The sequence below is a fragment of the Tyto alba genome, unplaced genomic scaffold (assembly GCF_018691265.1).
Source record: "Tyto alba isolate M040663 unplaced genomic scaffold, T.alba_DEE_v4.0 Super-Scaffold_4, whole genome shotgun sequence".
NCBI classification, from domain to species: Eukaryota; Metazoa; Chordata; class Aves; order Strigiformes; family Tytonidae; genus Tyto; species Tyto alba.
Genome location: NW_024881315.1, coordinates 594,976 through 729,895, shown reverse-complemented (window position 1 = coordinate 729,895; position 134,920 = coordinate 594,976). Strand labels below are relative to the sequence as shown.

The window sequence follows — 134,920 nt, the reverse complement described above, 5'->3', positions numbered from 1 at the left end:
CTTGCAGACGGAACAGGCGAACTGGATTCTAAACAGAGCAATCGGACCGCAAGTGAGGATCGAGCTCAACGAGGACATCAAGAGGGCGAGACCGTTACCGCCCCCGTTGTAGTTTTCCACCTCTTCGTTTTCTCCAAGCGCCACCCCACACCATTTTACTTTGCCTTGGACCTTTAGAGTCGTTGTGGAACCTGCACGGATTAAACAGCATCTACTTCTCTATAAAACTTTATGCTCTGGGATTGGACGCTAAAATCCTGCATGAGTTTAAAAGCAACTGGGGAAATTCATTGGGCAGGAGGTGAATCGGCACTTTTTGATACGAAGATCCTCTCCCTGCTGTGGGAAAACCCCAAAATACAGAAACACTGGTGCCACCTTTGCTCGTTAGTCCATCTTTAGATCACTACTTTTATTATTTTAATATCCGGGCTGCATATACAGCCCCTTAAAAACCCATTCTGAATTTATAACTCTACACACTGACATGTGTCTTAATCACCACAGTAGTCTCCTTATCTTAAAACAGGCATAAAACACACAAAAAGGGAAAAAAAAACCATGCTGAAATCAGCATGCGGAGCTCCCGGCAGACTTCTCCCACACTGGTGCAGAGGAAGAGCCTTGGTAAGAATTATGCCCCGGAGTGTTGGGTCCGGACGGGTTCATCGCTCCTCTTACCTGTCCATAGCACGATCACGCATCCGATCTCTTCTCCGCTGCTTCTCCCTCTTCTTCTTCACCTCCTCGTCGTCATCTTCACAGCCATCTCCAGACGCTAAGGGTGGGGGGAAGATAAATCAGAATTACCGTGCTCGCAATCACCCGCTTTGCCGGCTGAGGTATTTGGGACCCGAGTCCCTTGGTCTCCTCTTCCCTCGCAGCTTTGCAAGTCACAACTCCTTTCGGTCTCTGGAAGCTTTCCCTCTCCCGTGGCAGCTTCCCACCGCAGGGAAGCAGCAGCCTCTTTCCACGGTCTCCAGCAGTTACTGTAAAACCCAAACCCTCCTCTCCTCCAGCTCCCTGAACCTCCCGCAGCAACTCAAATTCTTCGTATGCAGCGACAGGACACACCGTTAGCTGCAAGAGGGGAGTCCTGACTTTTCCCATGCTGCTAAGACACCTCTCCATCTCCTTTCCTTGGGAGGAGCTGCCATTTTCTCCCTGAATTCTCATTTCTTCCCCATTCACCTATTTTTCACAAGGCTGAAAACGCTACTCAAGAAAGTCAAGCAACATAAAACAGCAGAGATCCTAGCTGAGCTCCAGTAGTTCTGCTTCCTTGGGATGGTTTGGGATATATTCCTCTTGTCACCTTCCCAATAATTCCTTGGTAATTATTGCAAAGGCAAAGAACAAACCAAAGGTTCAGCTGACCTAATCTCTGCAGTCTTTTGGGGTAGAAAGCTCTGAGTCAGAGGTTCACCAGCCTCATGGGACTCAGGTAATAATTCACCTGCAGCATCTTCAGGTAAAGAAGCCCAGGTACCAGACGTGGGCATCAGATGGAAGCTTACATGAGAATTTTAATATCCAGCTACACCTGTTCCAATCCTGAAAACGACATAAGAGGCAACAGAAATCCTCCATGTGATTTTCCCCCAGTCACTCTAACGCAGAAGGCACTACATGCTGGGGGTCGATGTGTCTTTATCAAAAAATTATAATCCCAAACCAGCTGAAGTGGTTTCAGCTACTTTAGACCGTGTGTTTTTCAGTTAGTGTTCTAATAGACCTTGATATGTTCCCATTTATTTGAAAAAAAAAAAAAAAAATCAAAACAAAACTGAGTTTAGCTCAGTGGCTGAAGCCTCCACTGAAAATTCTTTAGTTTCTGATATTTGTGTTCTGCCCTGCTGCGAGAAACGCGCGGCCTCACCGCTATCCTCCAAGCATGGCAGGAAAATGAACCAACGCCGCGGCCGACAGCCATTCGGACGGACGGCAACCGTCCGGGCCACGCAGCTCAAGAGGAACTAAACCATTCTGGCACTCCCCTGCTAACCAACGCGGCACTTCCGTGCCACGACAGGCAGCGCCGGGGCCCGGGACTCCTTAACAGGTCGCAGCAGGAGCTGCATCAGCTTTTGACCAAAAAAAACCCACATAATCAAGGTCTTGGTAACGCCCTGAGGCGAAGCAGATGGATTCGCAGTAGGGTTAGTCCAGGAGGACTGCGTGAGGGGGGGTTACACCCTACCTTCCTCCGCCAAATCGCCCCAATTCCCATTCTCCTGGAAAAGAGAAACACAAAAAGACGCTGCTGTTATTTACTGCGGTTTGGAGGTTTCACAGTCCACCCAGCCAGACCGCAGAGCGGGGATTAAACAGCCTTTTTCAGAAATATTTACAAAACGGTTGGGTTTTGTCTATCAGGTTGTATGTCACCGTTAAATCTCGCTCCTCACTACCAATTTAAATCCTTGGCAGCCACGTCGCCGCTCAGGGACACCGTTCAGGAGGTTACACGCAATCACGATTAAGGGGGCAATGAACCCCATCCAACCCAGCAAACGAACTGATGAGGCAAGAAACCAGCTACTAATTGGAATTGAGCCCTAACGAGCCTCGCCAGAAGCAGAAGGACAGGCGCAGGATCCTAACCTTTCCCCTGCAAGTGCTTTTCAGACACCTCAGTGCAAGCAAATCTGCCAGTAATCCCCCCCTGAAGGGCACAGGCAAATTGAGGAGCAAGTACTTGCATAACATAAGGGCTCAAAATGCTGTTTCTGGGTGATTTTAAATATTCTGAGCCCCAGAGTGGTCAAAAGAACAGAGGAAACTGCTCAAGTGTTTAAATATTCCCACATTCGCCACAAAGATTGGTTAAAAAAAAGAAGTTACTTACACCTTTGTCAGCTTCATCTCCTGATTTTTCCTCTCCTTCACCCTCATCTGCTGCACAAAAGAAAAAAATGGGTTAGCTGGCGCTGGGGGGTCTTTTCTCCCACTTAACACTCCAAGGGGCCCCTAGCAAATCACCAAATACTGAGATTATGGCTCAAAACTCCAGTGAAGATGGCAAAGAGCTCACTGGTTTCTCCTTGCCCATAAGTCTCTGCTACAAACCCATTCTTACTTTCACAATGCTCACCTCGAGCACTAAATCTTGTCCCAGGCCACAAAATACACAGTTCATAAAGCCTGTGCACTTGCAGGAGTGTTGTAACAAAACAACTAAGGAAAAAAAATAACAGCTTTGCACCGTAACAACTGAAAGATAAAACCCTTAAAAACGGGGGGGACCAGCCGATACCGGTGGGTGAAGAGGGCTCGTACCGTTCTCGGTGTCATCTCCCTCGCTGTCGGTCTTTGCCTGCTTGCTGTCCGGCTCATCGCCGCTTTGCGACTGTTTTCGCTTGCGTCCTCCTCCCTCGCCATCCAGTCGCCCTCCCGAACGGTTTCGGAATCCTCTTCTCTTGGGCTGAAGTGGGAAGAAATCAGTTGTTATTGATCCGCTCAAGGCACCAGAAAAAAAAAAAAAAAAAAAAAAAAAAGCTTAAAAATCAAAGTATTCCCCGTCTTCTAAAAAAGTTTAAATTCTTGTGACCCTTCAAGACTTATTTTTGGCTATAAAAGGATTTTATAGCTGGGCTCGTGGCCCTACAGAGCAGATTTGGGATGGGGGAAGCATTCAGAGGCTCAGTTTGAGGTGCAAATGGGTATCTGTGAGCTCGGTGATGTTCTGCTCTACCCAGGAAGATTTACTCTGCGCTGGAAGCGACGTGAGTTAAGACACGCGCTCCTCCAAAAAGCCCTACCAAGCCTACCCGCCGAGGCGAGCAGAAGAGCAACCCTGCCCAGCAAACACCCGAGCCCGCTGACGACGACTTACCATGAGCGCGTTCATGTGCCAGGGCACCGTACCCATCCTGTCTCTGTTTCGTTGCCTCCCCATTCCATACGGCACATTCCCATACCGTCCCATTCCCATGCCCGACATCCCCATCATGCCATAGTCATAGTCGCCGTAGTCACCATAATCGCCGTAGTCGCCGTAGTCGCCGTAATCCCCGTAATCGCCGTAGTCGCCGTAATCGCCGTAGTCGCCGTAGTCGGGAACGAGGGCTTGGGAAAAGAGGGAAGGGAGCCTGTTGGATCCGGCACCCCCCATCCCACGCCCACCCATGTAGTTCAGCTCATTCCAGCGAGCCGAGAGGCGCTCGGAGCTGGAGGAAGGCATGAAGTGGTCGGTGCGGTTGAAAGCGTTTAGACGGCCGCGGTTCTGAACGCGGTTTTGGCCCCGTCCCCGGATGAGGCCGTAGTTGTTTCCCCGGTTACGGGACTGATCCCGGCGGTTGTCGAACTGGCTCCCGAAGGAATCGCTGCGATCGCTGCCGACCTCCCCGTAATCGTAGCCCGATCGGTACATGTCGCGGTCGCTCATCGAGGACCTCGAGTCGTACGATTCGAAAGACTCGAATCTGAAAGAGCTGAGCAAGAGGAGGCGGCAGTCAGCAGCCGGAAGAACGTTCCTACACATCGCACAGGCATTTGCATCCACTGTTATTACAGTCCAAGTGGTTTTGGCCAGAAAAACAGAATAAAAATATTTTTAAACCCTCTGTACTCGTCACTTTCTGTACCGCACATCCCCTTTTCCTTATTCTCAGGGAAAACAATCAAAACCTGTGGCTTTCTGCAACAGCTCTGTGAACAGAAATCCTTCAGAGGTGTCATAAGCTTACTAACTTTCTAGCACTAAACCACTCGGAATTACGTTTTGCCAGCGGAAAAGCAGATCCCAAAAGCTTCCCCAGGTAAAAGCTGTTCCTCCTCGTCTCTGAGCTGTGCCTCCGGGTGTGAACTGATCCAGAGACACCCCTCAGCATCTTGGCTGACCACACCAGTGAGCAGCCAATCGCAAAAAAAAAAAGGTAAAACTTCATTTATTCAGTAACTCTCCCCAAGATCTGTATTACTATTTCATCAGCAACACGCACTGATAAGAAAGAACTCTGCAGACTGGTGTAACTTAACCCGGCAGGAGAAAAAAACCAAACACTGGGCAGGCGTGAGGAAAAGTGACACGGAGAAAAAAATTGCTTTAAGAAACCTAAAATCTATAAATAAAAAACCTTCTGCAAAGTCTAGGAATTGAATCAGCAATGGAAGTCACATTTAATGGTTGCTGTGTACCTCGAGTTTGGTGTGTTTGAGACATGTATTAAAGAAATAAGGACGCGTATGCACGCACGCACGCACGGATCGGGGCAGGTGAAAGCATCAGCAGTTGAGCTCGTTTTCCTGGGAACAGGAAACTTAATCTGAAATTATGGGGATGAAAAGCCATTCTTTTCGCACTATCAAAAACAAGTAAGTGGAACAGTCACCTCTCCTGGTCGTCCATCCCCTCCCCTGTCCCGCCGCTGCCCTCCTTCGACAGCATATCCAAACGCTGGTTGATTTTGGCGATGATGGAATCGGAGTTTTCGTTCGCCGAGGCCTCGGTGCCGTACGAGGCGACGGGCATGGCGGCGCCCACCTCGGCGTTCATGCTCATCTCCGAAGTTTTGGGGGTTTCCCAGCTGCTGGAGGTGGCGGCGGCTGCGGCGTAGTTGTACGTGGCCGCTGTGTTAGCGGCGGTGGTCTGGGTGTTGTAATAGTCGTAGCCTTCATAGCCTGGCAGGACGGGAAGACAAAAATCTCTATTAATACCATGTTATAAAGACACAGGTACCCGGAGAAAAGAGTTTAGATGCGAACGGGTCCTACCAGGCAAGACTGCAGCTGGATTTTACCGCCTTCAAAAGAAATCTCATTTCTTAAAGGGAGAAATATTAAAGATTCTCGTTGCTAACCCCAAAAGCCTAAGGGCCCTCCTCCTTTGGGTGATTTTAACTGCAAAACCAGAGCGCTGCTGGCTGTATTTGCAATTTCTGAACTCGACCCTGAGCCACCTACGTTGCACAGTCCTGCAAAACGACACGGGAAAACCCAAAGCGCACGCGCTGCCGGGCACGTTGCCATATATCCATCAAAAAAAAAAGACCATGACTAAATAAATTAATTGGAAAAATCAAAGCAGCGAGCTGTACTCGAAGAGCACCTCGTGAGGAGGTGCCACGGGGCGGTGGCGAGACCCACGCGCTCGCGAAGCGGCCGGATGCGTCGTGCGATCCCGCGATCGGGGCTGAGGGCAGCGCACGCGCTCGAGTCCAGCGTCGCTCCGGCAGAGACACGCGCCACGAGCTGCTTCCCACTACCTCTGACCCGCTAAACCCTTCGCTGCAGCAGTCTGAGGGCTCCTAAAGCGACCACCACAACAATCCCTCCTAATTCTCCTTTTCTGCGATCAAACCGACATCGCTCAGGCCGCCGGTGTGACAACGCCGCTGCCGGTTCTGCTGGTCGGCACGGCCTCGGCGTGTCTGCCCGAGACTTGTGCTTTTATTTAAAGCTTCCCCAGCAGGAACGGCCTTTTTGCTCTGCATCGGCACAATACGCAGCAAAACGGGGTGCGAGACCCTGACAGGGACGCCCAGGCTTTGCAAAAAAAGAGGAATAACAGAAGTTAAAAAACCCCCTAATTTCCACCAGTGGCTTGTGCTGGGAGGTTTGAATCCACAGCCTGACATGCAGCATTCAATTTTGTATTGTGAGGACCAAAGAAATATTCTTTTCTAAAAGAATTTACTCAAGAATGTGTTAAGATCAGCTTAAAACAGCCACAGAATCCAAACCAAATCCAATTAACTAATTTCTCTGAGAGAAAAAGTTTATTATTTATTGAGGAAGCTTGCACAGAGAACTGCATTTGTGTACCATCACGATGCCAGAATTACAAGAGCAAACCTCAGGGTTTTGAGCAGAAAACAATATAATCCCAGTAAAATCAATTTATTGATGCACACAACTGGCTGCCCCAGATCAAATGAGAAACGGAGATGTAAGAGAAATGAGCTCTTCTCATCCACGAGGTAATTTTTCTGCTTTAAGAACAGATGGTGCCAGTCATGAGGACAGAGCTGCTCCCTTGGCAAGAGAAAAAGGCACCATCATGGGGCAAGGGAAAAATAAATAAATGAACTAGCGGTTTAAAAGCACGGCGTTGCGTCCCTCACACCAGCTGGCAAGCAGAGAGGGGGTACGAGCAGGGAAACGGCTCCGCTCACAGGGCACCCCAACACCTGGAGACAAACCGGGCGGGTTTAGCACATACCTTGCCAACTTGTCGCATTCGTCGCGTATGTACCTGAACGGGACAAAAAGAGAAGAGTTTCAGCTCTAAAAGCAGCAAAGTTAAAAGTTCAGAGACTAAATACATCTAATTCAGTTTAACTGCTGGCGAAGATGATGGATCCTTTTGCACAGAACGGGAAAGACGCTGGGACTTCCAAGAGCTAATTATGAAAACGAAATAGGTAATATATACTTTTTTAATATGTTTTTGGAAAAACTCACAAATATTTACACCTGAAAACAACTCAAATGATTCAATAAAACCCCGCAAGGCAAAAGCAAATACATTTATTATAACAATCACTTTTAGGAGCATCTTGCTAATCTTTAAGCTGGAAAAGAGTTCAAGGGAGGGCACCCAATCTCCCAAACATTTCAGAACACGCCTCGTTTTGCAGCGCTAATAAACCCCAGGTGATAAAGCAAAGCACGCTATTAAACACATACAAGGCTGTGACCAGCTCCTCCAGTACATGGCACTGGGAATCGGCGCGTATCACGGTACTACAGAGGAAGCTTTTACAGAAAAACAAGTGGAAAGTCACTAAAGGAGGCAGAGGAGGAGAAAGGCTGCAAAAATCCGTTTCTGTATTACACTACTCTGGCTAGAAAGAAGAAAAAATAAGTTATATTCTAAAACTGCAATTCCCCCGATCTATTTTTACGGACACAAAACTGACCTTGAGTGTTGGTGGCCCCAGTGTTCCAGGTGCCATAACCTGCAGGAAAAAGAACAGAGCTATTAGAAGGATCACCTCTGCTGTGATCACTGGGTTTGTTTCTTCCCTTAATTGACCCTAAAAACAATGAAGTCTTTAATTACAGCTGCACTTCTGCTTTTTATTGTTTGGGAAATGTGCCTGAAGCTTGCCTGATGCTTTATTTGAGATTGTTTCAGCAATCTAAAGGTCAATGAGATGCTTTGAAACGCCCGAGAATTTAAAAATAAGGTGTGTTTTGAAAGAGCAATCGATTTTAAAAGGTGCTTGAAGTACTAATGGTGTGAAGCCACATCTATCCAGGAGACAATCTGCAGGATAAACCAACCGAAGAACCACACTGGCATCGAGAATGGACGCTCCGACTGCGTTACGCCAGCAGAAGTGGCCTTTTTCCGAGGGAGTATCGGATATCCTCGTGCGTGAGCCAAGGCGCGCACTGCTACCGCACGAGCCCACCAAATACATTGCGCTCCTGCCACTTTTCAGCACTAATTGCAAGCTTTGCGCTAACGAGAGGCGGCGTCCGCCGGGCCCCTCCCCAGACAGCAGCGAGGGGAAGCACCTGTCCGGGGGACGGAGCAGCAACGCGCCGGGACACGGAGGAGCTCCCGCCGCGGCTTCACCCGCTCTTTTATTACCCAGCCGCAATTTGTTTTCCCTGACCAAAATAAATCATCTCTCCGTTTTAAATGCTTTCCCGAAGTTCCCAGGATGGAATCAGCACCCCCGGCACTGCAGCAATCCCTGCAAGACCCACCGCAAGCTCGGCAAACACCTTCATCTCCTCAAAGGGCACCGGAGAAATAAGCTCCGTGCTGCAATGAAACCTGGAGATCATCTCAACTAAATCTTGAAATCGAAAGCGATGCGCCGCGTGTTTTGCTGAAAGCATTTTCCAGAGTCTTGGCTGCCGCTTCTTGTGGGAAAACAGATTTTTTTAATCTGTATTTATTATTCTGATCAGAAAAATACGGTGGTCCACAAGCAGAACTACCGACGCCTGGCTTCGTACGGATCCAAATGACTTTGACACTCCCTGTGTTACACCAAACTCCTCCCCGTTTCCGTTCTGGCCTCACCTTTCCCCCCTGGATCTGCAGTTTCTCTTCCCTTCAGCAAACTCACCTCCCTCCAAACGCTCCCTGGCTGAGGGACACCCTGCACAAGCCAAAAGAAATTACACAGACACGCTTCCTTCCTTCCTTCTTTGAAGGTTTAGGTCACTTTTCTGCACTGTAAGACACCAATTTCACAAAACTTTTATACTTTTGGAGGCAGCTACTTATTTTGCAAAGCTTTTGTATTTTAGGAATTGGCCCCCAATTTTGCAAAACCTTTATAGTTTTAGAGACAGTCCCCAATTCTGCAAAAACTTTTATTTTTTGGAGGTGGCTCCTGACTTTGCCAAACTTTTCCATTTTTTCAGCCTCAATTTTGCTAAGCTTTTGTTTTTTTAGCAGCAGCCCCTGATTTTGCAAAGCCTTTATATTTTGAGAGGAGGTCCCTGATTTTGCAAAACTTCTGTATTTTTTCGAGGTGGCTCACGATTTTGCCAAACTTTTCTATTTTTGGAGGCAACCCTCAATTTTGCAAAACTTTTATATTTTCTTGAGATAGCCTCCAATTTTGCAAACCTTTTCTATTTTTGGAGGTGGCTTTTAATTTTGCCAATCTTTTCTACTATTGGCAGTGGCCCCCGAATTTGCAAAGCTTTTCTACTTCTAGTGGCAGCCCTTGATTTTGCAAAAACTTCTACATTTTTTGGAGGTGGCTCCCAATTTAACAAAGCTTTTGCCTTTTTGGCAGCAGTGCCCCTTTTTGCCAAGCTTTTCTAGCTTTGTCAGCTGCCCTCAATTCTGAAAGACTTTGATATTTTCTGGAGGTAGCCCCCAGTTTTGCAAAGCTTTTATTTTTTGGAGGCAGCCCGCGATTTTCCAAAACCTTTTGTCTTTTGGCAACAACCCCCCAAATTTGCAAAACATTTACTTTTGGAGACAGCCCCCCGCCCCGATTTTACAGAGTTTTTCCCTTGCAGCTCCTAGCTCCCTGCACAAGCCTGCCCAACACCCACCAAGGACCTACAGGACACCTCTCCCTCTCAACAACTTTATTTTTTTTTGTGGGCAATCACTTTAAGCACACAGAACCTAAAGAAATCGCGGGCGAAACTGTTACCGTTGTATTTTTGAACTCCTCTAGAAACCGCAGCCCCAGCAAAACAGGAACTGCAACACGTAAATGCCTTTTCAAATCGGAGCCTTACTACCAAACAATTTCTTTTCCCACCGTTGGTGTTTTTCAGGTCGAGTCATTCACCGTTCAGCTTTGTTTTCCAGCGGGAGCAGGATGGCACCGGGATGTGGTTTTCCGGTGAGGCTCAGTGGGACGATCAAGTCGAGACAGAGCCCAGAAATTAAGGACAAACCTCCAATCCATCGCCTACAGCCACCCCAAGGCCTGACTTTAAATCCACAGCTGAATTTTAACGCTCCCTCCACGTTAACCCACCCCTTGCAAACCAACTGCCGAGCGCACGCGATCGTTCGCAGTGACACCGAGTGACACCGAGCTCCGGGCTGTCACCAGCATCACCCCAGCGCGACGCCCGTCTCCGGGTACGCTCGTCGCTGCAGAAAAGCAGGAAGAGATAGCAAAGGCCGCGCAGGGATGCTTTTCTCCGGGCAGGTTGCTCCGTTTCTCACCCAGTGACGCCAAAAATAGCAGCAGCCCTCGCGCTTTCGACCGCACGCAGACGTCGCATCAAAAGCGAGCTCCTCTCTCCTTCCATTTTTTAAGCTGTGTTTGGTAAAACCTTGGGCGCGTTAATTCAGGAGGTAAAAGCAGCCTGGCCCAAGCAAAAAAACCTGGAGGAAAACGGAGTCTGCTCGGCACAGAACGCAGCGTTTTTCATCCGGAGTCCCACCCCTTTGTACCTCCAGGTTCTACAGGACAAAGCTCCCCGCTTTTCTATTAAGTGCGTCTATGTTGGCGCCTTGGCTTGCTGAGACGTAGGGCACGTTACGTTCATACAGGTATTGCCACAATGATCATATTCTTTCAAGGAATGAAGAAACTGGGGTTAAGCACAGACCTCAAGCTTTCAGTATCACTTAAGAACATGGTAATTAAAAGCCCAACATCTAATTTTGAAACTAAATATTATGTAAAAAACCCACTAGATGAGACACTTGGGTATTGACAACTTGGTACCAGTGAGCAGAGGTTCTAGCTGTCAGTTTTGCAGCAGCACAGCACATCCGCAGACATTTTCCCCAGGAAGGAAAAATCTCAGCAAAATAAATCAACATCACTTTCTCTTGGGAAGATAGACACAAAGTAAGTGCAGATCGGAAAAGAAAAAAACAAAAAAACAACTCGGAAGGGACCAAGCTGTGAATTTTACTGAGTTGACTGTGTCCTGCTTCACAGCTGATTCCCAAAACAGTGTTCCCTGAGCTGGGGGAAAAGCTTGGGAATAATTTTTCACCACACACATGTATAAGCAGAGCACAAATCCAGAGATGTCGGAGCAACGTCAAGAGATTTATGTAATTCAGTCTACACAAAGCGCTGAGAAATTCAGTTTAACACCCACAGAAAAAAAAAAGCTGGGACCCAGAAGGCAACTCTTTCCAAAAGCTGAGGCTGAGGTTCTCCTGCCGATTTCAACAAAGGACTTTATCCTGGGAGAATAATGTTTGTCTTCTGCTGGAATCACTAAGTATTTAAATTAAACCTATGTATCACAGGCTCCTTCACAAGGCTCGACTGTAAAGGGTGCTCGCCTCAAAAACCTGCTAGTGTGGAACCACACGGTTCTCAACACGCAGAGAATTTAAAAATAAAGGGGCTGCCTACAAGCTGAGCTGACTACACCCGAGGTTTACTTATAAAACCCCAAATACACAAGAACTGTAAGAACTCCCTCATTTTCATACCATCTAACGGTAAAAATCCACAGCAAAACTCCTCTAAAGCTGCACCGTGCTTGGGGGTTTTAATTTATGACTAGTTCTCATGGCAAAGGGAAGATCCCGGCTTTAAGTAGCTCATTAACTTCACGAAGCCAAAGAATTCTTTCTCAGGAATAACTTTTAGCTGCCTAAACTCTTCCGAGTTGTTTATCCAGACTCACTCAGCTGTCAGTGGAGAAACCAGCACTCGCAGAGCATGACTCGACACACATTCAAGGTGTTTTTAATGCTGTTGCAGTTTCTCACTTCATTTGTATGCCCAAAGAACAGGTAAAACCCTTAAAAAGCATTTAAAAGTATGATGAATGAGATGCGGGGCATCAGATCTCCACCAGGCTGAAAGCGGAGACCGAGGGAACCTGGCAAGAGCAACTTGTCAACAGGTCTGTACCAACACAATGTCTGGATGAATTATGAATGATCCCTGCAGAAAAAGCGATGCACGGGGAATTAGGAACTTGATAAAACACACACAGAAACAGCGTCGCTGCTGTATTATTTATAAAATCCTGCCACAGTCATAACTATGTTATAAAAACCAAGGAAGTGTTTTCAACAGTGAGGTAAAAATCGCCCTCATGGAACCTTCACGTGTCTGAACGCGAACATAAGGGAAGCGAAGTGTGAATCCAAGGTGAGAAGAGGACAGGGGGCTCCAAACGGCGCAGGGGGCGAGGATCCAGACCTCGGGTTCACATCTGCGAGCGCTTACCCACGCGCCACCATCTCACGTCCAAATAAACTTCATCGAGGGGCTTTAAACAACGGATATTTGAAGTTTAACAGATGATTCGGCTGACTTACTTTCAACTTCCTCTTCTGCCTCCTTTCACGGCTTAAAGGAATGTTAAAAACCAGCGGCAGCTGGGCGAGCGCGCCAACACTACGAACGCGACGCCGCTCAGCCCTCGGATGAAGGCGACGGGATTTTCCCCCTCACAAATCGCTTCCCCGCAGCGGCAAACAAAGCCCAACGCCGTTCCCAGCCTCCCCCCGCCCTTCTGACGCCCGCCGGCCGGCTCCCACCCGCCTCCCGGCGCTTCGTCTGACGCGGCCTGGCCGGCTGCCGTTACACCGGGGAGGAGGGAGACGCTTCCAGGGGGCAAAGACGCGCCTGGACGGCTCGAGGCGGGGACCCGGGGGGGACCTGAGGTGGGGGCGACCTGTCGCGGCTCGTTACGGCGGGGTTTATGGTCGTGACAGGCTCACGCTGCTGCTTCACTCGGGGGTAAAAGCGGGGGGGGGGGGGCGATTTTCAGCCCCGCCCAGGGTGAATCCGGTACCCGGGCTGTGTGTGTGTGTGGGGGGGGGGGGGGGGGGGGTGCCGATGCGTGGGCATGAGATGCGTTGGCTAAACCCACCGCCCCCCCCCAAGCCCTGAGGGGGGGGGGGGGAGGGAATGGGGGGACCCCGGGAAAGGGGGGGGGGGGGGGGGGGGGGAAGAACCGGCGCGCACGCGGCGGGGGCGTGGCCGCGCGGCCGCCATTTTGTGTCGTCTTCAGAAATGGGACCGGCTCCATTTCCGCCCCCCCCCCAACACCCAGGAGGGCGAATGTTCCACACACACACACCCCCCCCCCCCCTTGAAGAGCATCTACCCACCAATCGGCGGCGCCCTAGCGCGGAGCGACGCGGCGCTCAGCCAATCAGCAGCAGCATCCCCCCCCACACACACAGAGAGGAGGCGGGCACAATGCCTCCCCACAGGGGCTGACACCCCCCCCCCACTCCCCCCCAGCGCTGTCGCCGCCGTTACGGGGAAGCGCCGCCGCGGCGGCGGGAGGCCCGAGCCTCGCCCCCCCCCCGGAGGAAAGGAGCCGCCGCGGCGCCCCGGGGCCGCCCCGCACCTACCGCCGTATCCCTGCTCCATCGCTCCCCTCCGCCTCCGGCCAGCGGCGCCGCACTGCCCTCCCGAGCGCCCACTGCGCAGGCGCACCGCGCCCGCCGCCCATTGGGCCCCGGCGCCGCTTTAGCCCGCCCACGAAGCTCAACCATTGGCCGCGCTCCAGGAGCCCGCCTCCGCGCCCGCCATTGGCCGAGAGGCGCGACCCACTTCGCCCCTCCCATTGGCCAGCGCTTCCCTGCCGGCATCCACCCCCCCGGTTCTATTGGCCGGCGCGAGGGCGCCTTCCTATCAATCAGAGATAGTCCCTCTCCCGATTGGGTCGCTCGTTCACGGGGGTCGCCATGGAGCCCGCGGGCCCGGTGCCACCGGGCGGGCCCTCACTCGCCCCTTGACCCCTCACCTTTGCCCCTCGGCTCCCAAAATAACCCTTGACCTCCCCCCGCCCCCCCGCGCGCTGCCCCAAGGGGGGATCAAACCCCCCAAACCCCCATCACCTCACCCAGCTGCCGCATCTACCCTGCTGAGGCCCTGCCTGAGGAAGAGCAGCGACAAAAGCTTCCGGACAGTGGATTTTTCCCTCACATTTTGCCCCCAAACCAGTTTAAAGCAGCTTAAAATCAACCAGCAGTAGTCGGAAAGGGGTAATGAGAGGCAGGCTGTACCCCAAAAGCAGCCATGGTCCTCCTCAAGCCCTGCGGTTCACAAGCCCTGTCCTTTCCCAGATCCGTTTCTTTAGTATCCGAACCAAAGCACAAACATCCAAAGGACACGCTTTTATTTCAAATGATGAAAGAAAGCGCTGTAAATTACATAAAGATGAAGGATTGTGGCAACTTGGCTCTGCTGGGTGTAAATGGAACCTACTTCTGGTGAGGAAGAGAACGATTCTTTAGCAAGGTTCAGTCAATGAAGTTTTAAAGAAAAAAAGATGTGGAACAATGAGAAAAATCTTCTATTCCAGTGGGAAACTGGAACAGCAACAGATCGTGGTGAAAGAAGGGAGCAGCGGTAGAGTAAGACCATCACATCAACATCCCTCCTTCAGAAGGTAAAAACAGGGAGGACATAATACTGCTCCCCTCAAAGATCCCCAATTTCTGGCTCAGCCATACATGTTGCTCCTTGAGGTATTTTTTTTTCCTGCCTTTTTTTTTTTTTTAATTTTAACCCACTTAAACCCAAGAAATCCCACAGTTTTGAGTTGTGCGAGGAACAACCTCCTTCTGTTTGCGCTGCTGCCGCTGCGTGACTTCATTTGACATTCCCAGTTTGCAGCTGCAACTCCTAGAAAACGTGATGGAAGAGACAGAGCAGGAGTGGAAACGCCACAAGATAGTTTAGGGGGGAAGTAAACGCTCCAAGGGCGGAAAGGGGTTTATTCCAGAATGGCACAAGCACAGGCTGATAAGGTTGTTTTAATAGAATTAAGAATAATCTCAGGGAATAGAGAGCCTGACAAAGAGAACCCCAAATATTTCAGATAGAAGGAGTCAACAAACGCCCAAGCTGTTTCTCTAGGATCATCTATGCGACACGGAAGATGGATTGGTGGCACCTAAAGGAAATCTTTACCCACTAAATCTGGAAATTATTACAGCAGCCATGTATTAGAGCTGAGATAGATTGATTTTCTGATTAGAGGAGGAGAGCAGGAGGATGTAAGATCTGTGTTAATAACGAGTGGCTATTTCAGCACCTTGATTGGAGACTCACAGAATCCTACTGCAATTATTTCCATACCTTTGGGAAATACTTATAGATTACACATGGATTATCCAGCCTGGAAACATTCAGACTATGAAACGATGCTCTGGGTGATATATTCTTGAAAGAAGTCCTCAATTTAATACTGCTTAAAGTCTTGTTCATGTGTTTCTCATCTAAAACAATTAAATGAACATGAAGCTGTTGGCAACTTCACAATCAGAGTAAGGAGTTAAATCAGTGCCACGGTGGTGACTTATCAGTAGTTTCTATATGTAGCACCACACAAACAAGTTCTACCAGCCGTCACTAATTGCTGATGACTGATAAGTAAGCTCAAGCACCTCAAAACTCCTTGCTGCAAGATGCTCCCCACAGCCTCGGAGGTTTCATAAGGAAGCAGAGCTATGAGGCTGGACATATCCACAGGAAATCCTGCCAGGGGACGGGGCCGTCTGCTCCGAAACACCCCAACACTCGCCACAAAACCTCCCTGCAGTTTCTTTCCAGAGATTCTTCCTGCAAACTCCTCCCCAGATCCTTCTTGTTTAGGTGCTACAAAAAAATACTTCTTTACAGGATTTACAGCAGGGTTTAGGGAATGGTGCATGTGATTATCGTAATTATTAACTAACACGATAAAATACCCAAAAGCATTAGCAGAAACTGAGCTCTGAGCTGAACAATCAGAAAATACAAGATAAATCTGCTACCACCCTCGAGCCAGGGCCACTGCTGAGGTTATCGCAGTAGCCGTAGTGGTCAAAAGGGTACTCTGGGAAAAATAAAACACCCTTATTTATGCCGAGCCACATAAATTTGAATTTCAGCACTGAACTGTGTGTTCTCCAACAGATCGACGCACGATAGGGCTAGAAGATGTTTGGAGCATGGAGGGAAGGAAGCCGAAGGAATAATTCAGCTTGCCTTTCCTGAGGGAAAAGCAGCAGCAGCCAAAAACTATCGTGACAGGCGTAAATCGAACAGTGGCCAGACGTATAGCACCTATATCCTAAATCTTGTCCCTCACAGCAGCCAGCACGCAGGAGCGGCTGCGGTGAACTCTACGCGATCGCTTACTCATCAGCAGTTTTCTTAAGATAGCTTGTTCAGGGAACGCATTTACAGGGAAGTTGGCGCAGGATTTCAGCACCCACTGACTTCTCCGAGCTCTTCCTGCCTGGTTTCCGCTTCCTCTTCTCTCCTCTCCTCTGGGGACGAGGTGCTGGGATGTTCCTGCAAGTCACGGGCAGCCCGAGGTCCATCCTGCTCAGCTTCAAGCGGTCTGAGGGCGTTTTAGTTAGTTGAATTGCTGTCAGATGTTTGGAGCTTACTGCCTGCATCCTAGAGAAGCACAGAGCCTTGAAAACCTTGACGCTACATATACAAGCACTCAGCATTTCCTACACAGCGTATCTATAGCTGCACTTAATTCAAAGGTTTTTTGACACCGAACACAAACCCACAGCAATATTTAGTGTCCAAGGACCCAGTTACATGGTGGCATCAAGCACCAAACGCTCCCGAGAAGCTGGATGAGACCCGAGCTCATCGATGTGGCAGCACGGATGGCAGCCTGGGCTCAGCACCAGCTGCCCCTTGAGGACTCGCACCTTGGCCAGACCTTTGTTTAAAAGGGAACACAAAGCTCAGAGTCCAAGGAAAGGGCTGTTGTACAATTAATCCCTCACCAAAATGTGGAAAGCTTGGCAGAACGGCATGGGGGAGCGTCCAAAATGCACAATTTGCCCCTTAACCTGAAAAGGGGGTTGTTGAAGGGATAAACTTCACCTCTGCAAGGGGACACTGGATTCTGCTATGAGGAAGCAAGATTGTCCTTCCACCCTGAACTTCAGGAACACTGAGGTAACTTCACTCAGGCTGTGCCCTAATTACACAAGAAGGAAATTAATTACAAATTGTTCTTTCATGCTGACAGCTGATTTTCCCCTCCCCGTGTCAATAAACGGGTAGAAGATAACCAGTGAAGGAAGCAGCTCAAACTCCACTGTTACCTGCTGGAAGTTCTGCAGACGTTTTGATTGATGCCGACGCTTCCCGAGTGAGCGACATGGGACGGGAGGAGCTGCCGACCCTGATGACCAGGAGGTGAAGAGCCTTCTCCCGAAAAACCAGCTGGGAAGCAGCATAAACACACAACCTGCACCCCTTGACAGTCCCTCTTCTCCAAAGTCACTTCTCAAGCCAGTATAATGGCATGTTAGAAAAATACTGACAGCAGAAAGGAGAAAGTAAGGAAATAAAGCGTAAAGGGTGAGGCAGAACGAAGGTGTAACTCACTATATTACAACAACAACAGGAAAAAAAAAAAAAAGGTGAGTTTTGTCTGTTTCTAAAAAGAATGGCTGGCTCATGGAGATCTCACCACTTTCAGGACCCCCATATTTAAGGTTACAGGCTGCCAACCCCAATTAAAGAATCTGAATTTTCTTAAGTAAACCGTAAATCAAAGTTATTTTCCTTTAACACTTTCTGAAAATCCACCCCAATTAAAATATCCCTCCTCAAACGCAGTAAAACTGAAGCAGAGCACAGGTCTTAACGCTTCAACAAAGCCAAACCTGGTTGTTTTCATCAGGATGGGATCAGCTAATTAAATCTAGATCAGAGGGTTTCTACAGAGAGGAACAACAGGAGGAAACTTGGAAATCACCACAAAGCTCTGCTGAGCAAGGAGGAAAACCCAGCAGCTGTAAAAGGAGGCGACAGAATTAAGACTCTACTCTTGGCACAGGCCAAACTTGAACAGATGATGGTGGCTAGCTGAATGCCCGTCTGCCTTCAAAGCAAAAATGTGTGAAGATTACACTTCCGAGGCAGCTTTCTAACCCTGCAGCCCCTCCTTGTCTTTTACAGCCTTCAAAATCAGCCCCCAAACCCTCAAGTGCCACACCAGCATCCTCCAAGGCCCCCCCAATTAATTCCTGCAGCACGCTAACGATGCTTAGCGGTAATTACGAGCTCAAACATGCATCGAAGCGAGATCAGGCTTAATATGCTAAAACAACCCAAAATCTGGTAGATGCCCGAATAAACCCATGCAAGAGGTGCCAACTCCCTGGACACCCAACAGCTCGCAGGGTCAGCCTCGGGATCAAGCCGTACCACCCACGCAAGAGGGAACGAGCCAAATTCCTTACAGCCCTGGTGAGGTATTCAGTGACTCAGGCTATTAATTACATCGGGAAAAGAATCTTGCTGGACTAGTTTGAGATGTCCCTCTGCAGGAGAAAGGTTCACCGCTTGGGATAAACAGCTCAGGACTTGAATTCGGTGTTTTTACGGGCAGTAAGTCTCCCTGGCATGGAGCAGGTGAAACGTTCTGTCTCATGGGGCTCATCTCCTCCATCTGGATCCCGTTAACTCGCAGAGGACTTCACTGGAGCACCCGGCGGTCGCTGCCACCAGGGACCAGCGCTGGAGGACAGGCTCTGAGGTCACGAGTGGTCTCAGCCTTGTCTTCACGTTAATGCTCGAGTCTCCCTTCTGGCGCATCGCTGGGGGAAACTTCTCTCTTCGAAACAATTTACACCGAGCTGGAGGTGTGCAAGACCGGGTTTGGTGTCGCGCCGGCGCTTCAAGGCCAAGCGCGTCCTTATCCGCCACCCACGCCACCTCTCTCCGTAGCGGGAATAACCTCTGCAGTGTCATGGAAACTAATTTCCTTCTTTCTCCCTCATTTCAGGAAGGAAAATCCGTACTCCAGGTGATGATTAACCGATGACAGCTTCAGCCCAGTGCCAGTCGGTTCCATCTGCAGCGTTGAATGCAGAGAGGGAAGCGGAGCCGAACCCAAATAACGAACCAGAACACGGAGACACGGGGGTTGTAGACCGGTTCGAAGCTTCCAGCCTCTCACAAGCTTTACCAGGGCACCAGAAATTAAGGCAGAGTCACAGGTAAACTCAGGATAGTCCTTTTATCTCAACCCACCAAAACATTCACCTTGAAAATGAAAGCATTTTACAAACAATACAATGTTGACACCACTTAAGTTTCGCTCCGCGTTAAAAGGAAGAATAAAACATCAGGGGGAATATTACAGTCACATGGAAGTTATGGTGAACCTTAATGGTGTACGCTGCAAAATTAAAACCCTGGAACCGATTTTCTGATGTTTCCAGGCAGACAGGCTAAGGGGACAAACCACATCTTTGTTAAATATAGAAAAGTTTCAATTCAGGGGGAAGAGGTTTCATTTGCCAGATCGTGAAGTAGCACTGGTTTGCACACATGCTCAAAAGGAAATTCTCCTAGTACAAAGCCACCTAAAAAACAGAGACCGCACAAAACCTAGCTACTAAAATGAAGATTTGGTAAAAAAAAAAAGTTTCCTCTATTTTCCAGAAAAAAACACTTTACAGGTAAAGTCTCCCACTGCCTAAGTGAGTTTAGTAGAATGAGAACTCAAAACATGTCCTATGAAATTCACAGATACAGTTATGGGTTTTTTTTAAAAAAAACAAAAACAAACAAAAAACAACCAAACAACAAAATACGTCAGGTCTTTTACACATCAGCTTCCCCATCCAGAGTTTACTCCGCATCCTCATCCTCTTGTGCTGCAGCAGCTTCCTCACTTTCTTCCTCCTCATCTTCTACTTCCACACCTTCTACTGGCTGTTGCTGCTCTTCTTCAGGTGGGGAAGTCGGTTCCTCCGCCTTTTCCACATCTGGTTCCACCTCTGTTTGTGCTTGTGCCTTGATTTCTGCCTCTGTCCCTGTTTCTTCTCGTTCCCCCTCATTTTCAGCTCCTCCTGCTTCTGGGTTCTCTTCGGTATCCTTATTTTCTTCATCTAGATTTTCCTCCTCTGGGTTTTCTTCCTCTGGATTTTCCTCTTCCGGATTTTCCTCTTCTGGATTTTCTTCTTCCGGGTTTTCCTCCTCTGGGTTTTCTTCTTCCGGGTTTTCATCCTCATCTTTGTTTTCATCTGCTCCTTCTGCTGTCCCTTCCTCTACATTTCCACTGGCTCCCCCTTCTCCTTCCTCATGCTCCTCTTTTTCTTCTGGGTCATCCGTGAAAGGATTCTCACCCTGAAAAGAGAAGACAAGCATTCGTCTGCTGTGAGTTTCTCTCGAGCTGCTTCGAGGAATTCACACCAGCCACACGCCAGCAAACCCTCCTAAGTTTAGAGTAATGGCTGCACCGAAAGTAGCAAGTGAGCAGCTCCTGAAAACAGATGCCGCCTCAAGAATTCCAATCAAAGCTAATATTAGCAGCGACAGCGCAACGGTCAGGTCTCCAGCCAAAATTTAAGCTGGAGACCTCGCTCATGGCTCAGCATAACGTGAGGCAGGAGAGGACAGATGAAGTCATCTGTGCTGTAGAGATTCGCTAACCAGCAACCAGGAGTCCAATATATCATCAAAAAACTCCCCAAATCACACCCATGTGGAGCTAATAAGCACCCTGGGCAGCTACTGGGAAATCCCTGCAGCGTGGAAGTGTTGCTACCAGCCTGACCCCACACCAAGCCGCTGGGCAAATGCCTACCTTCAGGTACCGCTCCAGTTTCTTACTGATTAGTTTGTTGTTGAGAATACTCCTCGCAACTACTAGCGACGATTTCTTGGACTGCTCCATCATAGCCTGTACAGGAGGACAAAAAAAAAATGCACTTAAATTTTGTCCTGAATTAACTTACAAGGCCAGTAATTAGTCACAGCTCAGCCGTGGACAGGCTATACAGCACACTTCGGTATTGGAGTAGGTGACAACACAGCAGTACTTAAGAAATCTGCTATTTTCTGCACATTCCCCAGATTCCGTGCTCGGGAAAGGTGAGTGTCAGGCAGCCAAGGAAAAGCCGCGAGGGCTGTTTCACCCACTTCCACCAGCGGGATCGTTTGATCTTTCAGCCTCTGGGGCCCGAAGTGGAAAGCGGGCGCGTTCCCGTTCTGCCGAGGCGTGGGGAGCGACGGACGGCTGAAGAGCCGAGCGCTGCGGCTGGGGGCGCGTCAAGATCCACAGTCGTGGGTCGACAGATGTCTTTTACACCGTGGCAGAGCTGTCGTCTGACAGCCGTCGCCTCGGCTCGCTGCTCGTGGGTAAAGCTTCCAACAACACCATCCTACACGTACGTGGAAGCGGGGAACTCAGAAAGCTGTTTATTTTGCAAGAAATGGGGCAAGAGACACGAGATCTCATTTTCAGATTGGCATGGGGCTTTGCTGATGGCGCTTTAATCCCACTGACACCTCGCTTGCCAGTTTTTGCAAAGGGAAGGTTTCTGGGGACACAAAAGCCGTTAAAATTAAGCGCAGACTCTTGGGACACAAGAACATCAAAATCGGCTGCTGACTGTGGACAGAAGCACTGAAGAGGATGAAGAAGAGCTCCCCCCCGTCTCAGGAACCATCCGGATTCGTGCTCCTGCTCTTGCAGCTGAAGCCCACAGAACCCGCCGGGGCGCCCGGCCGCCACTCACCCTGCGGTTGTGGTTGTGGTCCAGCGACTTCAGGTGTTTCTGGATGATGCCGTACTGCATCGGGATGAAGAGGTCACAGGCAGCACAGTGAGCTGCCTCCACCTTCTTAATGAAATGCTCCATGCCAACATCTGAAAGGCAGAACAGCATTAACCAGAAAATAATCCAGGGATTTGTGCTGCGTTCTAGATTTTACTACAGCCTGCGTTATAAACTCATTTTTAACCACCGAAAACTCAATTTTTAACCACCAAACCCTCATTTTTAACCCTTCCACCAGCCTCAGACCAGCCTTCCCAGGAGGCAGGAGAGGAGCCAAGCGGAGCGTGCGTTAGATACCGCCAGGTTAACAGAACACCAGTGGCCCACACACAAGCCTGGCCGCACACCGCAACGCTGAGCGACACGAGCTGCAGCTGCATCAGCACTGCGGGTTTACGAAAAAAAAAAATAAAAAAGTGAAAATAAAAAAATCTCTTCAGCCAGCTAATCATTCAGCTAGCGTCCACAAAGCCGGGTAACAACCTCAAGTGGCTGACGGGGCACTCGAGCAGACAGGAGGTTTTACTCTTCAGCAACACCAGCAGTTTCGCCTCCTCCCCTTTTTTACTATTTTATTATTTATAGAGTTGACAAGGCAGCAGATACACACGACAAAGGAACTCTTGCACGCACACAGGGAGTAAATCTTACCTTGCGTAAGATCTTGGTCCCTATAAATCTGCTGAATAACCGCGTTAATGTCTTCAATTGCTTTACGGCGCTCTTCAGTTTTCCTAGTTTTATTAGCAACATATTCCTGTACGGCAGAGTATTTCACGTTAATCTCTTTTTTTTTCACCCCCTACTTTCAGGTGCATCTCCAGTCACTCATCCTAAAGTCCTACAAATCCCCGCACCCCTCGTCCTGTGGGTAGCACTGCCTTTCAGCACCTAAGTCACCCACTCCGGCCACCAAGCTCTGTGGTGGGCAAGTATCTTATTTCCTACCAGTGCAACCAGTAAGACCAGAGACTAAGCAACCCATTCAAAAGGCAGCAACAGTCAAGGCAGAGCTGTGGTGCTTTAGTCCACCTTGTCTAGCAGTTTCCAAGACAGTTATTTAATAGAAGTAGTTCAGGTGCTTTAGAGCATCTCCAAAATTATTATAATAATAATAATACAGCAAACTCAAACCCGGGAGACAGAAACATAACCAGAGGCTCACCTGGAGAAAATCAGCTGTTTGTTGAGGCAACTTGGTTCCCACAAACTTGAAGTGCTCCTTGTGGAATTTACTCTCGAGGTGACTGTTCATCTCGTCATCGTAGAAGGTCCGATATTTGCATAACGAGCAAACAAACTGGATCCTGTTGAGAGATTGGGAGGTGAGGGAAGCGACACTCAAACCAATCCATTCCAGCTCTACATGGCACCACTTTACAACTCGATCCGCTCCCTCGCTCTGTTTAAGGGTGGCAGATAAACTTCTGGAAGTCTCCAACCCTTTAAGCATTTACGGGATGTTTCCCAGAGTTTTTCCCATTTCTATTGATCTTTTAATTATGGACAGCATGGCGGGCAGGAGAGCAAAGCAGCTTCTACAAGGAACAGACAAAACACTGGGACAACTGGGAACAGAAGGACAGACCCTGGCAGCAAGTACTACAGCCCCAGAGAAGGAAGCAACACTACTAGAAAAAAAAAGTAAAATAAAATAGGAGATGTTACCTTTCCACCATGCGATCCCGATGCCTCTTCTTCTGCCTCTCTTGAGTTTTCTTGCCAGCCTGCAATTTGCGTTTGATTTGACTGATCTCTTCTTGAATTGTTAAAGCACCTAAGTGTTTAAAGCAGGTTGTATTTCAGGGCACTACTTGAGGACACCACCTGATTAAAGAGAATTTCCCTAGACAAGTTTAGTCGTCAGCCCGACCAACCCGCACAACCTAAAGACACTGTAGAGTCGAGAAGCTGCTCCCGCCGGCCAACTACAGATCAACCACTGGTGCACACAACGGTGCTGTCCCCCCCCCGTCTGCTTTTTCCAAAAAAAAAGCTGCACTGGGACTGGCTTGGTGTGTGGCGGGCAGAGGGGAGAACCACGGCAGAAAGACTCTACTGTGGTTTCCCAGCTCTTTATTTTGCTACTGGGTTTTACGAGGTTTTAAGTATTAATTAGTTACAGGTTTGATTTTTTTTTTTAAAGTACCACCCGCTCCAGTTTGTTCAGCCTCAAAGCGAACACTAGCAATGCAATAAGACTTGGGTAAGGGGGATGAATTTACACCACTTATTTTGGGGACAGAAAAGCTGCTTTTGTGTCCGCTCGGACGTGTGGGCACGTCCCAGGATGAAGTTTACGCTGCCCACCAGTGGGACGAGCAGCCAGGACCCCCCCAAGTGTCTTGCCAGCCCTCCTGCTTCTCTAGGCTCCCCTTGGGTACCACGGCGCTTCTCCAACCGCTCCCACCTCTCCAAGGCGGGAAGCTCCATCCAAACCTGGTTCCCTAAGCCCCAGGCTGGCAGCTTCACCAACCTACCCTGACCAAGGGATCCAGCTCCTCCCTAGCAGGGTTTTTACAGCATTTCCTTATCCCTGAGCAGACACAAAGGATGGGATTCACCTGACTAAGTGCAGACATCACAGCTGAGCTAGTCCCCTGTCCCCCCGTCAGCAGAGATCTGACAGGTCTCATCCTGACGAACAAGCCAGTCGGTGCCCTGGCAAGGGCCCCCGTATTTCTCTCCGCCGGCCATGGCGATGCAATCCCACCGGAGCCTGGACTGCTCTCACTCGTAGGACCCCTCCTCTGAGATCTATCACAGCACCAGACTGGCATCCCCGGGGGGCCCTTCGTCGAGAAGGTGCAGAGGTTTAGCTCAGGTCACCAAGACACAACGAACCAGAAGGGACAGCGAAGCCACAAGGCAAACGGACTCCAAGAACCAAAGGAGCCCGGATAAGCTCATCAGATTTAATTGGGAATATCTCCTGGCTACGTCCGAGCCCTCCACTGGAGGGGGGTTACGAGCCGTGCTGAGCTTGGGAGCACAAACAAGCTGCTGGCGCACACACCAACTCACCTTTCTCTGAATCTTTTCCTTCTTCATCTTCCCCTTCCTAACAAAAAAAAAAAAAAAAAAGCAACGTCAGGAAGTTAAAATCATCTAAAGAAGGTGAATGTCCGGAAGCTGGTCTGCCACCTTCGCCAGCCTGCAGCCTCTCAAACCCTCCCCGGGCACTCGAAGCTCTGCGCGGAGGAGCGACCCGAAGGTCTTGTATCGGAGAGCCCTCCATCCAAGCCGGCACGGGAGCGGCGCCTGCGGTCCCCTGTCTGGAGCGAGGCAACATAATCCCACTCTTCGGGATTCTCTAGGTCACAAGGAATTCATTTTGAGGTTTTCCTGACTTAAAAGCTCTTTGCTCACGGGTGTTTTGCTGCGCTTTGACACTGTGAAGTGTCTTGCAGCGACGCCGCAGCCGGTGGGTGGAGCTGGGAAGCCCCCGTACCATCCACACGCCCCTCGATGGAGCATCCTGCTTCCATCCACTTCCCCCCAACTCGTCCGAGCTCCTGCCACCCAACTCCCGTGGGGAATAACACAGGAGTCCAGGGCTCTGCCCTCACCAGCTCCAGCACCTCCAACCAGAATTACAAGTTTTAAACCACGATAAAGTAGTTTTCAAGATTTACTTACGCCTCTAGAGCCCTCTTTCTCCTCTTTTTCTCCCGATTCTCCTTCCGTTCCCTCCTCTGAAAGAAACACCACCGTCAGCATACAGAGAAGTAACCCAGATGGACACCGACAGCTTTGCCACCCCGTTAAACGCGCGCCAGAGCACAACGGCTCTGCCGAAAACAAGGACACCGGCGGTTTGTGTCGCTCCCCGGCGCCACGAAGCCGCTGCGCTCCTACCGTTCTCGGAGTCGGAGTTATCGGAGCCGTCTGTCTTGGCCGCCTTGCTGTCGGGCTCATCGGAGCTGTTTGTTTGCTTCCGTTTCTTCGCAGTGGGATCTTTTTTGATTTTCTTTTTTTGGGGCTGCGAGAGAGGAGGAAGGTTAATCCCTGCAATATAAGCAGCTGCCCTCTGCAAACAGCAACGTCTTATTTTACTCATTTTTAGCAAGTTAAGCTTCTTGCACTAAGTTTCTGCCAGGCAGAATTGATCAGGAAGGACATAATCCGCCACACCTCTATCCCATAATACAGGGGATTAAGTCGTGAAGGGCCGCAATATCCTCATATCTTCAGAAAATAAAGTTTTTAGGATTAAACCATCCCATGTATCAATACTGTTCTGCAACTGAGTGCAGCCTCCTTGGTCTGCTTAGTAAAAAAACCATGCTACAAAGGCAGCAACACGCAGGATTAAATATTATCGCTTCCCAGAGCGTATTTTGGAGCCCTTTGCTGCAGGACACATGGGTCTGCTGGGAAGGAAGCCTCTGTTTGAGCCGAGCAGGTGGGAAAATATCGCCCAAGTACTTACTTTAAAATCCGAGTCCCACGTTTTCCAGTTTCGCCTCATTCGTTGTTTCATCATCCCTCCTCCGTAACGCATATTTCCCGAGAAACCTCGCATTCCCTGGAACATGCTGAGTTCGGGGATGATGTTGTGGGAGAAGAGGGAGGGAAGCCTGGAGGAGCCGTGGGGACCGAGACCTCGCGATCCCATCGACTGCGGAGGCTCGTTCCACTGTCCGCCCATGCGCCCGGGGTAGGAAGACCCCATGGGTCTGTTATTGCGCCCGTCTCGACCCCAGTTCTGACCCCGCTGGCCGAAGTTCTCCCGCGCTCTGTTCTGGTACTGATCCCGGCGATTCCCGTAGAAATTGTCGTAGTGACCTTCGTAGGCGTTATCGTTGTCGTGTTCGGACTCGCTGTAATCGTAGCCCGATCGGTACATGTCGCGGTCGTTCATCGAAGGCCTCGAGTCGTAGGATTCGTACGAGTCATACCTGCAAGAGACACGTCAGGGGGTCGCCACTGAGAAACGGCGGCAGGGGTTAAGGGAATAAATCCCAGCCAGCCAGACTTTTTCAGGTTTATTTTTCAATCGGCAGATGTGTCGCTCAACACGGGACATATTTCACTGCGTGGGGCGACAGGACATGGAGCAGCAGGAGCTGGTGACAGAACTTCAAGGTTTCAGTTCCAGCGGTGGAGGAACCAGAGACCTTTAGGCACAGGAAAACCCAGGTTGCGCCTCAAACCATCCATTTCTTCCAGAATTACCAAAATATTTTTTAAAAAATGAAAATAATAACTACATTGAGCAAAAGTTCCTTCACCAGCTGTGGCTGGGGGTTACCAGTTTGTCCTCACTCGCAAACATCTGCTTCAAAATGAGCTTTGGGAGCAGCTGAAGCGAACCAAGAGCTGCACATCCCCACAGCAAGTTCCACCTTATCCAAAAATACTTCCAGGAACAGCGAGATTTACTCCTCAGATACTCAAGGGACACTTTGGCACAACCAAAGACCTATTCCAGACCCATCCTTCCTCACTCCCCATCCGTTAACAAACTGTTTTCCCCAACTGGAAAGCCAACGTATGCCCCACCTGGTTTTAAATCCATTTTTTCCTCCTGGAAATGAGGCAGTGGAAGACTTTGAACTTTATATTCTGCAATACTAAAACGCTTCACACTGCAATTTAACGCTTCGCATGCTTGCCAGCAGTGCTTTGACTGGCAAGGCAGGAGAGAAGAAAACGTGGAGCTCAAGAAAAGATCACGACGCCGAACTAACGAGCTTTGTCAGAGCACAGCCCCCTCGCCGCTGAGCTTTACAGCGAGGCCTCGAGAGCACGGAGACAGGAACCAGCAGGGGGGAAAAGATGTTATTGTGGCTCCAAGGTCAGAAGAAAGTCAACCCGCTGATATAAGGAGAGACGTTGGGGCTACAACGTTGGGTCGGGCACCGATGGAGGAGCTGCCAGTGTCTGGTTACGCTAAACCAGGGCAGCTGGAGGGTGAACAGCCCCCTTACAGCCCGGAGCCGACGTTCTCCGAGTGACTTATCTTCCTCTTACCATGGTTCTCATTATTTCTTGCACAGAGCGGGAAATTTTTAGCTTTTTAGTAAAGCTTGTCCCGTTCCCAAGTGGTGCGGTGCCGCAGGCAGGAGCGTGTCTGCGAGATCAAAGCGGAGAAGCCCGAAACGATCTTTGAAGGGACAAGAATCCTGGAAAGGATTCTGCAAACCCTTTCCAGCGCGGTTAAACCCAGCAAGCAACCGAAACAAATCGATTTGCTCTAGTAGTACGGACACATTTCCTAGGAGAGTTACTGTTTTGGAAGTGTAGGAGCGGAGTAGAAAACAGTCACATCACAGTTATTAATATTTACTCCTGAATTTTACTCAGTCCCATGTACTTTTACTTCTTTAAGGCATTAAAAACTCAAAGTAGTCACCCTGCAAAAATACAAAGTCCTGGCTCAAAATTCAGTGCCCATTAATAAATAATAAAGATTAAGGGAAATAATACTGTTCATTAGCACTTAAACATTAATAAAAATCATCAAGGAGTTGACTGCGTCGTAGAGCTGAGCATCTACCACAACACTGGCTCCAAAATCCTCACTGCAGCAGCAAAAGTCAATCTATTAATCAAAATCAGTAATTTAACCTCAGATTAAGTATGAAACAGCACCCTGTTTTCCTTAACGCTGCTCCACAAGTACATAAGCTCGTGAGAATGAGCAATAAAAGGGATTCTTTCTAATGATTATTTTACTGAAGAGCACTAAATTTTAGCCGTTGTTGGAAGCGCTGCACTTCAAGTCCCAAATTTGGGGTTTCTTTGCGAGCCATTGACGAAAACTTGGTGTAAACCCCTACTTTATGGTTACAGCAGGTGAGAGGAGGATGGCCGAGCCAGCTCTGGACACCTGCTTGAGTCAGGACGTTGGAAAAGGCAAGGAGGAGACCCGCGAGGACCAAGGGAGCGGCACCGGCCCTTCCCGAGCGGCGGGCCGTGCCCGCGGGCCCTCGCCCGGCGCCCTGCGCTCACCTGTCTCCGCCAGAGCCGTAGTGGCCGCCCTGCATCGTGTCCGTATCCATGTGCGACACCATGTCCAAGCGCTGGTTCATTTTCGCGATGACGGCGTCGGCGCTGCCGCCGCCCGAACCGTCGGGGTTCATGTCAACGTCCGAATTGGCCATTTCCCAGGAATTCGAAGTGGCCATCCCGTAGCCGTAATTGCCCGAGTTATCCTGGCCGTATCCATAGCCATAACTGTATCCCTCGTAACCTGGAAGAACAAAAGAAGAGCTGGGTTTATTTCCAGTTATCCAGCTTCAGCTACGATTTTAATTTGAATTAAGACGCCCCAGGCAATCACCACGGGCAGTTAAAATAACAAAGCCCTCAGGCTTCTGTTTAAGTCACCTATAAACTTGGAACGGTTGAGCTCACAAAGGTTTAAGGGAACAACTGGTCTTTTAAGTCCCACAAAACCAAGCCGCAGCCTACAGCTTCCTCCACCTAACCTGCTCAGGAGAGGAATAAACACGGCCAAGGCAGAGCCTCCACAAAAACCCATTTTGGGGTTAACACAGAGATACCAAAGAACCATTTTAAGCTGTTTTTTCGTTGGATACGAAGCTGTTGGTAGCCAGACAAACACGGCTAGGCCATACCTTCACCAAGAGCTGCATGAGCTGCTTTAGAACCCCTTAAATCCAAAGGGATGACACCATAGCCCGTACCTGTCCTCCTCAAAGGCAGCAGAACCAGGCACAGGAAGCAAAACCACTTTCAGCCTAGTGTTTCCCGCACATTTTATATCAGAAAGCAACAGAGAGGCTCCTCCTCTTGCTCTAAAGAAGCCAAAACTGTCATAAAGAGGAAAAAACCCACCATAGGAAAAACACACAAAACCAATTAAAAGCCTGCTGAGGGTTAAAATGTTGGTTTTTCTTTCCCCAGCCCTTTTATTTGGTTGCTGGCACACGCAGAGAGGGAGTTTGTATTTCTGCTGCCTCCCTGAGCCTCAATTTACATCATCACCTGCACCAGCTTCATGTGAGTTTTCTGAGCCACAGAAAGGGGGTTATTTGGGGGGGGGGGGGGGGGGTGGGAATAAGCCAAAAACCCAGATATTCTGCCTAGAACAGCTTTCCCGTGAAACTAGTTTCAGCAACAAAATTTTCTGTTGGCTGCAATGTGAGTTTTTAAAAGAAAAGGGAGGGGGGCGGTTGTTCGTCACCGACCTCAGCCTGTCTCCCTCAGGCTCAGGAAACAGATCTGAAGTGGAAGTTAATAAACCAATCTGCCAGAAAATTACTCTAGTTTTTACTGTACTTGCCTCTGTTTGTCCCAGAGTTCCAGTCTCCATAACCTAGAAAAGCACAAAAAGCAATTAGAGACGATTTTATCGTAAGCGTAGTGTTCACGGTCAGAGAGATTCTCGTTACCCAGCGTCGAAACGGAGTGACGCCCCCGATAATCCACAAGTTTTGCACCAAATATTGAAGAAATCAGAACTGAATGTTGCCCCAGCAATGAGATGGCCCTGCAAGAGCAACAGCCTGTGCTTGCCATATGCAAAAAAAAAAAAAAAAAAAAAAAAGGTGTTTTAATTTTGAGCTGAGCTCCCTGTAACAATTTCTGTGACTACTTTGGGAGTAGAGGCGAAGCGCTCGGGGAAGCGAGAGGAGTCTCACACGGAATAAACCCCGCTCCGATTAACACCTACAAAGAAAGGACTGGGACACGACGGGGGGAAGTTTTAATCCCATCGTCCACCAACCTGCACCCTCCCAGGACTGACATTCAGACGCCCTTTGAGGCAAAACGTATCTCGACGGCATCGCTGCACTTTGCCCTTGGGGGAAACCAGCCGGAAGATGGAGATACCGGGGTGGAAAGACGCCGTCCGGAGGAGCCCCGGCCGGGACGTCCACATCCCGTCGAGAAATCGTTACCCCAGCTTTAATTATCAAACCAGTTACAGCCTCGTTAACCAGCGTACGTATGCACACGGCTTCCCTTCATATCGATCTCCACGCACGCCATGGGAAAGCAATGTTACCTTGCAGGTCCTTGCTGTGATTTCCCCCTTAATTAAAAATTCCTCTTACACAGGAGAAAGCCAGTTTATTAATTTTCTTTTTCTTTCCCACCTCAGTGTCACCATTACAGCCCGAGCCACTTCCAGCCAAAACAGTGGACACTGAATATAGTGGCAAATCGCTTCCTCCACCCACCGTACTCCACAGGTGAGCCGAGATGCCGCTCCAGGAGCCAGCAAAGGAATAAAAACGTTAAGATTAAAGGGGAAAAAGGCAAAATTGCCACTGAATTGGGCGAGGAGGCGAGTTACAGCCGCAACCTAAGCGAGGATGAGGAATTCCTCTTTATCTGCCACCGCCGGGCAGAAAGCACAGGGAACCTAACGAAGCTTGATTAAAAAAATAAATCAATTCTCTGGCAGAAAGAGCTTGTGGCTCGCTCCCTCCACCCCCGCCAGCAGGGCTGCAGGCTCCCGCCCGCGGCCTGAGGGTCCCCGGGGCAACACCGGGCCGGGCTCCCGGGGGTGGGAACGGGCGAGGCCGCGGCCCCGAGGCAGAACCAGCGCTCGGCCCGGAGGCTCGGCGGGGACGGGACGGGGCGAGGCCAGGCGGCGCCCGTCACCCCTCAGGGGCCGGCGCGGGCGCAGCACCGCCGGGCTCGGGGCTCCGGGGTCCGTCGCCCGCCGCCTCACGACAACCCCCCGAGGGCCGGCGGCGGGCGGCTGAACACCCCCCCCCCCCCCCCCCCCCCCCGGCGCCGCGTCCCGGCTCCCCCGCGGGGCCGCCCCCGCCGCCATCTTGCGCCGCCCGCCCCTCACCTGAGTAGCTCATGATGGCGGCGCCGCCGCCCGCTCGCCGCCTCCTCCTGCGCGAGACGGTAACGGCGGCGCGCCGGCCCCGCCCCCCCGCCCCATTGGCCGCGCCGCTCCGCCTCCCCCGCTCTCATTGGCCAGCGGCCCCCGCCTCCCCCGCCCCGCCGGCGTCGGTCCAACCTCCCCGCGTGATCCACGGCTCCCATTGGCGGCCGGCGGGTGTCGCTCACCGCCCGCCCTCCCTTCCCATTGGGCGGCCCCAGGCGGCGGTTGGAGGGCGCGGGCGTCAATCACGGTGCGGCGGGCGCCTCGCTCAATGGAACCCGCGGAGCAGGGCGCTGATTGGGCGGCGCGGCTGTCACCTCTCCAGGAGGCGTCAACCGCTCCCGCTCTGCCCCCTCATTGGTGAGGGGATGGGCGGGGCTGACCCTGTTTGCGCCAATAGCGCTGCAGCACCGCCTCGGGTCGCTGGCCCCGCCCCTCCCCGCCGCAGCGCCCGCTTCTTATTGGCTGCCGCGCGACCATCCCGCGTGGAGGCCGCGTGCTGGCAGCGCGCGAAGGGGCACGAGTGATCGTGTGCGCGCGGGCGGGGGGGGGGCGGGACGCCCACACCCTCCACCCCCGACTCGTGTCCCGCGTGGGCGGGGCCTCAGCCGCACCCGGGCGGCACCTGATCCCTGGGGGGTCACCTGATCCCGGGGGGTCACCTGATCCCGGGGGGTCACGGCCGTGTCATAGCCCTGACGTACCTGATCCCAGGGTCAAGGTCAGATCCCGACCCTGGGGTCACCTGACCCCCCAGTCAAGGCCAAATCCTGACCCCCAGTGTCACCTGATCCCCCCATGTCATCTGATCACCAAGGTCAAGGCCACACCCTGACCCCCAGATCCTGACCCTGGTGTCCCCTTTTCCCTGGGGAGCCCTAAAACCACCCCAATTCCCCCCAAAACCAACCCCCGCCCATCCCAGCATTCCGGGTCAGCCAGAGACTCCGCTCTCCCCCCGGCTTCATTTCCAGAAGAATTTAATCCATCGTCCCATATTCCCGGGTACAAGAATCACCAGAATATGCCCCAAAAAAGTGGAAATAAAAAAAAAAAAAAATTCCAAAAAAAAAAAAATTTATCCATTAAAATTCCTTCCGAAAGTCGGAAGTTTTGGGATTTCCAAATAAAAATGAATATTCCTTATTTCTACACAAATCTAGGAGTTTAAAAAAGGTCTATGGAGCTAGACGAGGAAAAAACAGGGAAAAAAATAACAAAATAATAAAGGAACAGTGAAAGTGGGGCGGGGGGGGGGCTGAGCCGAATCCTCCCAGCGCCGCCGCGGCCGATTCCCGACGGGAACGCCGGGATCTCCCTGCGGAATTTCCAGCTCCCACTGGAGTTTATTTTCTCCGGTGGGTCTCACCCGCTGCTCCTCTCTGGTGATGGGATGCGGCGGCGGGGGGAGGGAAGCGGAGTGAATCTGGGGGGATTTTTGTGGTTTTTTGGGGATTTTTTCTTTTTTGGAAAAAGCAGGAGGGAAGCGGCGGCGGTTTTTGTTGGTGGTTTGTTTTTTTTTTTTGGTGTGGGAAAAGGGGATTTTGGGCAACATGCAACCCCGGAACCGAGGGATTCCGACATCTACGCAAGACTAAATTTTATCGTTGCCTATAGAAGGAGGGGAAAAAAAAAAAAAATTAAAAAAAAAAAAAAATCGAATATACATTAACTCTAAGGGTCATATACAAAATCCACAGCGTTTTCCAGGAAGGCGGCTGCTCCCCGAAATTCCCCTCCGGCCCGGCTCTGCCCCGAATCGCCGCCGGCAAAGGCGACACCGTTTGTTCTTTGGGTTAAAAACAAAACGAAACAAAAAATCAAAAAAAAAAAAAAAAAAAGTGGGATTTTTGGGAAGCGAGGAGGAGGGAAAAATTCTGCCCCCTCCCCGTCCCGATCCGGTGCCGGACCCCAGCTGCCGCGTGTCTCCCGTGGGATCGCCGAGGGCTGTCTTGATCCATGTAGTGCTTGACTGGGGTTGTCCCCCCCCCTCGGTTTGTCCCCTGGAAGTTGGGGGGAAGCTCCAGAGGCAGCGATTGACCCCCCCCCCTCCTCTTTTCCCCCCTCCAAAAAATTAAGGAATTGTGGACAGGGGAAGGGGGGGGTGAGGATATTCCGGCGCCATCCGCGGTCGCTTCCCTGTGCCGGCTGCGTCACGGTGAGCCGGGATTTTGGGCGCCCGTTACTGAGCCTCAGCGAGGGTGGGAGGTTCGGGGGGGGGGGGAGGAGCTTCGCCCCGTAAAGGATCCGCTTTGGAGAAATTCATTTCCAGGATGTGTCGTTGGAGGTGCCGTACCCATTCCTCCTGGATGGAGAGGGGACCTTGGAATTCCACCTCGCAGAACCTACGGACACGGCAGCAGGTCGGGAATTTTAAGGGCGGGATGACGATAACCCCCCTAAAACGGAGCCACACCCCAAAAGGAGGGAAAGGGGATCCCACCCGGCCCTTTTCCCGCGGGCCCCACCTGCATTTGAGGGTGTAGATGTTCCCCACGAACTTCACCAAGGAAGTCTGCGGCGGGCGAGGGACCAGGGAAGGCACCGGCCTCATCCGCGGCGGCGGCTGCCGCGTCTCCTCCATTTTCTGCTGGAATTCGGCCCCTTCCTCTTCCCGGTGGAGGGGGGCGTCCAGGGGCCTCGCTTGCCTCCGCTCAAACTCTGGGGTAAGAGAAAATTTAGGTGGGGAGGGGGGGTGGGGGGGTTAGACTGGGGTAAGGGGCACCCGAGGTGGCACGGCACCGGGGCACGGCGCGGCCTCTCCGCTTCCAGCTCCCTGACGCCGGGAGCAGCCCCCGCTCATCGCGGGGAATTGGGTCTGTGGGGGGAAGAGGAGGAAAGGTGGGGGGGGGTCTCAGGTGAAAAAAACGCCCCGGTGGTGCCGGGAACGGGCAGAGGGGACAGGGAGGGGATTTTTGCCGGTGTTGGAGACCCCGTCTGGCTTCTCCCCCACTCACTGTTGATGTTCGAGCGTTGATGTTCCTCCACCTTCACCAGGGAGAGGGGGGATGTGATCATGGGCCGCTCGCCGCCGCTTCCCCCGTCGAGGATTTTCCCGGCGTCGCCGTGAGCCAGATCCCCTGCCAAGCCTTTGCTGAGAAAGGTCACGCCGCCGGCCTGAAGGCTGAGCGGCATCCGGCGAGCGCCGCCGCCCTCGTGATCCCGGGCGTGGGACGAGTTGCGGAATTTCTTCGTGAAGGGTCGCCCGCCTTGGATGTAGCTGCGGTACGCGCCGGCTTTCTGGGGTCGGTGTCGGATCCATTCGCTGAGCGTCTCGATCGGCGAACCGTTCACGCACCACTCGGTGACGCCGAACTGCCGGAGGTGCGCCCGCGCGTGGCTGGCCAAGGCTTTGCGGTTCTCGAAGTAGAGGCCGCACAGCTCGCAGCAGGCTTCGCTGGCTGGGGACGGGGGGTGGTGGGAGGCAGGGAAAATAAAAAAACAACAACAAAAAAAAAACAAACCAAACCAACAACCAAATAGAAAACAAAAGAAAAAAAAATTAAGAAAAAAAAAGAAAAAAGAAAAAAAGAAAGAAAAAGGGAAAAAAGGAAAAAAAGAAATAAAGAAAAAAGAAACAACAAAAAAAAAGAAAAAAACCAAACCAAACCAAACAAACAAAAAGAAAACAAAAGAAAAAAAAATTAAGAAAAAAAAGAAAAAAGAAAAAAAGAAAGAAAAAGGGAAAAAAGGAAAAAAGGAAAAAAAGAAAAAAGAAACAACAAAAAAAAAGAAAAAAACCAAACCAAACCAAACAAAAAGAAAACAAAAGAAAAAAAAATTAAGAAAAAAAAGAAAAAAGAAAAAAAGAAAGAAAAAGGGAAAAAAGGAAAAAAGGAAAAAAAGAAAAAAAGAAAAAAGAAAAAAGAAACAACAAAAAAAAAGAAAAAAACAAACCAAACCAACCAACCAAACAAAAAGAAAACAAAAGAAAAAAAAATTAAGAAAAAAAAGAAACAACAAAAAAAAACAAAGAAAAAAACCAAACCAAACCAACCAAACAAAAAAATAATAATAACAAAACCAAACCAAACAAAAAATAAAAACAAAGAAACAAACCGAAGAATAAAAAACCAACGCACAGGTGGGGCGTGAGCAGGCGACGGCACAGCGCCGATCCCGCCGCCGGCGGAGGCAGCTCCTCCGTGGGACGGGCAATTCCTCGTGTTTTCCAGCCCCGCCGGGGTCTGGCGGCCAGGCGTGGGGGGGGGTTGGCTGCCTTTTGGAGCAGGGGCAACGACGACAACCCCACATCTCCGCTCTGCGCCCCCCAGAAGCCCGAATCCCTTCCCGGCACAAAGCGGGGGGGGCTGCGTGGCCACCCCACGGCGCGACAAATCCCCGGGGTGCTCCCCCTCCCGCCTCCCCGCCTCCCCCCACTTACAGGTGTGCGCGGGTTTCTCGTGCACGGACTTGGCTTTGAAGGGCAGCTCGGTCTGGATGTAAGCCTTGTGCTTGACCTCGGCGTGAGGACCCAGCCGATCGTCCTGCAACGGTCGTTTGGCGGACAGCGGCGTCAGGAAACCGCCCTGGGGTTTGCTGGCGAGAGGCGACAACGAGATCTCCCGGTTCAAGGTGGAACCGCCGGGGTTGGGTTTCCCCGTCCGCCCGCCCAGGGGAGGCAGGGCCATGCCCTGAAGAATTTTTCCCGGGGACTTGGGGTCCGTCCCTTCCTCCCCGATGGATTTAGGGGGTTCGATGCTGGAGGGGTGGGGCTCCTTCTTGATAATGCAGGGTTTGGATTTCTTCTTGAGGATCTCCCGGAGCGTGTCGATGGGCGAGCCGTTGACCGACCACTCGGTCACCCCCATTTGGCGGAGGTGGGAGCGAGCGTGGCTCGACAAACCTTTGCGGTTCTCGAAGTATTCGCCGCAAAACTCGCAGCGGATGTCTCGCACCGGGTCGGCTCGGGAGGCTGCGGGGAGAGACGCGGGGGCGTGGGAGAAGGATCGTGTTTAACCCCCACCCCTGCCCCCTTCCGCTCCTCCCTGTCCGCAGCGAGGGGCCCCCCGACACCACGGCCCACGCAAGAGGATGTGGATCCCCTGAGCGGATTCCTCTCGCCTGGCCCCACATCACCGCGAGCCCTCAGCCCCTTCCGAAACGAGACGGCCGCCCGCGGCCCTGTCCCGAGGGAGCGCGGCCCCGCTCGGCCCCGCCGACGGAGCGGGGAAGGCGACAGCCATGGACTTACAGAGGTTCAAGGGAGACATCTCCTCCCGCGGCGACCAGGCTCGGTCGGATGGGTGAGGCTCTCCGTGAAGTCCTCCCGACATCATCTCCCGCTTGATTTCCACCCTCAGTTGATCTTGTTTGAGTTTCTTCTGCAAGGAGGGAGGAGAAAGGCCTGGAAACATCTTCCGGGCGGTGGGAGGTGGGGACGAGGTAGGCGATTGCCCCATGGGGCTGCCGGGTTGCTGGACCTTCTTGGTGAGGGTGGGGATGTGAATCTCTCCGGGTCCGCGCGGCTCCAAGGATCCCATGCTGCCCAAGAGGGTCTTGGCCATGGCTTTTTGCCCGGGCCCGGCGGGATTCGAGGCGCTGCTCCGCGGCTGGGTTCTCCGCTTGAGGATCTCCCGGAGCGTGTCGATGGGCGAGCCGTTGACGTACCACTCGGTCACCCCCATTTGGCGGAGGTGGGAGCGAGCGTGGCTCGACAAACCTTTGCGGTTCTCGAAGTATTCGCCGCAAAACTCGCAGCGGATGTCTCGCACCGGCTCCGACCCCGAGGCTGCGGGGAGAAAAAGAGAGAGAGAGAGAAGAAAGACTGGCGTTGCTCGGCAGGACGGACGGACGCAGCCTAAAATGGGAAGCAGGCTCGAAGGCATCAGGGTACCCCAGGGAAACGCAACGGCCGGGGGCTGCGGGGAGCTGGGGGGGCAAAGCCGTGGTCCGGAGCGCTGCGATAACGCGGACACGCGTGTCCCTTCCCCACTCGTTTCCCTGGGAAGCAGCGAATCTCGCTCGTGCCACAGCGAGGAGGAGGAGGAGGAGGAGGAGGAGGAGGAAGGGCTCTGGATGGAGAGACTCTCCCGCACACCGCAGTGCCGCTGGCATCGGGACAAACACCATGTGCCTAAAGCAGGAGCGTCCCTGTCAATCCCAGCGCCGGACGCTCGGCCCTCGAGCCGGGGCACCTCCTGCCTCCGGGAAGTGCCGATTCCCGCCCGGCGTGGTGATAAAGAGGAGGAGGAAGACAAAGCAGGAAGAGGTTTTTATCACCAAAACCAAGCCGCAACCTGAGCCACGTGCAGCAGAAACGCTGCTCCAGCGGTCCTTTCTCCTTTCCCGGGGAAGGGAGGAACCATCGGAGCTGCACCGGGATGAGGAAATCGAGGCAGATCCCTGCCTGGAACTGGGGCAAAACCACCTCAGCGCCTCGAGCCCGCACGGCGAGGGAGGCTCGGGCAGGATTATTTGGGTGGAGGGGAGATCCATCCCCGCCGCGGGAAAAAGCTCACCGGGAGAGGCCAGCCTGGCAATTTCTAAGCATGCCGGCACTTTGCTCGCGCCAAGCTGAGCAACCAGACCGAGTTCATCTACCCCGGCTTCGTTAGCAGGCAGCCCTAACGAAGAGGAATTCCGGCGTTGGCTACGAGAGAGGCGCAAAGCGTTTTTCTGTTGCTGCTCCAAGTCTTTAAAAGGCTGCAAGGATGAGCCCAGCCCAAACTCCGCGTCTTCTGTCACCGGCAGAGACGCGGCACCCGGAGAGCGTCTCCGCTCCGGCACATCCCCAGGCGCATCCCTCAGCTGCAGAGGCTCTGCCATCCCGGAGCTTTTCAGCTTGGGAAAAGCAAGACCGTAGCCGGGACGGAGTGATTTTGTAGCTGTGTGACTCTAAGAAGCCTGGCAGGGTTAGGAAATTTTTTTTTTGGAGGACTATCAAGCTTTAAAGCTGCTCCTACAAGGAGGGAAGGAGCGGATACAGCAGGACATCATCCTCTGCTTTATCGCAGGGAACGACCCCGCAACGCGCCGCCATTCCCGCCGGGGAAGATGAAAAGCCTGTTGGTGCTGCCAGCAGTGGGACGCTGGGTAACGAGGATTAAGAATCAACGAGCCAGAGAAGCCCAACAGCCCTTTGAGCTGTTGATGAAGATGTTTCCCAGCAAGACGCGGCGTTCTGGGAGAAGGCGGCAAGAGGCAGCTGCTGCCAGGAAAAGTATTTTGGTCCTGAGGTGTCGGAATAAGTCACCGACGGGGCGTGGGGACAAAGAGGGACATGGCAGCAGCAGGGCTGAGGTCCCAAGAGCCGCGGCGGCGCCTCGCCGAGCGCACCCACCCCGGGAAATGGCAGCGGGGAAGGGGCTGGCGCTGGCCAAACCCCCCGCGCTCCGGTGGGAGCCGGCCGCGGCGCAGGAGGGTGCGCTCCACACCAGCCCAACCGGCGCCCGGAGGAGGCAAGGGAAGCTGGGGAGAGAGATGTGAAGGGCTCAGAGGGCAGAAAGTCAACGCTTTTCCTGAAATCCCAACGGGAATCTCTGTTTGCCCCGTGAGGGAAGAGACCATCTCTCTGATAATTGCAACCAAACGGCACGTGCTTCCCCGGCGCGGCCGTTACTGAATGCCGGCGCCTCCACCGAGCCCAGCTGCCGAGCTGGGGGAAACTGGGAATTAAACTGAACAGGAAACAACCAAAAAGAAAAGAAACTCACTTAAATTAAGGGGTCCTTCCTCATCCGCCTGCGGCCACTGCGCTTTCGGGGAGCTCTGCAGAGGGCTCAGCGAGAGCTTAGAGCTCTTCTCCTCAGGGTTTTTCGGAGATGGGGACCCCGAAAGAGAGGGCGGCACCTTCTTAAGGATTGGGGATCCTGGTTGCGAGAGGTTTTTCGAGAAGCCGGGAGGGGATTTGATGGCTTTATTAACGGGACCGTCCGGCGGGCGATCGCCGGCCTTGCCGAGCGCCAGGAGCGTGGGGCGAGGGGAACCGGCGGTGGCGTCTTTGGGGGAGCCGGTTTTTTTGCCGAGGGTGGGAGACATGGGGCTGCCGTCGGGTTTGCCTTTTTGCTTCATCAGTTCGTAAAGCAAATCGATGGGAGCCCCGCTGCTCTCCGATTCGGCGACGCCGAGCTGCCGTAGGTGAGAACGGGCGTGGCTGGATAAGCCCTTGCGGGTTTCGAAGCAGGCGCCGCATACTTCACACGTCGTAAGGTTCTGGGCTAAAAAGAGAAAGGGGGGGAAAAAAAAAAAAAAAAAAAAAAAAAAAAAAAAAGAGAGAAAATCAGAGCACAAGGAGCGGCGTCCAGCCACGCTTTTCCCCACCCTAAAGGATCTTAGGGATTTTTACCACCCCCAAGCTTAATTTTGAGCACTGAGATGCTCCGCACACCCCTGCGCAGGCAGGAATACAGCAGGGAGGAGTGAGCAGAGCTGTGGGAGAACAGGGATCGCTGCTCTGAAGGAATCAGGTTTTCCCCACTGGAGAACGTTTTCCAGAGGGGCTTTGGAAGCCTTGGCTGCAATCAGTGAGCCGTAGGCAGGCTCCAAAGCCTGGCCAGCGAGGGAGAGGGATCTCAGAGTGATGGTTTTCAGGGAATATCGTTAATTAGGAGAGGAAGGACTGACTGAGGTGATTTAAGGACAGGGAGCGCGCGTCGGTCCTGGGGAGCTTTGAAAAGGTACTGGTGCCAGGGAAAGAAAAGCGACATAGACCAGCGACAGTGGAGTATAACACGGCCATCTCCTTCATTAGAGAATTAATTAAGCAAAAGGACCTGAAAATCCTCCCGGATTGGGTTAAACAAACACCTGGAAGCTCCCTGCTCTCTCCTCGCAGCAAAAAGCCAGCGCTCGGCTGTCGGAGAGGACAAGGAGCCGGGGGAAATACTCACTTTTGGAGTCCTGAGGCTCTGGTTTGCTCCCGGGCGGCTCAGGAGACAGTTTGGTCCCTATCCTGGTGGGGGGTTGATCCAGCTGCCCAGCGGGAGCGCTTTTTTTCGGGAGAGGGGGTGAACCCACCTCCATGGCCACCAGTTCTTCATCTTCGGGAGCCAGGACTGCCAAAAAAATTTGATCGTCAGCCCCCACGGGAGGATAACGCGGCCGAGAGAGGTTGGGGCTCGTTACGCGAAGGTTTAACCTGCTCCAAAAAAGCTCAAGAGGGAAAAGCAGAGGGAACGGGGCTGGCGGGTGCTTTTAGAGGGGGACACCCGCCCTGGTGGCAGGGGACACCCCGCTGGGGCAGCGGTGACCTGCCAGCGGGATTTGGGGGTGCTCAGGGATGGCGGGAGGGAGGGGGGTTGGTGGCATTTCACTGCAGGAGGGGAAACAGTGGCAGCTCCCTGGGGTGGCGACAGGGACATAAAGGTGGCATCTCTCTGCTGTGGGGTGGCAGCTCCCTGAGGGATGGGGGGGGGACAAACTGTGGGGAAGGGGGATACTGATGGTGACAGTTTCCTGCGGGAAGGGGGACAGGGAAGGTGGCAGCTCCCTACAGGGAGAGGATGGGGAAGGTGGCAGCTCCCTACAGGGAAGGGGGGACATGAAGGTGACAGTTTCCTGCAGGGAGGGGGACAGGGATGGTGGCAGCTCCCTGAGGGGATGGGGGGACACGAAGATGACAGTTTCCTCCAGGGAGGTGACAGGGAAGGTGGGAGCTCCCTCCAGGGAGGGGGTGACACAAAGGTGACAGTTTCCTGCAGGGAGGGGACAGGGAAGGTGGCAGCTCCCTGCAGGGAGGGGTGACACAAAGGTGACAGTTTCCTGCAGGGAGGGGGATGGGGACGGTGGCAGTTCCCTGCGGGGAGGGGAGGGCCGTTGTCAGCGCCGCCCGGGCCGGGGGGCGGGTTGGGGGCTGCCTCGGCCTCCCGGGGCCCCGCTTCCCACCCCGGGGCGGTACCAGGGCGCGGCCGAGATTTGCATCCCCCCCCCCTTCCCCACCTCCCCCACCCTCCTCCGCCATCGCACCCGGGATCGTGTCCCCCCCCCAACCCCCACCCCCCACCGGGGGGGCGGGGAGGAGGGGAAAGCCTTCCCCCCACCCCCTTCCACCCATCCCCAGCATTGACAGGAGCCGGGCGCGGCCCGTTGCGAGCGGACCGGGGGGCCCGGCCGAGGGGCTGGCGGGGGCCCCCGGGAGGGACAAAGCGAGGCCGGGGTACGGACAAAGGAGGGCGGCGGCTCGACGACAGCGGCCCTCGCCGGGTCTTTTTCCCTCTCCCCTCCCCTTCCCCGTCACGGCCGGGCCCGGAACCGGCGGCGGCCCCGGGTCGGGCCCGTCGCTGCGGCGGGGGGAAGGAGGCGGGGGGGGGGTTGTGTGGGGGCCGCGGGTGGGCCCGGGCGCGGCGGGGCGGGGTCGGCGGAGGGAAAGGGGCGCTCACCCGGCTCGGGCGCCGCCTCGGGCTCGGGTTCGCCGTCCCCACCCCGGTCCCGGTCCCGGGGTCGCGGCGCCGCCGCCGCTTTTGTCACTTTGGGCTGCGAGGAGGTGGAGGCCGCCATCTTGGCTCCGGCACATGCGGGGCGGCCGCCAGGCCGCCAGGCCGAGCGCCGAGCCGCGCGCGCCCGCCCGCCAGGCCGATCGGCCGAGCGCCGAGTGGGAGAAAGGAGAGAAGGGGAAGAAGCGGCGGGAGGGGGGGGGGGTGGGGTGTGGAGGGGGCCGGGGCGGGAGGATGAGCGCCGAGCAATCGGCACCCCGGGAAGTGGCGACAGGGAGCGCCGAGCGATCGAGCGGCCTGGGCTCCCCGGCGCCAGGCTCGGCTCAGCCCCGGGACCGACCTGCCCAGCGCCACGGGGCTCCCCCCGGCCCCTGCGCTGAAGCCCAGTGTCGCTCCGCAGTCCCACCCTCACACCTCCAGCTCGGCCCCCCAGCAGGGCCCGGCCGCCCCCCGGTCCCCTCACCTCACCGGGCGCTCCCCATCCCAACACGGCTCAGCCCAGCCCCGGCCGGGCCCACCCGGGGCGCCCCGGCCTTCAACCCTCCCCTCGCCTCTCTGCTGCTCTTTATTTCTATTCAAACCACTCCAATAAAAAGCAGAAGAGAAACAATTCGCTACCCAGAGGAGGGATATGGGGACATCTGCCACGTCTCCTCAAAGCAGGGGGTACAAATAACGCCTGAGCGTTCAGACCCCAGGGGACGGGAGAAAGGGCAGCAAAGTCTTGCCCGACTAAACAGACTGATAAGCACTACCAGAACCAGCTGAGAATTCCGGGGTTTTGGCAAAAGCTATTGCAAAATTACAGCAGGTGTTGGGAGGGAGCGAGCCCTGCAAAGGGAGATGTTGCACGAGGCGAAAAGAAGCGACGACGAGTCCTGATGGGACGGGGAAACGCTGCCAGACTGCGGTGGGAGGAGGAGGAGGGAACGTGGTGGGAAAACAAACAAAAACAAACAAATAAAAACTTGCGGGAAACCAAAAATCCACCTGGATTAGGAAACGCGACCCACCTGGATCGCAAAGCAACTGGAATCAGGGCAGACCATTGACCTCAGCGGAGAGGATCAATCCCCGCCAGAACTGTCCCCGTCCACTCCGGGCACATCAGGGTGATAAACCCAGCGCCAACCGAAGGAGCTTTTACCCCTAAGTTACTTCTAGAGCCCCAAATAGAAATGCAGAAAGACGTGTAATCGTCACCTTGGACAGTTTCTGCTCAGCCCCATCCTCCTCCTCACCTCCCTGGGGAAGGACAAGCAGAGTCCCAACACTACCACAAGCGTTTCCTCGCGGTTTCTGGGCTTAGAGTTGAAAATGCGCATTCAAAGCCGACCGATTTGGTCTGTAATTACACCAGGAAAACCCACATGCGATGGCAAGCCCGCCTGCCGTTCCCGGAGTGCATAAACAAAACCGATCCAAGAAGAGGCAGTGTGGGAAGAAGAGACAGCCCGCGAGAGCCACAGCTAAAACAAAACCAGACCCGCACTGGGCACTTCATTTTTTCAGCGTGGGGAAGCTTTGGAGGTTCAAATTCCTACTTGCTTTTGTGTTGGAGAACAGTTTAAAAAGGGGTGGTTTGGTGGTTAATCCACCTCCCGCCAGCTGTGAGATTAAAGAAGTCACCATGGGCCACATCCTGATATTTTTAGGGAGTTTGAAAGCCCACAGCAGTAACCAGAGGTCCCCAGGGGCTCCGGTCTCCCTGCAGTGACAACACGGAGGGTCTCATCCTGGCAGCTTTCGGGTGCTGGAGGTGACACATCTGCAGGGTAGCACAGAGATTCACGAGTCCTCAAACACCCACAAAACATCCCCACGCTAATTCTCAACAAGCCACGCTCAGAAGACGGGAGGGAGAAGCCCCTCATAGCAGTCAGCGACCTCACTGCACCTGGAAAAAAAAAAAATCACCAGTTGGGTAACCTGCTGCTTTAACCCGGATTCAAGGGATGATTTGTGGAGCAGCTGGTGCCGCTTCCGAGCTGCAGAGCTCAGCTTTGCCCCATGCTCTGAAAAAATAACTCCCCAAATTTGAGTTAAATCTTCCTGAAGAAGATCCAGCGAAGGCAACAAGAGGTACTGGAAAGGCCGGGACAGGCAGGACTGCCTGAGCGCTGGCTTGCTCCCGGGCTCTGTCGGCTGAGGATGGAAGTAGCTGTCTTTGCTGGCCAGCCTACGGCATCCAGAGCTCCGTGCAAGCCGATTCCTTGCCAAGCGGGGGGTTTTGCCAGCTCTCTGTCACACTTTGGAGCTATCAAATCATTTTAAACACGGTGCTTCCCCTCGCTGGCTCTGCCGAGGAGGACAGGCTGCTAACAAACCGCGCCTAAAGTTCCTCTCTTCTCTCTCTACCAGAGTGGTAAAACATAAAACCTCTCCTTGGCTTAAAGGAACTGGAGAAAAAACATCAGGACTAGGAGCTTATAAGGAATCGCTGTGGCAGGTGCAGGAGCTCAGCAAAATTTAACGAGGAGAGGAGAAATACCAGACATAGATGCGGTTCCTTTCTCCACCAGTATCCTCCTGGGATGTGGAGGTGGCTGTGAGGCTGGTTTCGAACCTGATGCGGTTGCAGTGCCCATGGGTATCCCTGGGTCATCCCAACTCAGGGCTCCCCCCCTTTCAACATCCCTTCCTCCAGCAGGTACAAACCCAGGTCTCCCCTAAACATCAGGAAAAGGAAAGGGGCGATTTCTCTCCTTGGTTGCCAAGGCTGAAAAAGGTTACCGCGACCATCTGCCTTCCAGTGCTGCCCCAAGGGATCCTCACTCCACAATTCCTGCGCTGAAAGACCTGGCTGAGAGATTTCACACCATCCCCTGTGGCCGTAGATGAGCAGCAGTGAAAACTGAGCTCAAAATCAGGCTAAAAACTGACGTCCGGCCTCCCTGGGGCGCTGCCTACCATCAGAAATCTTCAGAGACCAGGAGAAAAGACAGTATCGAGGGCAACGGCCCGCGTTATCCCCAAGCAGGGGAAGGAGGGAAGGGAAGGAGGCGGCCAGCGTGAGCTTTTCAATAACCTGGAACTCGAGAAAGGAATCAAAGACGGTGGAAAGTAGGTCAGGCTGCGGGTGAGCACAGAATGAGCACGCAGGGAGGAAAATCAGAAAGGCCGACACAAAAGGAGAGCGTGACCCGAGAACCGTAACACGAGGAGGGTCCTCAGGACACATTAACCCAGGAAAGAGGTGGAGGTACCTCCAACCCCCTCCAAACTCAACAGGACACGGCCCCAAGCAACCTGACCTGGCTCTGAAGTTGGCCTCGCTGGCAGCCAGGGTCAGGTATGGACCTCCAGAAGGTTTTTTTAACCTCCGCTCATCTGCAATTAACACGGCCACCACAGGACGGGCGGGCGCGCTCCTCCATGGAAAGGAGGACAAAAGGCCAATTCCACTAAGCATCTTGATTCCTTCACGGAGGGCATCCACAATTAACCAGAGGAAGCAAAGGTCAGGGTGGAAATCAGAGCTGCTGCTGAGCAGCGCTGAAGTCTTTACTCTCAAGTCAAAGTGTTGAGGAAGAAATGAGGCTCAAAAAAACCCATAAAACCTACAATAAGCATCCTCTTCCAACCCTAGCTGTGCTGGTGGAAGAGCCTCCCCCTTCTGATCACCTCCAGCCTCTCCACAGCCTCTTGCTGAGGCTCAGGCTGTGGTTGTCCCCATCCCAGGCACCACACAAAGTCACAGGCTCCTACACCCTGGATAAAAAGAGGTGGGGGGAGGAATCAAAGCGGCTGTGGGGTCTCTGCTCACTTTTATCACTGAGCAGACCACACCAGGGCTCCCCCCCAGACACCCTGAAAACCAATTCTGGAGCACTTGATGCTCAGACCCCATCCCTTTTTCACTCATTGTCCACTGGAAGGAGCTCTCTGTTCTCCGTGTGTCCTGGAGTGCAGCCCGGCAGTGAAGGATCTGGGGGCTTTTGGTTGATGGGAAGCGCAACCACGCGCCCGCACGGCCAAAAAGCACAGTGTAGCGAACCAGTCAAAAGAGGTGGCTGTCCCACATCTTGGTGTGACCTAACCCTGAGTCCTGTGAGCACTGCAGGGCTCCACAATCTGAGGAGGACATAAAACTATTAGAACGTGTCCAGAGGAGGGCAACAGAGGTGATGAAAGGACTTGTGAGGAACAGCTGAGGGTACCAGGACCGGTCAGCCTGGAGAAGAGGAGACTGAGGGGTGACCTCATTGATGGCTACAACTTCCCTGTGCTGGGGGACGGAGAGGGAGGTGCTGATCTCTCCAGTGTCTGGTGGTAGGACACAAGGGAACGGCTTCAGGTTGCATCAAGGGAAGTTCAGGTTGGCCATTAGGAGAGAGTTCTTCCTGGAGAGGGTGGTCAAGCACTGGAAGAAGCTCCCAAGGGATGAGGCCACAGCCCCAAGCCTGTTGGTGTTGAGGAGGAGCTTGGAGGACGCTCTTAGATACAGGGTTTAACTTTTTGGTTGCCCTGTGTGGACTCAGGACTTGGGCTTGACGATCCTTGTGGATCTTCCAGCCCAGGAGACCCTAAGAATGTTTCTTTCTGAAAATTATGCTCTAGAGAACAAAAAGACACTGTTCAGCCAAGGCAGGACCTTGTGTAGAAGTGGGGCTGGTCCCTACCGTAAGTCCTCATCCAGGGCCCCAACACGAGCAAGCAGCAGATGGAGGAGTCGGAGAATCATTCCCTAAGCTTGTGCCATTCAACCAACCCTCCTCCTCAAGACTCGCACCGGTTTGGATCGCTCCAGAAGACTCTGCGTGGGGCGGAAGGTCAACCAGCAGATGTAGATTCGCCCCTATTCCCAGCTGTGGTGAAACATCACTATCGCTGCAGGGGAGCAGAGCGAGAGGAGAAAGACCTCACAGAGCAGAAGACCTCTCAGTTTGGGACGGTAAGGGGGATCGTGGGGAGTTAAATCCACACAAAAAAAGGGGAGAATAGCCAAGGATGATGATGCCCAGCCTGCGAAAGTCTGGGTGACAGAGCAAGGTGAGGCAAGCCACGAGGAAGGAGCACTGCAAGCCGTTTGGGAGAGGATGCAATTGCCTAACACTTCCCACCGCCTGCCAAGAGGCGCCACGTGTTCTCCGTGGCGGCTGCCAATAGGTTCGGAGCCAGGAGATACACAAACAGCCTGGCTAACGAGCCAAGCCAGGCTTTAAGGAGGCGGCTGCAGCAGCAAGACACACCTTCACCCGTCACAACCTACGGGGAAAGCCACCGCGGAGTGCAGGGACCTGCCTGGAGGAGCCACCAACTCCACGGGGACAGCTCAGGAGCCAGCGTTCACACAGGAAAGGGTGGGGGGAAAGAAAACAAAGCAAAACAAAACAAAACACAGTTTCCAGACTTCTAAGCTGTTCTCAAACCGGACCAGAGGGAGTGTTGCAACCTCCCCCACGTCACAGCCCGTCCTGGGCCGGGCAGGAGCTGAGATAACCCTCCTGCTCTCCACGGCACAGCAGCCGGGACGTGTCCGACACGGAGCGTGGCACTGCAGGGGAGGGTTCAGCCATAGCGGGGAGGGAATCACCAACGATCGAGGGACTACAATCAGGACCAAAAAGGGGAGATTGAAGGATCTGGATCTACAGAAGAACAAAAGCTGTTGTCTCTGCTTATGCTGGGTAAAATGAACAATAGTGGATTTAGGTATTAAAAATATCAGAGGCCCCCTTGGCTTTCTAAGGGTGAGGCTTGGTGACGGCAGCGTGGATGCCGAGGGCGGCGGTGGAGCCCGGAGCAGCCACGTTCCAGTTGGTTTAGGTACTGTGGACTTGCCTGAAAGCAGTGGGAGGGAGCAGGTAACCTCTAAGATCCCCCCAGTATCTCAAAGCATCCTGGTTTTGCCACACACACTCCCATCTAAACAACCAGCGCAGCCAAGTGCAAGTTCTCGCCACAGACCCAAACACCTACTTCCTCCCTCTGACTTTTAGTTTTGCTTGAAGAGGTTTCTTTTTTTGTTTTTAAGCAAGCAGCCAAGGGTACGAGGCCAGCAAGGGCGCGAGCATGTGTTAAACCCTCAGCCCTTTCCCAACGCCGCTCTTTGTTTCTTCTTTGTGTCCCACCTGCGAGCAGCTCAGGCAGGGGAGGCTTCACCCCGCGAGGACCGAGACGCTCAGGTCTTGTCGTGATTTGGTGGCGAGCCCCAAGAAGGGAGAGCACCACCACGCTCACCAAATCAGGCTCCCAGAACCTGGAGCCAAATCCTCTGCCTTCGTTTCCCACTGCAGCCTCGTTAGAAACCATGAACCGCAGCTGGCGCAGAAACCCGTTCACAAAGCGCTCCCCGAAGAGGGGGTTTCTCCCTGCCCCCACGACAGAGGGGTTCGGTTAAGGGTCTACTGATATTCTGAGCTCTTAACAGCTCGAGAGGCATCTTGCAATGCCAGCAGAGACCTTCTGGCGGTTCGTGTGTCTGGAACCGGAGAGGAAGGAAGCAGGAAGCGGTTCGCAGCGAGCTGCCTGCAGATGCCGAGCTGCGACATCGTCCCGGGGCGCGAGCAGCGCTGCTGCTCCCCCGGCGCGGGGCTGCCGGCACCCCGACACGGAGCCACCCGCCCCGCGCGGCGCCACCGCTGACTTTTCACCGGATCCTCCTGCCGTTATAACTTGCCAGCGGCCTTTCCCTCCTTAAGGTTGCTTAAAACCCTCTGCGAATTACAGAATTTGCATAGAACACGAGCAGAGAGCATTAATGCTAAGCAGGTGCCCTTAAGGCAGCTCCTCGCTCCATCCCGGGAGCAGCGGTCGCGGCTTTAGCACGGCTGCAAAGTCCCACGCAAAACCAGGCAGCTCACTCGAGCTCTCGCACGTCTCACGAGCGATTTAAAGCGGCACGGGGACAAGTGGGCTTAAAAAAAAAAAAAAAAAAAAAAAACAGCTAAAATCCTCCTGGCTACAGATTTGGCATCCCTCATCTCCAAACGCACTTCGCTATTTGCTCAGCTGCTTCCCCACAGCCGTGCCCGGAGCAAGAGTTAAATAAATATTGCAACGCCAACGGGCGCCGCTTCGTTCCGAAATCGGTTGCGACAGATACTTCCAGCACGAAGCCGGAGCGCCCTGAAAGCGTCGTCTGGGGCTGGAAGCAAAACAAGGAGGGTTTCGACTCGCGGCGAGTCGTCTCCGCGAGCTTGGGAGCGTAACTAAGAGACTTCAGGCTTGGATTTAAATACAAAAGCATCCACCAATCGCTATCTCCACGTGATCCGCTGCGCATGCTTTGGTTACACAACAGGTTGCCGGGCCAGGGATTTTCAAGCTTTCCAAATTTACCCGTTTTCTTGGCATTGTCCCCCAAAGACACGTCTCGTAGGGGATAAGGAGCATGCAAGTTGAAATCCAGGGGCGCAGCTTAAGGGGGTATTTGAGCCCTTGCTCTTGTGCATGTCGCGCTCACCCCCCACTCAACCCACATGTCCATCCCCAACCTCATCTGGGTTTAAATATAACTCTGAAGCAGACCAACATCAAGCTGTAATTCAACTACTTTTACCTAGAAGGACAATTCTCAACCCAATTTCTCCCACCGAACACCCACCAGCATTTCAAGGCAACTGGAGATGGGTACAGCCAGGAGCAGGAGATGTTCCCAGCCCCGGGCCAACATCACATGCTGCAAAAGAACTTGAGTGACGTTGCCCGAACTGATAAGCAAGATCATATTTCAAGACATGACCCATTTTTTTTTTTTTTTTTTTTTTTCTTCCTAAAACTTCACATTGGGGACATTTGATATTAGATCCGCTGCGTTAAGAACTGCATTAACCTCTTCTCCAACGAGCGGTTGTTACCGAAGGGTGGCCACACTCTTTCTTCACTGAGATACTTTCCACCCTTCTTAACTACAAAATACCCAAGCCCTAGTTTTTAAAACAGCGGCGCTATCTGTAACTGCTTGTGCCAGTGAATTCTGGGCACCGGGAGACCTAAAAATTGCCGAGCGATAGTCACAGTCAGCAGGAGCATCCAGCCACTGGCAGCTGAAACCCAGCTGAGCCCTTCAAAACGCCTCTCGGTGGCATCAACCACCACCACGGGCTGGTAGCTATCCATCCTCCGAGGTTTGCCAGGCCAAGAAAGAAGAGTTTGGGTTTGTTCGCGTTTTAATTCGTGTTTGTTAGGCTCAAGACTCGTTCCAAAGAGCATGTGGAGCAGTCTGGAGAGCTGGGATTACAGGCTCTTTGATATTTCAATCCAAGACAGAGAGCTTCTCGCTGCAGGGGTGCATCTAACATAGGATTAGGCTGAGCAGAACCTAACGAGAAGCTGCTTCAAGGACTTGAAGAAGCTGCCAGAAGCACCAGGTGTCAGTAGGTGGTTGTTTTTCCTAGTGCACGAGCAAGTTTTTAGCCTTTGGAAGAATGAGCCTTTGCCAACTGAGTTTTGGTGCAAACTCAGTTTTCTGGAGCCTTGCAAAGGGAAACCTGGAAGCTGCTTGGGATGGGCTCTGCTCTGGCATAGGAATAGATAGTTGGAATGGTCTGGAGCTCCACCGGTGGAAGGGGACCAGCTCAGACCCCAATCCACATGGGAAGGGCCCTTTACGTTTCCCGCCCACGGTAACATAAGACCTATGGGAAATTAGCAGCCGAGGGGTAAACACAGATCCCCAGAGCAGAGGTCACATCCTGCCTTTCGCGTGGCTGAGCACTGCCAGACTGGAGACGGGTACCTGCGGCCACGCTCCTCTCCTTCCCTCCAGCCACACTCTGCCCCACAGTCTCTGAAGCTTTAGAGGTTTCCCCGATGGAAACCTCATTCCTAAACACGACGCTTTTCAAATGACAAAGCCCAAGCATCCAACACGCAGCTCCCTGGTGGGATGCGACCCCTCCACCCACCCCTCAAGAGACCGCGCTGCCTGGCTCTTTCATCTGCCGGTATCTCCATCTGTCTGCCCCCCAAACCAGCATCAGATTTCACAGGGCACGGAGCGTCAACGATGGCGACAGATAAATTAACACCAGGTTACGCCGATTAAACCCTCCCCTGTAAATTCCCGCCCTCCAGCAAGGCTCTGTTCAGCAGGACGCGATGGTTTGGGGTTATCGAAAGGTTTTCTGGCTCGCACAGTGTTCGGGGACACTTACCGTCTCTGTAGGACTGCAGGGACTCGTCTCCCCAGGACGGGGGGAACGGGGACAGAGGCGACCGTGGAATGCTGCACTCGGACATGGGGGTCATGCTCTTGCGGGGCACGAAGCCGTGAGCCTCCCTCTCTCGGCTCGGGGACGAGGGCTCCGCTCCCATCGCCGCTTGCAGCATCGGATGCTCCGATGAGTTGGCCAACAGCTCCTTGAGGATGTTAATGGGCGAGATGGTGAGTTCCCAGTTGGTAATACCAAAGTCTCTCAGGTGGGCTCTGGCGTGGCTGGAGAGACCCGCTCGCGTGTCGAAGCCGGCCCCGCAGAATTCGCATCGCATCAGGCTGAAAGTACTCGGGTCGAAGTTGGCAACTGCGGAAAGAAGGACAGACAGTCAGCGCCGCCGCTGAGCACCCTGCGTCAGGCCTCCGGGCGGGCGGGGGGGATGGGAATTGCACCCGAGACAACCGCACACCGCCGGCTGCGCCGTGGCCACCGCGGCTCGGGTTGACCACAGTACCATACATACCCAGTTCTTGGTGGGAGGAGAAAACCCCAGTGATTAAAACAAGAAAATAGAAAGCACGGTGAATTGAATACATACTACCTTTTTTCTTCTTCTTTTGGAAGGAAAATTTTTGCTCAATAGCTTTCACTTCTTCCGCTGAGATGAAGTGACGGACGTTGTAGCTCACCCCCACCCTGTTGAGGTGGCCCCGCACGTGGTTTGCCAGCCCGATCCCGTTGTGGAACCTGTCTGGGCAGTAGGGGCATTTCCTCTCCTCGTTCTTCAGCATGGGTGAGTCGGAGTCCAAGAGGTCATCAAGCTCCAGAGGACCCTCCAGAGGAGCGTCCAACAGGAGCACATCCAAGGGAAGGGGCTCTTCCATCATGAATTCCCGGGAAGGGAGCGTTGTTTTCTTCTTGAACGGCTTCCCCCGGGGCCGCTTCGTCGTCTTGGGGTGCAGGTTCACCTCCTCCAGGAGGACGATGGGGACCATCTTCCGCAACTGCTGCTGCTGCTCCTCCGAAGCGATCGAAGAGTCCGTGGCTTTCAAGGTGTCTCTGAACGTCCTCTTGAGGTCCAAGGCAGCTTGAGGGATGGTGACGGGTTTGATGCCTCTGTTGTCGCTCAAATCCATGTCTGCGCTTACGGTGATCTCCTCTTCCATGCTCCCAGCATCATTGGCCAACACCCACTTGTGCCTGAGCTCCTCCAACCCCATCGGGTGGCTCCTGAGACCGTCGCCTTCTCCTTCAAGGTGCTGAGCTGCTGCTTTTTTTTTCAGCTGCTGCAGAGCAAATTGGGAATAAGCTTTAGCAGAGGGAAAACCAGACAGCCCCAGGTTTTTGTGCGGGGCAGAGTATGGAGCTGCCTTCCTGGCATGAAACCCTGATGTCTGATAGTCCTTTTTACTAGCCCCGTTGCTTTTGTCGTGTCTTGGGTGAGTCAGGGCAAAACCGTGGACAGCTTCGTAGTGCGATGTGCTTTCTCGGTGAGGCGGAGGGAAGAGCCGGTCTGCTTTGCCAAAATAATCCGTCTCTGCAAACCGGCCTGGCCTGGCCGGGCTGTAGGCATCTCTGCTCGTTCCCGGCTGATTGGGATCATCCTCATACACCTCCGTGTCCCAGGAGAGGTGGGAATGGGCGTATTTCATGTGCTCCTTGAGGATGTTCTCGTTGGGGGCCGGGAAGCTGCAGAGCATACACGTGCTGAGCCCTTTGCCGCTGCCGTGAGGTGGCACCTGCATCTGCAGGGACATGTGTTCATTTGGTTTGAAGTGTTTGTAGATGCCGTGCACGGGGCTATCCCGTATTTCTCCGCTGCCCGCGCTTCCAAAGAGATTCAGGTTCTTTGCCCCTTGGTCCTTCCTCTCCTTGACGTGCATCTTGGCGTGCTGGACAAAGATCTTGGAGGAGTTTGTGCCAAAGACGCACTTGGGGCACTGCAGCCGGGCTTCCCGGCCTTCGTCTGGAAACTCGTTCAACTTCTGGATCTCTTCGATAATTTTTTCCCTAGACTCTTGGTGGAGCCTTTTGTGCTGCTCCAGAGACGTGGGGTCTCCAAAGGCCCATCCACACTCGTTGCAGCAGAATTGACACTGCCCTCCCAAAGCGTCTCTGTCTTGGTCCCTCCCTGGTCCACGATTATGCTGAAGCATGTGATCCATCAAATGTTCCTTTTTCTTGAAGTAAATGCTGCACTCGATGCAGGTGTACACCGTAGGGTCCTCCTCCGGACCCAGCTCCTCTTTCCCCTGCCCCTCCAACAAGACGCTGCACACGTAGGGCCTCATCTCGATGTCGTAGGAGCTGCAGGGAGCGGGCTCCAGAGACATCAACGGGATCCGCTCCACCGAGTCTTCGGCATTTACCGTCCAGGACTGTTTGCCGACGGCGAGGTCGGCGCCGAGCTGAAGACCTGGCTTCTGGATTGTCCACTCGGCCGCATTGAGCTGGCTGATCTCGCCCAAGTCCGCGTCGACCATCAGCCCCTTCCTGTGGGATGAGGAGCTCTCCAGGGATTTGGACTTGCTGAGGACAGGGTTTAGCGTTTTTCTGAACACCGTGGGAGTCAGCGGCGGAGGCACTTCACGCACAGACTGTCCCCGAAAGGGCAAGTTGGTTGCTACATCTGTCGGCTTGTTTATGTCTTTGTAGTGAGGACTTGGGCTTTTGCTGGGTCTAGAAATCCAGTCGACCCTCTGGATTCCCCTCTTGCTTTTATCTAAGTGCTCTTTGCTGAGGCCTTCAAGTTGCTTTGGTTCATTTTTAAGATATTTCTCCTCCTCGCTGCCAACCGATGCCCCAGCACAAGGGCTGGGTGTCTCTGCTGCCACCTTGCCACCCTCCAGGTCCTCGGAGTCGCTCTCCAGTTGCTCGGGATCCACCTGCACAGTATTTACAACCTGGGGCTCCACGGCGAACGCCGACTCCTTTACACACCGCGTGTCCTTCGAGTCCTTCAAGCCAGAGAGTCTCTCTAAAGTGCTTTCTTCTCTTCCATCACCCACGCTTGTCTCCAGGGCAGAGGTGTCCCAGGTCACGCTGCCAGACACGCTCACGTTTCGCAGGTCTAGGGAGCTCCTGGCATCCGTTCTGTACAAAGCCTTCTTGAACTCCAAATGCTCTTCATTCGTGGAGCTGTAAATAAGGTTTGAAAGTTAATAACCCGCTAACGGGATAGGGCGACCGTGTCCATTGACAAAGGGTTGTCCCAGAACCAGGGCGAGCCTGCGGGGTGTGACGGCATAACACAGGCTGGCGATTTCACGGTGACTTCCACATCACCCCAAATATTAAAGACTCGGGACAAAAACAAGCCCATCCCCTCCCATGCTCCCCTGGCTAAAATAATTTCTGCATCTTCTCCTGGGCTTGCTCCAAACTCGCTCCAGCGATGGCTGTATCTGCTCCCTGCAGCGGCTCTGCCGCGTTCATGCCAGGCACAACGGGAGTGTTGGGTTCCATCACCACAAAACCAATTCCTGCCCTGGGCCAGAAGTCATCTTCCCCTTGCTCCACCTCACTCGCTGCTTCTCCTTCCCTTTCCTCTCCTAATTTCTCAGGATGCTTGGACACCTTATTGCCTCCTTTTTACCCAGCTCAACAGGGATATTTGCTCTTAGCAATGACACCTATTATCAGGCCAAAGAACAGGCCAATGAGCTCTTCAAAGTTGCAGAACGACAGATTTGTCAGCATGGGTCATACCAAAAGTCTCTGGGACCAAATAACGGTTTGTGTCCATAAATGAAAGTCCCTGGGTGATCCCTCTCCACAGCAGGAGCGGGAAGTCTTTCTTCCCTGTGCAGAGACCTCAAGCCACAAAGGTGGACAAAGGTGGTTCCTCCCCATCCTCTTCCAAACCCTCTGCAAGGACCCCAAAGCTGGGAAGGCCCCGTCAAGCAGCTGGAGAACACGAGCCTCCACGTAGTGAGCTCTGCAGTGGGACTGGGTGGCCCCCTGCCACCCAGGCGGGCGCTGTGGGTACCACTGCGGCACTGAAGATGTGTTGGGTATTACCAGAGGGGCTGAGGACGCCCAGGGACAGTCCCAGCCTGGTGGTTTTGAAAGCCCTACGTTGGGCTTGGAGGCTTTTTCAGGGAAGAAGGGACATGGGGAGGGCCAGGAGGGTGCAAGAGAGGCACTTGATGTTCTCCAAGACTCCTCGAAGGATTGGAGACATCTGCATGGGACCAACGGTTATAGGACAGGATCTGCAAGAGCCTCAAGCCCTTCTGCTGGGGTGGTGAGAGGCTCGGTGGGGACGCAGAGAGGCCTCAGATGGCACCTGATCCCCACATTTGGGCTTCTGAACTGGGGCCCAAGGGACCCAGGAGCCCCAGTAGACTCGGGGCATCCACCAAGCTGGAGAGCAAAGCAAGACCCCTCCACGTCCCCATCCCTGCCCTAAGGATGGGACGCAGCTTCTGTCCTCCACGGCCAGCTTCACGCCGGGCTCCTCCCTCTATGCAGCACCCATGGCACAGTGGCACGGCCGAGAGCAGGATGCAAACCACCGCATCTCGGCTCCTGCCCCCTGCTAAACCATCCCGAGGGAAGAAACCTGCCCGGCCGCAGAGCCTGACACCCGGAGAAGCCCGGTGACTCGAGACCTTGTGCAAGGAGCTGCTCCAGGGCCAGCAAAACACTATCTCACGGGTCAAGTTGTGCTGCCAGGAGAACAAAGCGCCTTTGTTGGAGACAGCAGGGCTGCCAGTTCCACACGGTTCTCGTACTGCCTCTCTCTCTCCTTCTTTTTAAACCTATTTATTTCCAGCTTGTTCCTGGAAAAAGCCAAGTTTAGGGATGAACTGACTCTCCCACCCCACAACTTTCGCTCTCCCAGCTCCAAATCTTTCCCTATTTTGACTCGAGAGAAATTACTGCGGACTGGAGGACGGGCTCACCATTGTCTGTGGCGTGATATCAGGGAAATGTGATTCCCATATGCACTGTAAACCCTGCAAACGTTATTAAAAATAACTCACTAAGGAAACCGCTGGCCCAGGAAGGATCAGTCAACAGCAGATACTAAAATAAGCCCATTAAAACGTGCTGGGCATTGGTTGCATTGCTAAACAGGCTAAGACAGAGAGCGGTTCTGAGCCAGGTGCAGGTCCCTGGTGCCACGAGGAGGGACAGGAACCATCGCCCTGCATGACCCTTGGGCTGGGAGCCCAAAATCCGTCTTTTCCAGGGTGCTCAGAGCTATCTGGGCCACCCCTTAGCAGCTTTGGGACATCCAATGCAACCAAATCAAGCACCGACCTCCCGGCAGGGACAGCCCCAGCAGCACTGAGAGGAAGCGGGGTGGCTCCGAGGGGCAATTTGGGGTAGGCAGAAGCGAGGTGGTTTGTTGGGAAGCAGGACAAAACAAGATGAATTAGAGCAGCCAACACTGCTCCGCTGCGAGGGGACTGTGCTGGCTGGCTCCAAAGGGACCTGCTGACGTTCTTAGTGGTGGGACAACCCTCTTTCAGGACAGCCAGGGAGATATTTTGGGGTTCCGTGTAACTGGAGTACCATTAGCAAGAGGGAGACGGGCTCCTGTGTGCGCCCCACTCTGTGACATCCCGTGGGAACTTACCCGAGTTCGGTCCTGTGAGCTGTGGCTGGGACGGCACCGGAGAGGGCAGGATCAGGCTCATCTGCAACAGAGAGGAAAGCTCCAAGGTCAGTGCCCAAGTGAGGCTTCTTCAACACAATTTGCAATAAAGTGATTATTTTTTTGTGTGATAGAAAAGCTTTCCCAGCAGATAAACCCCCTCTGCTCCTGATGCCCGTCCTTCCCTCCTACAGCTGGGTCTGGATTACAGGAGGATTTCCGAGCCACACTTAAGAGGGTTTAATCCCGCGCACAACTATTTGATGTATAATCGTTCTGCAGCTAAGCAGTTTGAGGGGAAGATGCACACGCTGCTGGCTCTGCTCCCACCACCCCTGCTCACTGGAGAGGTGTCTGGCCCGGAGCCGCAGCCCTGCGGCTGGACAAGGGTTGTCTTGGTCCACCCTACGAAGACCATCAGTTCCCCCGGCTCTACGCATGTGGCTCACGAGCCTCCCCGGTGCCGGCACACCTCCCTGCCCTTGGACCGGCACTCAGGGCTTCTCCAAGTGCCTGAGCATCATCGGTGTTGGCCAGAGCCCCAGGATGGCTCCTGGGCTAAATCACCTCCGAGCCCGCTCGTGAGAAGATGCAGGGCAGGATTTCAGGCAGCGATGACAGGCAGGCAAGTACCTCCTGAAGATCTGCAGGGTCTGCTGAGCTGTATCAGACCCAGATACCCCCATCCTCAAGAGGAGGAAAGTCTTCGGCTGTGTCCGAGGAAGACATCTGGATCGAATCCCCCCGGCCCAGAGGCTCTGTCAGCCGGGGCTGAGCTCAGGGCAGGACACGGGGGTCTCGCTCCTCGTGCTGGATCCTCCCCGTCCTGGTCCGGCCACGCGTCGCCTGTCCCAGCTGTACGGAAAGCAGGGACTTGCTTGTTATTACAAGACTGGGAGCTTGGGGAAGCCAAGGCGTAACTGGGTGAAGCCACGTTGCTTCCTGCTGTGAACCAGCCCCAGGCAAAAAAGTGTGCTGCTGGGACGAGGAACTGTCCGGCGTCCCTGCTCCCATCATCATCATCATCATCATCATCATCCTGGGTCATGGGACGCCCAGCAGCCCGGCCCTGAGCAAGCAAGCTAGAACAAGGAATTGTCCCACATCTCTGCTCCCACCGTCATCATCACCTTGAGTCATGGGAAGCCCAGCAGCCCAGGAGTTGCCTGGGGCTCACTGATGTGGTGGAAATAAGCAGGAGGCCACGGGAAGGAGGTGTCCACAGCTTGATGGAGGGTGCAGACGCAGCACAGAGCATGCCTGGGGCGTATGGAGAGAAGGGATGTGCAAAGAGCAGCTCAGCCTCCACCACGCACCGACCAAGGACCCAGAGAGCCTTTAATGTTGAGCACAAAAGATGAGGAGAGAGCAGGGTCAAGCTGAACGTCCTGGGAAGGAAACGGGGAGCGCTTTGGAAACACACGGCCAAGGAGATGGGGTTTGCTGCAGCCTGAGAGCTGCTACAGCCCAAACTGACCACCGTCCCCTCTGGGATGGACGCAGCCGCTCACGGTTTGCGTTTAGTCTAGGGATTGCTGGTTATGTGCCATAAAACCAGGAGGAACGTGGTATGCAGGCCATCACACTGGTTATGGAGATGGGGAAAGGCAGGGCAGGACCTGACCTGAAAGCAGAGAGATGTGAAAAGCCAGGGCTGGCTTCCTGTCCTTCCAACATCTTAGGAGAGCCACCGTAGAGGCGAAACTTAAGGCTGAGCATCTCCAACATGCAGGTCGCAGCCAGAGGTGATCGGGTTAGAGCTCTTTCATCTAGATACAGAGCTGGGGCCACGCACATCGCTTGGGGTTTATCCGGCATCAGCACTGTCAGAGCCTGTCCTGGAGAGGTGGCAGCATCCCTGGCTCCCAAATCACGTCCTTTTGGCTTCAAAATCATTTTGGAAAAGGCCAGCGGCATCCAGGGCCAAGCTGCCAAGGTCACGGAAGACCGGCAGCATTCATTCAGGAAAGCCTGAGTCACCAGCCGGCCAGGGTGGGAACGCTGGGGGAAAGCACAGGGAAAAAACCCAACCCTCCCAAATCAGCGGATTTTAAACACTTCTATAAATCCCCAGCGTGTGGATGGAGAGGGGCAGAGAGCACTGATCGCAGAGACAGGACGGTGGCAGGAGCCTTCCAGGGACTCTTTTGTTCTCCAGAGCTCCAGCGCAGCTCCTATTTTTAGAAACTGTCTCCTTTAGAGGAAAACATGCGGTGATTTATCTTTCTCCTGATGAGCACGTAACTGCACTCCCTGCAAATCCTGGTTTCTTGGAAACAGCGAGAGATGAGGGAGTTTAATGTCTTGGACTTAGAAGGCTCAAATTTACCCTCTATGGTAATCCAGCAAGAGCTGCTCCTCTAACCACAGGAGCGTGGCTGCAGCTTCTCCCGAGAGAGCACAGCAAATCTAAATTCATTTTTGAGCTCAGCGTCTCTCCTCCAAGAGGTCAAACACCCTCGTATCAGGGCCACGGGTCTCTCTCCTCTGTTTTTCCTCTATCCCAAGCGTTAAAGCAAACCAGACAAGACATCAAGACACTTTCAAAATCGAGCCATCACATGAGCTCATGGTCAAAACACACACAAAAAGCCAGATATAAGGGAAAAAGCTGTGAATTTTCTAGTACAGGAGCAGTTACGTGGAGACCAGGAGCTCTCCTAGACACAGTTAACCCGGCTCTAGACAAATTCAGCAACAGACAAATACCAACATCTCCAGAAGAGCTGAAAGAGCCCCAGCTCATCGAGGCCATCACGGTCAGCGTTGATTAGCAGAGGTTAATGGCATGCTCGAGTGGCTCAGTCACGTATCAGGGTGCAAAAATTTTGCCTAAACCTTCACTGCCACCCCAAAAAACACCAGGATGTACCTTGAGGTGCTTTTCCACATCACCGCTCAGATGACAAATGCTTCCTACACAAAAGATCTGGTTTATTTTGTACTGGAGCTGCTCAACATGTATTTTAAGACTAATGAAACTCCAAATGGTAGCTGTGATAATTAGCAAGGTTGCCCTGCTGCGTCAGGAGGTCACGGAGATGTTGATAGATCCCGTGTCCAACGAAGAGAACCCAGTGAAGGTCCCCAGCCATCAGGGAGTGAAGGACATGATGGATGAAGACACACTGGGGGAGTTGGGCTCGTTCTGCTTCAAGATGAGAGCGTGAAGGTGCTGCCTACAGCCACTGATTGGAGGGTGTAGAGAAAATGAAGCCAAACTCCTCCTGGCCACATGCAACAAGAGGACAAGGAAGTCACAACTTGGGAAACTCTTCCTCGTGAGAGTGGGGGATCCCTGGAGATGCTCAAAACTCAACTTCATGGGGCTTGAGCAACCTAACTTAGAAGTTGGCTGTGCTTTGAGCACGGGGATGGGATGAAGACCTCTGAAGGGTCCTTCCACCCTCAATTATTCTGTGATTTTAGTATTAAAAACCCAAAGAAGGAAGTTCAAGAGACTAAAGCCAAGTTTCAAGGTGGTTTCCATCAAGACCACAGACCACCTCGAAACAGGGAAAGGATCTCTCTTCTGTAAAGTTCAACCAAGAAACTATATTCTCCTGAAAGTTTTCTACCCAGCTTCCAAAACATGTCTAGTGACAGTCTAAAAGAGCATAAAGGACCAATGGTTTAAAGCAAACTCTAAAATCTAAAAACTACTATTATTTCCCAAACTTCAAAAGCTGCTCAACTGCATAAGGCTCCATCCCCTGAATACAGCAGAAGGCTTCCCCTTCCACACAATCCTCCAAGGCGGGAGGAAGGACGCCTACCTGGCCTCCACGTGCTTTCTGCCTCTCATGTCTCAGCGACAAAGGATGAGGAGGGAGACTCAGCTCCAACTCAAGCTCTCCAGCAGCTCCCACATCAGCTGGGTTCCCACTGCAGAAGGACCAGCACTTCCAAAGGACATCGGTCGGGGGATGGGGTGAACCAGTCTCCAGTCAAGGGATGAAAAAAAAAAAGGTTTCTCCAGAGTGTAATGACTTGGCTGAGACCAGAACTGGGCTCTTCAATAATCAAAAATGAAGCAAATGGGAGAGGAATTTACAATACCACTTTTCTGAGCGATCTGAGGGCTTCCAAGAACCTCCAAAACCAGCTGATCATCTCTAGAAAGCTGAGCCTACACATGCTCTCCCAGGCTTTGTATTTTTCCAGCTATCTAAAAAAACTAAAAAAAAAAAATATAAAAAAGCAATTTAGCTCCTCTACAGCCAGGCTGAGGGACCTTGCCATTTAAGCAATGGTATTAGGCAAGGGGTGAGTTATTGCATCATCTTCCGAGTAATGCAAGATGTCGCAAGGCATGATTTAGCTCTGGAATTAAAGACTGGCTCCTACTTAAGACTCACACTTTAATCTGGGGTGTTTAATTTGAAAGCAAAAGGTACCAGAAGAATTGTTCATTTGCACAAGCAGCTGATACAAGCTTCTGGATATTGTAAATAACCTAGAAAAAAAAAAAAAACTTTTGGCTTGACACGTGGCCTTTTGTGATCCAAAAAACACAACAGCAACCGGCAGTGCCAAAACCGCCAGGAGACGGGCCCGCACGGTGGGATTATTGTTTGGTAACCGCGAAAAAACACCGTGTCCCCCCGTCGTGGTGGCGCCGGAGCCGAGCGGCGGCCCGGCGAGCAGCTCGGTGTTCAGCGGCACGCTACCACCCGGCCCAGCCACGGGGACCTCTGCCACAGCGGACGGCACAGCTTTGGGTTTGTTACCAGCGCAGTGAGGAGCCCCAGGCTGGAAACGTTCGGCCACCCAAGATTATAACACGGCCAAGACGTGGGGGGCGGTTCCAGCCTCCAGCACCACAGGAGCTATTTAGCTCCCCCAAACCTCACTGGAAACGCAGGGAAGCAGGAGCTTCACTTCCCTCATCCCAGCCCATCTCCGAATCCATCCCCCGGCCCCATACTTGTCTCTTCCAGCCCAAAGCAGCCACGCAAGACCACTTCTCCAAGGTCACATCCACGCTGGCAGGGCCACGGCAGGTCCAACCCAGGCTGGGCTCGTGTTTGCAGTGCAAACAGTGGCGTTGGGCGGGCAAAGGTGCCGTCAGCACCCTTGCTCAGCAATCCGGGCATCCCCGAGCAGAAGCGCGTGGCCCCGGGTGGGGAGCGGGCAACAGGAGGAGCAACACGCGACGATCCTGCAAAAGAGGGTGCAGCTGGCAGCTCTCTCCTCTCCAACCCGTTCTAAATAGGGCCAACAGCTCCCGCGTGACGGCAGGGCTTTGCACGAGCACCACGAGATGCTCGGCGGCAGAGCTTTTCCCTCGCACAGCAGAAGACGATCGCCTGCACCCCGACATCCCCCCAGCCATCAAAAGCAACTGGACGAGCAACCTGGGTGCTCCGAATGCATCGGGCTCAGCCGGGAGCTGTTCGGGCGGCCACCCGTGCCCGATTCAAGCTCTTTGATGGTACGCTTGCCCCGGGGCAGACACTACTCCTCCGTCCCAAGCAAGCACGGAGCAACGCCAGGCTCAGCAGCCACTCTCCAGCAGAAACCGTTTCACCCACGGCCTCACGCGAGCGTCCAAACGCTCTCCCCGGAGCCAGACGAGACGATCGCGTTCTCTGACCCTTCGCTGCGGCGTGCCAGAAGCAAGCTGGAGATTTCGCTCGTGCTCCTGAATACAGATGAGCTGGCATGAGGACAGGCTTTGCTGTGGGACGGCTTGGCCGGATACACAAACTTCATGTTTCCTCCTGAAAACGGGCACGTTTGGGGTTGGTTTTCCTGCACGTAGCTCCGGGTCCTGCTCCGATGAAAGCTCTTGGCTCTTTGCAGATAGAAATGAGACACATTTTTCTCCTTTGCGCTGTGTGGCAGTTCAGGGCAGTATTTAAGGACGCTCCTAAGCCTGTGGGCAGGTGACCTTGAGGACAGGAGCTCGTCAAAGCAAGGCGTGCTGGCAGCACATCACGTCTCATCCGATTCGGGCTTCGCTGGCTGCTGATGGAGCTGGGGATGGTGGTGTGGCGTTCACACAACACCGGCAGCTCCACATTTGTTTTTGCTTGGGCTTCCCGTGAGCGGCACAGGTCCCTTCACTCCTCTGCAGGCGCAGGGTGCGGGAAGTTCACGTATTTAAGGGCTGGAAACGCCTGGGGTTGTGCAACCAGCATCCAGGTGCTGATATTTCTGCTGCTGGACTTTGCACAGGCAGGAAAAGACACTGCAAAGGACCCAAGCGACGGCAGACCACAAAGAGAGGAGCAGATAAACACGTACGTACCCAATGTGTCTGCTCTAGTCCTGGGATGAACGTTGCAGGCTCCCGTGCAAGGGGATCAGCTCGTCGCAGCGGATGAACAACCCACCGTTGGGAGCTGCCTGGGCTTTAACCCACGCTCCGGCCTGGGAGGAGCTGTCTGGGTTGGGACTTTGCTCAGCGCAGCAGCTGGACTTGGGAGCTTGGAGGACTCTGTGTCATCACTGTGAGGGGGGTGAAGCAGACTTGGCTGACGAAAGAATTATGTCCAGTCCCGTAACGGGGTGAAAAACCCAACATAGAGATAAAAGCATCCTGAAGCGATGCGGCTCAGTGCTCCCCAGCCAAAGGATCCCACGTTTTTTATTGCACCGGTGCTACCTTCCATCAGATTATTCCCCCACCAAGGCCACACCGAGCTGCAATAATCCCAGTACAAGCAAAACCACCTGTACGGGGCCCCTCTGGCTCCTCGAGCTGCTTAGCAATGCTGGAGGTGACCCAAAAGAGGAGGCAGGACTGTGCAGGCAAGGTACAGGCAGCACGAATTTAGGCCAGCTCCAAAACCACAGCAAAGGGTGCTCTGAGTGCTGGCAGCCACGGTGCCAGCCGTCCCGCCAGCACCACGCGTCCCGGTCATCCCTTGCACCAGCTCAGCTCTTTTTTTGAGCCATTTCAGTGGAGAAGTTCTGGAAGAGACAGGACTGGGCTCAAAAAGGGCTCCAGATCTCTCCAGGGAGGGACAGAGCTGGCTGCAGAGGAGCGGGTCAGAGCTCTTCTCCACAACTTGACTTATCTCAACGTGGTGACTCACGTGGGCTCTCTCCACCAAGAGAGGCCGGGCGCGAGATATCTGAAAGGTATTTGGGAGGCCGGGGATCAGCACGATTCCCGTCCTTCGGTCTCCTCCTTGGGTTCCTTTTGTATGTGGGGACAGAGGATGCCTCCCGAAACACCGTGGCACCTCCATCCTTGAAGATCTTCCAAGCTGGTCAACCTGCTCTTGCTTTGGCATCAGCTCTCCAACCCCAATCCCCCTTCTACACGAACAGATGTTGAGGCTAAACAAGAAGCACCCCAAATATTCTTTTCCCAGCTTCATAAAGGCATCACGCTTGCTGCTCTCTGCCTGTTCCCAGTATTCATCCAGACACAAACAACCCCAACAACTGAATTTTGAGGGGTAGCAGCCTTCAGTGGGGTCACAGAGACCTCCCAGAGACTTGTGCAAGCAGAAGATAATGCGATTTTGGTGCAGAAGGAGCCAAAACCTCCTGCCTTTTGCTTCAGCAAGTCCTTGGCCCACACCTGATTTGGGGAGCAAAACAAAATAATCAAATCCCTTTTCCATCCCGTAAGTGATTGTCCCACTTGGGGCTTGGGAAGCCCCATGAGCACAGGAGCATCATCTGAAATGGCAGCGTGGGAAGGGGATGGGAGGGCGTAAAGCAACTTTGAGAGGCTGAAGTGGAACGTCTGGATGATGGATGGGTCAGGGACCGGCTCTCCTTGCTGCCCCATGGGAAACCCAAGGCTATGGGGAGACATCAGGACAACCTGGAAGAAAGGCACAACATCCCAGCCCCACCAAGTCTGAAGAGCTCTTGGCAAGAGAAACGACGCTACCGGGACCTCCAGAGCAGGAGACTTGGACCTTCAGGCACTACCAAAACCAGCAACACCCCAATATCAGCTTTGCTGGAAAAATTTAAGACAGCCATGAGCCACAGAGCAGGGACAAACACGCAGATGTTTCCCACAGGGGAAGACCAGAGACCACGTCAGCTCCGGGCTGAAGCTGCCCCACGTTCCCCATCCACCAGCAGCTTGCAGTGACGGCCACAGGTCTTGACAGGCACAAGAAAATCTTGAAGCAACCACCAAGCACCCATCCTTCCCGATGGATGGGCTTAGGGACAAGCACTGCTCTCCCCTCTGGCTCCCACCTCCCCCAAAATCAAGCCTGTGGGTTTCCACCCTCCTTTCGCACAGGAGGGGGGGAATCACGTCCCTGCACGGGATTGATTCCATCTACTGGGTCCCCTGTTTAGTTTCTAGATGAAAAATAGGATTTACTTTCACCCTGCCTGGACACTGCAGGCCCCAAATCCCCACACGAGACTCTGGGCGCGTGGCCCGGCGTCCTACCATGTGCTCGGGGACGCGTGGGCTCCTCTTGCCTCCGTCACCGGCAGTGGTACGGGGTTATCCTGCCCCCACTATCGCAACCGGTTCTCCCTTGAGCAGTTAGAAAGGCAACGCCTGCTCAGGAAGTGGTCTCTGCAGCAGACGGAGGTGGGGAACGGCGCTGCTGCAAGGGGAGGGTGCTGGATGTGCTGACTCAGCATCCCAGCGAGCTCCAGCTCGTCTTGGTGACCCAGCAGCTCAGAGCAAAGCACGCAAGACCCCCCCCTCCGCCCCCCCCCCGGCTCCCTTCCGACATCCCGCTTGGGTGGTGGGGCCGAGTGACGCACCGCAGACCCAGAAGAATGCCGAATGGCTCCGAACCCGCCAGTACCCATTTTCCAACTGAGGGTCTCCCAGTGCCACCAGCCCCGGGTCCTCCTTCGCTTGGCTCTTGCCGCGCAGGATTTCCCTGCCACCGCTGTCACGCCCGAGCTTAACTCTTCCCCTCCAGACGCGGCCCCGGCACCCGGCTGTGCCCAGGCGCGCTCCACCCAGCGGCTCCGGAGCCCATTCTTGCCGGTCCAGGCAGATCAGCGCGTGTTGCACCTGCACCAAAATCCACGCGAGCCCCTCTGGGCGAGACCGCTGCGCTGCCGGGCGAACCCCGGGATGCTCCGCGTGCCGTCGCTGGGTGTGGAGCAGAGGGTTCCATGGGGTGCAATGTCTTCGCCGTGTGCTTGGCAGCCGCGTTTCTTGCTCCTCTGGTGCAAAGCTGGGAGGGTCGGCCCCAACTGGCCCCTTAACGCTCAAGTCAAGCGCTGATCACCCGTAAGAACAACAACCTTCCTTCTGAAACACACCGTTCCCCATGCACAGGCTCATCATCCTCCAAGAGATCCTTGTGTTTTGGCTCAGGAGAAATAATGAATCACCCAAGAAATCCTGTTGTTTGGCTCAGAAGTAATCACCCAAGAGATCCTTGTCTCTGGCTCAGAAATCAAGAATCACCCAGCCAGCGCTGCTGTCGGTTCTCAAGCCAGCACCCAAGTTTTCATGCCAAGAGGGCAGAGGTCCTGCAGGGACAGCTGGGTTTAAGCAAACTGCTCGCGCTGGAGGGAGGAAAAAAAAAAAAAAAAAAAAAAAAAAAAAACCCAAATTAAACTAAACTAGGCCAGCGCCTGTTGGCTCGTGCGCACGGGCTCGCGTTCAAGCTGCCCGATTCAGCCGAGCTCAGGAAGCCTTGCGCGCTTCTGGAAGACGGAGTCGTAGGAAGCATGACACATCTCGAGATGTTGGCTCCGCTCCCCGGGATGTTTATGGTCAGTGAGAGCTTGCCACAATTTCACAGACTTTGCATAAACATCTGGATGAAGGACTCTACTGAGGCTTAACCAGCGGCGCTGTCCCAGTGCAGCGCTGGTGAGCGCTGCGCTACACCCCAGCCAGAGCAGCGGGACCTCAGCGTGGACGGGCGGGAGAGCCGGTAGCTTCAAGAGCCTGTGAGCACCGGCACACGTCCAACGGAGAGAAGAGCGCTTTGGGATGACTCGCTCGCCCACTAAAACTGCTGCACCAGGGACCTTGTCTTGCTGTTGAGCTCCAATCAAAGAGGGAAAGGATGAAGCCAGCAATGAGGTGCTTCACCTCACCGGTCACCAAGGGCTGGAGAAGTCCCACTGGGTTGGAAAGGAGATGTGAAGCATCTGGATGGGAGCCACACCACAGCCTTGAATGCTTCTCTTCAGCTCTTCCAGGACAGAGCGGTCCCTCTGGCCCTTGTAGGACTTGCCAGGGGTGGCCAGATGATGACGTTAAATTCGTATCTCCCAAACTACCACCATTTGGGCATCGTCAACTTCTCAGAAACAGCTGCGCAGCGACGTGTGGTTTCTTTTCCAAGAAAGAGGCCAACCTGCAGGTCTGCGAGCCAAAGAGTGGAGCCAGGAGAGGACGAGCTGTCTGCTCAGAGAAGGGCCGCACCCTTCCATGACCAACAGAGCTAGGAGGTGTCCCTGCAGCAGCCCAGGGACCTCAGGGTGGGTCTCCACCATGGTTTTGGCCACTGCAACCCAACGGAGGGGGCTTGTGAGGGCTTTGGAGACCAAGTGGGACCAACCTACTCAAGGTAGAGGAAGAAAAGCATCACAGCAGTGTAAAACCCAGCAGGACCCATGAACACAGAGGGAGATCTACAGAAGATCATGAAGGCCACTGGAAAAAAAAAAAAAAAAATCTACTGGGGCAAAGACTCAACTGAGAAGAAAGCATTGAGGGGTTGCACTAAAGTGTCTCCTGGAGAGCCCAAGGAGCAGCTGCTGGTGATGTCCCATACCTGCTCCTGACTCCAAAAGGTCCCCGATGTGGAGGAGAGCCGAGCAGCAGCACCCCAAGGGAAAAGGATGGGGATATTGTGCCAAAAAAGCGAGGAGTAATCCCAGGAATCATAGGAGAGACAGGGATGATCAACCGCAACGGGATGGGAAGCTCATTAGATGGATGACAGACGACCTGCTGCACTCAGCGATCACATGGGAGCTGTGAGTCACCCCCGGTGGTGTGGCTGGGGGGCGGGGGGGAGGAAAAAAAAAAAAAGAAAAAAACCACCAAAAAATAGAAGAAAAAAAAAAAAAATCATCTAGCTGTGGTTTGCAACCTGCAGTTCATGGATGACTTTGAAAGGCAGCGGAGAAAAGCCAGCCCGCTGTCAGCAGCTTGAACTCGCTCCGCAGGCACCAGCTCCCCACTGGAAAACCTCCGGCAAATCTAACGAGGCAGAAAAACCCCCCATTTCTCCCCAAAACTCCGCGCATGACGGGTCAAGGAGTCTGTGCCAAGACCCTGCGCGGGGTTTCATCGCTGGTGTACGAGCGAGATTAACCGAAACCAAAACAGGTGTGAGGAAGGGCTACCACAGGGAAAACCAGCTCTTCTGCTGCGAGCAGACGAACAGCGTGGCTTGTTTAGCTTGGCACGGCCAAGAGGGAACCCGACACTTTCCCAGCGAGGAGCTTTGCTCTTATTTCCAGCCTCCCCGCGCTCCCCGGCCAGAGGACACGAGTTATACTTGGGTTTTCTCAGCTCTCAAGGTATTTGCAGAGCCCGGTGGGGGATGCACCGGAGCCGTGCCCCACTCCCAGCCCACGCGTGGAGGGATGCAGAGCCCAAACCCATCCAAAAAGCTCCGGGCGTTGCGAGGCAAAGCTTTGAGCTGTGTTTCCTCCAAGAAAAAGGCAAAAGCTGGTGGTACGAGCCAGATACTCAGGGTTGAGGGCTTGCTCTCAGGCTCTGGAGTGCTACAGACTTCCCGGGATACTCCAAACGTTTACATGATTTCAGGCTCCGGTGGTATTTCCAAGGCTCCCCCAGAACCAGGATGAGGCCGTGGGGCAAGGGCAGATACTCAGTACCCCAAATCTGGGTGCTACGGTCAGGAGGACAATGCTGCTCCTTCCCCCGCCGCACCTGGACCACGCTGCCACCTCTCAGCATCATTTTCACCAAAGATGCTCAGCCCACAGCACCTTTGGGGACAGCACCAACCCCGTTTTACCCCGGGGATGGCAATCCCAAACCTCAAACCTCCAGCTTTGAACCCGGAAAAACCTCCAGCAAAACCTTCACGTGCTTCAGAAAACAACACTGACGTTTGAATAGGTTTGAGGTGCAACGCCAGCTCCTAAATCTTAATTGCTCTCCAGTGCCTGCTGCTTGCTTCAGGCAAGGCAGGTATTTGCTCTATGTCCATCCTCTAAAAAGACATCTAGACCCCCCCCCAAAGACATCTAGACCCCCCAAAGACATCTAGACCCCCGCAAAAGACATCTAGACCCCCCCAAAAGACATCTAGACCCCCCCAAAAGACATCTAGACCCCCCCAAAAGACATCTAGACCCCCCCAAAAGACATCTAGACCCCCCCAAAAGACATCTAGACCCCCCCAAAAGACATCTAGACCCCCCCAAAAGACATCTTTTTTGCAATTTCTCCTTAACCATCCCTACCTCATACAGCCCCAAGCATGCCAGGGCCGCACCAAGCCACCTCCCAAAGTATTTTCAAGCAAGTCAACAGACCAGGTATGGATGCTCCGTAAAACCTGGCGATTCCCTTACCAATTAAAAACCTTGGGGCTCCCCAGCCGTACCCTCAAATCTAGTGGGATGGGGATTGCCTCGAGCATCGTGGACCACTGGCCACCCTCCAAGGGATGCTGCCCATGGGGGGTCTTTGCATCCAGCATCTGCACAGGGTTTTGCAGCTCCTGCACCACACAGAGGAAACCACCCTCTGCAAATCAGAGGGCAGTTTAACAGGGTATTTTCTACCAGTGGTGTTTCCAGTTCTGCATTTCCCCCATTACCAAGCCTTTTAAAAACAAAAGCCAAGTGAGAAAGAGCACTGCCCGAGTGTACCAGCCCTCCATTCAAGTCTTTTACCGGCAACTAAGAGCCCAAATTGAGCCTTTTCAGAGTCCACTCCAAGCCGATTCTTGAAAACTTTTCATTTCTTTAATTTCCCTTACAGAGTTATCAGGCCTCTGAGCAAATTCATCCTCTAGATCCTGCTCTGTTCCATCCAGCTTTAAGCAAGATTTATATGACGGGAGGCAGAAAACTTTCCTCGTCAGCAGAGGACACATCCAGCATCTAATGAAAGAACAGCTTCTCTCCAAGCTGCTTGAAAGGCATCCAGACTCTGTTGCAAGCTCATCTTGTTTGGATCCATCTCTATTAAATTTCCAGCAGATCTCAGCTGCTCCCATAAAAGTGGTAGTGTTTTTACCGGCGATGAATGCAGGCGATTCACATCGCCGCCCCCTTTTTCAACAGTGGCTCCCTCCAGCTCCACGTCTTTCACCCCCATCAACTTTTTTCCTCCACCTGCCAACAGGTTTTGGCTTCAGCATCATTATACTGGGCTTTAATCACCTAAAAAGCAATGGCAAGGGAGCCCTGGGAAGCCACCACGAGGCTTCGCATCGGTGCCAAGTGCTGGTGTTACGGAGAATCGCTGGATGGTTTCGCCTGGCAGCATCTCGCCCCCCACGCTGGGGCTGGCAGGAACGTACCAGGCTCCAATGATGAGGAAATGCAGCCCAAAAAGCTGCTGAGATCCTTCCTCCACTCAACCATCCTACCCATAAGAGGGCTGGGGGGTCCTAAACACTCCAGGGAAGACCCCAGGGTGGAGAAGAAGGACTCAGCCTCCAGGATGGGCAAGAAAGGACTGGCCTCCAGCAACGCTTGCCGGAAAACAGATAAATTGAGAATATTTGCAGCCCCTACCCAGGGTTTAGGCTTGAGGTTGTGCTTGGAAATCTCTGCAGCGACTATCTGCTACGAACTAGAGAGAAGCAACTTTCCCCAGCAATTCCATCCTTAAACCAACCCTTTTGTCTACATCTGGGTGTCTTTGATAGCCAAGGCCTAGAGGTCTCTTCCCAGAGATACACACATTTTCGGGAGACAGCAAGAAAAGGAAGAATTTTGACCATGCAGATCACCCAAAACTATAGTAACACAGCAGACAGCACAGTTACAAGGAGGACAAACCAGACGTGGTGGCATCAGGGAGGAAGCGAAGCAGCTGCTCAGCTCTATGTTGCACCCTAGAGACAAACCCAAGTGGGATAAGTGCCACCAGTTCTGCTACAAGGACACCATGCTTCCACGGCAAGAACTTCACCTTCTAAAACCAGCTAGGTTCTCCCAAAACCGCAAAGCACCTGCTGGGTTGAAACTAGTGTGTCCCAACGACACAAAGACATAGAACCTCCTGTGTTTGAAGAGACGCACAAGGATCGTCAAGCCCAAGTCCTGAGTCCACACAGGGCAACCAAAAAGTTAAACCCTGTATCTAAGAGCGTCCTCCAAGCTCCTCCTCAACACCAACAGGCTTGGGGCTGTGGCCTCATCCCTTGGGAGCTTCTTCCAGTGCTTGACCACCCTCTCCAGGAAGAACTCTCTCCTAATGGCCAACCTGAACTTCCCTTGATGCAACCTGAAGCCGTTCCCTTGTGTCCTACCACCAGACACTGGGGAGATCAGCGCCTCCCTCTCCGTCCCCCAGCACAGGGAAGTTGTAGCCATCAATGAGGTCACCCCTCAGTCTCCTCTTGTCCAGGCTGACCGGTCCTGGTACCCTCAGCTGTTCCTCACAAGTCCTTTCATCACCTCTGTTTCCCTCCTTTGGACACGTTCTAATAGTTTTATGTCCTCCTCAGATTGTGGAGCCCTGCAGTGCTCACAGGACTCAGGGTTAGGTCACACCAAGACAGGGGACAATCGCATCTTTTGACCGGTTCGCTACACTGTGCCTAATGCACCCCAAGATAGAGTGGCCCTTTTAGCCATGAGGGCACATGGTTGACTCCTGTTGAGCTTCCCATCAACCAAAAGCCCCAGATCCCCCTCTGCAGGGCTGCACTCCAGCCTCGTGGCCTCAAATCTATACGTACATCCCAGATGACACCATCCCAGGTGCCGGATCTGGCATTTGGCAATGTCAGACAGCTGGTGATCACCCAGCACCCTCATCTATCAAGGTCTCTCCATGAGGCCTCTCTACCCTTGAGGGAAACAACAGCTTCTCCTAATTTAGTATCATCAGCAAACTTACTGAGTGTGCAGTCAACTCTCATGTCCAGGTCATCGATAAAAACACTGAAGAGAGAAAAACCCCTGGAAAACACAATTAGTGACCGGCCACCAGCCAGACATTGCCCCGTTGACTACAGCTCTTTGAGCCTCACCCTTCAGCCAACTGTTGACCCAACGTGTTGTGCCCATGTCTTGCTGTATGCTGAACATTTTGCCCAGGATACTCTGAAACAGTGCCAAAAGCTTTGCTAAAATTCCCCAAAAAACATATCCACTGCCTTCCCTTCACCCGTGAAGCTGGTAGCCTTGTCACAAAAGGATATTCAGTCAGGAACATTAATTCCTTTCATGAACCCACACTGGCTTTGACAAATGGATGCATCTGTCAAGTGTTTTTCAGTAACTCCCAGAATAACCTTTTCCGTAATTTTACCAGGCACGAAAGCGAGACCGACAGGCCTATAATTACCGGGGCCTTCTTGCCCTTCCTGAAAACTGGAATAACATTTGATAGCTTCCAGTTGACTGGAACCTCTCCAGAGTCCCAAGACCCTTGATAAACAACAGAACGGTCTCACAATAACATTGTCCAACTCTCCCAGTATCTGGGGTGAATCCCATCGGGCCGCATACACGTATGTGCACGCAGTTGCTGCAGCAATCCCATGCAAGTTCAAAGGCAACTGGGAGATGATCACTCCCCTAGTTGTGGTCCTCCAACCCTGGGCCTCCACAGGGTCCCAGGGCCCATCACTGGTGTTAAAAACAAGGGTGGAGAAGACATAAAACGTCTCTGCTTTATCTTCAGCCCTATTTATGAGGTGACCAACCTCAAAAAGTAACAAACATTTTCTTTAGCCATCCTTTTGCTGTTAACACAACAAAAAAAGGGTTTTTTTCAGTCTCCACCACGGTACGGGTCAGACATAGTGCTGCAGGAGGCACAGTGCAAGCACGAGTTTCATTTTCTCAGCAGCAGCAAACTCCAGAGAAGGATTAACGTGGCCTCGTGCCGAAACATTAGCTCATTTCTGCTAGGGTTGGGAGAAGGTTACGGTACCTCCATCCCCAGCTTGACCCAGCAGCAGTTTGCTCTTGCAAAAGGGGTCATTGCCACAGCCACTTATCCCTTACACATTCCTCAGTAAGTTTTATCCCCCCCAATATTGAGAAAAAAAAAAAAAAAAAAAAAAAAAAAAATAGATTTTAGCCACTTGCTGAGGTTTTCCAGCTATCTGGCAGCCTGGGTGGAATAGGAGAGCAGCCTGGGCTGTAGGACAGAAGCAAGCCACCCCAAAAAACCCAACACTGCACCCACAATTCATTCACACCCCACTCACCCCAGCCAAGAACTTGGCTTTACACAGCCAAAAAAACAAGCCTGCACCAGTACAGAATCTTTCCTCCCCATAAATGCCCAGTGGAGAAGGAGGATTGGGCCATGTCCTACTTTGCAAGGCAACAGGAGGATCCACGGCTGTGCCCAGTGTTGCCCCCGGCTTATTTTTAAATCGTGGCCTGGTTAGCACGAGCGACGGCACAGGGGAGAGAGGCTGCTCGGGGGGTGCTGGGTTTGGGAGGTTATTTATAGACACCGAAAGACAGGCACGGCAGGTGCTCCATGCCTTGGACAACCGCTACCGAGCGCGGGCGTGAAACCTTCTCCCAGCACACTCAGGAGAACCACCGGGCACCAGGCAGGACCCCTCCTCATCGCAGACCTTGCCCATTCAGGGCCACGGTTTTGGGTTACCAAAGACGACCCATGGCAAGAAAACACCTTGAACAACACTCACCCCCCGTTCTCTTGGTGGCATGTTTGTGGACCACGTCATGACCCACCTTCCCACCCCATAGCAACGTCGCTGGGCTTGCGAGCAGCCACTCAACCCAACCTTCGTGCTGCCACCAAATCCTCCTTCTAGTGCCCACCCACGCCATGGGTGGAAAGCTACCGACCCCAAAAGTCTTTGGGAAGAGATTCACGGCCGAGAGCTCTGTTACCCTTGCGTTAGAGGAGGCGTAGCATGGGGGTTTTTTCCACGCAACTTTAGGGTTTTCAACTGTACTCCATGTCCCAGCTCCAGCTAAGCCCTGCCCGTTGTCTTGGACTCAAGTATTCAATTATTTATTTGCTAGGCAACAACATGACATCTTTCCTGGCACCGTTCGCAGGCTAAGAGGCTGACGAAGCGGTAATTAGTGAGGAAGGTTACTGGGACTGTGAGCTCAACCTCCCGGTTAAGAGAAGTTGAAATCCAACAGTGTAAACTCTGCTGAACACCAGGCAGGAAGAAGATAACGTTGGGAAACAGCTACTATTTCAGAGACAAAAAAAACCTCAAAAAAGGCCACTGGATGTAGGCATCGGGGACTGTCCCAAAGAGTTAAGGCAAGATTAGCAAGAGCTGCACCTCCGCTGGGTGTCTGGTCTCATGATTTGCATATCTTTTCTGGATGGAGTTCAAAGGCAGGCCATAAAAAAATGGCCCAGCAGTTGGCAAACACACCTTGGGACGGGCTACACGTGAGCTGCTCCGCTCCACAAAGAGGTTGAGAGGCACCTGGAGCTCTCTGCTCTACCCAAGATCAAACCAAAGAATGATTTCCTACACTGGAGCGCTTCAGGCGGGGACCCACCTTGCAAGAACAACATGTTTTCTCCCCCAAACACCCCTAAAACTCACTCCAGTGCTTCATAATTAAAACTAGGACAGTGCTGTGAGGTCTCATCACCCCACCAACACCCAGATCTAGGCCAAACCCAGCATTGCAAGGGCCGAGTATACTTTGCCCTCCTCATCCTATTAATTTTGTTTCCCAGGCTCCCATAAACCAACTGCTCCAACTCCTTGCTCCTGCCTCTCCTCTGCAAGTCCGTACCCCCCAAGAAGGGTCATCCCGATGCTCTTTGGAACAACAACGATCGGGAAGAGGTAGGACACACAGCAGCATATCCAGACCCTCACACATGCTTCATGACAAAGAATTTAAGATTTACTCAAGGGAAAGTTTAAGGATTGGGCTCGTAAACGGTATAAACATCTACCAGAAGAATTTAAGGACCAATTTCTTGGGATTTTTTGGTGTCTCCCTGGGCACGGGGCTGTTCAACCAGTGGCTGGGGCAGCTCAGACCAAGACGGATGCACGAACTCAACCAGCAGTTGAGCAACAGCAGAAATGGCTCTTCAGAAACCGCCCCGGAGACCAACACTCCCTTCGCGCAAGCCCCAAACGCCGCTTCCCTTCCCCACCTCTTCACTCGTAGCCGTTGGCAGCCAACGCAAAACAAGCCCAACACCGGTGACCTGCTCAGGGACAGGAGGACACCACCAAGAGCAAAGCATGAGATGTGCCTTCAGCTGTGGTGAAATGGTGCTAATTGTTATTTCGCACAATTTCCAGACACAAGTTCTCTATCTCGGGCATGTGTAGGATCCTTTACCTTCCCTGGAGGACAGTGTTGAACTGCAGCCACCAAATGCCACCACTTCAGCACATCTCCAGCCAACCCATGTCCCCACGGGGGTGATCTGTGCTCCCTTGGAGGTCCCTACCGCAGGCTCCCAGTATTACAAATCACACATCCTAAAATCATCTCCCTTTCTCCAGCTGCTCCCAGTATGGCTCTGGGTGGGTGCCCGTCTGGGTGCAGATGCTTTTCAATATTTTAACGCAAAATTGCAACCAGCCCATACCCATCCGTTCAACATCATCCAGATTAACACAACAAAATCAACTTATTTATTGTCAGACTGGCCACGCTCAAAGGTACCAGCAAGCTCTCTGGAGGGCGGCTGTGCTATAGTAACACAACTCAAAAATGGCAATTACTTTTGTTTTGGTTTGTTGGTGGTTTTTTTTTGTTTGTTTTGGTTTGGGTTTTTTTGTTGTTGTTTTTTCTTTTTTTTTTTTTTTTTTTTTTTTTATGGTGGATCTGTTTGGATCAGCTCTGCAGCGTGTTAAGTCCTGGGGGAGCTTTGTCAAGCCCTAATGGGCAGGTATGTGTGTCATGGTGGGGAGCACAAATGTGCACCCACTCCATCCAACACCCCGATTCGGGGCCACCCACCAGTTCCATCCAACACCCCAATTCAGGGCCACTCACCAGCTCCATCCAACACCCAACAAACACTCCAATTTGGGGCCACCCGCCAGCACCATCCAACGCCCCAATTTGGGGCCACCCACCAGCTCCATCCAACGCCCCAATTTGGGGCCACCCAACCAGCTCCATCCAACACCCAACAAACACCCGAATCTGAGGTCACCCCCTGGCTCCATCCACAACCCAACACCCCGATTCAGGCGCCGTGCAGAACAACCAGTAAACATTTGTTATTTGCAGCAATATTCAATGCCTGCCCCCCGATTTTAGCAGCACACACGGCCCTTTGCAAGATTTTGCAGCCGCCGATTACCTGGCACATCTCCATCACCAAATCCTCGCTGCACGAGCTGGGGAAAACCACACCACAAAGCTTAAATCCAGATTTCCCAGCACCCAGCATCCGAAGGGCTCAATCCAGTATGACCAGGACCCTGAGCCCAGCTCCCAGCCACATGCTGCGGATCCCGCTCAGGCATCCCTGGACCCCAACATCCACCCACTGCTGGGATTTATTGATTTCTGCCGTACAGCTGAGCAGCCACTTCCCCCTTATCTCCATCCGCTCCGCAGCAGTTCGGTTATTTAAGCGCCGTGCAGACTTTGCTCTTCCGAGCAAAGAAAAACCACCTTTGCCCTCTTCCCTGCTCCCTCTTCCCCGCTCCCATCCCCTCCGAAAGGTTACTCAGGACTTTCGGAGGAGGGAAGCGGGTTTGGAGAATCGTTCAGCCTTCATCCGCCACCTTCTGTGCTCCCACAGTGAGGGTGAGCGTGGTTTTTTCGGGTGAAAGCCAGCCCCTAGAGATCCCGCGGGGTAGGCGGGGAGCTGCATAACGTGGCAAGGTGGATCAGGAGCCAGCCCGACCCACGGCGATTTGTCACCGGTGTCACCAACCCCAAAAAAGGACCCAAATTCGGACAATTTCATCCCGGTGATTCCCTCATGCCATGAAATCCCTGCAGCACCTTGTGCTCCGCGCAGAGCAGCCCCCATTTAGCTGGATGACCCTAGAAAAGCCCCCGCTGCATCTAACGAGCTTTGCCTTAACGATGACAAAGGTGGCAATAGCTCAGAGGCCAGGACTGCGGCTATCTATGGGGACGTACTCCAGGAGCGTGCGAGAACAGACGCCACGGAGCTCCCACCATCCCCAATCCCGCGGGATTTCTCCCCATTTTGCAAAGGCAGCCAAAACGCACAGCCTGGATCCCTTCCGCAGTGTCAGCGTCACAAGGGGAAACTGAGTCACAGACAGAGGCCTGCAGTTTGAGATTTTCTCTTTTTTATGATAATTTAAGCCAGACATCACCCTCCAGGCAGCAGCACCCCAAAATCAGACTCTTCTCAGCACTGTGGCGGGGGGATGCAGCTGAACGGGTGAACCTCGCTATTCAGCAGCAGCAATTAAAACCCAATCTTCTGCCAACCCAAGGATGGGTTGTCCCCAGATCACTCCAGGCTGTAGACACGGATGAGGACAACTTCCCAACACCCGCAGCGCCGGTGACCGTCACACCTCACAGCTTATTTCTGCCGTTTAATTACTTTCCGAGAGAGTATTTGGAAAGAAAAAAAAATACCTACAACCTACAGCCCCATGGGCCCGGCGAGGGCTGAGCTGTCGGGACAAGCCAGCGCCTCCCCCCGGGGTCGTTCCCTGCGTGGGCAGCGGGCGCTGAGCCCACCTCCACCCCGGGAGCACCGCGTCCTGCCCCTCGATCTCCCGACGGTGTCGGGCGGTGACGGGAGCGGAGGCAAACACAGCTCCGAGCATCCTTCCCCAGGCTCTTGTGTGCGACTCTGGGCTCAAGTGGGTTCTTGAGTTGCATTCCAGCAGGGGAAAAAAAAAATAAATAACGAAAATTAAAAAAAAAAAAAAATATATAAAAATAATCAGATCGTGCACGTGGATGCTGGAGAGGGGAGGGGATCTCCGAGTGTCGGGATCAGCCTTTCCCGGGAGCGATCTCAACTTGAAGAGCTCCTTAATGGGGCTCGGAGGGATGAATCAAAAGAGGCTCTTGGCCCGTGACAGCGGCTCTTGCAAGTCAAGACTGGAGGGGGAAGGGAAGAGGGCTGGAGAGGGGACACAGAAGAAGGGATTAAAAAGAAAGGAGAAGGGGGTGAAAAAAAAAAAATAAAATAGGTGGAGAAACAAAAGGGACACGGAGGTGGGACAAAGGCTGAGCCTCAGCCCCTGCCACATGCAGTCCATCTTGGGTATTGTCCCCGCTGTCAGACCTGTATAAATTAAAACCCCGGCGCCGTGAGCGCCTCCCCTACCTCCTTTCCGTGGGCGGCATCATCTCTTCTAGAACGGAGCAGATAAAGTCTGTAAAAACTTCTCTATCTCCGGCTTCCCAAGCAGCCACGCCGCCTGATGCTGCAAAAGCCTGAGCATCCTCGGGAGGGCTTAAAGGGGTGATTATTCCCCCCGAGGTGAGAGGGTTTGTTGGGGGCTGCTCCTGCTAGAAACCTCCTGCCAAGAGGACGAGGCGGCGCGGGGTCCTGTACGGTGCCGAACGAGCCCGCGGGCTCTGGTTCTCCACCAGCCCTTTCAAATCATCTCCCCAAAAACAGACACAGCGGATTTATTTTGTCGCCTGGATCCTAAAAAAAAAAAAAAAAAAAAAAAAAGCCCTGCTTCTTTTTTTCCCACCCGAGCTAGAAATGGCCCCGAACTAAACCAAGAGTGGCTTCCCCGCGATCACAATCAAAATAACCATAAAAAGCTCTAAATTGGGAATAAATGATGCTGCAGCCAGGTTTTGCCGCCTGGAGCATGGGAAAGCTCTGGGGTGCCCATCATGGGCAGGCAGCGGGTCATTAAAGCAATTTGGGATGAAAAAGTTCCTTTTTAGCTAAAACACGTGAGCTGTTTGTACCTGAACTGGGCGTTTTCCCAGTTTGGCACGTGGTGGAACGTCACGGCGTGCATTGGTTTGGGCTTTCCAGTCCCGTAAATGATGGATGAAATCTGGTCCTGCAAAGCCAGGGCCAACACCGGGGATATTAAACCATCGCGATGAAATGAAACCCCATCTCCGATGCGATTGGGAGCACAAGAAGAGCCTGATCCGGATCCTCAGCAGCTCGGTCAGATCCTGTGACAGCGATTCAACTTATTATAAGGCATAAAAGAGAAAATTTGGCTAAATCAAGACATATCTGGCAGCTCCAGTGCTGGGGATGGCAGGTTTCAGGTCGATAATCTCACGCCAGGACCGCAAACACGATTTCCTCTCTTCTACCTATCGCATATTAAATCAGCACATGTTTTGCCTTGATTAATTTGGTTAATTAATATGGCAGCACCCAGACAGAGGTCACTGGTGGGGCCGTGAGCCCGTGGCACCGACTTGCTATGGGGTTTTGCCATCCACAGAGCGTGGTGAGCCCGTGTTGGGGACCCTGTGGCACTGCACAATGCCACAGGGACAGCAGTGACACCCCACACTGCCACAGCATCCCCAGAGCAGGGGCTCCCTGCACCGGGGACCTCGGTGACACCCCACACTGCCACAGCATCCCCAGAGCAGGGGGTCCCTGCACCGGGGACCTCGGTGACACCCCACACTGTCACAGCATCCCCAGAGCAGGGGCTCCCTGCACCGGGGACCTCGGTGACACCCCACACTGCCACAGCATCCCCAGAGCAGGGGGTCCCTGCACCGGGGACCTCAGTGACACCCCACACTGCCACAGCATCCCCAGAGCAGGGGCTCCCTGCACCGGGGACCTCGGTGACACCCCACACTGTCACAGCATCCCCAGAGCAGGGGGTCCCTGCACCGGGGACCTCGGTGACACCCCACACTGCCACAGCATCCCCAGAGCAGGGGGTCCCTGCACCGGGGACCTCGGTGACACCCCACACTGTCACAGCATCCCCAGAGCAGGGGCTCCCTGCACCGGGGACCTCGGTGACACCCCACACTGCCACAGCATCCCCAGAGCAGGGGGTCCCTGCACCGGGGACCTCAGTGACACCCCACACTGCCACAGCATCCCCAGAGCAGGGGCTCCCTGCACCGGGGACCTCGGTGACACCCCACACTGCCACAGCATCCCCAGAGCAGGGGCTCCCTGCACCGGGGACCTCGGTGACACCCCACACTGCCACAGCATCCCCAGAGCAGGGAGTCCCTGCACCGGGGACCTCGGTGACACCCCACACTGCCACAGAATCCCGCTGTCCCTGCATCAGGGACCGCGGTGACAGCACACACCACCACAGCATCCCCAGGCTGGATGTCCCCAGGTTAGGGACCTTAGTGACACAGCACACTGCTGCATCGGGGACCCTGGTGACACCACACGCTGCCACAGCACCCCCAGAACAGGATGTGCCCACATTGGGGACCCTGTGCCAGCCACAGGCATCCCTGGTGTAGTATGTCCCCATGCCAGGGACATTAGGACAACATGAACTGCCACAGCAGGATGTCACTATACTGGGGGATCTTGTCACGACAACCCCAAAGCAGGATGTCCCCAAATCGGGGACCACAGTGCCACCCCACAGCATTCCCAAAGCAGGATGTCCCCAAATCAGGGACCTTGTGACACCCCACAGCAATCCCAAAGCAGGATGTCCCCAAATCGGGGACTTTGTGCCACCCCACAGCAATACCAAAGCAGGATGTCCCCAAATTGGGGACCTTGTGCCACCCCACAGCAACCCCAAAGCAGGATGTCCCCAAATCGGGGACCTCGTGGCACCATCCCCAAGTGCTGGGAGGAGCTGGGTGCTGCCCCTCCCACACACGCAGCCAAAAGCTCAACCACACCACACCCCCGGCCACCAAAGCCCTCTCCAAACCCTCCTCCCACCCCATACACCCGTGGGACTCCTCACCTCTGGTGAAACCGCCGACCTCCCGCTCCATCGCCGGCGGGGACACGCAGCCGGGTAACGGGGACGGAACCGAGGGGACCAGCCCCAAGCTAATGCGGTGCCGGGAGTGCGGTGAGGGAGGAAGAACCCAGCAAAAGCTCGACGTGTTGACAGGCCGCCACCGACCGCGGCTCCAACCGCCCCACCGATACGGGGAGAAAAAACTCCCCCGGGCGCAGGCAGATAAGGGTGCCGGCGTTTTGGGAAACAAGGAGGGAACTGCAGCCTGGAGATAAAGGCTCGGCATTTCGGATCCCGCCTCAGCGGGTCCCGTGGGGAAGTGGCACCACCCCCTTCACCCTGCAGGGGGACGGGGATAAACCCCAAATGAGGAGGGGGGTGAAGGCTGGAGAATCTCTGGCCCTGTTGCTGCCGTCTTCAACAATGAATTACCCAAACTGCTTCTAAGAGTCCCTGTGTGGCCCAGCAGCCTGAAAAAATCCCGGTGGGCAGCCCTAAACATCCCCCCAAAAAGCAAGGAGGAGAAATGAGGCCACCAAAAGGCCACGAGGAGGGTCCCCGCGGGAGGTGGCACCCAGCCCCCACCACCCACGGTGCCTCCAGCCGAAAACGGGGCGACGGTTCAGGTACCACGACCGGGGGTGGGAAATCCCCGGCAGCGGCTCCTTCCTCCTCCCTGGCTCAAAGCTCAGTCGGGCAGAACGGAGCAGCCGCCCGAGCCGCCACGGCGCTCGCTCCTCCGCTAACGAGCCCACGCGCTAACGAGCCCGGCCACCATGAGCAGCCACATGGGTTTTCTTCCTCCATCACCAACCGCCATGGGTCACGCTGCTCCTCCGGCACCGGCCCGGCGCCAGCGCCACCCCAAAAACTCCCCTCGTTGGGGGAACACCCCTCCCAGCAATCACTGACCTCCCGGCAGCGGCGTGGACTTTGCCTCGCTCCAAAATCCTACCGGCAGCTGCCAAAGCCGCCCCCAGCTCGTGGCCTGTGGCTCTCAGCAGATACCGGGATAATTCTGCCTCGATGAGGCTGATGGAGGCATCAGAAGAGCCCCAAAACCTTGATGTTGGTGGCACCACAAGCATTTCTGTGAGGGGGGAGGTCCTCCCACCCCACAGGACCCTTAGGCTGGGGTGCCAACCTCCATTGTGGGGCATTTGGGGCCATTTCACGTTGGGTTTTGGAGCTCAGAAGCAGCGACGGGGGCTTACCCAGCCCCTCAGATTGCATCCCCTTAAGTCTGCCCGTGAGCAGATGGCCAAAGCATCCCAGAACCCCAATTGAGCTCCACCACCCATCCAAACCCAGGCTGGACATCCAGATGGGGACGTTCTCCATCTCCTGACATGTTATTTTTTGGGCACCAATTCCCCCTTTAAACACCACCTTTAAACACCCGTGTCCATCCCCTGCAGTTAATTTTCCACCCGTTAAGCACAGTGAAGGAACAGAGAGCTGAAAAGCTTCCCAGATGCAACGTGGTCCTTCCCCGCCCATCTCGTGGTGGTTAAATAACAGTGGGACTCACCAAGCACGTCGCCTGGGCCACGAGATAAGGTTTTGAGTCAACCGGTGGTTGCGGAGATGGGCAAACTCATTATGGGGAAGCAGAGTTGAGGAGGAATCGCAGCCGGCGACTCCACCAGTGTTACCACTTCCAGATGGGGAAAAAGCCACCCTCCAGCCAGGGGACAAGCAACGAGGCAAATCACCCGCCAGTGGTGGGATCAGTGGCCACCACCCTCCTCGTTTTCCAACAAAGACACAAGGATGGGGAAGGACAGGGGGGACGCAAACGCAGAGAGGGGTTCAGGTAGGACTTGGGATGGTAGAGGCACCCAGTTGGCCTTTGGCACTGAAATGAGGGAGAAGTTGAGGTGGGACAGGGTTAATCCTCCAAAGCAGGCAGAAGACCGACACCAGACAACCACGGATCTACAGATGAGTGGACAACTCGCAGCAGCCGCACTCAATAGATAAGGAACTGGCCAGACAGCTGTGTCCGAAGAGTCACAGTCAACATCTCAAGGTCCAGGTGGAAACCAGTAACAAGTGGAGACCCTCAAGGGCCCGTACTGGGAACAACACTATTTAATATCTCCATCAGCAACATGGATTGTGGGATTGAGCACACCCTCAGCACGTTTGTGGGTGACACCAAGGTGAGTTGATACCTTGAGGGAAGGGATGGCATCCAGAAGGACCTTGACAGGCAAGGTGAACTTCATGAAGTTCAACGAGGCCAAATGCAAGGCCCTGCACCTGGATGGGACAAGCCCCAGTACCGCAAACTGGGTGACTGAGAGCAGCTCCATGGAGAAGGACCTGGTAGAGTGGGTCCAGAGGAGGCCACAAAGATGATCCAAGAGCTAGATCACCCTTCCATTGAAGAAAGGCTGATAGAGTTGGGGTTCTCCAGCCTGGAGGAGTGAAGGATCTGGGGAGACCTTCCTGTGGCCTTTCCATATATAAATGGGGCTTATAAGAAAGATGGTGAAAGGCTCCTTCCCAGAATCTGTAGGAGAAGGGACAATGGTTTTGAACTGGAAGAGGATAGGTTTAGACTGGACCTAAGGAAGACATGTTTTATGATGAAGGTGGTGAGACACTGGAGCCTGTTGCCCAGAGAATCTGTGGATGCTCCATCACTGGAAGTGTTCAAGATCAGGTTGCACGGGGCTTTGAGCAACCTCACCTAGCAGAAGATGTCCCTGCCCAGAGCAAGGGGTTGGACTGGTTGATCCCTGAAGGTCCCTTCCTACCCAAACCATTCTGTGAAAACCTCCCTGCTCATCCAAGAGCTCTTTGAGGAGAGTTTTTCCCGGAGCTGAACCAGGGATGGACCCAACAGGATGTCCCATGGGTGACAGAGATCCCCCATGCCATAATGGGACATCCCCCAGCATGCACAGGGGGTTTCCATGCCAAGGACATCCTAGTATAGCTCCGTGTCGGCACTGCTCATCCCCCGGCACCCACCCGGCACCAAGAGGTGGGGCAGAGGACGATGCCTTCGCCCTGCGAGCGCGCGGACACCCTTGGCAGAGCTGGAGGAGCGTTTCGGAGAGTTTCCGTTTCAAGAGGGGAATTCGGCGAAGGCAGGCGCAGGTGGCACGGGTTTCGCTCCGCTCGGCGCAACCGTGGCTTTGCCAGCAATACCGAAAACACGCGGGTCACCACCACCACGGCAAAGCCCCATCTACTTCCTCACCAACCAACACGCGGTGGAGCGTGACCATGGGGACGGCCAAGGCGTTCCCATCTGGGGATGGCCAAGGCGTTCCCATCTGGGGACGCCTTCGGTTTGGGATCCCGACGCTGTGCCGGGGGGACGAGGGTCTCCAAAAAGCCGCCGGCGTGACCCACGGCCGGGTTTTGTGCCTGTCTGTGGTGCTGAAGCCGGGTGGCGGCACGACGGCACAGGGATACCGGCCCGGCATTCGCGCCCTAATTTCTCCTTCCATCAAATCCATGTTTGTCACCGTACCGCGAATCCCATCTCACCACGAGATGCTGAGAGTTGAGGAACGCCTCCAATGACAAGAGAGCAAACGCCCGCCACAAACCGCCCTGGCGCGACGGTACGACCATCAGGCAAACCAGCCGAACCAACCCAGCATCGCCAACCACACGCAAAGCACCAAGAGATGTCCCCGTCCCCCCAAGAAGCCACCCCAACGGCGCCGAGCGGGGACTTACCGGCCACATCGTGCGCTTCCAGGGCAACGTCGGGCTCCGGACGGGACAGCGGCGAGAAGAAGTTGGGGTCCTCTTGCAACGGGTGCAGCTCAGCACCGGAGGGTCCCTTCCCCTCCCGGCTTATCGCCGCCAGATCATCCACGGCGTAGAAAGCATCTTCCTCGAGCTCCGTCTCTGCTTCCACCGACGTCCCAGATAAAGCCAGGTTCTCCAGGGGCTTTTTTGCATCTTGAAGGAAAGCGGCTCTTCGTTCTTCGCCTTGGGGGCACTCAAGGGCAGGAAAAGTCTCTTTGTTTGGCTCCGGTGTCATTAACAGGGCTCTGCCTCCATCTCCTTGGCGCTCTGAGAAATTAGGGACAGCTTTCTCCATCCCTCGCCGATTGTGCTGTGTCACTTGGAAAAAAACACCACGCTGGCACTCGGGAGGGCTGGCGGCCAGGGACTGCCAGAAAAATCTACAAGAAATAAGAGATAAAAAGAGAAGAAAATGAGAAAAGAGGCTGGATTTCACTGAGGTGGAGGAGAAACGGTTGTGGCTCTGCCCGTGCTGGGAAACGCAACAGTCTCGGTGCCTCGACGTGGTCACCAAAGTTCTCGGTGTCCCGCAGCCAGGCAAGACATCAGGTCCCATCACTCTCCCCTTGCTGGGTCCCTGCCAGAGCCGAGGGACCCCAAAAAGCGCTGCTTCTCCCCAATACAAAGCTTTTTTTCCCCCCTTTTCTCTGCACCACAATTTGCCAGGGAAACAGCATCCCCTGCATCCTCTGCCACACACTCCCCCAAAAACCCCCGATCTCCCTCAAATTGATAATTCACCCCTCAGGAAAAATTCAAACCCCACGATGCAGCGCTGGGCAAAGTCCCAGTTTGCACTCCCGGGAGCTCTGCTCTGCCACCGGCTGCCCCAAAATCAGGGTGGCTGCCCCCAAAACCGGGGTGTGGGGGGATTTGGAGATGCCATGCTGCATCCTCCCCCCATGTGAATTCAAGCGGATGCGACGAAGTGGTACCTTCACGCTGGGGAGCCCTCGAAGGGTTTGGGGACCCCTGGGGAACAACCAGGTACCGGCCGCTCAAGTGTGGATCCCCCCCTAAAACAAACCATCACCCCAAACACCTTCCACCAGCCAACGCTGCTGCAGTTGCAGGTTAAATGGTGCAAAATAAAAGCACTGGGAGAAATAAAGGTGCCTGATCTCTGTAGGGCAGAGAGGCCCGGTGGAGAAGGGAAAAATAGGAGGAAAAAGGCGCTAAAAAGCCGGGCTTATCAGCTCTGCTGGAGGATAAAGGCACAGGAGGAGAGCGAAGGAGCTAAATTTACCCGGTGAGGAAGGAGAAGGCAGAGGAGACTATAAATACCTTCAAGGTAAGAATGCAAATGAAGAGAGAATTATTCAAGCTGGCACAAGATGTTTTCCCCACCCCGGGGCTGAGGGAGGAGAGAGATGGAGCAAACCCCAATGCCCGGTGGCCACCCCGAAATGCCACCCTGAAATCTCTCCCGCCCCGAAGCAGCCGCTGCTCGTCCCTTCCCCCGGGGAATGACGCCCGGAGCCAGCGTGGGTTAGTTTGCCAATAAGAAGTGAAAATAGAAATTCAATTAAATAAATTAAAAATATGTTGGCTCCGCACGCTGGTGGCTTTCTTCCGCGAGGATCGGTTGCTCCGGCTGGCTTCGGTTTGTACGGATATTCCGCCGGCGTCGCCCTGAAACGGCACCCGACGCCTGCGCCAGCGGGATGCTCTCGCCCCAAAGAGCAGTGCCGTGTCGACACTTCCTCCAAGCGGGGTTTTTGAGAGGCAAACCCCAAATTGCTGGATGCTTAGGATTTGCCGCGGTGTCAGCTTGGTGCCAGTGGGCGGGGATGAGAGATGCTTTGCCGGGATAAAGCCGCTCGCACCGGCTTACCGGGGAGGGAGGCAGCGGGTCGTGGCATCGTCTTTAACCACCACCTGGCTTAAATCCGGTCGGACACACACGGCGTTCCCCTTCACCACATCTCCCATCGCACCACGGCGGCTCATCCGTCGTGCCGGCAAGGAGCGTCACGGTGCCGGCAGGATGGGAGCCCGGCAGTCGGGCCGGCACTGGCATCTGCCAACGTTCCGTCAAACGGCGAGGAATCGCCCCAAAACGCGTCGCCTCGCTGCAAGGAAATAAAAAGGCACGGCAAGGCGCCGGGTGTGCGGTGGCCATGTGCCAGCAAAGCAGGCCGGGGACAGGCCGCAGCACCTGGGATCCAGAGGGGGAAAAAGCCATCGTGGAGTTTTGCCTTTTTCGTTGCAGCCGCATCTCAGCCCGGTCAGAGACCCTGGCACATCCCCAAGCTGGGGTAGATCCATCTAGGTGAGAGCGGGTGAAAAAATCCGCAAAAAGGGTTTATTTCTGAAAGCTGCGTTTTGGGGGGGGGATGTGGGTTGGATCCGAGCCGACTCCCAGACAGAAGCTGGCGTCTCTCCGGGACCGCTGGCTCCCTTCCCCGGTGATAAATCGCAGCATCCCTTCAGCACCGCTCCCGCCGGCTCGGTCCAAACCTTTACCCACCAAAACGCGTCTCACCGCGACCGGGTCGAAATCCCTGCGCCGGGAATGACGTCAAATCCCCCACCCGCACCCCCGGCATCGCGCTCGGCATCACCAAAACCCCAAACCCACCCAAGCACGAGCCAGCGCAGACAGGGAGGGGGGGACAGCAGTGCTGCATCCCCCCACCTCGCTCACCAAAAAAAAAAGCAATATTTTTCCAAGTTTTCCCTTTTATTCTTCCCAAAACACGGATGCACCCATGTGCCATGCTGGCGGCGCTTCCTAAAAACCCACCATTCTCCCCCAAAACCCACTTGGGTGTTTTCAAGCTTCCTGAGAAAGGGGGAAAAAAAAGCAATTTTTTATTCCCCTCCCCCCCCCCCCAGCTTGCTCCGCACCGACCCCCTAAAAAGACCCAAGCGCTCACCATAAAGTTTAAAAAGCCACTTTCTGAAGCTCTGCTCGCTTCCCTGCTCGCTTCCCAAGCTCTGCTCGCTTCCAGGGTGGGAGCGGGACTGCGGAAACCCTTCCCCCAGCCCATCGCCCCAGAGCCATGCAAAGGCGGAGCAGAATTGGGACAATTTAAATGCTAAACCGGTTAAGTGGGGACAATCGCTGCCTTCCCTGGAAGTCAAGAGGAAGGGGCCTTTCCCCAGGCCAAACGGCTCCCAGCGCCTGCAGTGGGTTACCCTGCGTTTGAGGCAGGATGGTTTTGGCCTCGTGGTTTTTTTCCTTGCGGGTTTTGTTGGGTTTTGTTTTGGTTTGTTTTGGTTTTATTTTCCACGGCGCAAGAGCAGAGCCACAACCCGAGAGAACAGCGGCTGTTCCTTCCCCCTTCACACCGCACCACGACCAAGCGCGCGGGGTCCGGCGCGCTCCCTGCACGCTTCAGCCGGGCAGCCTACGCCTCCGGATTTCAGCCCTGCGTGGCTTTATTGCCTTTTTTTTTTTTTTTCTCTCCATTCCCCTCACTGGCAGAGCAGAACCACAGCGCAGGAGCACGGTGCCGTTCTTCCCCCTTCATATCAGACCATCACCAAGCACGCGGGGTCCGGCACGCTCACAGCACGCTTCAGCTGAGCAACCCACAGCCACGCAGTTTTTTCCCCACATCTTTTTTTTTTTTTTTTTTTTTTTCCCTCCTCCTCGAGAGAAACCTGTAGCAGAGCAAAGCCACGATACAAAACACCACCGATCGGTTGGTTTTTTTTTATCCCCCCTCCACGCTGGGTCACAGCCAAGCGCGTGGGGTCCGGCTCGCTCCACTCAGGCAGGCTGTGGCCCCGTGGGGTTTTTTCCCCCCGCTGCGTGTTTTTCTTTTTTCACCCCTGGGAGAAACACGGGTCAGAGCAGAGCCACAGCACAAGAGGACGGCGCTCGGTTTTCCCCCTCCGCGGCGATTCACGGCCAAGCGCGCGGGGTCCAGCCTGCCCCAGGTGCACTTAAATCAGGAAAGCTACAGCCACGGGATTTTTTCTTGCGTGGATTTTTTCACCCCTGCACAGCAAAACCAGAACCAAGATGCAGAGAACGGTGCCAGATTTTCCTCCTCTGTGCTGGGTCCTGGACAAGCACATGGGGTCCGGCGTGCTCAAGTCAGGCAAGCTACATCTCGAGTGTTTTTTCCCCCCACTCCGTGGGATTTTTTTTTTTTCTCCCTCCCTGGGAGAAACCTGCAGCGGAGCAGAACCTCGATGCAGCAGAACGCCGCTAGCTTTCCCCCCTCCACACCAGGTCGCAGCCCAGCACACAAGATCTGGTTTGCTCCCGGTGCGCTCGAGCCAGGCAAGCCGCAACCACACGTTTTTTCCCTGTGTGGGGATTTTCCCTGCTTGTTTTCTGTTGGGGTTTGGGTTGGTTTTTTTTTTTTTTTTCACCCCCCAGGAGAGACACGGAGCACAGCAGACACACCGCGCAGAAAGGCAGCGCTGGTTTTTCATTTTCCCTCCTCCACAGCCAAGCTCACAGGATCCGGTTCGCTCCAGGTGCGCTTGAGCCCGACACGCTCCAGCTGCCTGCTTTCCCCCCCAAATACGTCGGGGGGTTATTTCCCCCCCCCCCCCCCCCCACATGACAGAGCAGAGCCCCAACGCAGGAGAACGGTGCTAAGTTTTTTCCCCCTCCGTGCCAGCTCACGGCCAAGCTCGCAGGGTCCAGCACACTCCCAGTGCCCTTGAACCAGGCAGGCTCCAGCCGCACATTTTTGTTTTCCCCCCACATGTTTTTTTTTCCCCTTGCTGGCAGAGCAGAGTCGTGATGTAGGAGGCCAGCATCGCTTTTTCCCACTCTGCGCCAGGTCACAGCCAAGTGCACAAGGTCCCGTGCGCTCCCGGTGCGCTTGAACCAAGCAGGCTCCAGCCGCGTGTTTTTTTTCCTCCCCCTCATGTTTTTTTTCTAGGTTTTTTTTTTTTTTTTTTCTTTCTTTGCCCCTTGCTGGCAGAGCAGAGTTGCAATGTAAGATGACGGCACCACTTTTTCCTCCTCCACACCAGGTCACGGCCAAGCTCGCAGGGTCCAGCATGCTCCCAGTGCTCTTAAACCGAGCAAATTCCAGCTACTTGGGTTTTTTTTTTTTTTTAATCCCCCTGCGTGGTTTCTTCTTCCTCGCGTGGCAGCACAGGAGGACGGTGCCGCTCTTTCCTCCTCCATCCCAGGCCAAAACGAAGCGCGCAGCATCCGGCGCGCTCATGCACAAAACTCTTCGTGCCCGCAAAGAAAACGCAGAAGGGGAGCGAGCGCTCCAGATTTCGATGGGAGAGGAATTTGAGGAGGAATTTGGGGAGGATCCGGGAAGCTCCCGGGGCTCAAACCTGGATCCTGAGTGATTTCCAGCCACGGAGAAACCTCAAGTGATCCGCGTTGACATTCCTCCCCAGCATTAATGAGATCGTTTCACAGAAAAGTGGCTTCTTTTTTTTTCCCGCCCCCCCATCCCAGAGCCAGAACAAGCAAAGGACACATCCCCCGGGGGAGTTTTTTTTCCTTTTTTGCTCCAACGGTCACGGCTACACGCCAGCAAATCCTGCGCCGAGGGGTTTTGTCAGGATCCGGGACCTCGCTGGTGCGGGGATCCCCCAGGGAATTCGGCTGCGGGGCCATCAGTGCTGCCGGTGAGATTTGGTGAGACGATTTGTGCACCACCGCCTCTAAACGATGCGCCGGGGACGGAAATCCGGCATCGAGCTGTGCCGGGATGAGCCGAAATCTGCTCCCAGAGGCATCGAGCTGCACCGGGACGAGCTGGAAGCTGCTCCCAGCGACGGCAGCACCGCTCTCGCCTTCGTGCCGTCCAGCGGCAGCACCGGCTTTGCTCCGACCCGCTCCCCGCCATCGAGCTGCTTGGGAAGAGGAAACGATCCCGGCACCGCAGCAACGCGCCAAAACTCACCGCCAAAGCTACGGCTGATCGCCGGCGCGGGGGAAAACACCACGGCACCGCCGCCTCTGCAGCCCCCCGCCAGCTCCAACACCGCTCCGGCCGGCGGAGGAGGGAGATTAAAAGCTCCCAACGGAGATTACGAAGTTGCCCGTCGCCGGATGCTCGTTTAACCCCGATTAACGAGCTCGGCCACCTTCCATCGGCGCCGGAACGGTGCCGGCGAGCGCGGCGGAGGTGAAGCGGCACGGGAAGGGCCGCGGGGAAGCGTTAGCGGGGCTCTGGAGCCGTCCCGTCCCCGCCCGGCACGTTCCCAGCCGCTGGACCCCGAATCCGGCGCCGCTCGGTACCGGGTGTCCCGGTGCTGCCGCCCGGCACCTGCCCTGTACTCACCCCCCTGCCTGCCCCGGCCGTCTGGGTCCCCCCCTCAATTTCCCCCCAGACACCTGGGTCCCCCCCTCAGCACAGACCCCCCCAAATCCCCCCCCCCGACATCCGGGTCCCCCTCAATTCCCCCCCCCAGACACCTGGGTCCCCCCCTTTCCATAGACCCCCCCACTGACACCCACTCATACGCCTGGGTCGCCCCCCTCAGCACAGACCATCCCCAGTGACCCCCCAAATGCCTGGGTCCCCCCGCTTTGTACAGCCCCCTCCTCCCTCCCTACTCCCACCCGGACACCTGGGTCCCCCCCCTTTTGCCCAGACACACCACACCCCCCCGACACCCACTCATACGCCTGGGTCCTCCCTTTTGCACAGACCCCCCCTCTCCAGACACCTGGGTCCCCCCCTTTCCATAGACCCCCCCGATACCCACTCATACGCCTGTGTCCCTCCCCAGCACAGACACCACCCCCCCCCCAAGCGCCCCCAGACACTTGGGTCCCACCATCAGCACAGACCCCCCCAGTGCCCCCCCAAACGCCTCGGTCCCCCTGCTTTGCACAGACCCCCCAGACACCTGGGTCCCCTCCTCAGCACAGACCCCACCACACACCTAGGTGTCCCCCCCCTTTCCACAGACACCCCCCCCCGACACCCACTCACACGCCTCACCACAGACACCCCCCGCCCCAATTCTCCCCCGGCCGCCTGAGTCCCCCCTTTTTGCACAGCCCCCCCTCTCCAGACACCTGGGTCCCCCCCTCAGCACAGCACCCCCCGGGACACCTGGGTGTCACCCCCCCCATGCCCACCCTTGTCCCCCCCCCCCACCGGACTCCTGGGTCCCTTCTCGGTTACCTCAGCCCTTTCTCCCCCCCCGGACACCCGGGTCCCCCCACCCCGCGTTTCAGCACCCCGGACGGGGCCGGTATAAAGTGTGAGGGGGGGGTCAGCGTTGTCTTCCCCCCCCACCCAGACGCGGGTCCCCCGGGAGCGCCTCCGCTTTGTCTCCCCGCCGGGCAAATCCAAACCCGGGCCCCCCCCGCCGCCGCCGCCCCGGGCACTCACCTCGCCGGCCCCCCGGGGCCGGGCCCGCCGGGCTGCTCCTCCTCAACGACGTCGCTGTTGCAACCGCTGCCCCCGCCACCTCCTGCCCGGTTCCGGTCTCCACAGCAAGCGCCTCGCCGGGGACATGGTCCCTTTAAATCCCCCCCCGGGGCCCCGGCCGGTCCCGCCGCCGCCGCCGCCGCCGCCGCCGCCGCCTGCGCCGCTCCGGCCGCTCCCCCGCCCCCCTCCCGGCGGCGGGGCCTGACTACGTCACGCCGAGCGCGACCGGGCCGACATCTTGGGGGCGGCGAACGGGATCCCAGCACCGCCTCCTCCTCCGCCTCCTCCTCCTCCTCTTCCTCCTCTTCCTCCTCCTTCTCCGCCGGTGTCGCCGCCGCCATGTTGTGCCTCCCGCCCCGCCGCCGCCCTCCCCGGCCAGCGGAGCGCGGCGCTGATGACGTCGGCAGCCGGGCGGCGCCGCCATCTTGGGAGTGGCGGAGGGAGAGGGGGGAGGGGGGGGAAAGAGGGACGGAGACCTTCCCGGGGGGCGCGGCTGTCTGCGTCATCGGCGAGCGACGGCGGCGCCGCGCCGCCATGTTGGGAAGGGCGGAAGGGGGAGGTCTGGCTGCGCTGCGGCGGGGTGGCCCCGTCACCCCCGAGGGGACCCCCCCGGCCCTGCCCCAAAGTGTCCCCTCGGCGCTGTCACCCCCCGACCTGCCCCCACGGGCCTGTCCCAGGGGCCACCCTCGCGAAGTGACCCCGGGGGTCCCCACGGCTCTGCCATCCCCGTCGCTGTTCCAGAGGGGTCCCCATGAGCACGTCCCCGGGGGTCCCCACGGCCCTGGCACCGCCCCAGCTCCCGGGATGTCCCAGTGAGGCGTGGGGTACTGGGGACGGGATGGGACGGGGGACAGAGCCCCGAGTGGCAGCGGGACACAACCAAGCACCTTGTGATGGTGACACCAACGCAGTTTATTGCCTGGGGAGGGGACACCCCCGGTCAACCGGGATTAAACACCCTTTGGGAAGCACCAGGAGACGGCGGGTAACGGCTGCAGGGACGCGCTGGGGGCAGCCGGTTACACGCTGGTGGCCTGAGCATCGTCACCGCTCTCGTCCCAACCCCGCGCTGGCACCCGGCGTCCCGTCCTCCCGGGGTGGCCCAGGGCTTGGGCGACGGCGCCCCGCAGCTCCGCCTGCTCCCTCTCCAGCACCGACAGCCGCCTCTCCTGCGAGGGCACCGCGTCAGGTCCCTCTTGTCACCCATGGGTGCGCCCGCGTCCCGGTTCTTACCAGCTCTCGGCTCTTCTCCTCGCTGCTCCTCAGCCTCTCCAGGTCTTTCTTCCTGGTGCCTTCAGCCGCCGTCAACCTAATTGGGTTGGGGGATGAGCTGAGACCCCGATTCGGTGGTGGGGCACCCACCGCTTTGGGGCACCCACCCCGCATCCCTACCTGGCACCCAAATTGGCCGCGCGGGCGTTCGCCTCCTCCAACTGCTGCCGGAGACGCTCGAGCTGCTCTCGGTGCTGCCCCTGCTCCTGCCGCAACCCGCGGTGTTGGACCTCCACCTCGCCCGCCCGCGTCTCCGCCAGCCGTATCTTCTCCCGGTTCTCTGCCACCTCCTTCCGCAGCGCCTCGATCAACCGCCCGTGCTGGAGAGGAGGGGAGCAAGGATGGGATGTGGGGAGGGGGGTCAGCGGGGCACCCCGCTCTGTTTGGCTGCCGCCCACCCCGGGGTTACCTTCTCCAACGGGCGGATGGCGTAGAGCTCGCCCTGCGCCGCCGCCGCCTCCTCCGCGTAGCGCTGCCACGGCACCGTCGATTTCCGCGGCAGAGACACCGACGAGCGCAGCTTCCCGTGACCCTACGGCACCGGTGACGTCCGTTATCGCCAACGTCTTCCCCGGAGCACCAGCCCCCAGCAACGCGAGGGTGGTGCGGTGGCTTACCGGGGCGTCACGGGGGACGAGGGACCCCGGGGTGTCCTCGGTCGGTGGCTCTGCCACGTGCTCGGAGCTGTTCTCCTTGCGTAGGCGCCGGGCGGCTTTGCTCTGCGCCGGCACGCTCTGGGTGCGTTGCACGTTGCGGCGTTCCCGGTTGGATGGCGGTGATGGTACCGGTGCAGGTGATGGCTCCGGTTCTGGCCCATCCTCTCGACCCCGGACACGGCGGATGCTGATGAGGGACTGGCTCTTGATGAGGGGGCTGTGCTTGCTCAGGTCCCGTGGTGGCACGAAGCCCGGTTTGAAGGTCTCTGCTGGGCTGCGGGGGGAGGTGGGGCAGTGGCGTGACCGGGTACTGGGGTGATGCTGGACCCAGGAGGGACCAGAACCACCCTAAACCCAGCCAGGACTAGAGACACCCCAAACCCAGTTGGGATCGGACCCATCTCCTGACTCCAACCTGGACCAGAAGCACCCCAAACCCAGCTGGGACCAGAAACATCCCCCATACCCAACCAGAACCAGAACCATCCTCAAGACCAGCCTTGAGCTGAAGCACCCCAAACCCAGTCAGAACCAGAGTGACCCCAAACCCAGACAGGACCAGAGCCACCCTGAAGCCGGCCAGGACCAGAAATGCCCCCTAAATCCATCGGGGACCAGAAACATCTCCTGGACCCAGCTTGGACCAGAAGTATCCACCAAACCCATTTTGGACCAGGACCATCCCCTGACTTGGACCTCACCCACCTTTTGGCCCCAGCAGGGACCAAAGTGTTCCCCTGAACCCAGCTGGGACCAGTGACTCCAAGCCCGTTGTGGAGCAGAGTCACCCTAGACCCAACCAAGACCAGAACCACCCCAAACCCACCCTAGTGTCACCCCTCTACCAAAGCTCCTCGTGGCCCCACATGTCCACCTTGGTCCCGTGTGTCCCTCTGTCCACCCACCGGTACCTTCGCTCCGTGGTGGAGCTGAGACGGACGGAGACGGGCACAGGGGTCCCCTCCCTGATGGCAGTGAGGATGGTGGGCAGGGGCTCCAGCTCCTCCTGCGTGGCCTACCAGGACAAGACAAGGATGTTAATGGGGACAATGGGTGGCCTTGGGGTAGGTGCCACCCGTGGGGCAGTGGACACCAGCTCTGTGTGTGGGGAGAAGGAGGTAGCCAGCCTTGACAGCTACCCTTGGGGACAAATAGGTGGTGGCACCTGGTCCAGGCTGGAGAAGATGTCACAGAGCAGGAGGTGGAGCGTGGCGAGCTCCAGAGCGAGGTCCACGTAGCCATCGTAGGTGGCCATGTGGACGCTGCTCTCAGGGTTGGCCACGCTCTGCAGGAACTCTGTCATGGTGCTCCAGTTGTGCTCCAAGAACTCATTCATGAAGCCCATGTAGGCCTCCTTCTCGCCAAACCTGGGGGCCACAACATCCGGTTACCTGAGGGCCGAGCATTGTCCTGGGCCACCACCATGGTCACAGGCCACCACCATGGTCATGGGCCAGGCCACCTGCAGGATCATGGACCAAGTCATTGCAATGTCCCTTCACCGTGTCACCACCCTGTCTACAAGCCAGGACATGGGTGAGGACACTGATGTGTCCTTGGATGAAGCTACCCATAGGTCAGGCCACCACAGGTGACACGGGCAGCTCTGCTGCTGGGACACATCAGCCCCGTGCAGGGAGTGGAGATGTTCTCTGCTGCCCCATGGCTGCTTCATGGCATGTAGGAGACATCCCTGCTGCTCCACGGCATTCAAGGGACATCCTTGCTGCTCCATGGTATGTTGGGGACAACCCTACCGCCTCATGATACGTTGGGGACAACCCTACTGCCCCATGACTGTCCACGGCATGTGACACACATGTAGGAGATGTCCCCTCTGCCCCGTGGCTTCCCCAGGGGCATGTCCCTCCCCACTGATGATGGTGCCATGCCCTGCCGCGACGTACGTGGTGAAGTTGGCCAGGTTCTGGATGACCTTGGCCACGAGGGTGAGGGTACGGGCAGTGGCCTCGCTCGGGTACTCCTGGACGAGGCCGAAGAGGCTGGGGGACATGACGGCAGGGCAGAGGAACCGTAGGAAGAGGGAGGCTGAGACCAGGCGCTGCCCAATGGGCGCCTTGCCCCGCGCCGCGCACTCCTCCTGCCACGCCGCGAAGATCTCGCCCAGCTCTGCTGGGAAGGCGCTGTGGGGAGAGACGCCCTGATGGGTGCTGGGGCAAGTGGGTGGGCCTGGAGCCACACCGGCAGGCCACTGTGATGTGCTGGGGGACATGGTGCTTGCCACGCCTGTGCTGTCCCCATGCCAGTCCCCTGTTGTCCTCAGCTCCCTCCTGGTGCCCATCCCCACGTCCATCCCAGGGATCATGCCCATCCATGTCCCCAAGCTTGTCCCCGAGACCTTCCGGGTGCCCATCCCCATGCCCATCACAGGGGTGGTGCCAGTCCCCAAACCCCATCCCTGTGCCCATCCTGGTGCCAGCTCCTGTCCTCCCGCCCACTCCTGTCCCCGTCCCAAAGGCCATCCCTGTGCCCACGCCCACCTCCAAACTGGTCCCCAAGGTCTTCACGGTGCTGGTGCCCACCCCACGCCTCTCCCATTGCCCATGCCGATGTCCCTCCCCAAGCCCATCCCTGTGCAGGTGCCCACCCCCACGGCCATCCCCGTGCCCAACCCCACGCCTGCCCAGGGCTTGTCCCTCACTCGCAGGACCCGGCGATGCGTTGGAAGGTCTCCTCGCAGACCTGCCGCAGGTTGTTCTGGTTGTCAGAGAGGTCAAGGCCGGCGCATTTGCCGGGATCGACCTCACAGCTATCATCTGAGGTGCAGAGCTGCGCCACGGCCTCACCTGGGCACCAAGGGACAACCCATAAGGAGACCAACCAGCCACCACTGTGGGCATGGCTGTGACAGCCTCCACCACATCTCTGTGGATGTTCTGGGGGTGTCCTACAGCCCCATAATGCTCTGCCCATGCCCTGAACCCCATAACATTTTGTAATATCAAGCCCGGGATGTTCTGCACCCCCTGGCACCCCGTAACGTCCCACAAAGACCTGTAACGTTCAGCCGTACCCAGCGTATCCTGGAGGTACTTGCCCCCCACCAGTTTCATGTACTCGTCGATGGCCTTGGTGGCCAGTGTGTTCTCCCGGAAAATCAGTGCCTCACGGTCATCGAAGCGGTCCAGCTCGGCCACACCGAGGTCAATGAGGAACGACTGCCGAGTGGACATGTTGAAGGGCTCGGTGGGGACCCATGGCCCCAGGCTGGCTTGATCAACCCACCCTGGGAAGGGCCAGGATCTCCTGGCATCCCCTGAATTGCATTTCCCACCCCATCCCACCCATCCCATCCCAACACAACCCAACCCAGCTCTCCCATCCCATCCCATCCCATCCCAACACAACCCAACCCAGCTCTCCCATCCCATCCCATCCCACCCCATCCCAACCAAACCCAACCCAGCTCTCCCATCCCATCCCATCCCATCCCATCCCATCCCATCCCACCCCACCCCAACTCTCCTGGCACCCCCAACCCATGATGTCCATCCCACCTCAACCGCCATGCCCGTGGCACCCCAGGCAGCACCCATCTCACCCCCATCCCACCTCACTCCCCGTACCCACAGCCCCCATCTTGCCTTCATCCACCCTCCCCACATCCCTCATTGGCCAGCACCCGCTCCACCTTGGCCTTCCCGGTGCTCTGCAAGACGCGGACCAGAGCACCGGCCAGCTCCTCCTTGTGCCGCACGGCGATGGTGGGCTCCAGACGGGCGCACAGCTCCCGGTAATGGAAGGTGATGAACTCAGCCAACTCCTTGTAGCGTACGATGGGCAGCACCCGCACCTCCCGGTAGCGCCCACGCACCCTCACCGAGGGCACCCGCTCACCTCCCCCGGGACCGCTCAGCGGGTACCAGCGCTCCAAGGGTTGCCGGGCAGCTGCCAACTCCGCCAAGGGGACGGTGATGGAGGCCACCGGTTGACCGGGATGGTCATCGCGGCAAAGAGCAAGGGTGAGGGCACGGGTGGGTGGTAGGGCGGCCAACTGGAAGAGTTCACCCCAAAAAAGCTCGCCGTCGGGACCGGCCACCTTGGCGGTGGTACGGGCGAAGAGGGTGCCGTCCAGGTGGAGGTGACAACGGAGACGCCGCCGAGGTGGCAGGTCCCGCGCCTCGTACACCCACAGGCTCAGCGCCAGCTCCAGCCGCTCGCAGTTGTCCTGTCGGGGTGGGGGGACGTGGGTGGGGGGGCCAAGGGGACAAGGAGGACGTGGGCTGGTGGGTGAAGCTGAGGGTGGGTTTGGGGGGGACAGGATGCAGGGGACAGGGAATTTCGTGGGTGGGCATAGGGATGAAGGGGAATGGGGACAGGAGGGGATACAGGGGACAGGGTGGGACACTGGGGACAGAAGGGGACAAGGGGAGTGGGACAGGACATGGGGGACTGGGAGGGGACATGGGATTCAGTGGAGGGACTTGGAGAGAGGAGGAGAGACGTAGGACAGGAGGAGACACAGGAGAAAGGGCAGGACACTGGGGACAGGGGGTGACACGTGGGACGGGAGGGGACAGGGATTCTGTGGAGGGACATGGGCACACAATGGGACATGGAGGATGGGGGAGGACACGGGGGACAGGAGGGGACATGGCTAGATAACCAAATCCTCAGGGAGACATGGGTGACAACCCTACCCACGGTGGGATGGGAGGGGACATGGAGGGACAACCAAACCTCCAGGGAACAGGAGGGGACATGGGGGGACAACCAAGCGCTCTGGGGGACAACAGGACATGAGGGGACACAGGGCTGCAGGTGCCTGCAGGGCTCCAGGGTGGGGTGGAGGGGGGCTTGTGCCTCAGTTTCCCCACCCAGCCCTGCCAGCTGGGGGTGGCAGGGGTGTCCCATGGGTGTCCCCGCGGTCCCACCTTGTTGGGCTGCACGGTCCGGCGCAGGTTCTCGATCCAGCGGTCGCGTTCGGCCAGGGATGTGCACCCAAAGGACCGGCTGCCCTCGCCCGTGATGATCTGGGTGCAGAGAGGGTGTCTGGCAGGGGTGGGGCTGGCACCCTACGGTGCCTGGGAGGGGCTGTGCTGGGGGCTCTGGGTGCCCAAAGCCAAGAGCTGTGCTGGGGTGTCCCGTTGGGGTGCTCTGGGTGCTCACAGGGGGGGCCCAGGTTGCCCCTCCAGGGTGCTTGGAGTGCTCTGGGTGCCTCTCCAAGGCACCCTGGGTGCCTGTGCAGGCTGCCCTGGGCACCAGGGGTGCTTCTTCAGGTTGCCTGGGATGTCCTGGGTGCCTTTCTAGGGTGCTTAGAGTGCCCTGGGTGTCTATCCAGGGTGGCCTGGATGCCCTAGGTTCCTGCACAGGGTGATCTGGGTGCTCCAGGTTCCCCCTCCAACATCCCTGAGGTGCTCTGGGTGCCTGTGCAGGGTGTCCTGGCTGCCCTGGGTGCCTCTCCAGGGTGCCCAGTGTGCCCTGGCTGCCTGTGCAGGGTGTTCTGGGTGCTCCAGATTCCCCTCCAAGGTCCCTAGGGTGCTCCAGGTGCCCCTCTAGGATGCCATGGGCACCCTGGGTGGCTATCCGAGGTGCTCTAGGTGCCCCTCCAGGGTGCCCTGGGTGCCTCTCCAGGGTGCCTGGTGTGCCCTAGGTGCCCTGGTTGCCTGTGCAGGGTGCCTTGGGTGCTCTAGGTGCCTCTCTGACATGCCTGGGGCACCCTGGGTGCTCCTCCAGGGTGCCATGGATGCCCCGGGCACCCTGGGTGCCTCTCCACCTTGTCTAGGGTGCCCTGGATGCCTTTCCAGGGTGCCCAGTGTGCCCTGGCTGCCTGTGCAGGGTGTTCTGGGTGCTCCAGGTTCCCCTCTAAGGTCCCTGGGGTGCTCCGGGTGCCCCTCCAGGATGCCATGGGCACCCTGGGTGGCTATCTGAGGTGCTCTGGGTGCCCCTCCAGGGTGCCCTGAGCACCCACCCAAGCCCATTACCTGAAAGCAAAACTTCTCGCCCACGATGCTGCCGTGCACGGGCCGGACGATGACATTGTCCCCGGTGAGGTCCAGCTCGGCCGCGCTCGGCGGTGGCAGCAGCGACTCCCGCGAACCGCTCCGGCTGGGGATCCTGCAGAGCCCGGACCGTCACTGGGGCACCCTGGCCAGCACCCACGTCCCATCTGTGTGTGTGTGTCCCCACCCACGTCCCATCTGTGTGTGTGTGTCCCCACCCACCGCGGTGCCGTACCTCTCGCCATCAGTGACCGTCACCGCCGCTGTCTCAACTTTGGGGACGCCACGACCTTTCCGTTCCCGGAGCCTCTTCCACAACAGCCCCTGGATGGGGTAAGGAGTCGGCTGATGTGTCACCCGTGGGTGGGGATGAGCACCCTGGGTGGGGGGCCGGGATCGAGGTCGGCAGGGGGGATTCCTACCTTGACATTGCTGAACTGGGAGGTGGGCGAGGGCTCGCTCTCGGTGCTTCTCCCAACTCCCCGGCCACTCCTCTCATCCACAGCCAGGTCTGAGGGGCACCCAGCATCAGGACCCCCCCTTTTCCCAGCACCCCAAGCACCCCAACACCCTACCAGGGTTTGGGGGGGGCGACAGGACACCCCCATAGCCCCCCCACCCCCTTGACAAACATCAACCAAAGCTGGAGGAAGGACCCGGGTGCCAAATCCTGCCGGCGCCTCGCCGTACGTGTAGCCCTGAGATGCAGCCAAGCTTTGGGTGCTAAAAGTGGGTGCCCATGGGTGCAAGGGAGAAGGGGGCAGAGGGATTTATCCTGCTGCCTCAGCTCTGGTGCCCAGCACCGGTGCCTAGTGCCGGTGCCACCCCCTGGCGCTACACTACCACGATGCTGAGCACCCATCCGGGAGGGTCCCCGCCCCGGTGCCGGCCCTGGGTGCCGAGTGGGTGCTGAGAGGGGAACTCACCTCCCTGCGCGGTGCAGAGCAGCCAGCGGCGGGGGCCCATGGCTGGCGGCGATGCCATGCGCCCGCGCTGGCAAGGGGCGCGGGGTGGGAGGAAGCCAAAAACCTTTATCGCTCAGATCAGCCGACACAGCAACGTGGAGGAAGCGGTGACGGCTCGCGCCCAGCGCTTCCTCCGTGCGCCCGGCTCAGTGGGGGGCACAGCACGAAGCGTGGCGTGGGGCATGGTGGGGGGCACGGCACGAAGCGTGGCGTGGGGCATGGTGGGGGGCACGGCACGAAGCGTGGCGTGGGGCATGGTGGGGGGCATGGCATGAAGGGTGGCGTGGGGCATGGTGGGGGGCACGGCACGAAGCGTGGCGTGGGGCACAGCAGGGGGCATGGCGTGGCGTGCTGCGCGGCATGGTGTGACACGAAGCTGAGCACAGGGCACGGCTTGCTGCATGGCACGGCGCGCACCGCCGGCACGGCACAAAACCCCAGCATCTGGCACGGCACAGGCACACCGCGGGGTGTGGCACGGCCACGACGCGCTGCCCAGTGCGCGGGGCATGGCCCCACCGTGTGCGGCACAGCGCATGTCCGGATGGTGCATGGCGTGGTGTGTGCCATGACACGCAGCCCGAGGGTCTCCACCCACCGCAGCCGCACGCAGGCGGCTCGCACCAGCACGTGCCAACGCGCCGCGGCACCGGTGCGTGCCGGCACGGGGCAGGCGAGCTCACCGGCGTCCCTCCTGCCGCCCGCCGGGTGCAGGGTGGTGCTGTCGGAGGTGGAGCTCCCCGTCCCGTTCCTGCTCCTGCACGAAGCCTGGTGACACGGAGGGGTCAGGCACCGCCGGCCCCAGCACCCATCCGGGCACCCCCGTCACCCAGGGGACGCCAGGGGACTCCTGTCCCTGTGTCCTCACCTCCTCGTCCCTGCCCACGAGGACCAGATGTCCGTCCACCAAGGAGAAGTTGGAGACGTCCCACACTGGGGCATTGGGGGCTGGAGCCAGCGGGATGGATGACGTCCCCTGGGTGCTCTCTGGGGGTGCAGGGCAGGGTGTCAGGGGGAGGCTGGGTGCTCACCGTGGCCCTGTCACCCATGGGCAGCGTGGCAGGGTCAGGGGACATGGCTGTGGCTGTGTCACCGTAGGTGGGACAACACCGGGGCACACAGGGCCATGGCCTTGATGTGGTTGGGGTGATGGTGCCAGGGGACATATGGCCATGGAGGGGCCACCATGGCTGCGGTGGTGCTGGGGGACACGTAGCCATGGAGGTGCCAGCATGAGCGTGACAGTGCTGGGGGCATAAGGCCATGGCCATGCCACCATGGCTGCGGTGATGCTGGGGAACATGTGGCCACGGTGGTGCCACCATGAGTGTGACAGTGCCGGGGACATATGGCCATGGAGGTGTCACCATGGATGCAGTGACGCTGGGGGACACGTGGCCGTGGCCATGCCACCATGGTTGTGGTGATGCTGGGGGACACGTGGCCGTGGAGGTGCCACCCTGAGTGTGACAAAGCCTGGGGGACGGGTGGTCGTGCCACCACCAGCGTGGCAGTGCCGGGCCACCCTTGGCCATGGCCGTGCCGTGGGAGGGACGAAGGCGGGTGGCTGCCCTGCCCCAGGGCCCTGCCGGCACCGTGGGTGGCCCCGCCGGAGCCAAGCCGGTTTTGCCAGAACCGGGTGCCGCAGGGGCTGGCACGGCTCCACACGCCGGCACCGAGCCCCGTGCCCGGCACCCACGGGGACCGGGGCCACGTGTGGCCGGGAGTGGGCCCCGGGGCCAGGTGGGACCCAGCTGTCCTGCACCCATGGGTGCCCCTCCAGCCCTGGAGGGCACCTGCAGGCAGGAGGTCCCCAACACCAGCAAAGCCTGGCCACACCCCGCACCCCTCTGTGTCCCCCCACTGTCACCCATTCGTCACCCACCGCCTCCCAGACCCCGGTGGTCACCATCACCCATCACCACCCATCGCCCCCCCACCCAGCACCCACTACCCGTTGCCCTCAACCCACTGCCCACCACCCATTGCATCCCAGTCCATCACCCATTTCCACTGCCCACCACCCACCGACCCCCAACCCAGCACCCAGCACCCTGAATCCATCACCCATCGTCATTATCCCCCCACCCCCAACCCAGCACCCATCAAAATCGACCCCCACCCATTGCTCCCAACCCATCACCCATCGTCATTATCCCCCCACCCACCACCCCCAACTCAGCACCCATCAGAATCACCCCCCACCCATCACTCCCAACGCATCACCCATCATCATCACCCACCACCCATCACCCACCACCCATTACCTCTCAGCATCACCCACCACCCCCAACCCATCGCCAACCCCCACAACCCCATCCCACCCCCAGCACCCACCCCAAGCACCCTGACCCCCACCCTCCCCATCGCCCCCCAGACCTGGAACAACATCGTGGAGCTCCTGCTCAACCCTGGCACCGCTCTCCCCGTGACCCTTCCTCTTGGACATGGAGCGCAGGTACTTCTGCAGGGTGGCCTTGCCACCCTCGGGTCCCCGGGGCTCCTTGGCCCCCTTGGAGGGTGCCGAAAACGCCCGCTGGAAGAGGGACCTCCGGGTGCTGGCCTTGGGTGCCCCCATGCTGGGGTTGCCCCTTCCACCCCCGTCATCGGGGCCACCAGATTCGGGTTGGCTGTAGGAACGTTTCCAGCCCTGCAGGCGGGTCCAACGCCGGCTGCCCGGGGAGCCTGCGCCCCGCTCGGCTTCCCGGTCACCCATGGGTGCTGCCGTTCGCCATTTGTAGGTCTTCAGGAGGGTCGGTGGCTCGGGACCCAACGGGGGTTTCTCCACTTCCATCTGTGGGGCGGGGCGGGAGCCACGTTAGCCACGAGTGGCCACGGGTTGGGGTGGGGAGCAGGGTGGGGGGGAGCAGGGGAGGGCACCCTTGTCTGGGCACCCCCAAGCCAGCATCCCCCACCCGGTCACCCCAATGTGGGTGCCTTGTCTCAGTATTGGGGTACCCCCACCCAGGCACCCCTATCCAGGCACCTCTGAGTGTCCCTTTATGGGTGCCCCTATCCAGGCACCCATGACCAGGGACCCTGTATGGGCACCCCCACCCAGGGCACCCCTACCTGGGTGCCCTTCTCCAGAGCACCCTAATCCAGGCACCACTATTTGGGTCCTCTCAGCCAGGGCACCCTTCAACTGGGCACCCACATTGGGGCACCCCAGGGTACCCACATCCCTGGGGTGCCCCTGCCCACCAAGGGGTCCTCATCTTGTGGGTGCTCGTGTCCTTGGGGTGCCCCTGTCACCAAGGGGTCCTCATCTTGTGGGTGCTCATGTCCTTGGGGTGCCCCTGTCACCAAGGGGTCCTCATCTTCTGGGTGCTTATGTCACTGGGGTGCCCCTGCCCACCATGGGGTCCCCATTTTATGGGTGCTCGTGTCGCTGGGGTGCCCCCGTCACCAAGGTGGCCCCATCTTGTGGGTGCTCGTGTCGCTGGGGTGCCCCTGCCCCCCGAGGGGTCCCAACCTCATGGGTGCCCACGCCACCCCTTGCCCCCCCAGCAGCGCCCATCCCTGCCAAGGCGCGGTAGCACCGAGGGCGTGGCAGCATCAGCCTTCGGGGACACCGGGGCGCGGTGACACCGGGGCCGCGGTGACACCCAGGCAGGTGGCCCCGCCGGCCCCTCGGCCCCGAGCGCGGGCGGGCGCCGGAGATGCTTCCGTCGCTGCCGCAGCCGCGTTTCCCCTCGCACCGCCGCAGCATTTCCTCCCGGCACCTGCACCCCACGCCCAGCCCAGCCCCTGGGGACCCCGCCAGCACCCCAGGGTGCACACGTGGGTGCAGGCCGGGGTGGGGGTGGAGGGGGCCGCTCGCACCCCAAGACCTCCTCGCCGTGGCCGCGGGGTGGAAGCGAGCTGTGGGAGCCCATGGCTTTGGCACCCCCTAATTTAGGGGTGCCAGCACCCCAGAGCTGAGCTGTGGAGGGTGCCCAGACCCTGGAGACAAAGGGGGGGGGGGTGCGTGTGAGTATTTTCGAGGTTCCCACCCCAACTTGCAGCACCCAACAGCACCCCATCACCCATACCCTCCCCTGCAGCACCCCTTACCCCTCAGGGTGCTGCTTGACCCCGCGCCAGCACCCCGCAGCCCTGGTGCACCCCCAAGGTTGGAGCATCCCTGTGGGGTGCTGCTCCCCCGTGTCCCCCCACCCCATCCCCGTGGTACCTCGGCTGTTCTCTGCCTCCTCCGACACCCGGGACTCAGCCGCCCCGGTTCCTGTCGTGGCTTCCCCATGTGACCAAGCGGGAGTTTCAGTCACACCCTCACCTCCGCCTCTGCCCCGATGATGTTATCTACGCTCCCGGCTCGGCCGGGCTCACGTTCGGCCACGGCTCGGGCCATGCCGAGAAGGGCGAGCCACGCCGGGCCACCCCACGGCGGGGTCTGGCTACCCTGGTGGCCGGTTGGATGCGTCCAGTTTAAACGCTGTCATTAGGTTTCAGAGTGAACGGGTGCCGGAGTTGATGGCTCCTGGGTGCTGCGGTGTGGACACCGCTGGGGGCTGGGTGCCCATCTAAGGGATGGGTGCCCCCCTTGGGGAGGGGTGGAGAGGTGGGGGGTCTCCGGGGTTGGTTTAGGGGACAGGACATGTGTGTGCACGCGCACACACGCGTGTGCCGCAGCATCCAGCCCTGCAGCAGGGCCCGGGCACCTCGATCCCTCACTTGAGTCCTCTCCCATGACCCCATGGTCACCTCCAACCCCATGCCTCAGTTTCCCTCTGGCTCTCCAGGGACCACCCAAAGCTGATGTCCTGGCATGGACTTTATTGCGGGGGCGTTTCTGGTGGTCTGTGGCTACAGGGATGGTCTGCTGGGCCAGCGAGGCCAGGATCCATCCGGGCTAGGAGCTGCGCAGGCTGGCAGCCTTCAAGGCTGGGGTTCTTCTGGGCCAGGGTCCCTCAGGGTTGGCGTCCACTGGGTCACGGTCCAGCTGAAACAGGGTCTGCCCAGGCTGGTGGCCAGCAGACTGGTGGCCATCTGGACCAGCATCCACCCAGGCTGGTGGCCAGCAGACTGGTGGCCATCTGGACCAGCATCCACCCAGGCTGGCATCCACTGGGGCCGACATCTGTTGGACCAAGCTCCATCCAGACCGTCGCAGCATCCATCTAGACCATGATCCAACCTTGCCCGCACCCATCAGACCAGGACCCCCCGGGCTGCTCCTCACTGCGGAGGAGAAACCACCGTCAGGCCCCGCAGCCCCTCCCACCCCCACCCCCACCCAACCTCCACCCCCCCGGCCGTGCCGGAGTGGCCCGGACCCCCCAGCCGGGCACCAACCCCTGGAGATGCCCCAGGGCTTGGTGGTCACCTTGAAGCCGCGCCAGGTCTCAATCTCCTGGAAGAGGGAGTTGCCGGGGCAGTCGGTGTGACCCATCTGGCGGTGGCCGCGTAGGGTGTAGTTGTGGTGGAGCCGACCGGTCCTCACGGCGCAGGGCAGGAGCCCGTCCCGCACCAGGGCGATGGTGTCAGGATCCGGCAAGGTGGTCGAGAAGTCTCCAACGTAGCCCACGCCGTAGCCTTTGCTGTTGTAGCCTTTGGTGTGGGCACCAACCCAGTGCCAACCCCGGCCTTGGTAGAGGTACCCGTCCGACCCCACCACGAAGCTGCAAGCACCCGTGGGTCAGGCTGAGCCGCCCGGGGATGGGTGACGGAGACCGGGGTGGGGTGACGGTGCCGTGGGCTCACCTGTAGCCGATGTCATCCCAACCGCGGGTGTCCTGGTGGAAGCGCTGCATGGCCCGCATGTCACGGGCGCAGGCGGGGAAGGTGCGGCACGGGGCGCTGGGCATGAAGGTGTGGTGGATGTAGACGGAGTCCAAGGGGAGGGTCAACGGTTTGGGGGTGCCCCGGTAGGGACGGGCACCCCACATGCACCGGGGCACGATGGCCGGGCACTCTGCGAGGGAAGGCAGATGGTGGGAGAAGGAGACTGGCCCGGTCCCGAGGACAGCTGGGGACATGGCAGTGTCCCTGTGGGGTCTTGGGGACTTGGAGCATCTGCCCAGCTTGGGGGCCCCTTGGTCTGGGACACGGGAGTGTCCTCCTGGGGTCTTCTCATCGAGGGGACGTGGAGCATCTGCTCAGGGTGTCCCTTGGCTGGGGACGTGGTTGTGTCCAGCACCAGGGGACACACCAGCAGCCATCCAGAGGACATGGTGGTGGCCAGCCAGGGGACACACATATTGGTGTCCACCCAGGGGACGAAGCAGCGTCCAGGGCCCCATTGTCCAGGGGACCTGGTGGCGTCCGCCCAGGAACCACCATGTGGGGACACAGTTATGTCCATCCAAGGGACGTGGTGGTGTCTGACCATGCCAGGCCACATGCCACCAGTTGGCTCTCAGAGCTTGACTCTCCCGTGGTGCCACCTACACCAGGGTGACCCTGGGCACCCCCCCATCCTCCCACCCAATTCTCTTTTGGAGAGGGGTGGGCAGATGTGATATCGCGACCCAGTGCCACCTCCCTACCCACGTAGACCTCCGTGAAGTCCCGCGCCGCTTGGCGAGCGATGGCCACCACCTCCTCCGGCCCCACGTCCTCCAAGAGCTCCTGGGTGGGTGGCAGCACCCGCAGCAGCCTCAACATCGCCGCTACCTCCTCCTCCAGCTTCCCCGGCCCTGTCAGCACCCCAAAATCTCGACGCCGATAACTGCTGGGAGGTCGCCCCGTCTCCGTGCCGTTGCCTGTCCCGTAGTAGCCCCGGAGAAGATCGGCGAGTGGGACGGGTGCTCGGGCCAGTTGTGCACCCAACAGCACCCCATCCATCGCCCCGTTGGCGATGGCATCAGAGATGGGTGACGGGGGTCCCAGCAGGGTGTAGTTTTGGGGGTCATCCACGTCGTCCCAACAGCCACCGGGCCCCAGCGTGGCTCGGTTGCCATCACCGCCACGAGCCAAGAGGAAGGATGTCCCCAAGGCCTCAGCGACGGTGACGGCGTAGAGCGCGTCGATGGGAGGCTCGAAGGTGGGGACGGGCCACCCCGCCGCCCGCTTGAGGCCAACCTCGATGCCGGCAAAGAGGGGGCCAAGGGCGACGGTGGAGCCGTCGGGTGCCAGCACCGCGCCGCGCTCGGGTGCCGCGGCGTCGCGGTGGAGGAGTTGGGTGAAGAGCAGCCACTGCTCGTGGCTGAGCGCTGCGGGGGCTGCCGGGACATCAGGTGGCTCTCCCAGCACCGCGCGGCACCCCGGGGTGCTGCAGCCGCCCAGCGCCCGCGCCAGCTCTGGCACGGTGCCGGCGAAGCCGTGGTCGGAGGACTCGAGGGCTTCCAGGATCTGAACCACGGAGTCCATGCGGCGCGGTGGGAGACCTGGGGCAGGGGATGGGGACGCGGGTGAGGGACCGAGGGGCACCCATGGGGTGGGGGTGCCGGGGGGTGCAGGGGTGGCATGAGTGTCCCAGGGTGGGTGACTGTGCACCCAAAACAGGGGGACTGCACCAAAATGAGGGGAGATGCGCCCAAAATGGGGTGGAAGCGCCCAGAAAAGGGTATAAGGACCCAAAAGAGGGTGAATGCACCCAAAAGAGGGTGAAAGCACCCAAAGCTGGGTGAAGGGGCCCAAAACAAGGTGAAAGGACCCAACACAGGGAAAAGGCACCCAAAACAGGGTGGAAGCACCCAGACCAAGGTGAATAAATCCAAAACAGGGCACGTGCACCCAAAACAAGGTGAATGCACCCAAAACTGGGTGAATACACCTCAGTCAGGGCAAATGCACCCAGAGGAGAGCAAATGCACCCAAAACCAGAGCAAATGCTCCCAAAACGGGGTGAAAGCACCTAAAACTGGGTGACTGCACCCAGAGCAATGTGAAAGCACCCAGAGGAGGGCGCAAGCACCCAGCAAAAGGGTGAACGCGCCCAAACCAGGGTGAAAACAACCCGAAGTAGGTCAAAAGCACCCAAAACATGGTGAATGCACCCAAACGAGGGCGAAAACACCCCAAAATCAGGACTAAAGTACCCGGAACAGGCTGCAAGCATGCCAAAAATGGCAAAAGCACCCCAAAAAAAAGTAACAAAGGCACCCAGAACTGGGCAACTGCACCCAAAGCAGGGTGAAAACATCCCCAAAAAGGCAAAAGTACCCCCCAAAATGGCAGAAGCACCCTAAAAAAGTAGCAAAGGCACCCAGAACCGAGCAACTGCAGCCAAAACTGGGCGAAAACACCTCCAAAAAGGCAAAAGTACCCCAAAAAACAGCAAAAACACCCTAAAAAAGTAGCAAAGGCACCCAGAACCGGGCAACTGCAGCCAAAACTGGGCGAAAACACCCCAAAAAAGGCAAAAGTACCCCCCAAAACCAGCAAAAGCACCCCAAAGCGGGTGACTGCACCCATCATGAGCACCCAAAGCCCGACTGAAGCCGAATGCGCCTAAAAGTGGGTGCAGCCCCTCCCCCACCGTCCCCCACCCTCACCCCTCGCCAGCCCCACCCATGTGGGCACAAATCTGGGCTCAAATCACCCGAATTAGGGGAAAAAAAAGCAGCTGGTGCCATTCTGGCCCCAAAAGGGGCTCCAAGAAGCCCCACATGCGTGTGGTGGTGTGTTGGTGCGTGTTGTAGCGTGTCGCTGCACGCCAGGGTGTGCTGCGCTGTGTTGTGGTATGTTGTGGGGTGTTGTGGTGTGTCACGGTATGTTGTGGCATGTCACAGTGTGCTGCAGTGGGCTGTGGCATGTTCTGGTATATCACGGTGTGTTGTGGCACGTCGCAGTGTGTTGTGGTGTGCTGTAGCATGTCGCAGCATGTTGTGGAGCGTTGTGGCATGTTATGGGGTGTTGTAGCATGTCGTAGCATGTCATGGCGTGTTGTGGCATGTGCCTACCTGTTCCGGGCTGAGCGCAGACGCTCAGGACCAGGAGGAGCCACAGGAACATGCTGCGGGATTCGGCCCCCGGTCGCGGTGTCCCGTGTTGTCCCGTGTTGTCCCGTGTCGTGGCCTCACTGGACTTTGTCCCCGCACCCGAGCACAGATGTCACCGGGGGTGGGGAGGGGACACGGGCACCAGGGGGTGTGGCAGGGGGACACACGTGTGTGTTGCGTGGGTGCTCCCGGTGGGGCAGCTCTGCAGCACGTGTGTGCTGCTGTGCACACGGGGGGGGGCCCTAGGAAGGGGCTACATGTGTGTGCGTGTGCACGGGGGGGGCGTGCACAAGGACTGTGGTGTACATACATGCACATGTGTGTGCACGTGCTTGTGCACGGGGTGTATACATACATGTGCATGCGTGGGGTGTGTGTGCATACGTACACGTGTGCATATATGCACATATACACACCCCCTGCGCACACACGTGTACGTATGCACATACCCTGTGCACACACATGTATGTATGCACCCCGTGCACAAGCATGTGCACACACATGTGCACGTATGTACACAATTCTTGTGCACACCCCCCCCGTGTATACACACACATGTAGACGTACATATGCACACCCCCCGTGAACACATGCAGGGGATGTGCATATATGCATCTGTGCCTGTATGTGCACACGCATGTGCTTGTGCCTGGGGTGCATCTATACACGTGTGTGCATACGTGTGTGCATACAGATGTTCATGTGCACAAAGAGTGTGTGCATATGTACATGTGCATATGTTCTCATGTGTGTGCACACGTGTGTGCCCGTGTGTATTGGCATGCGCAAGCAAAGGAAGCGTGTGCTTGTGCATGTGTCTGCGTGTGCATGCAGAGGGCTGCGTGTGCCACCAGGAGAGACAGCAGGGGACAATGCCACCAGGGCACGTGTCAGGGGACAATGCCACCAGAACACGCATGGGGGGACAATGCCACCAGGGCACGCGTGAGGGGACAATGCCACCAGGGCACATGTCAGAGCGTGAAGCCACCAGGACACGCACGAGGGGACAAAGCCACCAGGACACATGTCAGGGGACAATGCCACCGGGACACGCGTGAGGGGCCGATGCCACCAAGGCACGCATGTGGGGACAAAGCCAGCAGGATGCGCCTGATGACACCCGCCGCGGGCACACGTGACACGGCGGTGCCACCCCCCCGCCCTTCGCCCTGTCCCCAGGGAGCGGGTGCCATGGCGGTGGCCTGGGCGCTGGGTCCCCTGGGCGCGGTGGCCATCGGCACCCTGCTGCTGGCCCTGCTGCTGGGGTGGCTTTGGGACGCCGCGGTCGCCGTCACCCGCTTCCGGGCCACCTGCCACCAACTGCGCCGCTTCCCCCGGCCGCCGTGGCGCAACTGGCTGCTGGGTCATACGGGTTTGGTGAGGGGACGGCGGAGGGGACAGGGTGGTGGCAGCTGGGGGGGGCAGCAGGGGCAGGGTGGTGGCACCTGGGGGGGGCAGCAGGGGAAGGGTGGTGGCACCTAGAATGGGGGACACAGTGGGGACAGGGTGGTGGCACCTGAAGGGGACAGCAGGAGCAGGGTGGTGGCACTTGGGGAGGGCAGCAGGGACAGGGTGGTGGCACCTAGAGTGGGGGACACAGTGGGGACAGGGTGGTGGCACCTGAGAGGGGACAGCAAAGGCAGGGTGGTGGCACTAGAGGGGGTGGCAGGGACAGGGTGGTGGCACCTAGAGTGGGGGACACAGTGGGGACAGGGTGGTGGCACCTGAGAGGGGACAGCAAAGGCAGGGTGGTGGCACTAGAGGGGGTGGCAGGGACAGGGTGGTGGCAGCTGGGAGTGGTGGTAGAGACAGGGTGGTGGCACCTGAGGGGGACAGGGGCAGGGTGGTGGCACCCGGGGGGGAGTGGGACAGGGTGGTGGCACCTGAGGGGGACAGGGGCAGGGTGGTGGCACCCGGGGGGGAGTGGGACAGGGTGGTGGCACCTGAGGGGGACAGCTGGGGCAGGGTGGTGGCAGCTGGGGGTGTGACAGAGACAGGGTGGTGGCACCTAGAATGGGCGACACAGTGAGGACAAAGTGGTGGCACTTGGGGGTGCTGGCAGGGACAAGGTGGTGGCACTTGTGGGGGGACAGCAGGGGCAGGGTGGTGGCACCTGGGGGTTGACAGGGACAGGGTGGTGGCACCTGGGGAGGGTGACAGTTGGTACAGGAGGGGACGGTGGCAGGACAGTGGTGGCACCCGCAAGGGGATGGTAGGGACAGAGTGGTGAAGCCTGGGGACGTTGGGGACAGGGTGGTGGCACCTGGAGGGGGTGACAGCGGGGAGGTGATGGTGCCACCCGAGAGCTGGTGGAGGCAGAGTGGTGGCACCTTGGGGGGGGGGGGGGGGTGACAGCAGGGACACAGTGGGGACACTTGCATGGGTGACAGCAGAGACACGTGAGCTCTGGGTGTCTCCAAGAACATCTGTGACCTCAAGCTGAGCCCGTCCCCAACGCTGGCCAGAACCTGGGCTCAAGGGTGTCCCCAAAGCTGGCTGTCACCATGGGGACAGGGGTGTCCCCAAGGTTGTCACTGAGCCCCGCGGTGCCCCGTGCCGCAGGGGAGGAGCACGGAGGAGGGACTTCAGCAGGTGGACGAGCTGGTGGCCCAGTACCGGCACGGCTGCCTGTGGTGGCTCTCGCCGTGGACGCCCATCCTCCGCCTCTTCCACCCCGACACCCTCCGGCCCGTCCTCCTGGCCCCAGGTAGGACACGAGGGCCACCAACCCAGGCCTGAGGCTCCCCAGCGTCACCCAGAGGGGTCACTGTGGCTGGCCCGCCCACCCGGTTGGGGCCAGGCACCCATCCTGTGGTGGCCACCAGCCCAACCGCAAGGGACTTCAGAGCCACCACCTTTGGCTGGCCCAGCGAGCGCCCAGATGTCATGCCCTAGCGGCCACCAACCCCCCGCTGAGGTCCCCAGGGCCACCCAGAGGTGTCACCCATGTCTAGCCCAATGAGTGCCCACCCCATAACGGCCACCAACCTGTCCTTGAGGGTCCCCAGGGCCACCCAAAGGTGTGATCCATGGCCAACCCGGTGAGAGCCCAGATGGCGGCCACCAACGTCTCCTTGAGGGTCCCCAGGGCCACCCAGAGGTGACACCCATGGCCAGTCCAAATGCCACCCCATAATGGCCACCAACCTGTCCTTGAGGGTCCCCAGGGCCACCCACAGGTGTCACCCACGGCCTTCTGGGTGGCCTGCTTGTACCCAAGCCCCACCCTCTGGTGGTTATGGGTGCAGATGGGGGGGTCCCCTCTCCCTTGGGACCCCACCCTCCTCCCAAGTCCCCTGAGGGGACCTGATGCCACCCTGGTGACACCCCTCACCACCTCTGCTCCTCCTCAGCCATCGTCGCCCCCAAGGACCAGCTCTTCTACGGCTTCCTCAAGCCCTGGTTGGGTGAGTGGGTGCTCGGGGGTGGCGGGGCGGGTGGCGCAGCACCCATGGGTGCCGCAGGGGTGGAGCGGGGTGTCTCGCCGCAGGGGACGGGCTGCTGCTGAGCCGCGGGCAGAAGTGGGCTCGGCACCGGCGCCTGCTGGCACCCGCCTTCCACTCGGACGTCCTCAGGTCCTACATGGGCATCTTCAACCAGAGCACCCACGTCATGCACGTGAGCACCCGCTGCCGGCACCCCGAGGCCTGTCCTGCACCCCGAGCCCTGTCCTGCACCCAGACCCCAACCTGCACCCGCTGCTGGCACCCAAACCCCTGTCCTGCACCCCGAGCCCTGTCCTGCACCCAGACCCCAACCTGCACCCGCTGCTGGCACCCAAACCCCTGTCCTGCACCCCGAGCCCTGTCCTGCACCCAGACCCCAACCTGCACCCGCTGCTGGCACCCCGAGCCTTATCCTGCACCCCGAGCCTTGTCCTGCACCCCGAGCCCTGTCCTGCACCCAGACCCCAACCTGCACCCAGACCCCAACCTGCACCCGCTGCTGGCACCCAAACCCCTGTCCTGCACCCCGAGCCCTGTCCTGCACCCAGACCCCAACCTGCACCCAGACCCCAACCTGCACCCACTGCTGGCACCCCGAGCCTTGTCCTGTACCCCAAGCCCTGTCCGGCACCCCGAGCCCTGTCCTGCACCCACTGCCGGCACCCAAACCCCTGTCCTGCACCCCGAGCCTTGTCCTGCACCCCGAGCCCTGTCCTGCACCCGCTGCTGGCACCCAAACCCCTGTCCTGCACCCCGAGCCTTGTCCTGCACCCCGAGCCCTGTCCTGCACCCAGACCCCAACCTGCACCCGCTGCCGGCACCCAAACCCCTGTCCCGCACCCCGCGCCCTGTCCTGCACCCCGAGCCCTGTCCTGCACCCAGACCCCAACCTGCACCCAGACCCCAACCTGCACCCACTGCTGGCACCCCGAGCCCTGTCCTGTACCCCAAGCCCTGTCCTGCACCCCGAGCCCTGTCCTGCACCCAGACCCCAACCTGCACCCACTGCCGGCACCCAAACCCCTGTCCTGCACCCCGAGCCCTGTCCTGCACCCAGACCCCAACCTGCACCCAGACCCCAACCTGCACCCACTGCCGGCACCCAAACCCCTGTCCTGCACCCCGAGCCTTGTCCTGCACCCCGAGCCCTGTCCTGCACCCGCTGCTGGCACCCTGAGCCCTGTCCCGCACCCCGCGCCCTGTCCTGCACCCAGACCCCAGCCTGCACCCAGACCCCAACCTGCACCCACTGCTGGCACCCCGAGCCCTGTCCTGTACCCCAAGCCCTGTCCTGCACCCCGAGCCCTGTCCTGCACCCAGACCCCAACCTGCACCCAGACCCCAACCTGCACCCACTGCTGGCACCCAAACCCCTGTCCTGCACCCCGCGCCCTGTCCCGCACCCCGAGCCCTGTCCTGCCCCCAGCCCTGCCCCCCGCCCCGCCCACACGCGTGCCCCGCCCCCGCCCCCGCCCCGCCCCGCCCCTGAGGCCTGGCCCCGCCCCCAGGCGCAGTGGCGGGCGGCGGGCGCGGGGGCGCGGGAGGTGCTGGGCCCGCTCAGCCTCCTCACCCTCGCCGCGCTCCAGCGCTGCATCTTCAGCCACCACAGCCGCTGCCAGGAGTGAGTGTCACCCACAGTCCGCGTGTCTGCGTGTCCCCGGGGCCCCCGCGAGGCGCGCCCCCCACCCCGCCTCTGTGCCCTGATTGGGCGTCCCCCGCCCTGGCTCGGTCCCCAACCGGGGCCCCCCCGAGCTTTGCACCCATCAGGGTCCCCCCCGATCCGGTTGGGTCCCCAAATGGGCTGGGGTCCCATGTCCTGGCTCGGTCTCTAAGTGGTGTCCCCAGCCCTGGATCGGTCCCCAACCAGGGTCCCCCCGTGAGGGTTCTCCCCTTGTCCTGTCTCGGTCCCCAACCAGTGTCCCCTGTCCTGGCTCGGTCCTCAGCTGGTGTCCCCTGCCCTGGTTTGGTCCCCAACCGGGGTCCCCCTGAGCTTTGCACCCATCAGGGTCCTCCCCTGCTCCGGTTTTGTCCCCAAATGGGGTCCCCTGCCCCGGCTCAGTCCCCAACCAGTGTCCCCTGTCCTGGCTCGGTCCTCAGCTGGTGTCCCCTGCCCTGGTTTGGTCCCCAACTGGGGTCCCCCCTGGGCTTTGCACCCATCAGGGTCCCCCCCTGTCCTGGCTCGGTCCCCAACCAGGGTCCCCCTGATCTTTGCACCCATCAAGGTCCCCACCATCCCAACCCCCAGGGTTCCCCCACCCCAACTCTACCCCTCCTGGGGTCCCCCCTTCTTCCAGCTTTGCCCCCCCATCAAGGTCCATCCCACCCCCCGCCCCAGACCCTGGTGCCACCCCAGCCTGGTCCCACATGTCCTCATGGGACCTCCTGCCACCCCGCTGAAGCTCACCACGGCCAGTGGGGTGGCCGTCCCCGGTGGCCCACGGTGGCCGTCCCCAGCCGTCCCCAGTGTCCCCACAGGCAGCCCAGCGAGTACATCAAGGCCATCCTGGAGCTGAGCACCTTGGTGGTGAGACGCCATCACCGCCTGCTCCATCACCCATCGTGGCTCTACCGCCTCTCGGCCGACGGGCGCCGCTTCGCCCGGGCCTGCGCCATCGTGCACAGCTTCACCGCCTCCGTGGTGCAGCGCCGGCGCCAGGTCCTCAACCGCCTCGGCCACCAGGCCTGGCTGGAGAGCCACCAGGGACGGAGCATGGACTTCATTGACCTTCTCCTGCTCGCTAAGGTAGTGCTGGGGTGAGCTGGTGTGGCCATGGGCAAGGGTGGCCGTAAGGTGCTGGCCATAGGGGGATAGCAGTGGCCAAGGGGATGGTGGTGGCCACGGGGATGGTTGGCCATAGGTTGGTGGCCATAGTGGCCTGGTGGTGGCCAAGGGGATGGTGGTGGCAATGGGGAATTTGGCCATAGGGTGATGGCCATAAGCAGCATGGTGGTGGCCCAGGGGATGACAGTGGCCACAGGCAGGGTTGGTCATAGGCTGGTGGCCATAGTGGCCTGGTGATGGGCTGAGGGGAAGGTGGTGGCCATGGTGGCCATAATGGCATGATGGTGGCCAAGGGGATGGTGGTGAACATGGGAAAAGTTGGCCATAGGCTGGTCTCCATAGGGGCCTGGTGAAGATCAAGGGAATGGTGGTGGCCATGAGGAGGGCTGGCTGTAGGGTGGTGGCCAGAGGGGAATGGTGGTGGCCAGGGGGATGGTGTTGGCCATGGAGAAGGCTGGCCGTAGGGTGGTGGCCAGAGGGGAATGGTGGTGGCCAGGGGGATGGTGTTGGCCATGGAGAAGGCTGGCCGTAGGGTGGTGGCCCCAGGGGAATGGTGGTGGCCAGGGGGAGGGTTGGCTCTAGGGTGGTGGCTCCAGGGGGCCCCTTGGCTGCCGCGCTCACCCTTGCAGGACGAGGATGGCAACACCCTGTCGGATGAGGACATCTCGGCCGAGGCTGACACCTTCATGTTCGAGGGTGAGGGTGAAGCCACTGGGTGCCATCGGAGGGAGGGGACTCCCATGTCCCCTCGCTCACGTCTTGTCCCGGCAGGCCACGACACGACGGCCAGCGGCTTGGCATGGCTGCTCTACAACCTGGCCCGCCACCCCCACTACCAGGAGCGGTGCCGCCAGGAGGCCCGCGAGCTCCTCAAGGGCAGGGAGGTGGAGGAGATCAAATGGTGAGAGGTCCCCGGTGTCATCCTCCGGCCACCTGGCTTGGGGACCCCGGTGCCACCATCCCTCACCTCCAGGGAGGACCTGTCCCACCTGCCCTTCACCACCATGTGCATCAAGGAGAGCCTTCGCCTGCATCCCCCCGTCACCGCCGTGTCCCGGCGCTGCACCCAGGACATTGCCCTGCGTGATGGACGCGTCATCCCCAAGGGTACGGCTCGCTCAGGGTGCAAGGTGTCCCCAGTGTCACCGTCCCTCCTTGTCCCCTGTCCCTAAGGTGGCTCTTTCCATCCCATCAGGGATCATCTGCCTGTTGAGCATCTACGGGACCCACCACAACCCGGACATCTGGCCCGAACCTCAGGTAGAGCCACGTGGCCCTGGTGGCAGCACCATGGGACAGCGGGATGTCCCCGTCACCATGGGCAGGGACAACCCAACCATGTCCCCACGGCATGACGGTGTCCATGTCACTCCAGGTCTACAACCCACTGAGGTTCAGCCCAGAGAACAGCCAGGGAAGGTCCCCGTTGGCCTTCATCCCCTTCTCTGCTGGTCCCAGGTAAGCCATGGTGGGGACACAAGTGTCCCCACGTGTCACCCTCCCCCTCTGGTTGGGTTCAAGGTGGGGTGGTTGTCCCCCTACCATGACATTTGGGCATCAGGGGACAATGCTGTCCCCACATTTTGGGGAGCTTCCACCAACTGCTCCACCACCCAGATGGTTGGGGGGTGGGGGGCAGGTCTCCTGTCCCCTGTGTCCCTCCCACCATGGAGGTGACAAAGGGGCACGTGGTGGCAGGAACTGCATCGGCCAGAGCTTCGCCATGGCCGAGATGAAGGTGGTGGCAGCGTTGACGGTGGCACGCTTTGCCATCCGGCTGGACGCGGAGCGGCCACCACGCCGCAAGACCGAGCTCATCCTCCGCACCGAGGACGGGCTCTGGCTGGTGCTGGAGCCACTGCCGGGGGTGGCCTGAGGGACACGGGGACACGGGGGACACCCCTGCGTGGGGGGTGTCCCACCCGAGGGAGGAGTGGTGAATAAACGGTGGCACGGAGGGGACAGTGTCGTGGTGGTGTGGTGGGGGACGTGGTGCGGCTGGTGGGGATGTGTCCCCCTCAATCATGTGCCACGTCATGGCACAGACGTGTCCCTCCATGCCACATGTCACTGTCCCGCCGTGGACATGTCCTTGCATGCCGCAGGTCACCATCGTGGCATGGACATCTCCTTCTGGGCCACATGTCACCATCTATAGACATGTCCTTCCATGCCACATGTCACTGTCCCACCATGGACATGTCCCTCCATGCCACGTGTCACCTTCTGGGCCACATGCCCCCATCCATGGACGTGTCCCCCCGTGCCACATGTCACTGCCCAGGCACAGACATGTCCCCTGGGCCACATGTGACCACACATGCCCCCCCTCGTGCCACATGTCCCCAACCACGGACGTGTCCCCCTCGTGCCACATGTCCCCATCCTGGCACGGGCAGGAGCGGGTGGGCGTGACCACGGCCAGATAGTGGGCGTGGCTACAGCCCGGCACTGGGCGGTGCCCTCGCCATCTAGGGAGCGGGTGGGCGTGGCTATGGGCAAAAGGGCGGGGAGGCGGAGCCAGGGCTGTGCTCTCTGGTCACGTGAGGCGGGCGGGTGAAGCCGCGGTGCGGCGGCGCCATGGCGGCTCCGGCCGGTGAGCAACAACCGGGGACCGGGCTGAGGGACGCGCACACAGGGCCCGGGAGGGCGGCGGGGGCCCGTGTTGGCCCGCACCGTTCCCCCCGCCGCCCTCCCCGGCGGAGGCCTCCGGTACCCGCCGGTTAACGGCCGTTTCCCCTCAGAAACGGAGCGGCTGCTAGGCCGCGGCCCCGGGTACGGCACGGTGGAGTCCCCGGCCGTGGCGGAGGAAGAAGAGCTGCGACGCCGTCTCAAGTATTTCTTCATGAGTCCCTGCGATAAGTACCGGGCCCGGGGGCGGCGGCCCGTTAAGTTGGGGCTGCAGCTGGCCAAGATCCTCCTTGTCACCGTCCAGGTGTGGGGACAACAGGGAGGCGGGGACCGGGACACCGGGAAGGGGTGGCTCGGGACATGGGGACATTGGGGAGGGGGGGACCTGGGGACACCGGGGAGGGTGGCACTGGGGGGGTGTCCTGGGACATGGGGACATTGGGGAGGGGGGGACCTGGGGACACCGGGGAGGGTGGCACGGGGGGGGAGGTCCTGGAACATGAGGACATTGGGGAGGGGTGGCCCTGGTGTATGGGTGGCCCTGGGGATTGAGGACACTGGGGAGGGTGGCACTGGGGGGGTCCTGAGACATGGGGACATTGGGGAGGGGGGGGCCTGGGGACACCGGGGAGGGTGGCACTGGGGGGGTGTCCTGGGACATGGGGACATTGGGGAGGGGGGGACCTGGGGACACCGGGGAGGGTGGCACTGGGGGGGTGTCCTGGGACATGGGGACATTGGGGAGGGGGGGACCTGGGGACACCGGGGAGGGTGGCACTGGGGGGGTGTCCTGGGACATGGGGACATTGGGGAGGGGGGGGCCTGGGGACACCGGGGAGGGTGGCACTGGGGGGTCCTGAGACATGGGGACATTGGGGAGGGGTGGCCCTGGTGTATGGGTGGCCCTGGGGATTGGGGACACTGGGGAGGGTGGCACTGGGGGGGTCCTGAGACATGGGGACACCGGGGAGGGTGGCACTGGGGGGGTGTCCTGGGACATGGGGACATTGGGGAGGGGGGGACCTGGGGACACCGGGGAGGGTGGCGCGGGGGGAGGTCCTGGAACATGAGGACATTGGGGAGGGGTGGCCCTGGTGTATGGGTGGCCCTGGGGATTGAGGACACTGGGGAGGGTGGCACTGGGGGGGTCCTGAGACATGGGGACATTGGGGAGGGGGGGGCCTGGGGACACTGGGGAGGGTAGCACTGGGGGGGTCCTGAGACATGGGGACATTGGGGAGGGGGGGACCTGGGGACACCGGGGAGGGTGGCACTGGGAGGGTGTCCTGGGACATGGGGACATTGGGGAGGGGTGGCCCTGCGACCTGGGGACACTGGGGAGGGTGGCACGGGGGGGGGGGGTCCTGGAACATGAGGACATTGGGGAGGGGTGGCCCTGGGGATTGGGGACACTGGGGAGGGTGATACTAGGGGAGTCCTGGGACATGGGGACACCAGGGAATGGTGGCACTGGGGGGGGTCCTGACACATGGGGACACTGTGGGGGCAATGGGCACAGGGACATTGGGTTGGGGTGGCCCAGGGACAGTCAGCATGGGGACACTGGAGAGAGGTGGCCCTGAGACACAGGGACACCAGGGAAAAGAGCCTGGGGGGGTATTGGGCTCAGGGCCAGGGGGAAGGGGGTCCCCTGGGACATGGGGACAGCAGGGAGGGGGACACCAGGGTGGCCCTGAGGGGCAGTGGGCAGAAGGACACCAGGGCATGGGAAATTCAGGGGGGTGACGATGACACAGATGCTCTGGGGGGTGGCTCTGAGCACAGGAGGTGACTTCTGGGGATGGGGACATAGGAGGGGACACTGTGGGGAACACTGGGGATTTCGGGGGGGGGGACGACTTGAGTACTTGGGGACACTTGGTGGAGGTGCTTGGGGACAGTGGGGGACTCGGGAGAGGTGGGGTTTGTTGGGGTTACTCTGGTGGCGCGTCCCTGGGGTCCGAGTGCCACATGCTGGGGTGTCTCAGGCAGCGGGTGATACCGAGATGCCCCAAAAAGGGGGGGGACAGAAGGGACACCCCCCCACACACAGCGTCACCAGCTCCTCCACGGGCGCCAGGCTCCGTCCCAGGGTGGAGAAATCCCCTGGGAGCTGCTGGGCCGCAGTCACGAGGCGCGGCCGAGCAGCGCTAACAAGCGGCGTTTTGTGTTAATAAATACAAGCTAATTACCGGCACGAGGAGGGGTTCAGAGCGTGCAGGAAGGGAAAATGCTGACCAAGAGGAGGGAAGATCAGGGTCCGCTCTGCTGTCGCGTTCACGGGGCGTTTGGTGACACTGGGAGGGGTCCGTGCGTGTCCCCGAGGAGATTGTCCTCCCCCCCTCTGCGATGGGAGAGGAGCTTTGCCACAGGAAACCAGCCATTTTAAGGGATTTTAGGGCAACCAAGTGGATATGGGGACAACCCTGGGGACGTGCCAGCTGGCCCCTGGCGTCTTGGTGCCACCCAAGTGTAGGGTGATGGCACTTTGCCCCCTGTGAGCATCGTTGGGGTGAAACTGCTGCATTTTGGATCAAGGCGTCGTTGTTTATGGAGCTGCCAGGGCAGGGATTTAATCGTGGGCTCTTCTGTCCCTCAGCTCATTCTCTTTGGGCTCAGCAACCAGATGGTGGTGACGTTCAAGGAGGAGAACACCATCGCCTTCAAACACCTCTTCCTCAAGGACTACGTGGACGGCGCGGACGACTCCTACGCCGTCTACACGCAACGCGACCTCTACGACCGCATGTTTTATGCCATGGAGAAGGTGAGATCCTGGGGTAGGGGGGGACAACGGAGGTGGCTTGAGGCCACATCCAGCTGCTGAAGGCATCTCCTTCTCCAGTACTTGGCCATTCCCAACGAGACCATCGGCCGCTATGCCTACGTGCGGGGGGAGAGCGGCGGGAACCAGTCAGCCCTCATGCTGTGCCAGCAATACTACCGTAAAGGGCGCATCGATCCGGCCAACGACACCTTCAACATCGACCCCAAGATTGTCACGGGTGGGTTTTGGGGACGGTGGGGCTGAGATTCCTTGTCCCACAGCCACCGCTGCATCCCGGGGTGGGTTTTGGTCCAAGTTCTGGGCTTGAGAGGGTTCAAGGGGTCTTTGTGGGGCCTCGGGCTTCCCTGAAGGTGCTTCTCCCTCCCTGCAGACTGCCTGGGAGTGGACCCCGAGGACCCACAGACTCTTCCCCCAGAGCTGGATCGCAGCTACAAGAACTTCACTCTCAAATTTCACAAGTAATGGCCGATGCCTTCCCTGCAATCCGGGGTTCCCCAGTTTTTGGGGACGTCCCACCGGCGCAGGGTATGGGCGAGGGTGGAACGGGGACCCCAACGTGGGGAATTCCTTGTGCTGAAGACTGTTGCCAGGATGGAAAAGTCCCAGTCTGTTTTAAAAACCATTCGTGGGATAGAAACAAATCCACCCTTGTGCCGAGGGAGATGTGAAACCAGTGAGGTTGCACAACAAAGCAGCTGCTTTCCGGCCCCATCTCCATCGGTGTCGGCCGCAGAGCCGGCCTCGAGGCGCCACAGCTCTCATGCAACACCCGTGCTGGGGGTTGTTTTCCCTTCCTCAAAGCCCTGCACTGGCTTTTGGCAGCGTTTTGATGGCCCGTGGCCAAGCCCCAGAGTTGTGGGCACGTTATCAGCATGGACAGGCCCCATCTTCTTGCCGGTATTCGGCTGCTGGTGCAGAGAGATGGGGTGTAGCTTGCGGCACCATTTCTTCCAGAGTTCTAACTTCCCCCTTGAAGCAAAATTCACCGACGCTGAGGCAGGTTGGGTGTGATTAGCTCCTCTAAAGCTGGAGACACCCTGTCCTGGGGCTGTATGCACCCCCAAGGAAGGTGTTTACTCCCTTTCTGTCGGTTGTTTGACTCTTGGTGCTGTGTTTTGGGGTTTTGAGGGGGCTGAGACACCCTGGCCAAGCCCCCAGCAGGAGAATTAACAAATGTCCCTTCCCCCAGGCTCATCAACGTCACCATCCAATTCAAGCTGAAAGCCATCAACATCCAAACCATCATCAACAATGAGATCCCCGACTGCTACACCTTCACCATCACCGTGAGTGCATCGGCACCACTCCCCGCTTTGGGGTGATCCAGTTGGGCTGCACTGGGGTGGCAACGTCCTTTTTGGGGACCGGGTACAGGCAGCGTCGCAGCAACGGGGAGCTGCAGGGTGGTTTTAGGGGTGGTAACTGTGTGTGTGTGTGTCCCCTCCTTCTCTCCAGATCACGTTTGACAACAAGGCGCACAGCGGCCGGGTGAAAATCCGCCTCGACAACCAGGCTGACATCAAGGAATGCAAAGATCCCAGCGTCTTCGGCCGAGGTAGGAGCCGTGAGGGCGTGACAAAGGTGGCATCTGTCCCCAGTGGGTGCCACAGGGCTGCGGGGGGGGCTCAGGGTGCTCCTGGGTGGCTTGTCCCCCTCGTGAAGAAGAGCCGCTGCGCCTCTTGCAGGTGACAACTCCTTCCGGCTGTTCTTCGACGTCGTCGTCATCCTCGTCTGCTCGCTGTCCTTCATCCTCTGCGCTCGCTCCATCATCCGGGGCCTGATGCTGCAGCACGTGAGTGGTGGGACGGTGGGAAGCGACGCTAACCGCAGCCACCCTCCGCGGCCTGACCGGTGGGGACGGACAGAGCTACCACTGGGACGTTGTTTTGGCGCTGCCGGGTTTTGGAGGAAGCCCTTTCCCCACGGGGGATGCTCAGTCCGAGCTGTGGGTGCTGCGAGACGGGCAAAACTCCCGGGGTGGGGGGTAAAGGACCCCCACTTCTCCTCCCCGCGCAGGAGTTCAGCCGGTTCTTCCAGCGCCGTTACAACCAGAGCGTGTGTCTGTCGGACCGCATGGAGTTTCTCAACGGCTGGTACATCCTCCTGGTGATCAGCGACGTCCTCACCGTGCTGGGAACCATCATGAAGATTGGCATCGAGTCCAAGGTACACGGGGACACTGGGGAGCAAAGCTGGAGGGTTTGCAGATCCTGGGGGAGCTGGCACGGGCGTCCCCGTGGGCCGGGGAGGGGATGTTTCCGCGTGGCAGGAGGCAAGCCACACAACAGCCACCCCTTGGGCACTGGCGACGCGTTGTTTGCCCCGGTGAAGCTGTCTTGGATGCAATCAGAGCCGTGACGGCGGGTTAGGGGACAGATGTCACTCCTGAGGGGTTCACAGATCTGGCCCGGGTGGGACCCCAGACCCCCCCTTTCCCTCTGGGACAAGGAGGTGGCAACAAAGGGACGGGCACCGTCCTGTCTTGCTGCTGTGTTGTGGCTTGTGGCACCAGGATTTCGCTCTCCGCTAGCCTGTGGCCGGTGCAGAGGGTTGTTAGGGCTTTGGGGGGGATGGTGGGGACGTTGAGGCCAGCGTTGGCTGTGCCTTCAGGCCTGTGACGCTTCTGTCCCTGCAGAACTTTGCCAGCTACGACGTCTGCAGCATCCTCCTGGGCACCTCCACGTTGCTCGTCTGGGTCGGCGTCATTCGCTACCTCACCTTCTTCCAGAAGTACAACGTGAGTGACAGCGGGGAGGTGACCTGGGAGCTGAGGGGACAATTCCCAGGGCTGGGAATGGCCGTGCCAGCCTGGCCCTGAGCACCTGGGCGAGCTCAGGCTCCTCCTACAGCTGCTCTGTGTGTCCTCAGGGTCCCCATCCTGCCCTGTTGGGGACCGTGGGGTCTCACAGGGTGTCGTAACCGCTGCTGGGTCCCTTCCTGCTGGCACCCTTGGTGGAAAACAGGTTAATCCCGACTGGTTTTCCTCCACCAGATCCTCATCGTCACGCTGCGGGTGGCCCTCCCCAACGTCATCCGCTTCTGCTGCTGCGTGGCCGTCATCTACCTGGGCTACTGCTTCTGCGGGTGGATCGTGTTGGGCCCCTACCACGTCAAGGTGCCGCTTGGGTCGGGGGTTAGGGTGGGCTTCACCCACCTCCGGGCGATTCCCTGCGGGGATTTGGGAGGAGATGGGTGTGGAGCCAGGCCCTGTTTCGGGTTAGATACGGCGCCGCTCGTTGCCGCAGCCTCTCACGAAACAGCGTAGGGTGTCGGCGAGCGCTCGCTCCCTCCTTGGGAGCTCCCAGCCCAGCGGTGCAGGAGGTGACACAGTGGCTTGGACCGGCTGCCAGCCCTCCGTCACCTCCCTTCCCAGTTCCGATCCCTTTCCATGGTGTCCGAGTGCCTCTTCTCCCTCATCAACGGCGACGATATGTTCGTTACCTTCGCCGAGATGCAACAGAACAGCTACTTGGTGTGGCTCTTCAGCCAGATCTACCTGTACACCTTCATCAGCCTCTTCATCTACATGGTCCTCAGCCTCTTCATCGCCCTCATCACCGGCTCCTACGAGACCATTAAGGTGAGGACATGGCTTGGGGGGTTTTTGGGGTTTTGTTTTTTTTTGGAGAGGCGGGGGGTGAGTCCCAGTCCCCCGCGCCGAACGGCTTCCCCATCCCCTTTCCCCACAGCACCAGTGTGAGGGCGAAGCGCCCGTCTCCCAGCTCCACGCCTACATCGCCCAGTGCAAGGACAGCCCCAAATCGGGCAAGTACCGTCGCGACAGCGCCTCGTCCTGCTCCGTCTTCTGCTGCTGCGAGCGGTGAGCGGGCAGCTCCAGTGCTTGGGGGGGGGGGCAGCGGGGTTGGGGGGCTTCTAGCCAGTGGATTGGGACTGGGGTACGCTCTGCGACCCGCCTCCTGTGTGCTGGGAGAGGATTTATGGCTGTTTTTGCCACCGGCTCTTCATATGTGGCTGATCCCATGGGATTCCCAGCCTTTTTCCGTGCTGGTGAGTCTCGTGCCGGCGCCCCAAAATGGCTCCATGTCACCCCAAAATGGCTCCGTGCCGCCCCAAAATGGCTCCGTGCCTGTGGGGACCCCTCCACATGGGTATAACCGGGGTGCGTGGCCTCCCTGTGTCCCCCCCTCACCTCTCCCTGCCTGTTTCTGGCGGAGGGGAGGGCTCCCCTTCGCTACGACTGACTTATTAGAAAACTGAAACCCCCTTTTCCCAAATCCGTCGGGTTTTCTCCCCCGTTACGACCAGCCCTGTCTCCCCGCAGGGCTCCTCTACAGGACAACGCGCTGCTGGTGAACTGAGGGAGGGTCCCTCGCCGCAGACCCCCAGGGACACGAGGCACCGGTGCCCCGTGCTCCCCCCCGGCCCCGAGCGCTTTTAATTTATTTTATCGTCTGCTTTTACCAGCTCGGGGACCCCAAAGAGGGAGGGGGGAGAGGCGGTGGCTGTGTCCCCTGCACCTGGGGGACACCAGGTGGTCTCTTGTGGCCCTGTTATTTTTCTCGACGGACCCTTGGCCCGAACCGGAGCCGGGCACCCCGCGGGGGCTCAGCGTGGAGCCCTCCCTGCACCCCCTTGGATGTGTTTTAGGGGGGCACCTTGGAACTCTGTAACCTCACAGATCTGTTTTGGGGGGCAGCCCGGAGCCCTGCGACACACCCCCCCCCAGCCATTTGCGGGGGGCTCAGCCCAGAAACCTGCGACCCCCCAGCCATAGTTTGGGGGCTCAACTCGGAGCCCTGCGACCCTTTGGCTGCACCGGGGACTCGTCCCTGTCCTTGTCCCCAAGCCCTGCAGTCCCCTGGCACTGGCAGGGATGTGCCGGGGGCTTTGTCCCCAAGCCAAGCCGCCCCATGGCCACATTGGGGACCCATCCCTGCCCTTGTCCCCAAGCCAAGCACCCCCTCAGCCACACTGGGGACTTATCCCTGAGCCCCTCGGTCCCGTCAGGGACTTGTCCCTGCCCTTGTCCCCAAGCCAAGCCACCCTTCGGCCATCTTGGGGACTTGTCCCCAAGCAGCTCCTTGGCCAGGTTGGGGACTCATCCCTGTCCTTGTCCCCAAGCCCTACAGTGCCCTGCACGTGTCAGGGATGTGCCGGGGGCTTTGTCCCCAAGCCAAGCCACTCCTTGGCCATACTGGGGACTTGTCCCCAAGCCCTGCAGTCCCCTGGCACTGTCAGGACTTTGTCCCCAAGTCCTGCAGCCCCTTGGCTGCATCAAGGACTGGTCCCTGTCCTTGTCCCCAAGCCAAGCTACCCCTCGGCCACCTTGGAGACTCGTTCCTGAGCCCCTTGGTCCCGTCAGGGACTTGTCCCTGCCCTTGTCCCCAAGCCGAGCCACCCCTTGGCCACATTGGGGACTTGTCCCCAAGCAGCTCCTTGGCCAGGTTGGGGACTCATCCCTGTCCTTGTCCCCAAGCCCTACAGTGCCCTGCATGTGTCAGGGATGTGCTGGGGGCTTTGTCCCCAAGCCGAGCCAACCCCTGGCCGTGTTGGGGACTCATCCCTGCCCTTGTCCCCAAGCCCCACAGCCATTTTGCAGGCAGCTCCGAGGCACAAAGGGTCGCAGCAGCACCCCTTGACCCCCCCAAACCCCCCTTCCACTCCCCCCCACCCCCCCCAGGACCGGGGCACTGGGGTAAGAGCGAGACGGGTGGCGTGTCCCTGTCCTCGGGGGCTGCGGTTTGGGCTGTTTACGCGCAGCAGGACGGGTCAAGGTCGCGGATTGTAAGCGGCGGAGCAGCTGCTGCCGGCTGGAGCGGGGCCAGCGGCCGCTCGCACCAGGCACCGCTGCCTCCGCCTGCCTTCCCAGCACCCAAAAAGGCCAAATTTAACCCCAAATCAGGGTCCTGCCGGCGATGGGGGCGACCGGCGCTGCTCTGAACGCCTCTTTCATTCATGGACTGAGTTGTGGCTGGTCTCAGCCTTGGGGGGAGCTGGGGGGGTTGGTGCTCGCTCTGGGTTTTACTCCCCGGTTTGGGGAGCGGGGGTCGTGCCCTGTGGGGGGGTCCCAGTGGGTGCCCCCGGTGCGGGAGAATAAAGCCCCCTGGGTGACCAGTGGGTCTGTGCTGCTGTGGGACCCCCTGCGCCGCGGGGAGTGGGTGCCAGCACCTATAGGGCCAGGGGTGCTTGTGGGGTTGGGGGTGCAGTCACCCTTGGGGGTCCCAGGGCTGGAGGTGGGATGGTGGGTGCTGCCACCCCGGGGTGCCCATGGGTGGGGGACAATGGGTGCTGCCACCCCGGGGTGCCCATGGAGGGGACAATGGGTGCTGCCACCCCGGGGTGCCCATGGGTGGGGGACAATGGGTGCTGCCACCCCAGGGTGCCCATGGGTGGGGGACAAGGGGTGCTGCCACCCCGGGGTGCCCATGGGTGGGGGATGAGTGTTGTCACCCCAGGGTGCCCATGGGGGGACAGGGCTGGCGGTGGGTGCCACCAGAGGGTGCCCGTGGAGGGGCAAGGACAGCAGTGGGTGCCACCACCCCTGGGACCAGGGCTGAGAGTGGTGTCAGCACCCTGGGGAGCTCATAGGGACTCAGGGGTGGCACTGGGTGCTGTCACCCCAGGGTGCACAGGGAGGGACAAGGGTGCCACCAGCTATGGGGACAAGGCTGGCCGTGGTGCCACCACCCGCGGCGGGGACAGGGCTGGCAGTGGGGCCGTGGGTGCTGTCACATTGGGGCGCCCATAGCGGGGACAATGGGTGCTGCCGCCCCGGGGTGCCCAAGGGGACAGGCCTGAGGGTGGTCCTGTGTCCCCACCCCTGGGGACAGCCCCCCCCCCCCCCCTCCCAGATTTGGGGTTCTCCCCTCCCCCCGCCGCCCTCCCCTGCCACTCCCAAGATGGCGCCGCGGTGCGCACCAAGACCCACCCCCGCCCTCCCGCGCCGTCGACTTGTGATGACGTCACTACACCCCCACTTCGTGCCACACTGAAAATGGCGCCCGCCCTCTCGGCCGCACAGCCTCCCCCCTCGCCTGACCTTCTCAAGATGGCGCCAGCGCCGCGCCGTCCTCCCCGCCCCTCCCCGCGTGACGTCCGCGGGAGAGGCGGGGCGGCTTTAAAGGGACCATGACCCCAGCGGGGGCCGCCGCTACCGCCGAGGCCGGAGCGGGGCGGCGACCGGCGGCTGGTGAGTGCGGGGGGGAGGGGGGGCATTATCGCCCCGGGAGGGTGCGGGGGCAGCACCCACTTTGGGGATTCCCGGGGAGGGGGGGGGCTCGGTCCGTCTTGGCGTGGGGGGGGGGGCCAGAACCACTCGAGGGGGGCAGTTTGGGGGGGGCAGTACGCTTCGGGGGGGCAGCAAAGGGGCAATATGGGGGGGGGGCGGCAATAAATGCTATTGGGGGGGAATATCAGCCCATGGGGGGGGCGATGTTAGATTGGGGAGCGGGCAAGAACGCCTGGGGGGGGTTGGGGGGCAGCATGAGTCCCCCCCTCCCCCAATTAGCGGGGGGGGGGAATATTAGACTGGGGAGGGGGCAATGCTAGCTGCGGGGGGGGGAGCTGGGGGGGACAGGATTTGCTCGGGGGGGGCAATTGTAGCCCTTGGGGGGGGTGAGGGAGTAAAGGTGGGGGGGGGGCAAAAGGATCTGGGGGGTGATGGGGGCTGGGGAGGGGGCAATAGCAGCCGGGGGGGCAATAGCGGCTTGGGGGGGGGGGGGGGGGGCGGATTTTGCCCTGGGGCGGGGGGAGGGCAGTGAAATTTGGGGATTGCTAATATTGCGTTAGGGAGGGGTAGAAGCAGCTGGGGGGGGGAGGAATATTGGGGGGGGGGGGGGACGGACTGATGGGGGTAAGAGGGGGCAGCAGTTTGGGGAGGGTGGGGGGGGCGGTTGTCACCCATTGGGGGGGTGTCACCACCCCCCCCCGCACCGCGGCGCTGGGCTGTGTGTGTGTGTGTCCGTCCCCCCCTCAAAAATGGGGGGGGTGGGGGGGGTTGGGGGGGTGACATATGCCAGCCTCGGTGACGTCCCCGCTCCGGTGCCCGCCGGGGCCACCGTCACCTCCCCGGGGTGTCCTTGGGAAGGACGGTGGTGACAGGGAACGGGGGGGGGGACACACACACCCAGGTGGATGACACACCGGGGCTGGGTCCCCCCCCCAAACTTCCCCCCCCCAGCCTGGGGACCCTCGTCCTGCAGCGGGGTGACCGGGTGACCGGGGCTGTCGCAATGGGAAGGTTCCTGCCACCGCTTCCTCTTCCCCCGGGGTGGGGGGGGACACACACGCTGAGGTCCCCAACTTGGGGGGGGGTGGGGTGGGTGGGAAACACCCCAAATCCCTCCCGATGTCACTGAGCGCCTGGGGACACCCTGGGGACACCCCGCCACGCAGCAAATCAGGGCCAAACCCACCCCCCCCAGCAGAGTTTTGCTGCCTGCAGGGATGTCACCCTGTCGTCACCCATCCCTTGGTGGCCGTCGTGGGTCACAAACCTCCAATTTTGGTTTGGTTTTGGTTGGTTTTTCTTTGTTTTTTTTAACCCGTTTTCCCCCGTTTCCGCAGGATTTTGCATGGGCAGAGCCCCCCCGCGGCCATGGGGCAGAGCGAGTCGGAGCCGCAGGAGGAGGCGGAGGTAGGAAATGTCACCGCGGCTGGATGGGGGTGACAGTCACATCCCCCCCCCCCACTGTGTGTCCCCACCCCGGGGGGGGAGGGGAGGTGGGGGATCACCAGTGACTCAACCGTCCCCTTGTCCCCCCCCGCAGGATGCGTCCCTGACAGCCGTGCTGGCCAAGCAGCTCCCCACCGGCGCAGTGAGCACCCCCGGGGGGACACAAACTTGTCCCCACGTCCCCAAACGATGGCGTTACCCCCACCCCCCCCCCACCCCCCCCCCCCCCCAGCGCTGCCCAACACCCCCCGAGGGGACAAAAATGTGTCCCCAGGGGACAGCGTCCGAGTTGAGCACCCTTGAAGGGACGTGAACGTGTCCCCACGCCCTTGGGGACAGATCCCTGATGCTGTCCAACCCGCCCCGTCCCTCCGTGTCACCGAGGTGGCAGCGTCACCCGTCCCCTTGGGGGCACCAGGGGCAGCATGGGGACCCCCCCCCCCCCATCTTTCTCCTTCCGCAGGTGCTGGGGGCGGTGCTCGGCCTCGGCGTCTTCACCATCATCATCGCCACCGCCATCGTGGTCCTGGTCCGCCGGCTGCGCCTGAAGAGTGAGTGACACCGCCGCGGGGTGGCCTTGGGGACAGGAGGTGACAGGGCTGCCCCCCACCCCCCCCGCCTTGCCACTAACCCATCCCCCATCGCTCCCCAGAAATCCCCGCGCAGGGGACGCCGAAGTATCGCTTCCGCAAGCGGGACAAGATGCTCTTCTACGGCCGCAAGATCATGCGCAAGGTGGTGCCGCTCGGGGTGGCAGCCGGGGCGACGTCGCGGTGTCACCGTCAGGTGACACCCCCCCCCCGCCTTGGTGTCCCCAACCCCAGGTCTCCCAATCCACCTCCTCCCTGGTGGACACCACCATTTCCAGCACCTCGCGGCCCCGGATGAAGAAAAAACTCAAAATGCTCAACATCGCTAAAAAGTGAGGTGCCACCAGCGCCGGGGGGGGGCCGGGGGGGCGTGCGGGCGGGGGGGGGGGGCCGTGCCCCGATGTCACCTCGTTGTCCCCAAGGTTCCTGCGCATCCAGAAGGAGCTGCCCACCCTCCAGCTGAAGGAGCCTCCGCCCTCGGTGCTGGAAGCCGATTTGACCGAATTCGACGTGGCCAATTCCCATCTTCCCTCCGAGGTTCTCTACATGCTCAAAAATGTCCGGTGAGGCTCAGGATCCGTCCCGGGGGGGCTCAGGATCCGTCCCGGGGGGGCTCAGGATCCGTCCGGGGGGGGGCTCAGGATCCGTTCCTGGGGGTCAAGATCTGGTGACAGGGGTCAGGTTCTGGCCTCAGAGGGGTCAGGATTAGGCCTCAGGGGGATCAGGATCCATCCCTGAGGGATCAGGATTGGGCCCCAGGGGATCAAGATCAGGCCCATGGGGGTCAGGATTGGGCCTCAGAGAGGCTCAGGATCAGGCCCCAGGGTTCAGGATCCACCCTTGGGGGTCAAGATCTGGCCCCAGGGGTCAGGATCAGGCCCATGGGGTTCAGGATCAGGCCCCAGGGTTCAAGATCCATCCCTGGGGGTCGGGGTCTGGTGCCAGGGGGATCAGGATCTGGCCCTAGGGGTCAGGATGAGGCCCATGGGGGTCAGGATTAGGCCTCAGGGCAATCAGGATCCATCCCTGGGGATCAGGATCCATCCTTGGCAGTCAGGATCTGGCCTCAGAGGTGCCAGGATCTGGCCTCAGGGGCTTCAGGATCAGATCCATGGGGTTCAGGATCAGGCCCCAGGGTTCAAGATCCATCCCTGGGGGTCAGGATGAGGCCCATGGGGTTCAGGATCAGGCCCCGGGGTTCAGGATCAGGCCCCAGGGTCAGGCTCCAACCCCGGAAACCCTTTGTAAGGGGAGGCTGGGCCACTCCGCCGAAGGATGCTCTTCCCTCTGCATCCCCCGTCGCTCTGACAACCGGTCAGAGGGTGACGACAGGTCCCAGCGGGCGCCGTGTCACCCGCTGTCCCCGTCCTCGTCCCCGCAGGGTGCTGGGCCACTTCGAGAAGCCGTTGTTCCTGGAGCTTTGCAAGCACATGGTTTTCCAGCAGTGCCAACAAGGGGATTACGTTTTCCGACCCGGACAACCCGACACCAGCATCTACGTGCTGCAGGATGGCAAGTTGGAGCTCTTCCTCACCGAACCGGTGCGGGGCCGGGGACAACGAGGGGGACAGGGCGGTGGCAGGGGGTTGGGGACACGATGAGCAAAAAGGGGGTTTTGTGCCTCGCAGGACGGGAAGGAGACGGTGATGAAGGAGGTGTTCCCCGGGGACAGCGTGCACAGCCTGCTCAGCATCCTTGATGTCATCACGGTACCGACGCCCTGGCTGTCCCCGCGGCCGATTTGTGGTTGTCCCCGAGGCCCCTAAGCCTGGTGGTGGCTGTCCCCAAACTGTTCCAGGATGCTTGTGGCTGACCCCAGTCCCCCTAGACCCGATCATGGCCATCCCCAAGCCCCCTAAGCTTCATCGTGGCCATCCCATAGCCCCTCCCAACCCAACCGTGGCCACCCCGAAACACTCCCCAGCCCAACTGTGGCCGTCCCCAAGCCCCACCAGGTGTCCCCAACCCCCCCAGCCTGACCGTAGATGTCCCCAAACCTTCCCAACCCAACCATGGCCATCTCCATGCCCAACTGTGGCCATCTCGAAGCCCCACCCGTGGTCCCCAAGCCCCTCCAGCCCAACTGTGGCCGTCCCTACACTCCTCCAACCCAACCATGGCCGTCCCCAAGCCCCACCAGCCAAAAGCCCAGTGCCACCAGTGGGCTTCGCCAGCCCCCAGCTGCCACTGTCCCCCATCCCGGCAAGGCCACCAACACCATGGCATGTCACCCAGGGCCACCAGCGCCCATACCGGACGGTGTGCGCCCGGGCGGCAGAGGACTCCACCATCCTACGGCTGCCAGTTGAAGCCTTCTCGGCCGTCTTCGAGAAGTACCCCGAGAGTTTGGTGCGGGTGGTGCAGGTGAGCCCAGGTTGGAGGGGCCCACGGTGGCGGGGGGTTGGGGGTCCCTCGGGGGTGACAGGGACCACTGATGGCTTCTGGTCCCCCTCTAGATCATCATGGTGCGCCTGCAGCGCGTCACCTTCTTGGCTTTGCACAACTACCTCGGGTTGACAAATGAGCTCTTCAGCCACGTGAGTTGAGGCCAAAAATGGGGGCGGGGGGCACACACGCACACCCACGCGGAGAGTGGGGGGGTTGGGCTGGATCTGGACACCCCCTCCACCCCCCTGATGTCCCCCCCCCTTTACAGGACATGCAACCGCTACGGCTCTTCCCCCAGCCCGGCCACGCCGCCCGCACCAGCCCCGTCCGCCACGGCAAGCGGGGGCTCAGCAGCGCCGACGAGGGCAGGGAACCGGGTAAGAGCCAGGAAAGGGGGTGCTGGGACCCCCCCCCCCCACGCCGCCACCGCTGCGGTGGGGGGGCTCAGGGTGGTCTCCTCCTGCAGCCGACCCGCTGAAAGCCGGAGGCCTGGAGACCCCCGCGCCACCGCCGCCACCGTTGAGCCGCTGCATCTCCATGCCGGTGGATATCTCCGGTGGGTCTGTAGCTGGAGGAGGCAGTCGGGGGGGTGGGGTTCCTGGGGTCATGTAACCCCCCCCAGGCTCATGCATCCCCCTCCCCAGGTCATGCATCTCCCCCAAAAAGGCTCATGTCCCCCCCCCAAGGCTCATGTGTGTCCCCCCTGAGGCTCATGCATCCCCCTCCCCAGGTCATGTATCCCCCCCCCAAAAAGGCTCATGCGCACCCCCCCCCAGGTCACATATGCCCCCCCCGAAAGGCTCCTGCACCCCTCTCAGGGTCATGCATGCCCCCAAAAAGGCTTGTGGGTCCCCCTCAGGCTCATGCGTGTGCCCCCCCAGGCTCATGTATCCCCCCTCAGTGTCATGCAGCCCCCCCCAGGCTCATGCATCCCCCTCCCTAGGTCATGCATCCCTCCCAAAAAGGCTCATGAACCCCCCCCAGGTCATGTATCCCCTCCAAGAAAGGCTCATGCACCCCCTCAGGGTCATGTATCCCCCCAGAAAGGCTCGTGTCCCCCCTCTAGGCTCATGCACCCCCCCAGGGTCATATATCCCCCTTCAGTGTCATGCATCGCCCCCCCCCAGGTCACGTATCCCCCCAGAAATGCTCACGCACCCCCTCAGTGTCATGCAGCCCCCCCATGCTTGTGCTTCCCCCCTCCCCAGAGCATCCCCCCACCCGGTGCTCGTGCATCTCCCCCCTCCCCGAACCCCCCCAGCAACCCCATTTCGGACACCGGTGACCCCCTGCGGTCCCCCCCCGCCCCCCCCTTACCCATCGCAGGCATCCAGAAGGGTCCCCGCTCCGACTTCGACATGGCCTACGAGCGCGGCCGCATCTCGGTGTCGCTGCAGGAGGACAGCACCGGCGCCTTGGCCGCCTTCTCCCGGGTGAGATCCGGCACCGCCGCGTCCGCCCGAATCCCCCACCGGCAGCGCCGGGGCGGCCGCGGACGGGTGCCGGAGCCGTCCCGTCTGCCCCCAGTCCGTCTCTCACGAGCCCAAGGAGCGCAAGTCGGTGACGGTGGAGGAGCAGCCTTCTGGTGTCTACCACTACAACTACTGCGAGGACGAATCGTCAGCCGCGGACTGCCTCTTCGGGCCCTACCAGGGCCGCCAGACCAGCGCCGTCTTCGAGGCTGCCAAGCGGGAGCTGGTCAAGCTCATGAAGGTGGAGGTGAGGGCAGGAGCGGCGCCAGCACGGGGCGGGGAGCGTGGCTTTGGGGTGGGCCTTGTCGCTTCGTGGTGGGTCCTCGTTGCTTTGCGGTGGGCTCCTGTAGCTTTATGGTGGGTCCCGTTGCCTCGTGGTGGTCCCCTGCCACCTCATGGTGGGTCCCTGTCACTTCGTGTTGGTCCCTTGTCGCTTTGTAGTAGCCCTTCTTGCTTCATGGTGGGTCCCTGTCACTTCGTCTTGGTCCCTTGTCACTTTGTAGTAGCCCTTCTTGCTTCATGGTGGGTCCCTGTCACTTCGTGTTGGTCCCTTGTCTCTTCACGGTGGTCCTCACGGCGTCAGGGTAGTCTTCCATCTCCTTGGGA

At 57.9% G+C, this 134,920-nt stretch overlaps 9 protein-coding genes across 22 annotated transcripts in view; 4 read left to right on the top strand and 5 right to left on the bottom strand.

The window, feature by feature from the left end:
• AKAP8 (A-kinase anchoring protein 8) overlaps positions 1-13,850 on the bottom strand; it is a 21,417-nt gene extending 7,567 nt beyond the window's left edge. For 2 of the 6 annotated variants that reach the window (XM_042802836.1, XM_042802837.1), the window contains exons 1-10: positions 13,730-13,849; positions 7,863-7,901; positions 7,163-7,195; positions 5,334-5,622; positions 3,836-4,433; positions 3,280-3,424; positions 2,849-2,898; positions 2,201-2,234; positions 682-778; positions 1-28 (exon numbers count right to left, since the gene is read on the bottom strand). The exon at positions 1-28 is cut by the window's left edge and continues 114 nt beyond it. In XM_042802836.1, the coding sequence (XP_042658770.1) occupies positions 1-28; positions 682-778; positions 2,201-2,234; positions 2,849-2,898; positions 3,280-3,424; positions 3,836-4,433; positions 5,334-5,622; positions 7,163-7,195; positions 7,863-7,901; positions 13,730-13,748 (1,332 nt within the window). In that variant the 5' untranslated portion in view covers positions 13,749-13,849. Of the gene's footprint in view, positions 29-681; positions 779-2,200; positions 2,235-2,848; positions 2,899-3,279; positions 3,425-3,835; positions 4,434-5,333; positions 5,623-7,162; positions 7,196-7,862; positions 7,902-13,729 lie in introns of all 6 variants that reach the window. The other 4 variants (XR_006166353.1, XM_042802838.1, XM_042802839.1 and 1 more) reach the window with 4 other exon arrangements.
• Positions 13,851-19,349: 5,499 nt separating this feature from the next.
• Positions 19,350-31,796, bottom strand: AKAP8L (A-kinase anchoring protein 8 like). Its single transcript, XM_042802850.1, has 13 exons — positions 31,698-31,796; positions 30,174-30,206; positions 28,877-29,117; positions 26,352-26,820; positions 25,778-25,901; positions 25,559-25,614; positions 24,944-24,980; positions 23,588-23,696; positions 23,085-23,226; positions 22,571-22,676; positions 21,878-22,008; positions 20,944-21,039; positions 19,350-20,483 (listed from the first exon to the last, which is right to left on the bottom strand). The coding sequence occupies exons 1-13, from the start codon at positions 31,708-31,710 to the stop codon at positions 19,986-19,988; spliced, it is 2,055 nt and encodes a 684-aa protein (XP_042658784.1). The 5' UTR covers positions 31,711-31,796; the 3' UTR covers positions 19,350-19,985.
• Positions 31,797-32,699: 903 nt separating this feature from the next.
• On the bottom strand, positions 32,700-90,686 carry WIZ (WIZ zinc finger). 6 transcript variants are annotated; one of them, XM_042802810.1, is made up of 13 exons: positions 86,351-87,296; positions 84,442-84,896; positions 56,798-56,858; positions 51,809-54,348; positions 51,211-51,576; positions 40,568-40,732; positions 39,392-39,895; positions 37,160-37,467; positions 36,931-37,060; positions 36,121-36,651; positions 34,694-35,137; positions 34,205-34,397; positions 32,700-34,081 (listed from the first exon to the last, which is right to left on the bottom strand). In XM_042802810.1, exons 1-13 carry the CDS (start codon positions 86,464-86,466, stop codon positions 33,919-33,921), a joined length of 5,976 nt encoding a protein of 1,991 aa, XP_042658744.1. In that variant the 5' UTR covers positions 86,467-87,296; the 3' UTR covers positions 32,700-33,918. The 6 variants fall into 6 exon arrangements, with proteins under 6 accessions (XP_042658744.1, XP_042658745.1, XP_042658742.1 ...); XM_042802811.1 differs by lacking the exon at positions 86,351-87,296 and adding an exon at positions 90,357-90,686 and having other exon boundaries at positions 36,931-37,467; XM_042802808.1 differs by having other exon boundaries at positions 36,931-37,467.
• A 2,043-nt stretch (positions 90,687-92,729) lies between these two features.
• Positions 92,730-104,932, bottom strand: RASAL3 (RAS protein activator like 3). Of its 3 annotated transcripts, none has more exons than XM_042802868.1 (19): positions 104,869-104,932; positions 103,074-103,488; positions 101,563-101,681; positions 101,378-101,462; positions 100,152-100,240; positions 99,965-100,053; positions 99,712-99,844; positions 98,662-98,760; positions 97,419-97,955; positions 96,801-96,945; positions 96,429-96,573; positions 95,674-95,910; positions 94,932-95,133; positions 94,672-94,781; positions 93,728-94,040; positions 93,520-93,642; positions 93,231-93,430; positions 93,072-93,147; positions 92,730-93,007 (listed from the first exon to the last, which is right to left on the bottom strand). In XM_042802868.1, exons 2-19 carry the CDS (start codon positions 103,486-103,488, stop codon positions 92,858-92,860), a joined length of 3,267 nt encoding a protein of 1,088 aa, XP_042658802.1. In that variant the 5' UTR covers positions 104,869-104,932; the 3' UTR covers positions 92,730-92,857. The 3 variants fall into 3 exon arrangements, with proteins under 3 accessions (XP_042658802.1, XP_042658803.1, XP_032855319.2); XM_042802869.1 differs by having other exon boundaries at positions 94,678-94,781; XM_032999428.2 differs by lacking the exons at positions 101,378-101,462; positions 101,563-101,681; positions 103,074-103,488; positions 104,869-104,932 and adding an exon at positions 100,656-100,843.
• A 615-nt stretch (positions 104,933-105,547) lies between these two features.
• PGLYRP2 (peptidoglycan recognition protein 2) lies at positions 105,548-109,645 on the bottom strand. The gene is made up of 5 exons (XM_042802854.1): positions 109,541-109,645; positions 107,183-108,022; positions 106,398-106,608; positions 106,021-106,315; positions 105,548-105,875 (listed from the first exon to the last, which is right to left on the bottom strand). The coding sequence occupies exons 1-5, from the start codon at positions 109,590-109,592 to the stop codon at positions 105,873-105,875; spliced, it is 1,401 nt and encodes a 466-aa protein (XP_042658788.1). The 5' UTR covers positions 109,593-109,645; the 3' UTR covers positions 105,548-105,872.
• Positions 109,646-110,756: 1,111 nt separating this feature from the next.
• LOC116963276 (cytochrome P450 4F22) lies at positions 110,757-117,767 on the top strand. The gene is made up of 12 exons (XM_042802846.1): positions 110,757-110,959; positions 112,145-112,289; positions 112,936-112,989; positions 113,073-113,200; positions 114,537-114,649; positions 115,504-115,771; positions 116,440-116,506; positions 116,582-116,711; positions 116,784-116,917; positions 117,006-117,070; positions 117,186-117,268; positions 117,509-117,767. The coding sequence occupies exons 1-12, from the start codon at positions 110,774-110,776 to the stop codon at positions 117,684-117,686; spliced, it is 1,551 nt and encodes a 516-aa protein (XP_042658780.1). The 5' UTR covers positions 110,757-110,773; the 3' UTR covers positions 117,687-117,767.
• A 553-nt stretch (positions 117,768-118,320) lies between these two features.
• On the top strand, positions 118,321-127,304 carry MCOLN1 (mucolipin TRP cation channel 1). The gene is made up of 14 exons (XM_042802845.1): positions 118,321-118,406; positions 118,555-118,745; positions 121,041-121,208; positions 121,287-121,446; positions 121,600-121,687; positions 122,419-122,515; positions 122,685-122,784; positions 122,915-123,021; positions 123,246-123,395; positions 123,865-123,966; positions 124,222-124,344; positions 124,603-124,809; positions 124,919-125,049; positions 125,512-127,304. The coding sequence occupies exons 1-14, from the start codon at positions 118,391-118,393 to the stop codon at positions 125,546-125,548; spliced, it is 1,677 nt and encodes a 558-aa protein (XP_042658779.1). The 5' UTR covers positions 118,321-118,390; the 3' UTR covers positions 125,549-127,304.
• Positions 126,064-127,304, top strand: LOC122154448 (vegetative cell wall protein gp1-like). 2 transcript variants are annotated; one of them, XM_042802848.1, is made up of 2 exons: positions 126,064-126,388; positions 126,553-127,304. In XM_042802848.1, exons 1-2 carry the CDS (start codon positions 126,064-126,066, stop codon positions 127,128-127,130), a joined length of 903 nt encoding a protein of 300 aa, XP_042658782.1. In that variant the 3' UTR covers positions 127,131-127,304. The 2 variants fall into 2 exon arrangements, with proteins under 2 accessions (XP_042658782.1, XP_042658781.1); XM_042802847.1 differs by having other exon boundaries at positions 126,064-126,392; positions 126,557-127,304.
• A 2,452-nt stretch (positions 127,305-129,756) lies between these two features.
• The window catches only part of PNPLA6 (patatin like phospholipase domain containing 6), a 15,393-nt gene continuing 10,229 nt past the window's right edge, over positions 129,757-134,920 (top strand). Inside the window, 13 exon segments of the mRNA XM_042802841.1 lie at positions 129,757-129,825; positions 129,959-130,415; positions 130,517-130,599; positions 130,689-130,786; positions 130,877-131,017; positions 131,836-131,995; positions 132,083-132,163; positions 132,690-132,818; positions 132,911-132,991; positions 133,111-133,221; positions 133,224-133,398; positions 134,169-134,275; positions 134,370-134,561. Coding sequence (XP_042658775.1) covers positions 130,211-130,415; positions 130,517-130,599; positions 130,689-130,786; positions 130,877-131,017; positions 131,836-131,995; positions 132,083-132,163; positions 132,690-132,818; positions 132,911-132,991; positions 133,111-133,221; positions 133,224-133,398; positions 134,169-134,275; positions 134,370-134,561 — 1,563 coding nt within the window. The 5' untranslated portion in view covers positions 129,757-129,825; positions 129,959-130,210.

Excerpts from the sequence above, each read along its gene's own strand:
- AKAP8L (XM_042802850.1), bottom strand. Across the intron at positions 26,821-28,876 it reads TACGGCTCTGGCGGAGACAG|GTATGACTCGTACGAATCCT; the intron begins GTGAGCGCAGGG and ends TGTCTCTTGCAG. Across the intron at positions 25,615-25,777 it reads TAACTCCGACTCCGAGAACG|AGGAGGGAACGGAAGGAGAA; the intron begins GTAGGAGCGCAG and ends TGTTTCTTTCAG.
- WIZ (XM_042802808.1), bottom strand. The coding sequence starts at position 86,466 with ATGAGCCGCCGTGGTGCGATGGGAGATGTGGTGAAGGGGAACGCCGTG. Across the intron at positions 54,349-56,797 it reads GCTCACAGGACCGAACTCGG|CTCCACGAATGAAGAGCATT; the intron begins GTAAGTTCCCAC and ends CCTTATTTACAG. Across the intron at positions 34,398-34,693 it reads TCAACGCTCGAACATCAACA|AGTTTGAGCGGAGGCAAGCG; the intron begins GTGAGTGGGGGA and ends CTCTTACCCCAG.
- RASAL3 (XM_042802868.1), bottom strand. The coding sequence starts at position 103,488 with ATGGAAGTGGAGAAACCCCCGTTGGGTCCCGAGCCACCGACCCTCCTG. Across the intron at positions 93,148-93,230 it reads GCGGCCAATTTGGGTGCCAG|GTTGACGGCGGCTGAAGGCA; the intron begins GTAGGGATGCGG and ends CAACCCAATTAG. Across the intron at positions 93,008-93,071 it reads AGGAGAAGAGCCGAGAGCTG|GAGAGGCGGCTGTCGGTGCT; the intron begins GTAAGAACCGGG and ends GTGCCCTCGCAG.
- PGLYRP2 (XM_042802854.1), bottom strand. The coding sequence starts at position 109,592 with ATGTTCCTGTGGCTCCTCCTGGTCCTGAGCGTCTGCGCTCAGCCCGGA. Across the intron at positions 108,023-109,540 it reads CTGCGCTCAGCCCGGAACAG|GTCTCCCACCGCGCCGCATG; the intron begins GTAGGCACATGC and ends CCCCTGCCCCAG. Across the intron at positions 106,316-106,397 it reads TGGGATGACATCGGCTACAG|CTTCGTGGTGGGGTCGGACG; the intron begins GTGAGCCCACGG and ends GGGTGCTTGCAG.
- LOC116963276 (XM_042802846.1), top strand. The coding sequence starts at position 110,774 with ATGGCGGTGGCCTGGGCGCTGGGTCCCCTGGGCGCGGTGGCCATCGGC. Across the intron at positions 112,290-112,935 it reads GCCCGTCCTCCTGGCCCCAG|CCATCGTCGCCCCCAAGGAC; the intron begins GTAGGACACGAG and ends GCTCCTCCTCAG. Across the intron at positions 112,990-113,072 it reads CTTCCTCAAGCCCTGGTTGG|GGGACGGGCTGCTGCTGAGC; the intron begins GTGAGTGGGTGC and ends GTCTCGCCGCAG.
- MCOLN1 (XM_042802845.1), top strand. Across the intron at positions 123,022-123,245 it reads GGGGCCTGATGCTGCAGCAC|GAGTTCAGCCGGTTCTTCCA; the intron begins GTGAGTGGTGGG and ends CTCCCCGCGCAG. Across the intron at positions 125,050-125,511 it reads GTCTTCTGCTGCTGCGAGCG|GGCTCCTCTACAGGACAACG; the intron begins GTGAGCGGGCAG and ends GTCTCCCCGCAG.
- LOC122154448 (XM_042802848.1), top strand. The coding sequence starts at position 126,064 with ATGTGCCGGGGGCTTTGTCCCCAAGCCAAGCCGCCCCATGGCCACATT. Across the intron at positions 126,389-126,552 it reads CCACTCCTTGGCCATACTGG|GGACTTGTCCCTGCCCTTGT; the intron begins GGACTTGTCCCC and ends TGGTCCCGTCAG.